This window comes from Notolepis coatsorum (genome assembly GCF_963971535.1).
Source record: "Notolepis coatsorum genome assembly, chromosome: 2".
Taxonomy (NCBI): Eukaryota; Metazoa; Chordata; class Actinopteri; order Aulopiformes; family Paralepididae; genus Notolepis; species Notolepis coatsorum.
This window is the reverse complement of record NC_140166.1, coordinates 227,430,159-227,574,337: the sequence shown is the minus strand read 5'-3', so window position 1 is coordinate 227,574,337 and position 144,179 is coordinate 227,430,159. Positions and strand designations below refer to the sequence as shown.

Genomic DNA, 144,179 nt, shown 5'->3' with positions numbered 1-144,179 from the left:
CTACTGGCCATACAGTACACGATATCTAAATATGATGAATACTTTCCCACATATGAAATCAGGTCCACACAAAGGTAACAGTCAAATATTTAATATAGCAAAGGGTATATACAATAGTTACGTATTACATTTATGATTTGAATGCACTTGTAAGGCAAATGAGTATTCGTAGGCAAATCAACACTGAATGTCCAATATCTGGTTATGCAGGAAGCAAGTATACAACCTGGTTCTTAGGGAATTATAACGATGGCACTTAATGATTATAGCTGGATATACTAAAGGGTCCTGCCGGTTGTAAGCCAGTAGGGGGGGGGGTAGGAGAGCCGTCAGCTGTATCCCGTCTGGTCAACGATTTCCAGGGAGAATTCAGATACAGAAAACAGTGCCCGTAGAATCTTGATCCACAGATGAATACACTTGGGCTCTCTCGTAAGCTGCAGCTGTAGGTCCACAACGAGGAAGAAGCGGGGCGACCTCCGTCTGGCCTTTTGTCGACATCTGGGGTCCAGAAGATTTCTTCAGCCCTCTTACTGGTGACCTCATTGACTGCTGCAATAGCGCTTATAGTGGCCTGTCATGGAGAGAGAATATTACAGTTTACCCAATGAGACAGAAGTAAATGAGCCCATGGATCATGCATTATTTTTCAATAACTGCACACATTAGAATTGAAATCTCTCAACAAAGGCTTGTTTCATACATAGTGAAAAGTAAAAATATCATACAAATTCACCTCAGGCAGCAAGACCTCAAGGATATAGGCTACATTATCCAGGATGGGTACAGATGAGACTGTGCTGGCCAGGATGTTTGACAAGAAGTCAAACACTGCGTTTTGATGCCTGTCGTCCTGAAAATAGACTGGGGCACACGTTGACCATGACCGCTTCTTGCTTGGTGACATCTGGATGTACTTCTGCAACCAGTTTGACGGTTCTCTGCCACTTACGATGGCCTGAGAGTACAGAAAAGCAAGGAGAGAGAATCGTCCAGGATCAAATCATTGTAGACAGTCAGATGGGCTTGGTAAACAGATTTGGCAACAGGTGCCAACATACTGTACCTTTAGGTGTTCTTTAGTCCGATGTGCTGTGATGATGAAGTCCACCAGCTTTTTTTGTTCAGCACTGCGGTCCATGGCAACCTGGAGGTGTTGTGGGATACTGGTAGTAATCCTTGAAGTCTGAGGCACCCTGTAAACAGGTTGTAGCAGTCCTTGGAGCAGACACCTCGACTCCCTGGTCCTGTGGGCAAACCTCTTGCCGTGCCTTTCAAATTATGAAAAAATAAGTTATTATTGCTTCAACACATGTTGACTAATTATACTCTAAGATACTGTAACGTACCCCTCAGTTTGGAAGCGCTCCATTAGTAGAGTACACCACCACTCACGAATTGAGTTCATGTCCAACTAAAAATAACAGACATGACAAACAATAACATGGGATTATCATTAATGGCCAACGAGTTGTACAATTGAGCTATATTGGTAGGCAATGGCATGATGTCATGAGAATGATATGAAGTGGTATTTTTAAGTAATTGCAATCACAAGTATCTCTGCTTGCAAGTTGTGCCATATGTGTTACATAGGCCCTTTACTTGGTTGGAAATACAGACCTCTGTGAACTGGAACCGGGTGTTGGCGACAATGCAAAGGGTGTACTGAAAAAAGGGGAGGGGGAAGAGCGCTTTTAATTTCCTAACTCCACTAAAATGTGGTGCATCCAGCAGCAGTTATATGTAATGTTCTGCGTCTTCAATAGACTTAATATATATATTCAAGGGTAAAACCAATGTATACCAATATGAAACAATCTTACCATAAGCATAAAAATCCCACAGTCAATTCCATTTGTTTGTCTTGGAATGAACATGTGCTAGAAATGAAAGAAGAGAAGAAAAGAAAATGGGGGCTTTATACATATGTTATCTTACAACATAACAATGGCAGAAATCATGGGGATAATAGTAATGACTGTATTAGCTTTTCACCTGCAAATCATAGGCCGTGGTCTCAGTCCAGGGTCTAGGATCTATGCCCTGTGCAACACGCCTGAGGGAGGGAGGGGGCAGAATTAATTATTGGATATCAGTATAATAACTGGACTTTGAGAAGTCTTTATTCATGCAGACAGACACGCAGTTAGTTGGGTCGCTGATGCGTTCGAGTCTCTGCACTCCCTCCCCCCCAAGGGCAGCATCTCTCATCGGTGAACCATCTAAATGCCATATGAACACAACAAACAGTAGCTCTCATCCGTGTACCTAAAAACAGTTCTGTAGTCTTCATCGCCAAAGCCAGAGGTATGCTCTATGTATTTGGAGTCCAATAATAGAATCTCCTGTATGCGTGGCTTCAATACCTATAATGGGTATGTAAAAATAAGCACAGCATGTCAGTCAGGTTTCTGTGGGAATGTGGATTCTGCTATTCTCCCAGAACGGGAGACATGTGCCCCTCTCACCCATGTGCCCCTCTCACCCAACGTGGATTCTGCTATTCTCCAAGGACGGTGGATGTGTGCCCCTCACCCAACGTGGATTCTGCTATTCTCCAAGGACGGTGGACGTGTGCCCCTGTCACCCAACGTGGATTGTGCTATTCTCCAAGGACGGCGGACGTGTGCCCCTGTCACCCAACGTGGATTCTGCTATTCTCCAAGGACGGCGGACGTGTGCCCCTGTCACCCAACGTGGAGTCTGCTATTCTCCCAGGACGGCGGCCATGTGCCCCTCTCACCCAAACGGCAGAATCTGCTCCGATAGAATGTTTAGTTAATAGCTATCAAAGCCTTTTAGTTTATAATTCCTTATAAACAGATTAAGTTTATAAGACACGCATTACTAATTTCACTTACACATAGCACAAAGTGGTTTTCGGTCCAGGCTGGAAAGACTATTGCATGTTTCATCTTCATGTCAGCCTAATATTTATGAAACATGAGTTTGCCATTTGAGTAGGGATGTGCCATTATGCTTATTCAATTTACTAACTGAATAATTATATTTATTTCATCAATTAATTACACTTACCGGAAATGAAGCTAACGGGTTGATACTTCGGTCCTTCCAGGTAGGAACAACATACATGTCTTCTATATAAATGTCCATGTCCTGATGAGGAAAAACCAAACATGATTATTAATAGTCTGCCTTCAGTACCAAAAGTTACTTTTAAATGTGTAATTAAAAAAGAGGTCATACACGTTTCAGAGCCAGTTCACCAATGAGCTTCAGGCATGCATTTCCAATCTGCAAGAAATCACAATTAAGACATTATAGTGAACATGACTGAAACTCTCCCTTCGGTAATAAATGTTAATCTGTTAGACCATGTGACTACTCACAGTTGAATCCATATAGCTGTTCAACCCAAGGCTCCAAAACTCATCCCGTGTCAAACAAGTTTGTCCTTCCTTCACAATTATTTCTTCCGAAGGCCTCTTTCGGTCCAGGACATAACTGAGCTGAAGATAATAACCATTGTTGTGATACAGATACAGATGAGTAGTTTTACATAGAAAGTAAGTATTTGTAGAAATTTGCCTACCAGTTGTTGTTGGATAGGGTTTCGAGACTTCGCCCAGGGTTGGTCTGGTGAGTAGTCATTGTCCACTGGAATCTCAAGTTCTACAGGGATGGACATACACAAAAATATAAGAGAAATAATAACAATGTTTAATAAAACTAATAGTGTAGAGGTAAGAATTACTGTAGGTAGGCATAGGTTTTTATAGGCCTGCTTCTGCTGCAGAAGCCAGGTTCTATGGTGTACTAGTTAGCACTCTTGACTTGGAGCAATTAAGAGTTCACTATTTAAGGTAGTGGGTGGCAGTTTAATATGATTATTGGACAAATCATGCGTGGTTTCAGTCAATAGGTGGCTAAACTTGAATTTAAGGACATTTTAAGACTTTCTAAGGACCCAGGCATGCAATTCCACTTACTTGTCATTGCTGGGGGCAGACCTGAACCCGCTTCAGGGAGCACACCTTGAGCTGCTTCCAGTGATGGATCAAGGACTGCTTCCTGTGACACTGTAAGCAGATGACAAACACAGCTTAGTAAGGAACAGTGAAGTTCACTATTTAAGGCGGTGGGTGGCAGTTTAATAAGATTATTGGACAAATCATGCGTGGTTTCAGTCAATAGGCGGCTAAACTTGAATTTAAGACATTTTAAGACTTTCTAAGGACCAGGCATGCAATTCCACTTACTTGTCATTGCTGGGGGCAGACCTGAACCCGCTTCAGGGAGCACACCTTGAGCTGCTTCCAGTGATGGATCAAGGACTGCTTCCTGTGACACTGTAAGCAGATGACAAACACAGCTTAGTAAGGAACAGTGAACTTGATGAATGAAGACATTTATACATTATTTCCTAGATCAATTAAAAACAGGATTAATGCATTAAATATCTTTAATGCAAGTGCAAGTAGAAAATGTACCCAATACAGCCTGGTGGTAGCTGTTTATTGCCACCGCTGTCGTCCCAAATAACTTTTTGATGTTGTCCATTCGCTTCTTGTTTTTGTTGTTGTTGAAGTGTTCTAGGATGTTTCTCATTAGGAACAGATGGGTCGATGGTAGTTGCTGCGTTAAAAAGTAATTGTTCTTTCTCATTTGTGCAAACAGTTGTTCTGCAACTTGACTGTTTACATGTCCTGCAGTTTGAGGGACTAGACCAAGTTTGCGGAGAGCATCACGGTCATCCTTGGTGTTATCCTCATGAAATTTGTCGTACAGAACATAATGTTCTGCAGAGCCCGTGATAGGATGGCCATTTGTGTCTGGGACCGGTTTTCTTTCATCGAGCCATGGCAGGGACACATGGAGTTTTCCTCCTTTGGCCAAATTGATATTTTCCAGGGTGGGGTCTGCCAACCGACCTTCAAACGGGCTGAAAAGCATCCTGATTGGGTCCCTTAAATTACAATGTACTGCCAGCCCACGTGCAAAATCGTAGATGCTGATATTTGGCACATGCTTCCATGATAGGAGCAGATCAGCATAGTCACGAGGGCTCTCCGCTCTCAAATTGCATTTGATGCTGTATACAATGCCACAGGGACACATTACTACAGCCCATCCACCTGAAATGAAAGAAAATCAAACACTTATGTGATCACATCAGTTAGTCTTAGACAAAGTTAAATTATGCCCTTTGCATATCTTTTCTGGATACACATTTTAAATAACCAGAGGCAACACTAAAGCAGCACTGTAATGTATCGTACCCGAGGCAGCCCAAATCTTCTCAAAGATTTTATCATAAGTGTGCCTCGACTTCATTTCGGTAGATAGTCTCAGAAGGAGGTCAGTGCGTGACCCAGAGGAATCCAATTTACATTCTTTACACAGCTTCCGTATCACAGAAACCTAAGACATGAAAAATTTATAAGAAATAGCCAGTGTTTTAAGTTGTAAAATGTTAATCAATGCACAGAAATAAATCTTCATTAGGCTAATACTATATAGTTTACACTTAAAAAGAATATCAACCTTCTGCTTGTAGAGCTCGTTTCTGAGCCTGTCTTCCGAGACTGTGATTTCCTGCCCCTCTGCTTGTTTTTGAGGATGGACTTTCTCAAATTCAGTGTTGATTACTTTGTTGGACCGGCGGGTATTTTTGCCTATCCATGGTGCCCAAAAGTGATAGCTGGGGGGAACTGCAAATGGGTTGTTTTTTTGACCTTTGCAATGAAAAGAAAATAATAATGTCACATCAGGAATAGAAGTTGCTTAACAAATTGATAAAAGGAGATGTCGACTAAGCGCTGCGAGTTACCCGTTACAAAACCACGACCAATCATATCCATAGACAGCGTCTTCCAGAAGTGTTCCACGTCCACCTCTCCACTGAAATCATCTGGAGGTCGTTTGAGGTCACTTACTAAGAAAAACAAGGAACATTTACATGCAAAAGCATATTCTCCAAGTCATACGATTAGGAACATCCAAGTAAGAGATAGTGCACAGCGGTTATCAGTGAAAATTATGTCTCTAAATGTCCATTACAAGGTCACAGGAGAGAAAATCGTGTTCATTGACCCAAGACTGAATTGAGTATTCAACCAAGTCAAGTAATATATGAATATTCTTACTGGATAAATGGAACACTCCTTTCTTGTGGAGGTCCATCACCACCACCGGAGGGTTATCACCACAGGTTACACAAGAGTATGAATACTCATGTTCTGTAAGAGCCTCAAAGTGAAGGTAGGCATTGAGAACTGTTTTTGCAGGGGGGAATTGTACCCCAGTAGTGAGTTCCAGGGACTCTACTACTCTGCTGACTGCAGTGTGGACCTATGGGAGAAACAGTTATGGAAGCAAAATTAGTGCAATTGTAACTGAGGGGTACAATTCCCTGACTGTATTACTAGATATGATACTTACTACCACTACCTTTGTACTTAATATTCGGCCACCCAGTACACGGCATAAATATATTATCATAAACACTCTCACGTAGATGAAACGGATCCAACACAAATGTACGAAGTCGAAGTATGCGTTTATTACTACACAGCAATGGTGTGTAGAGCAAGCACGTAATCACTTAATTACATTTATGAATTGAAATAGTATGCACTTTTATGGCAAAGAGTATTCGTCGGCATATCAATAGAGAATGTCCAATCTCTGATTGCGCAGGTGGTAAATATACGACCTGGAATAGTTAAGGAATAACAGCAAAGATACTTTAATGATTATAAGACTGGATACACTAGGGGGGTTAATCCGGTCGCTTGTAAGCCGACAGGAGTAGGAGGGGGGGGGGGGGTAGAATCCGGCTGCCTCGTCCGGCCAAGGGTATCCCAGGTGAACCCACTGTAGTGCCGTTCAATGCGCCGGCGATCCTTGGACCACAGATGAAAGCAGGTGGACTCTTTGTGGGCCGGCTCTCTCCGGTCCACGGGGGAGAGACGTGAAGCGACCTCGTCTTGCAGAGCGTCTCCTCACCTTGCGTCCTCTCCAGGGGGGGGGGGTTCCAACACACGGCAGTGTCGGGGGTCTTTATCCATGGAATAATCAAAGTATACAAAGCATAATCCGTGCCTGGGAAGGCGGGCTGTCGTCGGTAGAATAATCCGGTATACAGGTCCACTCGCTCGTCGGCTCTGGGGCTCCTCGGGTGCAGCTTCACATGGGGTCAACCACCCTGGGTAAGCAGCCAGTTCTCTGCCCGAAACGATGGGGTACTGACTACGGTAGTATTCTCACCGCACGAAGCACTATATATTAACAGACTATTATTAGCTTAATAAACTACGTCCAACTCGACGATATAGTGCCAAATATGACTATTCAAATATTAATATACACGATGTCTCAATACCGATGGTAGGCGAACTTGGCCTTACTCCCACACGTGGCGTCGCGGGGAGGCTTTACGTCTGTGACTCTATTGGAGGGTAAGAAACTGGACTGAAAAGGAAGTCCTACTTTAGTAGCGCAGTATATATACGCACTATGAACAAATAGTCCCATTAGTGGTGCGGTAGCCAGATTCCTACGCGGAACTAGGACTTGTTCGTACATGTGGAGCGGTACGTTTGAACTGGGTCTGAGGGGTATGGCAGCCTGGCACCAAGGTCTCGACCAATAGTAGAATGGAGACTATTATGGGATGTTCAGTAGGCTAGAATGGATATTCAATGCATATTGTACAAGGAATATACAAGGGATATCAGGGAATATTAGAGAATATACAAATACAATTAAATATATATATATAATAAATATATATATATTCGGTTTAATCTGGCCCTTCACAACAGCCACCCCCTGAATAGGTCCCAGACCTAATCAGTTAAACAGAGACAGATTAATCGCGTTGTCTATTTACACATAAGGGTTTGCTGTAGGGGTCAGTCAACTTCACAAAGTCATAGGGTTGTAGGGTCATGGTCATCATCGATTGTGTCTGGGAGTCGAGGCAGTTCTATGAGCCTCGCCACGGGACGGGTGTAAGTGCGACCCTGGATGAGCACTTCAGCTGCTCGGACCTTGCCGTCGGCACCGGTGATCACTTTGCTTACGCGGCCGGCCGGCCACATAGCTCTGGGCAGTGATTGATCAATAATCATGACGACTGTTCCTTCTGTCAAATTGTCTCTCTCCTTTACCCACTTCTGGCGGGTCTGTAGAGACGGTAGGTAGTGCAGTAGGAAACTGTTCCAAAACTTGTCGGCTAATACTTGGCTGTACCTCCACATTCGTCGGCCGTTCGCTTCTTCAGGCCGGTACATTGTCTGTGGTAATGCAGGATCTAACCGCCCCATCAGGAGTGTGTTGGGGGTAACTGGGTCGATATCCGCCACAGTCTGGGCCCCAAGTACTGCGTACAGGGCTGTCTTTATGGAGCGCACTTCTCGTTCCCAAGTGCCACCGAAGTGGGGTGCGTTTGGGGGGTTGAATTGGAAATCAACCTGTGCTGGAGCGAGGTGGGTCTTAAGTTCTGGGCCCATAGCTTGGAAGCTCTCTCTCAGCTCTCTTTCGCCGCCTTTGAAGTTTGTCCCATGATCGGACAATAGGGTAGACGGTCTTCCTTTCCGTGATGTGAATCTTCGGAAGGCCATAAGGAATGAGTCTGTGCTCATGGTCGGGAGAAGCTCGATGTGTATCGCTCTGGTGGTCATGCATTTGAATACAATACCCCACCGCTTCTCGGTTCCTCTTCCTTTCTTTATGTGCAGCGGGCCAAAGCAGTCCATACCCGTTGAGTGGAATGGCTTGTCACCGATTCGGAGGCGACATGGAGGAAGGTCAGCCATCCTTGGTATGCTGGGCTGCGCGCGCCACTTGCGGCAGTCTAGACATGTTCGCTGGAAGCGTCGTACCGCCTCTCTTCCTTGTAGGATCCAGTAACGACGTCTGATTTCCGCGAAGACTCTTTCTGCTCCTGCGTGATGTACATCCTCATCGTATTTCTTTATAATCAGCTCTGTGACCTTGTGTCGGCTGTTCAATACGATCGGGTATTTAATGTCATCCGGTAGATTGGGGGCTCTGCGTAGGCGACCACCCACTCTGATGAGGGTATGAGCATCGCTCTCGGGGGCCAGATGAATTAATCTGCTGTCGGATGGGACGGGCTTTCCTCCCTGTAGACAGGCCAATTCATCGGGGAACGAGTCTCTCTGGGCTCGCTGCAGTAGAAGCAATTCTGCTTCCTCGTAGTTAGCTGCTGACATATCAGCGGGGGACTTGCACTCCGGGTGGTACCGCAGGAATGTTCTTTGTTGTGCACTCTCTATGGACGTGCAATCGTCTATGTTAGGGTCGGTGGAGGCTACGGTGCTCAATCCACAGAACACAGACTTCTTATTTTCCACCTCCTCTGGACTTGCTTCCCTCGGGATAGGCATGGGCCACTGTCCTTCCGGGAGTCTTAGGAATGCGGGGCCGTCACTGTAGACATTGCGACGGGTGAGGTCATCCAGGGGCATCCCCCGGGTGATGACGTCAGCTGGGTTCTGTTTTGTATCAACATAGCGCCACTCTGTTTCTCCGGTTAACTCTTCGGTTAAGTCTTGAATCTCGGTGACTCTGACTCCCACGAAGACTTTGTACTTGCATGAGTCCGATTTGAACCAGGCGAGTACCGTCGTGGAATCTGACCACAGGATTGTTCTAGACACCGGTATGGTGAGCTCACGTTGGATGAGCGTGGCTAGGTGCGCTCCGGCTAGGGCTGCGCAGAGCTCTAGACGTGGGATAGATTGTTGCTTGCGTGGGGCTATTCTCGAGCGGGCGAGGACAAATGCTGTGTAGATCTCTCCCCCCTGGTCTTGGGCCCGCAAGTAGGCTACTGATCCGTATGCGACCTCTGAGGCGTCACTGAAGACGTGTAAGTCCATTTTACATGTCTCTGGCCTCACCGTGGGTGGGAAGTAGCTTCGGCGCATATTAACGCCTGGGAGTGAGTGGAGCTCCATCTCCCACTCTCTCCAGGTGGATGCAAGGTGTGCGGGAATGGGGTCGTCCCAGCCCTGGTCCTTGTCCCACAATGCTCGTACAATCATTTTTGCCCTGGTGGTGTACGGTAGAATACATCCTAGCGGGTCATATTGTCGGGCGAGTGTTGTGTACACACTCCGTCTGGTGGTCGGCGCCGCCGCCGGCCTTCCCTGCTCCGTAGTCAGGGGCTTGTGTCTGTAGTGAAGCGAATCTGTTTTGAATCGCCACACCAATCCCAGGGTCATCTCCTGGGCTTCTCCCGGGATTGTAGCCATCCAGGTCTCGCTGCTGGCTGCCTTGTCCTCGGAGGAGAGGCTGCGCAGTACTTGCGGATCGCTGCTGGCCCACTGCCTGAGATCAAAGCCGCCTTTGATCAATGAGGCGCGGAGTTTAATCAGGAGAGCCTCGGCTTCTTCTTGGGTTGAAAGGCTTTGTAGACAGTTGTCTACGTAGAAGCTGTTCTTTACGCTGTGTCGGACCTCTTCGTCCGCTGCTGGGTCCTCTGCTACATGTTTCTGTAGTGCAAATGTAGCACAGCAGGGGCTGCACGTCGTTCCGAAGGGGAGGACTTCCCATTGGTAGATGGCTGGGTGCTCATCTCCTGGCTTCTCTCTCCATAGGAACCGTAACAGGGGCTTGTCCGCCTCTACTAATCTCACCTGCAGGAACATTCCTTTAATGTCCCCGCTGATGGCCACCTTTTCCTGGCGGAAGCGGAGTAGAACGCCGAGTAGGGAGGGGCCGAGTGTGGGACCGGGCAGTAACTCTTTATTTAGATTTTGGGATCCGATCTGGTAGCTGCAGTTAAATACTATGCAGTCTTTACCGTTGTGATGGACCTTGTGGTGGGGCACGTACCACGATTCAGTGGTCTGGTCAGCCTCTTTAATGTCCATCTTTGTGACGTGTCCCGCTGTGATGAGCTTCTCAATCTCAGCGCGGTATACACTCTCTTGGGCGGGGTTCTTGGCTAAGCGCCGCTCCGTGTTCAGCAGGTACCGTTCTGTGGCGTCTGTCTTGGCGTGGAAAGTAGGCATTCCTTCTCGCCGCAGGAGTGGCGTGGCGTATCTCAACACGCCGTTGACCGGGACTCTCTTGGTCCCTGTCTCGAGGAGGTGAATGGCGTAAATGTCATCTTTAGAGCGAATGTCTTTCTTTCCGTTCTTAAAGGGCATTTGTTCCAAGGTCCATAGCCGCTCTACGTGTTGCAGGAGTGCGGTTTCTCCCTCTGTGACTCGGGAGTGGAGACATCTAGTGGCTGTACTTCGGTTGAGAGATTTGGCGAGCGGGCCTTGGAGAGTCCATCCCAAACGGGTCTCGACTGCTGCAGGACAGCCTCGGGGTCCGGTATGAACCCGGTCTATCGGGACAATGAGGTCTGCATGGTCGGAGCCTATCAACAGGGTCGGCGTAGCATTGTCTATGAGCGGGATCGGTAACTTGCGCAGATGTGCATATTTCTCCATCAGCTTGGCGACGGGGTATGTGTACCGCGACAGTCCTATTTCTTGGCTGGTGAAAGCGTCTGTAATCTGGTACCGTCGCTCAGGCTGGCCGCTTGCTGCGATAGAGAATGAGACATTCTCGCCCTTTATCGTCTTCAAATCTCGTCTTATTGTCCGAATTGTCATTTGGGTTTCGCTTCCCCGCAGCCCTAGCTGGGCCGCAGCGGAGGCGAGCAGCAGGGTCTTCTCTGACCCGTCATCGAGGACGGCGTAAGTGTCCAGGACTTTATTCTGGTAGCTTAGTGTCACACGCACTACTTTTAGGAGTACTCGGGCTCCACTGCTGCTGGCGGGATCGATGTACATGACGCTCGCTTTGCGGCTGGATGGTGCAGGTGAAGGGCGCCGTCTGTTACTGTCGTGAAGTATGTCCAGATGGGCTCCATCGCACTTGGTGCACCTTTTCTTTAAGCGGCAGTCGGCTGCCATGTGTGAGCGCGCACAGCGAAAACAGCGCTTGTTGGACTTTATCCATTGACCTGCTTCCTCCGCGTTCAGCTTGGGGAAGGAGTCACATTGCGCTAGCCAGTGTTCTTTCTCACAGTAGGGGCACACTATCTTCCACTTCTCCGTTCTGGAGGGGGTACTGTGGCTCCTGCTGCTCGGTACTGACTCCGATTGGTGCATCACGGTCACCGATCTTCTTCCATCATTTAGTCGTCTGGTTCCTTCTCTGGAGCCAGGGGTGCTCCGTCCGAATGTATCTAGCCGTAGGCTGCTGACTTCTCTCGCCAGGAAGTCTGCTAGATCGAGGAGGTTCGGTTCGGGGCCATTCGGGTCTCTGTGGTCCCTCTGCCGCCTAAAGCGCTCCTGACGAGCGGGCGGCAGCTTCTCCAGAATCCTTTCCACATTTGAGTTGGCGTAAAGTTCATGCCTCCCCTTCTCTCTTTGCGCTCCCAACATCCCTACCAGGGACTGCACTCTGATGGACAGGTCGTCCAGTGCTCGATTGTCTATTGCTGGGGGTAAGCGGTCGATGTGTCGGATCTCCTGGATCACGTAATCCCATATGCGCCCATACCTCTGGTCCAGTGCTACCAGCGCTGCGGTGTATGGGGTGGTGGAAGTCGCGTAGGCGAGCGCTATATTATGTGCGCGGGGCACCTTTAAGTGCTTCAGTAGGATGGCGTATTTGTGGCGTTCATCCAATACATCCACCAACATGGTCTCCAGACACATGCGGAGTTCTGTATACTGGGCCCGGTTCTCTTGGGTGAAGTCGGGTACCATAGGCGTGCCAATGTATGACGCTGACTGTGGATACATCGGCGAGCGTTGGGGGAGAGGCCTCCTAGGCGAGTCTCCTCCCGCTCCTTGGTATGGGCTGGTACCGGCAGTGTACCATGGCCCGCTTGTCCAGGTGCTGTTCCTCGGTGCGGGTCGTGCGTCGTGCTCACCCGTGTATAGAGTCGGGGGTCTGTAGCGCAGCTCCGCGGGAGTATAGCCTGGGCTGTACCGGACCTCCTGGTCCGGTAGAGTACTGTGCTGTCTTCGGGCGTGGTTCTCCTCCTCTTCCTCTTCGTCTTCAGTTAGGTCATCCAGTGCTTGTAGTCTCTGGTTTAGCCTCTCCACAGGATATGCTGCTCCTTCCCGGTTGCTAGGTCTCGCTTGGACCGGTGGGGGGAGGTGGTCTGTGGGGGGTATAGACCTCGTCTGTTGGTCAAGTTCAGGGTTGTTTACTCGGCTAGGGGATGCCGCCCTGGAGGTGTGTCTAGACGAGTTCCTGGAGCCTCTGGCGGAGGGAGAGGGTGTTGTCCGTCTGATCAGCTGTTCTATTAGTTGCGACTGCTGTCTGTCGCGCGCTGCGTCCCGTTGAGCACCGGCTCGTTCTCGGGCCACATTCTCTTCCATCTGAATGCGTCTTATTTCTAGACGTATCTGCTCGTGTTCGCTTCGCTGCTGGATCTGCAGTCGGTCGCGTTCAGCAGCGGCGTTCAGGCTGATGAGGAAGGCCTGCTGTAGGGTCCTCTCTGCCTCGCTGGGAGAAGGCGGTTGTATAGGGGAGCCTTCCCTCGGGGTACTCCTCGCGGAGCCTTGGAGCTCTATCTCCACGGTGCTCTCCCCGTCTTCTTCCGTGCCGAGTTCTCTCCCGGTAGCGTTGTATTCCTCCCGGGACTCATCGGGGACTACTTCTTCAGTACTGGCGGGGTGTGAAGTCATGTCTGGTTCCCACTGGTCCCCACCGTGAACTTGGTCAGTTACATTAGAGCCCGTAGGGGCCTCTATGGTCGGGGTAGTCTGGGCGTTGGGGTTAGACATACTTTTACTTTCTAGTTTTACCGCGTTTACTGTTAGTAGAAGACTAGGTTGTTGACTGACAGCGTAAGCCTCTAAGTACTGAGGGAGCCGTCGTTCGCGCTGCGGGCGTTGGTTAGGAGGATCGTTTCGTGGAGTGTTCATCATAGGCCATTTCAATATTAATAACACTATATTAATATTACACTAATTACCATCCGGCTCGAAGGACCAATTGTAACTGAGGGGTACAATTCCCTGACTGTATTACTAGATATGATACTTACTACCACTACCTTTGTACTTAATATTCGGCCACCCAGTACACGGCATAAATATATTATCATAAACACTCTCACGTAGATGAAACGGATCCAACACAAATGTACGAAGTCGAAGTATGCGTTTATTACTACACAGCAATGGTGTGTAGAGCAAGCACGTAATCACTTAATTACATTTATGAATTGAAATAGTATGCACTTTTATGGCAAAGAGTATTCGTCGGTATATCAATAGAGAATGTCCAATCTCTGATTGCGCAGGTGGTAAATATACGACCTGGAATAGTTAAGGAATAACAGCAAAGATACTTTAATGATTATAAGACTGGATACACTAGGGGGGTTAATCCGGTCGCTTGTAAGCCGACAGGAGTAGGAGGGGGGGGGGGGTAGAATCCGGCTGCCTCGTCCGGCCAAGGGTATCCCAGGTGAACCCACTGTAGTGCCGTTCAATGCGCCGGCGATCCTTGGACCACAGATGAAAGCAGGTGGACTCTTTGTGGGCCGGCTCTCTCCGGTCCACGGGGGAGAGACGTGAAGCGACCTCGTCTTGCAGAGCGTCTCCTCACCTTGCGTCCTCTCCAGGGGGGGGGGGTTCCAACACACGGCAGTGTCGGGGGTCTTTATCCATGGAATAATCAAAGTATACAAAGCATAATCCGTGCCTGGGAAGGCGGGCTGTCGTCGGTAGAATAATCCGGTATACAGGTCCACTCGCTCGTCGGCTCTGGAGCTCCTCGGGTGCAGCTTCACATGGGGTCAACCACCCTGGGTAAGCAGCCAGTTCTCTGCCCGAAACGATGGGGTACTGACTACGGTAGTATTCTCACCGCACGAAGCACTATATATTAACAGACTATTATTAGCTTAATAGACTACGTCCAACTCGACGATATAGTGCCAAATATGACTATTCAAATATTAATATACACGATGTCTCAATACCGATGGTAGGCGAACTTGGCCTTACTCCCACACGTGGCGTCGCGGGGAGGCTTTACGTCTGTGACTCTATTGGAGGGTAAGAAACTGGACTGAAAAGGAAGTCCTACTTTAGTAGCGCAGTATATATACGCACTATGAACAAATAGTCCCATTAGTGGTGCGGTAGCCAGATTCCTACGCGGAACTAGGACTTGTTCGTACATGTGGAGCGGTACGTTTGAACTGGGTCTGAGGGGTATGGCAGCCTGGCACCAAGGTCTCGACCAATAGTAGAATGGAGACTATTATGGGATGTTCAGTAGGCTAGAATGGATATTCAATGCATATTGTACAAGGAATATACAAGGGATATCAGGGAATATTAGAGAATATACAAATACAATTAAATATATATATATAATAAATATATATATATTCGGTTTAATCTGGCCCTTCACAACAGCAATGATTAAGTTTTAATTTCCATGTACATTTAATAAGTTGTTGAGCCACAGTTTCTAACCTGTAACATATTCCTCAAGAAAAGGCACAATGGTAGATCAAGGAGAACACTGTCGTTGAAGTTGTGTAGACCATCTTTCCATTCCTGGTAACGGTAATGCATTCTACATTGTTTGCAGTATTTGTAGTAGGTGGCAACATCTAGAGATGGAAATATGCAGCATTACACTTGATACAGTACTTTCTCACATGGTTGATTTAATTAACACTGTACATTTCACACTGGTGGAAGTGACTGGCCTCTTCGTATCGTTATGTGGTCCTGGAAAAAAGAGAATATAATTACTTTCAAAATATGAATAAAAGGTTGTGCCTCTAATCACCACATCACTTGCCCACTTGGAGATGGCTTACTACTACACCATGTACTTGCAAGTTTATATTTAGTAAAGATAGCAGAGAGAGAAAGAGAGAGCCAGTTAGCTAATTAAATTCAATTGCACATGTGGTCTGTGGTGGCCTTGATAAGCAAACCTAATGTCCAAAATAGCAAAATAGGTACTTACATTTTTACATATTTAGTAAATATAGCAGTCCTATACACACCATGCACTTGCAAGTTTATATTTAGTAAAGATAGCAGTCCTACTACACCATGTACTTGCACGTTTATATTTAGTAAAGATAGCAGAGAGAGCAGAGAGAGAAAGAGAGAGCCAGTTAGCTAATTAAATTCAATTGCACAGGTGGTCTGTGGTGGCCTTGATAAGCAAACCTAATGTCCAAAATAGCGAAATAGGTACTTACATTTTTACATATTTAGTAAAGATAGCAGTCCTATACACACCATGCACTTGCAAGTTTATATTTAGTAAAGATAGCAGTCCTACTACACCATGTACTTGCACGTTTATATTTAGTAAAGATAGCAGAGAGAGCAGAGAGAGAAAGAGAGAGCCAGTTAGCTAATTAAATTCAATTGCACAGGTGGTCTGTGGTGGCCTTGATAAGCAAACCTAATGTCCAAAATAGCGAAATAGGTACTTACATTTTTACATATTTAGTAAAGATAGCAGTCCTATACACACCATGCACTTGCAAGTTTATATTTAGTAAAGATAGCAGTCCTACTACACCATGTACTTGCACGTTTATATTTAGTAAAGATAGCAGAGAGAGCAGAGAGAGAAAGAGAGAGCCAGTTAGCTAATTAAATTCAATTGCACAGGTGGTCTGTGGTGGCCTTGATAAGCAAACCTAATGTCCAAAATAGCGAAATAGGTACTTACATTTTTACATATTTAGTAAAGATAGCAGTCCTATACACACCATGCACTTGCAAGTTTATATTTAGTAAAGATAGCAGTCCTACTACACCATGTACTTGCACGTTTATATTTAGTAAAGATAGCAGAGAGAGCAGAGAGAGAAAGAGAGAGCCAGTTAGCTAATTAAATTCAATTGCACAGGTGGTCTGTGGTGGCCTTGATAAGCAAACCTAATGTCCAAAATAGCGAAATAGGTACTTACATTTTTACATATTTAGTAAAGATAGCAGTCCTATACACACCATGCACTTGCAAGTTTATATTTAGTAAAGATAGCAGTCCTACTACACCATGTACTTGCACGTTTATATTTAGTAAAGATAGCAGAGAGAGCAGAGAGAGAAAGAGAGAGCCAGTTAGCTAATTAAATTCAATTGCACAGGTGGTCTGTGGTGGCCTTGATAAGCAAACCTAATGTCCAAAATAGCAAAATAGGTACTTACATTTTTACATATTTAGTAAATATAGCAGTCCTATACACACCATGCACTTGCAAGTTTATATTTAGTAAAGATAGCAGTCCTACTACACCATGTACTTGCACGTTTATATTTAGTAAAGATAGCAGAGAGAGCAGAGAGAGAAAGAGAGAGCCAGTTAGCTAATTAAATTCAATTGCACAGGTGGTCTGTGGTGGCCTTGATAAGCAAACCTAATGTCCAAAATAGCGAAATAGGTACTTACATTTTTACATATTTAGTAAAGATAGCAGTCCTATACACACCATGCACTTGCAAGTTTATATTTAGTAAAGATAGCAGTCCTACTACACCATGTACTTGCACGTTTATATTTAGTAAAGATAGCAGAGAGAGCAGAGAGAGAAAGAGAGAGCCAGTTAGCTAATTAAATTCAATTGCACAGGTGGTCTGTGGTGGCCTTGATAAGCAAACCTAATGTCCAAAATAGCGAAATAGGTACTTACATTTTTACTGAAAGACATCTTGTTCTGCCTGCGCAGTGCGCGCACACCACATTGTGAAAGAGTTCGTCTTCTTCTTGTTGTGATGTGAGAAAGAGTTCGAAAAAAATTGACTCTTTATACTCTCACGTGCTCTAGTCCACACGCATGCGCATACACATTGCGCCCCGCCCTCCCGCCCGCCCCCCCGCCCCCCCGCCCCCCCAAAACAATAATGTGTGCCGTCACCACTGTTGTGCAGCTACTTTTTTCTTGTATTTATCTCTTACAATTCTTTAGAGTAAATTAGAATCCGACAAAATCTTGTTTTCCAGCGATCCGAGCTACCTGGCAAGGGACTGAAAGAAAGATGAGTCATCTGGGGTGACGCGTTTTGTTTTAAATGGGTGACTTTTCGGTGTTGGTAAACACAGTATTTTGTTGGTGGTGGCCTGTAGTGTGGGTGACCTCGACTTCGTTTGAGTAAGTGGAAGGTTTAATGTGGCCTATATATGGATAAAAAAACTGAAATTAGTCCTACCTTTATGAGTATGTACCGTATACAAGAAACATAGCTACATTTAGCTTTTTGTTTACAATACAGGCTTTAAAAGACAACTGAAACAGCATCTAACAGCCCTACGCCTGCACATTATGTACATGTAGACACACACATACCCATAGTTACCTTTATTTTTACTTTATTGTATTTTTAGTGACAGGAATATTAGTAGCCTATCAAATAGGTGGTAAGAGTATGGTTTCTCACTGCTTGTGAATTGAGTGCATATTTAATATATAGTGTTATGTAATGTATATTGTACTATGTATGATTTCATTATGTTTAGGAATATGGTATCATGTAATATGTTTGATAGAAAGTATATGGTCACTTTCCCGCCCGCCCCCCCGCCCCCCCAAAACAATAATGTGTGCCGTCACCACTGTTGTGCAGCTACTTTTTTCTTGTATTTATCTCTTACAATTCTTTAGAGTAAATTAGAATCCGACAAAATCTTGTTTTCCAGCGATCCGAGCTACCTGGCAAGGGACTGAAAGAAAGATGAGTCATCTGGGGTGACGCGTTTTGTTTTAAATGGGTGACTTTTCGGTGTTGGTAAACACAGTATTTTGTTGGTGGTGGCCTGTAGTGTGGGTGACCTCGACTTCGTTTGAGTAAGTGGAAGGTTTAATGTGGCCTATATATGGATAAAAAAACTGAAATTAGTCCTACCTTTATGAGTATGTACCGTATACAAGAAACATAGCTACATTTAGCTTTTTGTTTACAATACAGGCTTTAAAAGACAACTGAAACAGCATCTAACAGCCCTACGCCTGCACATTATGTACATGTAGACACACACATACCCATAGTTACCTTTATTTTTACTTTATTGTATTTTTAGTGACAGGAATATTAGTAGCCTATCAAATAGGTGGTAAGAGTATGGTTTCTCACTGCTTGTGAATTGAGTGCATATTTAATATATAGTGTTATGTAATGTATATTGTACTATGTATGATTTCATTATGTTTAGGAATATGGTATCATGTAATATGTTTGATAGAAAGTATATGGTCACTTTCCCGCCCGCCCCCCCGCCCCCCCGCCCCCCCAAAACAATAATGTGTGCCGTCACCACTGTTGTGCAGCTACTTTTTTCTTGTATTTATCTCTTACAATTCTTTAGAGTAAATTAGAATCCGACAAAATCTTGTTTTCCAGCGATCCGAGCTACCTGGCAAGGGACTGAAAGAAAGATGAGTCATCTGGGGTGACGCGTTTTGTTTTAAATGGGTGACTTTTCGGTGTTGGTAAACACAGTATTTTGTTGGTGGTGGCCTGTAGTGTGGGTGACCTCGACTTCGTTTGAGTAAGTGGAAGGTTTAATGTGGCCTATATATGGATAAAAAAACTGAAATTAGTCCTACCTTTATGAGTATGTACCGTATACAAGAAACATAGCTACATTTAGCTTTTTGTTTACAATACAGGCTTTAAAAGACAACTGAAACAGCATCTAACAGCCCTACGCCTGCACATTATGTACATGTAGACACACACATACCCATAGTTACCTTTATTTTTACTTTATTGTATTTTTAGTGACAGGAATATTAGTAGCCTATCAAATAGGTGGTAAGAGTATGGTTTCTCACTGCTTGTGAATTGAGTGCATATTTAATATATAGTGTTATGTAATGTATATTGTACTATGTATGATTTCATTATGTTTAGGAATATGGTATCATGTAATATGTTTGATAGAAAGTATATGGTCACTTTCTGATTTTTAATTCCACTTGGTTGCTTGTCTGAACATGTCTTATCTGTAACATGTTTATATGTTATGTGTGGACCCCAGGAAGAGTAGCTGATGTTTTGCATCAGCTAATGGGGATCATAATAAAATCATACTGTAAGAAAGAAGAACACAAACAGTCCATGCAAGGCCTCTATTGTTAGTGTCTATTGGTGTAGTACATGTTGATACATTCTGAAGAAATGTTTCAAGGAATGAAACATACTATGTTTCTAGTCTACTACCTGTACCATAGTGGGGCATTGGTTTATACACATGGCCCATGGTGAGACCCAGTCCTGTGTAAATGTTGGTGTCATCTGTTTAGTAACCCAAACAAGAGGAAACCATCGGCTCAACTCAGCATCATCAGAAAACATCTCTTACAAAAATGTATCCTGGCATTCCTATGATAAAAAATTACACCATGTACCATTGATATCATGGTTTTAAAATGGACTATACCATGTTATTAATGGTTCCATTACATTTACTATGGCTGTACCATGGTACATCATTTATATAATGACTGGTACCATGGTTAAAGAAAACAAAAAAAGAGCACCTCGTGAAACACAAAAGAAACGATTGAGCTGCTGATCAGTTTGATCAAAAGTGTCCTTATTGGTAAATACTGCTCAGAAAAGTTAGGCCCAAATCTGTGACTAGATTTGAAGCATTAACATTACGAGTGGAAAGAGTGGAGAGAGCATGGTGTGGTGTATCAGATTCAGATTCAGATTTCTTTATTCACCATATTGTACAGGTACAAATGGAACGTGATTTGACATTTCAGTGCATGATTATTCACAAATAGGAACAAAATAATAATAATGATAAATAAATAAGTGCAAAACAGGACAGAACAGTGAGACAACAATAAGACAGTAAAGTGCAGTGGTAGTGGTAGGGATCAGTGCATTTGTTGAAGTCCAAACCATAGGGGATGCCTGATGAGCAGAGTACCATTTCAGCCAGATGTGGAGGCTGCATATCCTGCGAAACATGGAGGGAGAGGGGACCGGCGATGATCAGTATTGCTGAAGTCATATTTTAGACTTCCGATTGCTGGCGTTTGATGTCAACAATGTTATAAAAGCGTATTGTTGTTGTAATAATGTATATAACATTTAACGTAGGTATGGGGTGGTTCATCTTTTTCATTATAATTATATGAGCCTGTAATGTATTATTTTTCGAATAGCATTTCCACTTTGAAAATGCTAAAATAAACATTATCCATGTGTATTATAAAGACCAATAATGTATTATTGATCAAGGTTCCAATACAGCAGGTGATATATTCATTTACTGTATAATTGTGATGTACAAGCTAGAATTCTATCCAATCTAGCTACTTGTCAACAACCTAAAAATCACAGGATTTTGACTAGTAGATATATAATTTGCAACTTAATAGCCACCCAAACTATTACAGTTGCTAGTCATTTATTAACCAATAAGTAAGATATACAATTCCGTCTCCCGACAGACAGCCCTACCATGTTAATATCTGTACAAACGAAATGTAGGACTTTTTTTTTTTAAATAGATAATTTTAAAAGGGAAATACCCGGCACTCAATAACCACTTTGATAAACAGCGCGATCATGAGAATAATAGGAATAACTCTCTCACAACAGAGTGGATGGCTCTTAAAAGAGCCTTTGGGTTAATCTTCAGTGAACAGCGTAGTTTACTTGGAGCTAGTGTACTTGGTCACAGCCTTGGTTCCCTCAGAGACAGCGTGCTTCGCCAGCACCTCAAAGGCGCTAAAAACAAAATTACAAACATCTCAAAACAAACTGGTCAGACTACTGCTTGACCTTACTCCTAGAACCCACCTCACCCCTGCCCACTTTGACAACCTAGGATGGCTTAGAGTAGACGACAGAGTACAGCAACTTGCAATGGGCCTGGTCTACAAGATACACTACACGACCAAGGTACCCATGTACATGTCAAAATACTTCCCAAAGGTCAGTGAATACCACGATCACAACACCAGAGGGAGCTCCACAAATCATGTTAAACCCAGATTCGGCTCAAATAAGGGACTAAACACGTTTCGCAATTATGCCACATCAATGTGGAACGCCCTACCCAAAGCTGTAAAAGAATGTGGATCACTACCCACTTTCAAAACCTCTCTCAAGGGACACCTACGGGAGACTGCAATTCAACACTGGCCCCTGTAAATATCAAGTTCAAGTTCAAGTTCTTTAATAGTTGTCATACAGAAGTACAGAATACTTTCATACAAAATGCTTCTTACTGTTACGCTCCAGAGACTGTGCTAGACAAGATAGTATCAAATAACATAATAACATAATATAGCATGAATTTAGAAGAAGAAAATGAGGTCACAGTGTTCGGTATAGACATATGTACAATGTTCTGAGTTACCATATAATATACAATACACAATACTATGCAGTGTACTAATGTACAGTACTATCTAGTGCAAAGCAGAAATGGGATGAGGTACAATTTTAGGTACAATTTACAGTAAGGTGTACGAGTTGTAGTGCAATCCTTCATCCATAAATATAAAGTGTGGGGAGTGGGTGCTACAGTGTGTTTGTTTAAAGTGGGTGTGTGCTATAAAGTGTGTGGAGTGGGTGCTACAGTGTGTTTGTTTAAAGTGAGTGTGTGCGTGTGGATGTGTGTGCTATGTGCGTTTGGTGGTTGTTGTTGTGTAGTGTTCATTCATTGTTCGTTTAGCAGCCTGATGGCCTGGGGATAGAAGCTACTTCTGAGTCTTTCTGTGCTCGCCTTGAGACTCCGGTATCGCTTGCCTGACCGCAGCAGTTCAAAGAGGCAGTTGTTCGGGTGACTGGAGTCTTTAATGATTCTCTTAGCCTTGCCCTTGCAACGCTTGTAGTAAATGTTCTGGAGGGTGGGGAGCCCCCCTCCAATTGTGCGTTCGGCTGAACGTGTCACTCTTTGTAGTCTGCTTCGGTCTTGTGCAGTGCTATTCCCAAACCAGGAGGTGATGTTGCCGGTCAAGATGCTCTCTATTGTACATGAGTAGAAGTTCTTAAGGATCTTCTGGCTGACTTGGAACTTCCTTAGGCGCCTGAGGAAGTAGAGGCGTTGTCGTGCCTTCTTCACCACACTGTTAATGTGTGTGGTCCATGTCAAGTCCTCGGATATGTAGGCTCCGAGGTACTTAAAGCTGTTGACTCTCTCAACCGGTGCCCCGTCGATGCTGAGGGGGCTGTAGTCCTTGACCCCCGACCTCCTGAAGTCCACAATCATCTCCTTTGTTTTGCTGACGTTCAGGGAGAGGCTGTTTTCCTGGCACCATCCCGCCAGGACCTTGACCTCTTCCAGGTAGGCCCTCTCGTCGTTGGCAGAGATCAGGCCCACCACCACTGTGTCGTCAGCAAATTTGACGATTGTATTGCTACTCCGCTGAGCCACACAGTCGTGTGTGTACAGGGAGTAGAGGAGGGGACTCAGAACACAGCCCTGGGGGGCCCCTATGTTGAGGGTGATGGATGAGGAGGTGCAGTTGCCTGCTCTCACCACCTGGGGTCTGCCAGTCAGGAAGTCCAAGACCCACTGGCAGAGGTCATAGCCCAAGCCCAGGTCCCTGAGCTTGGCTATGAGTATGGAGGGGACTATGGTATTGAATGCCGAGCTGTAGTCGATGAATAGCATTCTCACATAGTTCCCCTGCCTCTTGTCCAGGTGTGATGCTGCTGTGTGCAGCACATGGGATATGGCGTCCTCCGTGGACCTGTTGGGGCGGTATGCAAATTGCAGGGGGTCCATGTTGATGGGGAGGGAGGAGCAGATGTAGCCCTTTACTAGCTTCTCAAAGCACTTCATGGCTATGGAGGTGAGAGCTACAGGGCGGTAGTCGTTGAGGCAAGCAGGCTTGGATTTTTTGGGTACAGGGATAATAGTGGACTTCTTCAGGCAGGTGGGGATGACAGCCTGTTCTAAGGACAGGTTAAATATGTCAGTGAATACTGGGGCCAGTTGGTCGGCACAGACTTTTAGGACGCGGCCGGGGATGCCGTCCGGACCTGCTGCCTTCCTGATATTCACTTTTTTAAAGGTCCGCCTCACCTCATGCTCTGTTACCCTGAACACTGCGCCTCCATCAGCAGCCGACCCCCCCCCCCCATTGCCGAGGCTTGTGAGCTGGTGTTGTTATTACCAGCATCAAACCTCGCATAGAAGGTATTGAGGTCATTTGCTAAGGAGATGTCACTGTTCAGTTTGAGGGAGGCGCCTTTGTAGTCTGTCATCGTTTTGAGCCCCTGCCACATAGCTCTAGAGTCAGCTTGTTCAAACTGGAGTTCAATTTTATCCCTGTAGCGCCGTTTGGCCTCTGACACTGTCCTCCTTACGTTGTGTCGCGCCACCTTGTGGTCATTCATGTTGCCTGCCACTAGGCCGTCATTGTATGCTTTGGTGCGCTCTCTCAGAGCTTCACGGACGGATTTGTCTACCCAGGGTTTTTGATTTGGGTAAACTTTCATTTTGGTAGTGGGGATTGTTTCTTTCACCCTAGTACAAACATAGTCCAGCACTGTCTCCGTGTAGACATTAATGTTATCTGTGTCGCGGAACACATTCCAGTCTGTGTAGTGAAACACTGACCGGATCGTCTCTTCTGACGTCAAATCCCATTTCTGCACCTCTCACGAGACTACGGGAGTACTTTTAATTCTCTGTTTGTACTTTGGTGAAAGAAAAATGGACGCGTGATCTGATTTACCAAAGCCACTATCAGAATGAGCCTTGTAGCCACCTTTAAATTGCGTGTAACAGTGATCTAGGATGTTACCGCCTCTGGTGTTGCAAGTCACATGCTGATAGAAGTCAGGCAATACCTTTCTCAGATTGGCGCTATTGAAATCTCCCAGCACTAAAATGGCGGCGTTAACGTTAGCCACTTGTATTCTATTTACCTCGTTGTGTAGTCTGGAGAGCGCAACCTTGTTGCTGGCTTGCGGTGGAATATACACTCCGATCAGGACGATCGCCGTTAACTCCCTCGGGAGGAAGAAAGGACGACACTTGATGGTTATATATTCCAGTTCTGGGGAGCAGTGGTTGGATAATTCCTTCACGTTAGTTTGATCGCTCCAATTTTTGTTAAACATGAAGGCAATACCTCCTCCACGTTGTTTACCGGACTCTGATGACCGATCCTTGCGATGGATAAAGAAGTGATCCGCTGGTTGAATTGCGTGATCTGGAACCTCCGGTGTGAGCCATGTTTCGGTGAAGCAGAGGACATTGCAGTCCCTAACGTCTCTTTGATATTGAATCCTTGCTCGGATGTCATCCAGTTTATTGTCAATTGATTGTACATTGGCTAGCAATATACTGGGCAGTGGTGTACGGTGGCGTCTGGATCTCAGCCTGTTACGGATCCCAGCCCTCTTTCCTCGTCGTCTTTTCCTGGGCTCTGGGAACAAAGGATCTGGTCCTAATCTCTGGAGAATTTCTTCAGGCCATTGATGCGGTTCGGAAAGCTGATCCAGTGAGTAATCCAGTTGGTAAGTTTCCCGTAATCCAATGTCTATGAGTGACTGACGGTCATATACATTAAATGCACCAACAGTTGGTACGAACAAAACTCTAAAAACTATAAATATTAACAAAAGTAAACACAGTCTCGACGGAGCGAACAGAAAGGCAGCCGGTCGGAGCAGCGCCATCTCTAACCCAACCCCCTCCAATGTACAGTCATTTACCTAGTATGGTTTTGTCAATAGTCCAATGTACAACTTTGTTTGTTTGTACAGTGTCCCCCCCCCCCCCCCCCTCAATGTACAGTTTTGCTTGTATATACAGTGTGCCCCCCCCCCCCCCCCCCAACCACCTCCAATGTAGATTACCCAGTATGGTTGTCAATATCCCAGTGTACCCAACCCCCCCCCACCCAACCTCCTCCAATGTACAGTTTCTACGTCAAATGTATATACTCCCTTTTCCTGACTCCTTCTGTATCACAAACAGTACTGTATTTGCAAATCTGGTATGTCATAAATGTATAGATGTAGCAGTACTGACTATCTGTATGTCATGTATGTCATATATGTCCTGATGAATTGAAAATGGGGGACCCTGATGTAAACAAGACGAAAGTATTTCTCTGGTCTGCATCCCCTTAACAATTGTGTGTATTGAGCTGTACTGTATTGTACCCATTCTGCAATCTGTTAATAAAGTTTTCAATCAATCAATCAATCAAGCTCACCGGGGAGCAGCAGACGCACAGCGGTCTGGATCTCCCTGGAGGTGATAGTGCGGCGCTTGTTGTAGAGAGCCAATTTCGAGGCTTCTCCAGCGATGCGCTCGAAGATGTCGTTAACGAAGGAGTTCATGATCCCCATGGCCTTGGAGGAAACGCCGGTGTCGGGATGAACCTGCTTCAGAACTTTGTAAATATAAATGGCATAACTCTCCTTCCTGGACTTTCTGCGCTTCTTGCCACCCATTGCAGTTGTATTGGTGACGGCTTTCTTGGAGCCCTTCTTGGGCGCTGGCTTGGCTGGTTCAGGCATATTCGACGGCTTATCAGAATCGAATGGTGACGGTTGCTTACGTTTCCTGCCTTATTTATAGGAGGTCGATGCAAATAATACTGCGTGGCTTTACGTGTGTAAAGCTAATAGAACATGCATCTCTCTCATCATGGGTAAAAAGGGAATGATAAGACAATGTAAACATTGACAATATTTTGGTTTATTATAAGGCAGTGCTGGGAAAAGTATTGAGCAAAAGTTCAAATACACTAATAGAATAGTACTGCAAAAAGTCCTCAATTTAAAGTACTTCTCATTTAAATAGTTTCTAATCAAGTAAAAATATACATACAAGTATTAAAGTATCCTAGACCTACACTATATATATAATCAAAAGTAAAGATATTTCTTGAATAAAAGTAAACATGTGCTTAAGACTTTATATTGATCCAGTCTCCTGGTTGTACCACAACATCCAGGTCAACTAACTGGAGACTAGTTTAAACTAGTCTCAACATTGTAACCACCATGTTATAAACAGATGATTATGACTATTGATGTTTGTGCTGTCATGAACACAACTCCCCAATGTTAGCCTCCTCTCTCCATTGACTTCCATGGTGAAATTGAACACGGAAAAGTCACTGCAATTGCACTTAGTCAAGAAGGCAAATCAAAAACTATTTGTTTACACTAGCAAAGTCTCACCATCAATGTTTCAAATACATATCTAAATTTTTCTTTCAACAATATCTTACTGTCTCCCAATCTGGTCCCTCACAACAAAGGCCATTACAGAACCCATAGCAAGACTTTACAATAGCGCTTATACAATTCATGGTAAATGTCCACCCTGTACTCACCACTGAACTGCACTCTCACACTCCTCTGCTACAACTTTTCAGAACTACACAAAAAATCTAGCCACTAAATTATATTTTATGTTCAGAAATAACTCTTCCCCAACACTCACAGCTTTACTCCCAAGACACAATACAAGTCAAGAACACATCACCAGATCAATCTCACATGCACTCATTCCAGTACCGGCTTACAAAAATAAGTATGGAATAAGATCATTTTTCCACACAAACACTAACATTTGGAACGAGATCCCATTCCACATCAGAGCAATAACCTCCATCTCACAATTTCAAACAGGCCTACAAACAGCATCTGATGTGTTTGCCTGTGTGCCCTCCCATAAAAGTGATTGTTGTTAACATGTATCTATGTCTATCTACCCTCTGTACAGCACTTTGGTTGACACATGTCATGTTAAATGTGCTATATAAATAAATCTGATTGATTGATTGATTGATTTATTGATAGAACACATCTGTAATCATTGATCTGACTCTTTCATATAGGTCTTAATCTGGTTGATACTGTCGATTTGTATTGACTGCTATGACTGTATGTTTGTCCTTGCTGTCCACAATGACTATAATGCAATGTCTTTGTCAGGATTATATGATTGTATGTAGTGCAACTGCCTATTTGTTTTGTATTTAAATTATTGTTTCATGTGCTGCAGAACAGAAACCTGTTGAAAAACTGTTTGTAACTGAGTCAGGACAGTTTAAATGTACATTGTGAAATGTCTCTTTTTTTAACCATTTCCTGTATAAATAAAGTAAAATAAAAAAATAAATAAATAAATATTAAATCGTATGTGAATTTACCTCAAAACTATTTAAATACCTTTAATTGTCCACATACAAACATACTCTTATTCTAAATTTGGAATGTAAGAGATGGTCTTGTCACTATAGTCTTACATGTGAAGTGTTGATTAAAAATATATAATATATAAACTGTATGTTAGCAATGTACAATAACACTGTACACACCGTATACACTGTTTTTGGACTATATTACACATAAAACGTATGTGTTAACAATACCGACCAGGTTTTAGTGCCTCGCAAAGTGCAGATATGAAGTGTTCCCCTTTTTGTATGCATTTAGGGGGTTTTGTTCTTCATCAACGATAAAGTTCTCTCCACGTTTGATATATTGGCCATTCAGACTGTAATTGTGATGGGGAATATGCTTATATTTTTGGTATCATAACCGATTAGGCCAACAATGACTTGTGTTAATTAAGCAATATCACAGCTATATTTATATTTCGGCCCTGCGTCTTGCTGACAGCCCTGTGATATAATAACAGCATGTCACGAAGTGAGCTATTACTTTTATAAAACGGTTACCAAGTAGCCTAATATGAAAGTAAGATTTACACTTACATTTATTAATACATAAATGTTCAAAATAAAATTGACTCATTCTCATTTAGCCTGTAGAGGGCAGAAGAGTTTCAGCCATGAGTTTGTTCTGCTTTACTCTCTTCTTGACACAGGGCTTTCATCGAATTACATTCCAAAACTCTGTTGTACTCCCCAAGATGTTAAACTATTTTATATTTTAGAACTCGAGGGATGATTATTATCAACCGATTTAGTCTAGTTCTACATGTGCCATTTAGGAGTTATATACTCACAACTATAGTGAGGGCATGCATGTACTTTGTACACCAACTCATTGTATTACACTGATACAGGAATTAGATCACCATGTATGTGTCCCTTTAAAATAAATAATACACTAATACCGCGTACACATTGAATAACAGCCTGGAATAACACATTTTAAACGACGAGACTCGTTTAAAAAAATAAAATATTAAAGAATGAGTTATATATATAATACACAATTGAATAAGGAATATACTTTCATAGTTATTGAGGTGGCTCTTAAAAGAGCCTTTTGGTAGTGAATATACGAGGAGTCTTATTTAAGCGCGCTCTCCACGGATGCGGCGGGCCAGCTGGATGTCTTTGGGCATGATGGTCACCCTCTTGGCGTGGATCGCGCACAGGTTGGTGTCCTCAAACAGACCGACCAGGTAAGCCTCACTAGCCTCCTGAAGAGCCATGACGGCGGAACTCTGGAAGCGCAGATCGGTCTTGAAGTCCTGCACGATTTCTCTCACCAGGCGCTGGAAAGGCAACTTGCGTATCAGCAGTTCGGTGGACTTCTGATAACGACGGATCTCTCTCAGAGCCACGGTACCGGGCCTGTAACGATGGGGCTTCTTAACACCACCAGTAGCCGGGGCGCTTTTACGAGCAGCCTTGGTAGCAAGTTGCTTCCTAGGAGCTTTTCGGTCCGTGTACGTTTTGATAGTTCGTTTTTCGTTTCAAAAGGAAAAACGAAAAAACGAAAAAAAACGGAAATACGAGGTGTTTCCTATTTCCGTTTGAAACCAAAATCGAAAAACTGAAATACGGGCCTGTTTTTCGTATTTTGGTGTCAGAATCAAATGAAAAAAAGGAGTCAATAATGGGCCGTGTACGTTTTGATAGTTCGTTTTTCGTTTTTGATGTGAAGAATGGAGAACGGAACCACGTGACAAGTACATTTTTCAATGTAAAAGCCATGCACGATCTAACGTTAACAAATATGTATAACGTTATGAATAAATACATAAATACATGCATACAGATCTATACCAGGGTAACGTTATGATACATACATTTTTTTTTGTGCATTTCATTTAGACATGATATTTTATGTGAAGTAATAGCCTAATAATATGGAAATAGCCTGTGTGGTCTGTATCCTAGTTCAGTGCAGTGGTCGGCAATAGGCGGCTCGCAGAACGAAATAGGTCCGCCAGCAATAATATCTGCCGATCAGATTCTTTTGAGAATATGATTTGTGATGAAGACTCGCTTTATTGTATCGGAATCGGGAGACTTAGGTAAAGTTAGAAAGATATTCACAGATTCGAATTTCCGCGTCAATAATTCTTAAGCGAAATGTTTTTAAAACACAAAGGACACCTCTTTCCTATCGTAGTAAGGTAGACAATGAGCTACAACCTTACTTTCACCTAAACGAGGCGAGCCGGCCTCGGAGCTGTACATTTAATAACTAATGATATAAATTGATCTATATGTGCAGTCGGCCTTGACGAGGCAAGTGCGCAGCCAGGGACCGTCTAAAAAGTGCAACACCGAAAAGAGGCACTGCAAAAAGATTGATTGATTGATTGATTGATTGATTGATTGAAAAGTTTATTAACAGATTGCAGAATGGGTACAGTACAGTACAGCTCAATACATACAATTGTTAATTGTTAATCTTTCCTGTGACAAAATGGCATCCAATGTAATAAAAAAAGTCAACCAACGAACACGATTCTTGTACCGGATCTCCTCACTGGTAAACAAGAATACCCTGAAGACCCTAGCAGGAGCACTCATTCAAGGGTACTACGACTATGCTTGCACCTCATGGTACCAAAGCACCTCAAAGGCGCTAAAAACAAAATTACAAACATCTCAAAACAAACTGGTCAGACTACTGCTTGACCTTACTCCTAGAACCCACCTCACCCCTGCCCACTTTGACAACCTAGGATGGCTTAGAGTAGACGACAGAGTACAGCAACTTGCAATGGGCCTGGTCTACAAGATACACTACACGACCAAGGTACCCATGTACATGACAAAATACTTCCCAAAGGTCAGTGAATACCACGATCACAACACCAGAGGGAGCTCCACAAATCATGTTAAACCCAGATTCGGCTCAAACAAGGGACTAAACACGTTTCGCAATTATGCCACATCAATGTGGAACGCCCTACCCAAAGCTGTAAAGGAATGTGAATCACTACCCACTTTCAAAAACACTCTCAAAAAACACCTAAGGGAGACTGCAACTCGAAACTGGCCCCTGTAAATGTCCGAACACAACCCCCTCCAATGTACAGTAAATTACCAAGTATGGTCTTGTCAATAATCCAATGTACAGTGTTGTTTGTACAGTTGTACAGTGTCCCCCACCCACCCCTCCTACCCAACCCCCCCCCCCCCCCCACTCCTACCCAAACCCCCCCCCCCCCCCCCCCCCCACTCCTACCCAACCCCCCCCCCCCCCCACCCACCCAACCACCTCCAATGTACAGTCCCCCCCCACCCCCACCTACCCAATCCAATGTACAGTTTCTACGCCTAATGTATATACTCTTTTCTTTCTGGACTCTTTTTGTATCACAAACAGTACTGTAATTGCAAATCTGGTATGTCATAAATGTATAGATGTAGCAGTACTGTCTATCTGTATGTCATGTATGTCATATATGTTACGATGAATTGAAAATGGGGGACCCTGATGTAAACAAGACGAAAGTCTTTCTCTGGTCTGCATCCCCTTAACAATTGTATGTATTGAGCTGTACTGTACTGTACCCATTCTGCAATCTGTTAATAAAGTTTTCATTCATTCATTCATTCATTCATGCAGACCAGATAAAGACTTTCGTCTTGTTTACATCAGGGTCCCCCATTTTCAATTCATCATAACATATATGACATACATGACATACAGATAGACAGTACTGCTACATCTATACATTTATGACATATCAGATTTGCAAATACAGTACTGTTTGTGATACAAAGATTTCCAGAAAAAGAGTGTATATACATTTGGCGTAGAAACTGTACATTGGAGGAGGTTGGGTGGGTGGAGTGGGGTTGGGTGGGTGAGGGGCCGGGCTGTACATTGGAGGTGGGGGGGGGGGGGGGGGTATTGTTGGGTAGGGGACACACACACATTTTACACTGTACATTGGAATACTGACAAAGCCTTACTTGGTCATTTACTGTACAACTAGGTTAGGACATTTGTAGGGGCCAGTTTCGAATTGCAGTCTCACGTAGGTGTTTTTTGGGAGTGTTTTTGAAAGTGGGGAGTGATTCACATTCCTTTACAGCTTTAGGTAGGGCGTTCCACATTGATGTGGCATAATTGCGAAACGTGTTTAGTCCCTTGTTTGAGCCGAATCTGGGTTTTACATGATTTGTGGAGCTCCCTCTGGTGTTGTGATCGTGGTATTCACTGACCTTTGGGAAGTATTTTGACATGTACATGGGTACCTTGGTCGCATAGTGTATCTTGTAGACCAGGCCCATTGCAAGTTGCTGTACTCTGTCGTCTACTCTAAGCCAGTGTTTCTCAACTGGTGGGTCGCGACCCAAAAGTGGGTCGCGGGGACATTTTGAGTGGGTCGCGGATGTGATTTTTATTTATTTTTTTAATAACTTTCTTTTACCCACTACCTATCTTTGTGAAAGTGGCTTCTCAGCTCTGGTCCAGCTGAAGACAAAGCAGAGGAACAGATTGGACATTGAGCATGACCTCAGAGTTGCTTTGTCTACCATCACCCCAGACTTTGAGACTCTTGTCAGGAGCAAACATCCCCATTTATCCCATTAGTTCCCTGGGATGTTAAGCTAAGAAGGACATATATGACATACACAACATACAGATAGACAGTACTGCTACATCTAGACATTTATGACATACCAGATGTTCAAATTTGAGTACTGTTTGTGATACCAAAAGAGTCCAGAAAAGAGAGTATATATACATTTGACGTAGAAACTGTACATTGGAGGAGGTTGGGTGGGGGGGGGGGAATTGTACATTGGAGGTGGTTGGGTGGGGGGGGGGGGGGGGGGGGGGGAACTGTACAACTGTACAATCAAAACTGTAAATAAATACTGTAAATAAGTTTGAATGTTGATAACTGATAACATGTTGTTCAATGTTTTTTTTGTTCAACATATGCATACAGTATACATGGAGTGTATATAAATAAATCCATGGTTAAAAGCAACAGTTTTGTTCCCTGAATTCTGAGTTTATTTGATAGCGATATATTGGTGTATTGAAATACCTTACCCCAGAAATCTTACATAAAAATGTTATGATAGAGTATAAAAATATGCTCACCATATGCATACAGTATACATGGAGTGAGTAGTGAGGTCATATAAAATGATTCTGTAGTGGGAGCATTCTTTGATAGCGATACATATATGTATTAACAATTAGATTAAAAACAACTACTCTACTGAATTCTGCTGACAGCGCTCCTGTGCTTGCGCACGCATGCGCATGACCCACAATCGTTCACTACAATATTCTGCCACAAAAAAGTTATTAAAAAAAAAAAAATCACATCCGCGACCCACTCAAAATGGCCCCGCGACCCACTTTTGGGTCGCGACCCACCAGTTGAGAAACACTGGCTTAGAGTAGACGACAGAGTACAGCAACTTGCAATGGGCCTGGTCTACAAGATACACTACGCGACCAAGGTACCCATGTACATGTCAAAATACTTCCCAAAGGTCAGTGAATACCACGATCACAACACCAGAGGGAGCTCCACAAATCATGTAAAACCCAGATTCGGCTCAAACAAGGGACTAAACACGTTTCGCAATTATGCCACATCAATGTGGAACGCCCTACCTAAAGCTGTAAAGGAATGTGAATCACTACCCACTTTCAAAAACACTCTCAAAAAACACCTACGTGAGACTGCAATTCGAAACTGGCCCCTGTAAATGTCCTAACCTAGTTGTACAGTAAATGACCAAGTAAGGCTTTGTCAGTATTCCAATGTACAGTGTAAAATGTGTGTGTGTCCCCTACCCAACCCCACCCCCCGCCCCCCACCTCCAATGTACAGCCCTCACCCACCCAACCCCACCCCACTCCACCCAACCTCCTCCAATGTACAGTTTCTACGCCAAATGTATATACACTCTTTTTCTGGAAATTTTTGTATCACAAACAGTACTGTATTTGCAAATCTGATATGTCATAAATGTATAGATGTAGCAGTACTGTCTATCTGTATGTCATGTATGTCATATATGTTATGATGAATTGAAAATGGGGGACCCTGATGTAAACAAGACGAAAGTCTTTCTCTGGTCTGCATCCCCTTAACAATTGTATGTATTGAGCTGTACTGTACTGTACCCATTCTGCAATCTGTTAATAAACTTTCAATCAATCAATCAATCAATCAATCAATCAATCAATCAATCAATCCTCTTTTCGGTGTTGCACTTTTTAGACGGTCCCTGGCTGCGCACTTGCCTCGTCAAGGCCGACTGCACATATAGATCAATTTATTATTAGTAGGGATGCTCGATATTGGCTTTTTTACCGATACCGATATTCCGATATTGTCCAACTCTTAATTTCCGATACCGATATCAACCGATATCAACCGATACCGATATATGCAGGGTTTCCCCCCCCAAAAAACTGAATAATTTCAGGTAACTAATAATTTCACTGGATATATATATAACAAATATTGTTATTGTTTTTTTTCTTTTTTAAACCGATACCGATATTTTCCGATATCACATTTTACTGCCGATATCGGCCGATAATATCGGTCGGCCGATAATATCGGACATCCCTAATTATTAGGCTTGTTCAAGATGGATTTCGGTTTGCCTCGACTAGTAGACGAGAGTAGCCGAGTGAAGCCTGTAAATATCCTAACCCAACCCCCTCCAATGTACAGTCATTTACCTAGTATGGTTTTGTCAATAGTTCAATGTACAATTGTGTTTGTTTGTACAGTGTCTCCTCCCCCCCCCCCCTCAATGTACAGTGTTACTTGTTTATACAGTGTGCCTCCCGCCCCCCCCCCCCCCCCCAACCACCTCCAATGTAAATTACCCAGTATGGTTGTCAATATCCCAATGTACCCAACCCCCCCCACCCAACCTCCTCCAATGTACAGTTTCTACGTCAAATGTATATACTCCCTTTTCTTGACTCCTTCTGTATCACAAACAGTACTGTATTTGCAAATCTGGTATGTCATAAATGTATAGATGTAGCAGTACTGACTATCTGTATGTCATGTATGTCATATATGTCTATATGAATTGAAAATGGGGGACCCTGATGGAAACAAGACAAACGTCTTTCTCAGGTCTGCATCCCCTTAACAATTGTATGTATTGAGCCGTACTGTATTGTACCCATTCTGCAATCTGTTAAATAAAGTTTTCATTCATTCATTCATTCAGCCGGGGGAGGAGTTAAGAGGGCGGACACTGCCGATTTCACGAGAGCCTCTCGCCTAGTCCCGCGCGGCAGATACGCTTTCACGTCACCACACGCACATTACACACCTGTCCAGCTCATTATAATGCGATGGCCGTGTGCAAAATTAGATCAGATTCAAATGTACAGCACACCATATACTGCTATAGTGGAATATACTATTCATATACCATAATGTATACCATCTTGTTGCGCGCTCCTGGCCGCACGCACACACAACACACTGCTGTATGTGTGTGTGTGTGTGTGTGTGTCTGACAGCTTGAAGTTTATCATGATGATATGATGATAAATTGATAACGCATAACATAATAAAGTTTTCAATCAATCAAACGTCTCATAACTCCCTGGCTGTCACGTGGCTGGTGACTGACAACCTTTCTGAGCCAATAGGCGCTTTGCCCGACCGTAGCAAGTCGCTTCCCAGCCGGGAGCAGCCGGCTGAGAGGTACTGTGGAGCCTCGCTCTGAAGGCTGTGCGCGGCTCGCTCCCGCGGGAGTTCCGCGCCTCGCCTCGTCAGACTTTCAGAGCAAATCGGACAACATTCTAACCGTCATGCAACGCGCTTGGCGAGGCCGTAGTAAAACCTGCGCTGATCTGCGTCCGCCTATCCCATCTTGAACAAGCCTATTATTAGTTATTAAATGTACAGCTCCGAGGCCGGCTCGCCTCGTTTAGGTGAAAGTAAGGTTGTAGCTCATTGTCTACCTTACTACGATAGGAAAGAGGTGTCCTTTGTGTTTTAAAAACATTTCGCTTAAGAATTATTGACGCGGAAATTCGAATCTGTGAATATCTTTCTAACTTTACCTAAGTCAAAACGTACACGGACCCTTTTCCTCCAGTGGATTTACGAGCAGTCTGCTTGGTTCTAGCCATTGTGCTACTTCGGTTAATTCTTTCTAAGATAGAAGGAAATAATGTAACACAATACTACAAAACATGGCTTTATATTGTCGGTTCAGTGGGGGCGCGTCTTATGCTGATTGGTCTATGGTCTGTGTACGTTTTGATAGTTCGTTTTTCGTTTCAAAAGGAAAAACGAAAAAAACGAAAAAAAACGGAAATACGAGGTGTTTCCTATTTCCGTTTGAAACGAAACTCTAAAAAATGGGGAAAAACTGAAATACGGACCTGTTTTTCGTATTTTGGTATCAGAATCAAATGAAAAAAACGAGTCAATAATGGGCCGTGTACGTTTTGATAGTTCGTTTTTTGTTTTTGATGTGAAGAATGGAGAACGGAACCACGTGACAAGTACATTTTTCAATGTAAAAGCCATGCACAATCTAACGTGAACGAATATGTATAACGTTATGAATAAATACATGCATACAGATCTATACCAGGGCAACGTTATGATACATACATTTTTTGTTTTGTGCATTTCATTTAGACATTATATTTATTGTCTGTGTGATTGAAAACTTTATTAACAGATTGCAGAATGGGTACAATACAGTACAGCTCAGGGGATGCAGACCACAATAAGCCGTGACATGGTCGACAAATCATATTGATTTGCAGTAGGCAGGCTTTTTATTTGATCAACAGAAAAATAATCGTAACTATACATTATAATCTAGGTATTTTGGCGCATTAGTAGCCTCCGGTATTTCATCAGTGCAATACATATGCCTAATTTCTATGCGCAATTTGTACACATCCATCGTTACTATTCTGTGTATTCTAACGTGCAGTAAAATATTACATGGACTTTGTTAACTGTGTAAATACACGTACACTACAGTAAAGTGTGGAAAAACATACAATCTAAAACTACTTACAGAAACTGACCAGCAGGTGTCGCACTGTCAATTATTATTATTATTATTATTATTATTATGCCACATAATTATGGCATCACTCACCCAAATGTGCTTTCTTTTTCCTCAGAAATGTCATAATGTAGGCTATTTGGTCTAAAGACTGAGTTTCATACAGATCTATACCAGGGTAACGTTATGATACATACATTTTTTATTGTATAATGTATTGTATGGTTTTGTTTTACAGTGAGAAGGCTAGGAGCCCTGTTCCCTCAGTTGAGTTTCGATCAGAATCTGCTGTCACAGGAACTCGCCGTATACCAGACCGAGCAGCTCCCCCAAGAAGACAGAATCGACAGATTTTGGGGCCTTCTAGGCAAGGACTTGAAGTTCAGTGAGCTGGCGAGACTTATGAAGGCTCTGTTATGCATTCCACACAGCAATGCCAGCTCTGAAAGGGTATTCAGTATGGTGAAGAAGATTGTCACAGAAAACAGACTGGCATTGGACAACAGTACTGTTTGTGCTTTACTGTCATGCAAGATCAATCACACTGGTCCAGCTGACAAATACACTCCTTCTCAGAAGGTGTTGAAAAATGCGAAGTCTGCAACGTATATCTACAACAGGTCCCTGGCTGATGCAAGAGCCCCCGCGCATGAAGTATCAGTCTAATTAGATTAGATTAAAATGTATTGTCATTATACAGTACAACGAAGACATTTGGCATCCAACCAGAGTGCAAATGTAACAGTAAAGTGCAATAGTAATATTTGCATTTTTTTACTTTCTATTGAGGACCTCGTAAAGTTCAAAGTCAATTATGTTCTGCAGCCATATCTGGTTAATTTATGTAAATTCATGTTATTGTTATGGTGTTTTTGCTATTGAAAGTATGTGCAATGTTGAATAAATTGTTCATTACTAGGGAGAATAAATACATGAGATCTCCCTAGAATTGGGAGAGTATCTTCCAAAGGCATACAGCACAGTGGAAACTCAGTCTTTAGACCAAATAGCCTACATTATGAAATGTCTGAGGAAAAAGAAAGCACATTTGGGTGAGTGATGCCATAATTATGTGGCATATAATAATAATTGACAGTGCAACACCTGCTGGTCAGTTTCTGTAAGTAGTTTTAGATTGTATGTTTTTCCACACTTTACTGTAGTGTACGTGTATTTACACAGTTAACAAAGTCCATGTAATATTTTACTGCACGTTAGAATACACAGAAGTAACGATGGACGTGTACAAATTGCGCATAGAAATTAGGCATATGTATTGCACTGATGAAATACCGGAGGCTACTAATGCGCCAAAATACCTAGATTATATTACGATTATTTTTCTGTTGATCAAATAAAAAGCCTGCCTACTGCAAATCAATATGATTTGTCGACCATGTCACGGCTTATTGTGGTCTGCATCCCCTGAGCTGTACTGTATTGTACCCATTCTGCAATCTGTTAATAAAGTTTTCAATCACACGGACAATAAATATAATGTCTAAATGAAATGCACAAAACAAAAAAATTATGTATCATAACGTTACCCTGGTATAGATCTGTATGCATGTATTTATTCATAACGTTATACATATTCGTTCACGTTAGATTGTGCATGGCTTTTACATTGAAAAATGTACTTGTCACGTGGTTCCGTTCTCCATTCTTCACATCAAAAACGAAAAACGAACTATCAAAACGTACACGGCCCATTATTGACTTGTTTTTTTCATTTGATTCTGATACCAAAATACGAAAAACAGGTCCGTATTTCAGTTTTTCCCTGTTTTTTCGAGTTTGGTTTCAAACGGAAATTGGAAACACCTCGTATTTCCGTTTTTTTCCGTTTTTTTCGTTTTTCCTTTTGAAACGAAAAACGAACTATCAAAACGTACACGGTCCGTGTCATTCAGTTAAAAAAAAGCATTGCAAAATCATCACAGTAGAAAAAAAAGATTGCACATCGGCGGAAAATATTGCACATGAACCATTATTGCATTATTGCACATGTCCCAACATCTGTCATATTGCACATACAAGTATAAATTATAGTGAGGTGGGTTGTAGATGTGGTGGCAACAATAGGGGGCGGGGGGGGGGGGTGATTGTTCAGTTCAGTGATGTGTGAATGTATCTGAGAACGTATTTGAACACACTTGACGACCTGAGCTATTGTTATGCAAGGTAGCCAGGTGGGTACTTAGCGAGTTGGCGCATCAGTCGAGTGCAGCGCATTCCTCATGAGGTTTGGTGTGAACGATGGTCTGACTCAGGCAGAGCACCGTTCACACCAAACCTGTGAATGTGATTGCCATGAATTGTTATGCTTATGCAAGGTAATAATAATAATAATAATAATGGATTGGATGTATATAGTGCTCTTCGTGACACCCCAGAGACCCCAGAGCGCAGCTACATGACATGTATGAAAGGTGCTTTATAAATACTTACTTACTTACTTACTTACTTACAGAGTCCATTATTAGTTCATACACAGTCATACCGGTGGTGGTAAGCTACAATTGCAGCCAGAGCTGCCGGTCCGTGTACGTTTTGATAGTTCGTTTTTCGTTTCAAAAGGAAAAACGAAAAAACGAAAAAAAACGGAAATACGAGGTGTTTCCTATTTCCGTTTGAAACCAAAATCGAAAAAACGGGGAAAAACTGAAATACGGAGCTGTTTTTCGTATTTTGGTATCAGAATCAAATGAAAAAAATGAGTCAATAATGGGCTGTGTACGTTTTGATAGTTCGTTTTTCGTTTTTGATGTGAAGAATGGAGAACGGAACCACGTGACAAGTACATTTTTCAATCCAGATAGACTCTGTCCAAAGGTATGGTTTCTCACCTACCTTGACGTGATCTATTTGGAGATATCCACGGCACGTGTTATAGGGGTTAGGGAATCTGATATCGTAATTTGGTTGGCTACAGTGGCAAAGTTGAGGGAACGCATATAAGTTTGGAAATGTTTGTTTAGATTCTTGTTTTTTTTTTTTTTTTTTGCTGAGTGATGTATTGTGATGTATTATGAGTGTGACTCATGTTGAGGTCCTGGGGTGAGCGGGGGGAGGGGGGGGGGGGGAAGAGAACGAGCGAGTGTCCATGTTAGGATGATCACTGTACAGTTGTATCAGTAGTTGTCTTGTCATGTGGTGTTGAGTAAGTCTTTTTATGTATTGTTGTTGTTGTATTGTGATATGTTTTGTTTCATGTTGGAAAAAAGAAAAGAAAATAAAAATATTTGATCAAAAAAAAAAGTACATTTTTCAATGTAAAAGCCATGCACGATCTAACGTTAACGAATATGTATAACGTTATGAATAAATACATGCATACAGATCTATACCAGGGTAACGTTATGATACATACATTTTATGTTTTGTGCATTTCATTTCTAGACATGATATTTTATGTGAAGTAATAGCCTAATAATATGGAAATAGCCTGTGTCTGTGGTCTGTCCCAAGCAGTGTTGTCTAAACGCACGTTATACAGATATCCTAGTTCAGTGCAGTGGTCGGCAATAGGCGGCTCGCAGACCGAAATAGGTCCGCCAGCAATAATATCTGCCGATCAGATTATTTTGAGAATATGATTTGTGATGAAGACTCGCTTTATTGTATCGGAATCGGGAGACTTAGGTAAAGTTAGAAAGATATTCACAGATTCGAATTTCCGCGTCAATAATTCTTAAGCGAAATGTTTTTAAAACACAAAGGACGTCACCTCTTTCCTATCGTAGTAAGGTAGACAATGAGCTACAACCTTACTTTCACCTAAACGAGGCGAGCCGGCCTCGGAGCTGTACATTTAATAATAATAATAATAATAATTGATCTATATGTGCAGTCGGCCTTGACGAGGCAAGTGCGCAGCCAGGGATCGTCTAAAAAGTGCAACACCGAAAAGAGGCACTGCAAAAAGATTCAATAACTTCACGTCATACAGTGTATAGTGTCACCAAAATCACTGCACACATCATCAATGGTATCCTATTGGTTATACAGTACTACAACACTTAGATTTGAAAACAATGCTTTTTCATAATTCTGGGGATTTTGTATTGGAAAAAAACATTAAATATCTTCACTCTTATAGAGTGTAGTGTCACCAAACTCACTGCACACACATCAATGTTATCCTACTGGTTATCCTCGTAGAAGGGGTGGGGGAGGGATTCTCCAGGATAGTGTAGTGATATGCAGTAGGTAGTGCATGTCTCGATAACACAGATAGCAGCCAGCTTCCTTCTCATCCCCCTCTCTGTCATCACCTCTAGTCTGACCAGCTCGACTCCCACCACAGAGCTCAGCTTGTTCAGTTTGTTGAACGAATGAATGAATGAATGAAAACTTTATTTAACAGATTGCAGAATGGGTACAATACAGTACGGCTCAATACACACAATTGTTAAGGGGATGCAGACCAGAGAAAGACATTGTCTTGTTTACATCATGTGTCCCTTGAGTTGATGTAGCGCCCCCAGCATAGAAGAGGACGCTGGCCACTACAGACTAGAATGACTGCAGCATTCTATTGGACACATTGAAGGACCGGCCCACAGCAAAAAGACCAGTGTTGAATTAACTCCCAGAGTTGATTTCAACACTTTTTCAGGGTTTATATAGCTCCAATTAACACTTGTAAAATAGTTAAACATTTAACACTATGCCAGTTCCTTCTTTAACTCCAAAACAGAGTTAAAGTAACACTAAGGGGATTAGATAAATAACACTGCTCCAAGTTACATTTTTACTATTTGGGAGTGTTAATTGTACTCCCTAAAGTGTCAAGTTATCAACTATTTTTTATGAATTTTATATACGTATATAAGAATGAATTCCATAAACAAAATCATTTTCAAAAATAACCATCTGTGTGCAAGCCAGTGCCGGTTCTAGACCCTTTTTAGGGGGGCTGAATGTAATATTAGCCCCCCTAAGATAAAAAATATTATTATTATTATAATTTTTTTTGTAATTACATTTTTTTATGTTTTATTCTTGTTTTATTATTATTATTATTATTATTATTATTATTATTATTATTATTATTATTATTATTATTATTATTATTATTATTATTATTATTATTATTATTATTATTATTATTATTATTATTATTATTATTACAGACATAGATTGCCGGTAGTAGCCTGTTGACCTCATTGGTCAACTATAAAAAAAATAAAAAAAAAATATTCAAAGATGTTGGTAATGTGAATGAATGAATGAAAACTTTATTTAACAGATTGCAGAATGGGTACAATACAGTACGGCTCAATACATACAATTGTCATGTCAAGTCCCAGTCCGACATTCAACACAAGACGTGGAAGCAGATGTAGCTAGCAACCTACTGTAACTGATATTAGTAACTAGTAACTAGTTTAGTAATAGTGCATTTGCCAGTGCTGATGGGGAACAAGACAAGTATGTTGAAAACGTTAGCTAGCACTATATAAAATTACTGACTATTCTGACAGGGAACGTTGTAAAATTGGTCATTAGTTCCATGGTGTTGGTGTGAGGTGCGTTGCTCATGGGACGGGGTTGCACACCGGGCAACCAAGCTTTTGTGAGCAGAAGCGCGTGCATGCAAGCAAGCGCTGCACTCGACTCGTCGCGTGTACCTGGCTACCTTGGGGGGCAGTGGGGCGGCGTGGCTCAGGGGTAGAGCGGGTCGTCCAATGATCGAAGGGTTGGTGGTTCGAATCCCGCTCAAGCCCATGTCCATCCCACTGCCGTTGTGTCCTTGGGCAAGACACTTAACCTACTTGCCTCGTATGAATGTGTATGCATGTGAATGAATGTTGGTGGTGGTCGGAGGGGCCGTAGCCGATGATTATTCGCCACGCTTCCGCGAGTCTGCCTCAGGGCAGCTCTGGCTGCAATTGTAGCTTACCACCACCGGTATGACTGTGTATGAACGAATAATGGACTCTGTAAGTAAGTAAGTAAGTAAGTAAGTAAGTATTTATAAAGCACCTTTCATACATGTCATGTAGCTGCGCTCTGGGGTCTCTGGGGTGTCACGAAGAGCACTATATACATCCAATCCATTATTATTATTATTATTATTATTATTATTATTACCTTGCATAAGCATAACAATTCATGGCAATCACATTCACAGGTTTGGTGTGAACGGTGCTCTGCCTGAGTCAGACCATCGTTCACACCAAACCTCATGAGGAATGCGCTGCACTCGACTGATGCGCCAACTCGCTAAGTACCCACCTGGCTACCTTGCATAACAATAGCTCAGGTCGTCAAGTGTGTTCAAATACGTTCTCAGATACATTCACACATCACTGAACTGAACAATCACCCCCCCCCCCCCGCCCCCTATTGTTGCCACCACATCTACAACCCACCTCACTATAATTTATACTTGTATGTGCAATATGACAGATGTTGGGACATGTGCAATAATGCAATAATGGTTCATGTGCAATATTTTCCGCCGATGTGCAATCTTTTTTTTCTACTGTGATGATTTTGCAATGCTTTTTTTTAACTGAATTTGGTGGTACTACAGTGTACAAGAGTGAACTATTTTATACTATTTTCCTCAATCAAAAATCCCCCAAATTATGAAAAAGGATATATATATATATATATTTTTTTTTAATCTAAGTGTTGTAGTATAACCAATAGGATAACATTGATCTGTTAAGTGAGTTTGGTGACACTACACTCTGAGTGAAGATATTTAATGTTTTTTTCCAATACAAAATCCCCAGAATTATGAAAAAGCATTTTTTTCAAATCTAAGTGTTGTAGTATAACCAATAGGATACCATTGATGATGTGTGCAGTGATTTTGGTGACACTATACACTGTATGACGTGAAGCTAAAAGCAATTGGTTTTGATAGTTTATCAGTGAGCTGGATACAATCCTACCTGGAGGGGAGGGAACAGATGGTGGAGGTAAACGGTACCCTATCCCCCCCCCTCACAGTGAGCTGTGGTGTTCCACAAGGAAGCATACTAGGATCGCTACTATTCCTAATTTATGCAAATGACATGTCGTCAGCTTGTGACTGCAACTTGTTCCTGTTTGCGGACAACTCAGCCCTGCTGGTCTCTGACAAGAACAAGTTACAGGTTGAAAAAGCCCTCAGCTCGGAACTAGGCAAAATCTGCATATGGCTCGCCGACAACAAACTATCATTACACATGGGCAAAACAGAGTCCATTCTCTTCGGTTCAAATAACAAACTCAGCAAGACCGACGGCTTCTCGGTTACAGTGGGTGACAATATTATCACAAGGAAAGATGAAATTAACTACCTGGATTCCATCCTAGAGGCTAATCTTTCCTGTGACAAAATGGCATCCAATGTAATAAAAAAAAGTCAACCAACGAATGCGATTCTTGTACCGGATCTCCTCTCTGGTAAACAAGAATACCCTGAAGACTCTAGCAGGAGAACTCATTCAAGGGTACTACGACTATGCTTGCACCTCATGGTACCAAAGCACCTCAAAGGCACTAAAAAACAAATTACAAACATCTCAAAACAAGCTAGTCAGACTACTGCTTGACCTGACTCCTAGAACCCACCTCACCCCTGCCCACTTTGACAACCTAGGATGGCTTAGAGTAGACGACAGAGTACAGCAACTTGCAATGGGCCTGGTCTACAAGATACACTACGTGACCAAGGTACCCATGTACATGTCAAAATACTTCCCAAAGGTCAGTGAATACCACCATCACAACACCAGAGGGAGCTCCACAAATCATGTAAAACCCAGATTCGGCTCAAACAAGGGACTAAACACGTTTCGCAAATTATGCCACATCAATGTGGAACGCCCTACCTAAAGCTGTAAAGGAATGTGAATCACTACCCACTTTCAAAAACACTCTCAAAAAACACCTACGTGAGACTGCAATTCGAAACTGGCCCCTACAAATGTCCTAACCTAGTTGTACAGTAAATGACCAAGTAAGGCTTTGTCAGTATTCCAATGTACAGTGTAAAATGTGTGTGTGTCCCCTACCCAACCCCCCCCCCCCCCCCCCCCCACCTCCAATGTACAGCCCTCACCCACCCGACCCCACCCCACCCACCCAACCTCCTCCAATGTACAGTTTCTACGCCAAATGTATATACACTCTTTTTCTGGACATTTTTGTATCACAAACAGTACTGTATTTGCAAATCTGATATGTCATAAATGTATAGATGTAGCAGTACTGTCTATCTGTATGTCATGTATGTCATATATGTTATGATGAATTGAAAATGGGGGACCCTGATGTAAACAAGACGAAAGTCTTTCTCTGGTCTGCATCCCCTTAACAATTGTATGTATTGAGCTGTACTGTACTGTACCCATTCTGCAATCTGTTAATAAACTTTTCAATCAATCAATCAATCTTTTTGCAGTGCCTCTTTTCGGTGTTGCACTTTTTAGACGATCCCTGGCTGCGCACTTGCCTCGTCAAGGCCGACTGCACATATAGATCAATTATTAATATTATTATTAAATGTACAGCTCCGAGGCCGGCTCGCCTCGTTTAGGTGAAAGTAAGGTTGTACTGTCTACCTTACTACGATAGGAAAGAGGTGTCCTTTGTGTTTTAAAAACATTTCGCTTAAGAATTATTGACGCGGAAATTCGAATCTGTGAATATCTTTCTAACTTTACCTAAGTCTCCCGATTCCGATACAATAAAGCAAGTCTTCATCACAAATCATATTCTCAAAATAATCTGATCGGCAGATATTATTGCTGGCGGACCTATTTCGGTCTGCGAGCCGCCTATTGCCGACCACTGCACTGAACTAGGATATCTGTATAACGTGCGTTTAGACAACACTGCTTAAGTTGGGACAGACCACAGACACAGGCTATTTCCATATTACTTCACATAAAATATCATGTCTAGAAATGAAATGCACAAAACAAAAAATGTATGTATCATAACGTTACCCTGGTATAGATCTGTATGCATGTATTTATGTATTTATTCATAACGTTATACATATTCGTTAACGTTAGATCGTGCATGGCTTTTACATTGAAAAATGTACTTGTCACGTGGTTCCGTTCTCCATTCTTCACATCAAAAACGAAAAACGAACTATCAAAACGTACACGGCCCATTATTGACTCATTTTTTTCATTTGATTCTGATACCAAAATACGAAAAACAGCTCCGTATTTCAGTTTTTCCCTGTTTTTTCGATTTTGGTTTCAAACGGAAATAGGAAACACCTCGTATTTCCGTTTTTTTTTTCGTTTTTTCGTTTTTCCTTTTGAAACGAAAAACGAACTATCAAAACGTACACGGACCCTCTGGCTGCCGGTGGCTACGACGTGGAGAAGAATAATTCACGTGTGAAGACCGCTGTGAAGAGCTTGGTGTTAAAGGGCACTCTTGTCCAGCTCAAGGGTACCGGTGCCTCCGGCTCCTTCAAAATCAACAAGGCTGAAGCCAAGAAGCCCGTCAAGAAAGCAGCTAAGAAAGCGCCAGTGAAGAAACCTGCTGCGGCTAAGAAGGCTGTGGCTAAAAAGCCTGCCGCTAAGAAGTCTCCAAAGAAGCCTGCAGTCAAATCCAAGAGCCCCAAGAAGGTGGCAGCTAAGAGCCCCAAGAAGGTGGCAGCTAAGAGCCCCAAGAAGGTGGCAGCCAAGAGCCCCAAGAAGGCAGTGAAGAAGCCTGCAGCCAAGAAAGCCCCCGCGAAGAAGGCTGCCAAGCCCAAAGCAGCGAAGCCCACAAGGACAGCAGCCAAGAGGAAGTGAATGTCTTAAGCTTTACTGTCTAAAACACACAAAAGGCTCTTTTTAGAGCCAACCACTACTATCCCTGAAATGGCACATTCCCTCGTATAAATGCATTGTTTAATAGTGGATAGAAGCAAATCTAAGTCACATGTTTGTGTCCTGGATAAATTGCAGCAGCACCCGTTAAGTAGAGCTGTTCAGTTACTGCATCATTTGATTCATATTCTGGAAGATGAGTCGATTCCAGTCCAGAAGAATAAAACATAATTTAGATACACTTAAATCTAAATACAATGTGATGTAACATTGAATGTAATTATGTTCCTGTTATTAATATCAGTCTAGAAGATACTGCTATACATACCAGAACATTTTATATGGACTGCTGCCTTTTAATTGCATTGAGCATTAATGAACAACACAAATATTCAATGTCCCCAATGGTATTCAAACTAATTTACTCCCAATAACTCAAACTAAATGAATGTGTGCAAAACTGTTTTAGGATGTTAGTGAGATAATGTGCAAAATACATTTCTTCGTTTCCCCTTTAAAATTCCAACCTTGTTTATACAAAAACTACAGCTAGTTTCAATGTCAATGTTATATCTAGAAAAGCATCTTTTAACAGGCAGCATTGCTGCATTATTTTGAATAACTGATTTAGTCCAGAACTCCAAGTTCAAGTTCAAGTTCAAGTTCTTTAATAGTTGTCATACAGAAGTACAGAATACTTTCATACAAAATGCTTCTTACTGTTACGCTCCAGAGACTGTGCTAGACAAGATAGTATCAAATAACATAATAACATAATATAGCATGAATTTAGAAGAAGAAAATGAGGTCACAGTGTTCGGTATAGACATATGTACAATGTTCTGAGTTACCATATAATATACAATACACAATACTATGCAGTGTACTAATGTACAGTACTATCTAGTGCAAAGCAGAAATGGGATGAGGTACAATTTTAGGTACAATTTACAGTAAGTTTACAGTAAGGTACAATTTACAGTAAGGTGTACGAGTTGTAGTGTAATCCTTCATCCATAAATATAAAGTGTGGGGAGTGGGTGCTACAGTGTGTTTGTTTAAAGTGGGTGTGTGCTATAAGTGTGTGGAGTGGGTGCTACAGTGTGTTTGTTTAAAGTGAGTGTGTGCGTGTGGATGTGTGTGCTATGTGCGTTTGGTGGTTGTTGTTGTGTAGTGTTCATTCATTGTTCGTTTAGCAGCCTGATGGCCTGGGGATAGAAGCTTCTTCTGAGTCTTTCTGTGCTCGCCTTGAGACTCCTGTATCGCTTGCCTGACCGCAGCAGTTCAAAGAGGCAGTTGTTCGGGTGACTGGAGTCTTTAATGATTCTCTTAGCCTTGCCCTTGCAACGCTTGTAGTAAATGTTCTGGAGGGTGGGGAGCCCCCCTCCAATTGTGCGTTCGGCTGAACGTGTCACTCTTTGTAGTCTGCTTTGGTCTTGTGCAGTGCTATTCCCAAACCAGGAGGTGATGTTGCCGGTCAAGATGCTCTCTATTGTACATGAGTAGAAGTTCTTAAGGATCTTCTGGCTGACTTGGAACTTCCTTAGGCGCCTGAGGAAGTAGAGGCGTTGTCGTGCCTTCTTCACAACACTGTTAATGTGTGTGGTCCATGTCAAGTCCTCGGATATGTAGGCTCCGAGGTACTTAAAGCTTTTGACTCTCTCAACCGGTGCCCCGTCGATGCTGAGGGGGCTGTAGTCCTTGACCCCCGACCTCCTGAAGTCCACAATCATCTCCTTTGTTTTGCTGACGTTCAGGGAGAGGCTGTTTTCCTGGCACCATCCCGCCAGGACCTTGACCTCTTCCAGGTAGGCCCTCTCGTCGTTGGCAGAGATCAGGCCCACCACCACTGTGTCGTCAGCAAATTTGACGATTGTATTGCTACTCCGCTGAGCCACACAGTCGTGTGTGTACAGGGAGTAGAGGAGGGGACTCAGAACACAGCCCTGGGGGGCCCCTATGTTGAGGGTGATGGATGAGGAGGTGCAGTTGCCTGCTCTCACCACCTGGGGTCTGCCAGTCAGGAAGTCCAAGACCCACTGGCAGAGGTCATAGCCCAAGCCCAGGTCCCTGAGCTTGGCTATGAGTATGGAGGGGACTATGGTATTGAATGCCGAGCTGTAGTCGATGAATAGCATTCTCACATAGTTCCCCTGCCTCTTGTCCAGGTGTGATGCTGCTGTGTGCAGCACATGGGATATGGCGTCCTCCGTGGACCTGTTGGGGCGGTATGCAAATTGCAGGGGGTCCATGTTGATGGGGAGGGAGGAGCAGATGTAGCCCTTTACTAGCTTCTCGAAGCACTTCATGGCTATGGAGGTGAGAGCTACAGGGCGGTAGTCGTTGAGGCAAGCAGGCTTGGATTTTTTGGGTACAGGGATAATAGTGGACTTCTTCAGGCAGGTGGGGATGACAGCCTGTTCTAAGGACAGGTTAAATATGTCAGTGAATACTGGGGCCAGTTGGTCGGCACAGACTTTTAGGACGCGGCCGGGGATGCCGTCTGGACCTGCTGCCTTCCTGATATTCACTTTTTTAAAGGTCCGCCTCACCTCATGCTCTGTTACCCTGAACACTGCGCCTCCATCAGCAGCCGACCCCCCCCCCCCCATTGCCGAGGCTTGTGAGCTGGTGTTGTTATTACCAGCATCAAACCTCGCATAGAAGGTATTGAGGTCATTTGCTAAGGAGATGTCACTGTTCAGTTTGAGGGAGGCGCCTTTGTAGTCTGTCATCGTTTTGAGCCCCTGCCACATAGCTCTAGAGTCAGCTTGTTCAAACTGGAGTTCAATTTTATCCCTGTAGCGTCGTTTGGCCTCTGACACAGTCCTCCTTACGTTGTATCGCGCCACCTTGTGGTCATTCATGTTGCCTGCCTCTAGGCCGTCGTTGTATGCTTTGGTGCGCTCTCTCAGAGCTTCACGGACGGATTTGTCTACCCAGGGTTTTTGATTTGGGTAAACTTTCATTTTGGTAGTGGGGATTGTTTCTTTCACCCTAGTACAAACATAGTCCAGCACTGTCTCCGTGTAGGCATTAATGTTATCTGTGTCGCGGAACACATTCCAGTCTGTGTTGTGAAACACTGACCGGATCGTATCCTCTGACGTCACATCCCATTTCTGCACCTCTCGCGAGACTACGGGAGTACTTTTAATTCTCTGTCTGTACTTCGGTGTAAGAAAAATTGATGCGTGATCTGACTTACCGAAGCCACTATCAGAATGAGCCTTGTAGCCACCTTTAAATTGCGTGTAACAGTGATCTAGGATGTTACCGCCTCTGGTGTTGCAAGTCACATGCTGATAGAAGTCGGGCAATACCTTTCTCAGATTGGCGCTATTGAAATCTCCCAGAACTAAAATGGCGGCGTTAACATTCGCCTCTTGGATTCTATTTACCTCGTCGTGTAGTCTGGAGAGCGCAACCTTGTTGCTGGCCTGCGGTGGAATATACACTCCGACCAGGACGATCGCCGTTAACTCCCTCGGGAGGAAGAAAGGACGACACTTGATGGTTATATATTCCAGTTCTGGGGAGCAGTGGTTGGATAATTCCTTCACGTTAGTTGGGTCACTCCAATTTTTGTTCAACATGAAGGCAATACCTCCTCCACGTTGTTTACCGGATTCTGCTGTTCTATCCTTGCGGTGAATGAAGAAATGATCGGCCGGTTGGATGGCGTGGTCTGGGACTTCTGGCGCCAGCCACGTCTCGATGAAGCAGAGAACGTTACAGTCCCTAACGTCTCTCTGGAATTGAATCCTTGCTCGGATGTCGTCTAGTTTATTGTCTATTGATTGTACATTGGCTAGCAATATACTGGGTAGTGGTGTCCTGTGCCGCCTGGTTCTCAGCCTGTTACGGACTCCAGCTCTCTTTCCTCGCCGTCTGGGTCCTTTGTCCCTGGGGGCGAGATCCGGTCCTGATGTCCTCAAGATCTCAACGGGCCATTGTTGCGGTTCAGAGAGCTGATCCAGAGAGTAATCCAGTCGGTAAGTTTCCCGTAATCCAATGTCTATAAGTGACTGACGGTCATACACATTAAATGCACCTACTGTTGGTACAGACAAAATTCTTAAAACTATAAATATTAACAAAAGTATGCACAGTCTCGACGGAGCGCACAGACAGGCAGCCGGTCGTAGCGGCGCCATCTTGTTTGTATTGAGCTTTACTAGTGTATACCCACTCTGCAATCTGTTAAAGTTTTCAATCATTCACCCAGACAGCAGCGGTCCCATTGCTGTCTTGTAGTTATGTTAGAATTTCATAGCTGTAGTTTGGGCAATAATAATGGAGAAAGTAAAACACATGATCATAATATGAATTATGATATATACTGTACCTCATAATGGGCTAACTTCTAGTCAGTTACATTATAGTGAAATGAACACTCACCTGGAACCCTCTCAAAGACTCCTGACTGTCTTTTTTTAACATTAAAATGTATTGTCATCGTACAGGGCAAGTACAGTACAAGAAAAATAACTTCAGTGCAAATACAAAAGTAAAGTGCAAAATACAATGTATAAGTGATTAAACTGGAGTACGTGTATAAATGAGTATTAGTCCTAATTAGACACATAATACAATTTTGGTTTCAATATCAATCTTCTATCTAGAAAAGCAGGTTTTAACAGGAAGCATCACTGCATTATTTTTGAATGACTGTGATTTAGTCCAGAACTCCATTGCTGTCTTGTAGTTATGAATTTCATAGCTGTAGTTTGGACAATAACAATGGAGACAGAGTCATACTTATATACATAAGGTACTTCATATTGGCTAACTTATAGTCAGTTAAATGAATAGTTAATATCCTATACTCTAGGATACTCTAGGATATGTTATCCATACTGTTCAAACTCTGAACTCTGTTTCCTACTGCCTTACACTGTAATCACCAACCACAAACTATATTCTACAATGTCATGTAACTCTTGTGTGATAGCATGTACAATAATGCTGCATACACTGCATGTATAGTATATCTATCCACTTCTGTCTGAATACACCTGCATATCATCTTTTTATATACCTTTATATATATATCTTTACCTTGCACTGGTCAGTATGACTTACTACCATAGTGTCTTTTATACCTGTAACACTGTACATACATCTGATCAGCACTAGTCATTTATATATATACTCCAGTTTAATCCTATTGCACTTTATTGTTACATTTAGCTGCTGTTAGGACAAAACCTCATAACTCCAAAAACCCAACTTTTCAGCAGATGAAAAAAACGAACACAGATTTGAGGGTGAATAGAGTTAGGAGGTTTAGACAGATGATCGGTTTAATGCTTTCCCATTGTTTAAACTTTGTAAAACCCACACACACATATGGAGGATGATCTACAGAGTTGATTTATATAAAAAAAAATATTAAAAAAAAATGGAGTTATGAGGTTTTGTCCAGACAGCAGCGATTTGTACTCTAGTTAGGCACCAATTTGTTTCCGTTGTACTATACTTGTGCTGTATAATGACAATTCATTTTAATCTAATCTGATCTAAAATAGTGACATAAAAAAACGAATTTGGATGGAACGTCGAATGTAAATGTTGCTATTTCAGCACCATGGACAGTACCGGACCACACTGACGAAGCCATTTTGGAAATGGGGAAAGCATGCAGGCTCAAACAAAATTAACTCCAGACAAGGCTCCGGAGCAAACAATGATAATCCGGATTGTATTTATTTGTAACCATATAGGTCATATTTATTACTAGTCAGCAGTGTATTAGATGAACTAATGGATCAGAGAAAACTGAATATGAATGTATGACTTCAATATTACGTTTTGCAGTCAAGTTATGAATAAAACAATTCAGGAGTACAGTTGAGTAAAACATCAAAGATTTATTTCTCTTATGTTTTTCTCTTAAAGAAAAAAACATATCTTCCAGCATATTTTAATTTTGTCTCTTATATTAAAGTATATTTAGTTTTTAAGAATTGTAAAGGATTATAAGAATGTGCTTCAGCCAATTCCTTTTTTCAGTCATTGAGTTTGGATTTTGTGTGTGAGCTTGCTTTGAATATGTGCATTTGTCATTTCTTTTCCTTTTGAGAGTCCACACATGTTTTTAATTTGTCTGTAGACAAGGACTGAAAATAAACAATTAATCATAATTCTGGTTACATGGTATTGATTATATGATTACTTGAAAATGGGGGACCCTGATGTAAACAAGACGAAAGTCTCTCTGGTCTGCATCCCCTTAACAATTGCATGTATTGAGCTGTACTGTACCCATTCTGCAATCTGTTAAACTTTTCAATCAATCAATCAGCTACGATGGCCATCAAACGAACGTATTACACATCACCAACTTCATCCACGTGGAATCAGAATAGTTAAAATGAGGAAACTGGGCTCATTCAGGATTATTGAGGTGGCTCTTAAAAGAGCCTTTAGGGGAAGAACTAGTCAACAGGTCGATTTAAGCTCGCTCTCCACGGATGCGGCGGGCCAGCTGGATGTCTTTGGGCATGATGGTCACCCTCTTGGCGTGGATGGCGCACAGGTTGGTGTCCTCAAACAGACCGACCAGATAAGCCTCACTGGCCTCCTGAAGAGCCATGACAGCAGAGCTCTGGAAGCGCAGATCGGTCTTGAAGTCCTGGGCGATTTCTCTGACCAGGCGCTGGAAAGGCAGCTTGCGGATCAGCAACTCGGTGGACTTCTGGTAACGACGGATCTCTCTCAGCGCCACGGTACCGGGCCTGTAACGATGAGGTTTCTTCACGCCGCCGGTAGCCGGTGCGCTCTTACGGGCAGCCTTGGTGGCGAGCTGCTTCCTTGGGGCTTTGCCACCGGTGGACTTACGAGCGGTCTGCTTAGTTCTGGCCATTATGAGAAACTATGTTAAAGTCTTCACTTCAACAAGAATAATACGCTGCTGTGTTGAAACTCTGGCCTTATATTACTAACGCGGAGGCGCAGTCGTTTCTGATTGGTCTCCTCTCTGTGAGCTCGTTACTCCGCCTACACCTCACAGGATTATTGGAGGACTTCACGGAGATACAACTGGGAACAAGGTTATTGGAGGACTGGTCTTTTGGAAAAACCGCCAACAAAACGTCTTTCCTGATTGGGTGAGAAAACACAAACCTGATGATAAAAGGCGTCTCTCCAGCTCGCTGCATTCATTTTCAAATTTGTTTAACTAAAGACAACCATAAACATGTCTGGAAGAGGCAAGACCGGAGGAAAGGCCAGAGCTAAGGCCAAGACTCGCTCCTCTCGTGCCGGGCTTCAGTTCCCCGTGGGTCGTGTCCACAGACTGCTGCGTAAAGGCAACTATGCTCATCGTGTTGGAGCCGGTGCCCCGGTTTATTTGGCCGCTGTGCTGGAATATCTGACCGCTGAGATCCTGGAGTTGGCTGGAAACGCTGCCCGTGACAACAAGAAGAGTCGTATCATCCCCCGCCATCTGCAGCTGGCCGTGCGTAACGACGAGGAGCTCAACAAACTTCTGGGAGGAGTGACCATCGCTCAGGGTGGTGTGCTGCCCAACATCCAGGCTGTCCTTCTGCCCAAGAAGACCGAGAAGGCTGCCAAGAAGTAAATTATTTAGCCTCTTCGACAAACCCCACAAAGGCTCTTTTCAGAGCCACCCACATATTACCGAGAAGGCAATGACTGCATCCTATACTGTAATTTGTCATTATTGTAGAAGCTAAGCTTTTCTACACATAATTATTCTTTATGAAACTAGAATAACTTCACAATAAGACTAATCCGTATCGGTCATTTGACAGTCATACTAGTTCAGTCAGTTCATCCCTAAAACAGAATGACAGGTGTCGAGGACTGTGCATTTAACGCATAGGCATGGTTATACATTTCCTCAGGTTTAAATCCATTGTCGTTATACAGTACAAAGAAAATAAGTTTGCGTCTAAACAGTACACATGTAACAGTAAAGTGCAATAGGAATCGATAAAGTGATTAAACTGGAGTATCAGATGTATATGTGTTACAGGTATACTATAAAGACTATGTATTAAGTCATACTGACGAGTGGTATAACTTTTCAGAATATAGGTAAGGGTTATGGTACACACACACATAACTGACTAGAAGTTTGCCCAATTTGAAGTACTTCATGTATAAGAATGACTCACTTTCTCCATTGGTATTGCCCCAAACTACAGCTATGAAATTCTAACAGAACTACAAAACAGGAATGGAGTTCTGGACTAAATCAGTCATTCAAAAGAATGACGCGCTATTTCAGTCTTCTTTTACGTCCTCAGAGAGTATTTATATTCAGAGGGCTTTGCCTTTGTTCTTCATTACTTCTTTTCATTTGTTTTGAACTCATCCTAGAAGAAAATGTCTGGTCGTGGAAAGGGAGGAAAGGGACTCGGAAAAGGAGGCGCCAAGCGTCACCGTAAAGTTCTCCGTGACAACATCCAGGGAATCACCAAACCCGCGATTCGTCGCCTGGCGCGCCGCGGTGGAGTGAAGCGCATCTCTGGTCTGATCTACGAGGAGACTCGTGGTGTGCTGAAGGTCTTCCTGGAGAACGTGATCCGTGACGCCGTCACCTACACCGAACACGCCAAGAGGAAGACCGTCACAGCCATGGATGTGGTCTATGCTCTGAAGAGACAGGGACGCACTCTGTACGGCTTCGGCGGCTAATCGTATATTCAATCCAAACTATCCCAAGACCCAAAGGCTCTTTTCAGAGCCACACACATCTTACTAGAATTGAGTCGATTCCATGTTGCGTCTCAGAATAACATTCATCCTTAGCTGCTAGATATGTACGCCTCCTAGTCGCTTTGGACGATTCTATATTGTGCAGTATATATATTATGACTTGTACAGGACGTGAAAATTGCATACAGGTCATTAAAAATGTCTTAAGCCTGAGAAGAGAATTTGCCTAGTTATGAGGGGTGGCTATTTGATCTGAACATATAGATGCATTTAAGATACTAGCTCTTTTGACACTGGTCTGAGCAATACTTTAAATGGACACTACTGAACTGGATCTCAAATTCAAGTTAAAGTTATTTTTGTCAAATACACCACAATACAGGGGCATTGCAGCTAATGACATAATTGTGTTTCGAGCTCAGACCCAACAATGCATAAAAGAATGGTAACAATGGGTAAAATAACATAAAATCAGATTAAATAAAATAGTAAATTATTTACAGAAAGTGTCTTACATATAAGTGTATGTGCATAGTGCGTGTGTTCAATTCGTTTTTAAAAGGTGTGTCTGTTCAAGGATCTTGAAGTATCTTTCTTGGCTTCATTTATCTCTCTAAGTTCATTGATCGTATAGTTTTCTATATCACCCTTTCCTCTGCATTGTTTTAGGTATTGTCAGATGTTCGGTTTCAAGTAAGGGGAGACGGACAACGTGGTCAAAATCAACGGGCGGCGGTGTTTATTAATAAAACCACAGCTTTAGGAATCAACAAGTACATCGTCTCTTTGGTTCAATCTAATTGTCTCTTTCATTCAATCTAATCGTCTCTCGGTGCTGTTCTCTGGTTGTTGTCTTGGTTTCCAGGCCAACACGCGTTCTCTCTAGTGGTCCGTGGTCTGGTTGTCACGGCAACCTTGCTTTCGGATCCTGGGAGGTTTGGGAGCGCTTGGTTTTCATCTACCCTCGGTGGAGTCTGCTATGAGCCTCGGCTCGGTCATCTGGTCTCAATTGGCTCTCTGTGTCATCGGCTCTTCAGTAGCCTGAGTGGCGAGTCTCCCTCTGTCGGTGGAGGTTTTCAGCGCTCCAGCTGCGATGCGATCTCTGTCATCGTCTGTCCCCATGGCTCTGTGTCTTCAGGTCCTTTCTGGTGTGTCAGCGCTTCTCCAGGTCCCTTCTGGGTGTGAGTCTCAGGCTCGGCTCTCCAGGGATCCTCTCTTGTCTCCTCGCTCCCGTCACCGGGTGTGTGTGTGTCTGTCCGTCGCCATCAGCCCTTTTTATCAGAGAGAGAGAGAGAGAGAGAGAGAGAGAGAGAGAGAGAGAGAGAGAGAGAGAGAGAGAGAGAGAGAGAGAGAGAGAGAGAGAGAGAGAGAGAGAGAGAGAGAGAGAGCCCTGCCTGCCTATTCACGTTTCACAATCTGCCATCCTTCTTTGGCCACATTCCAGCAGGAACTTGTCTGCGGGTCTGGTGACAACTTACACATTTTCTGCTGACACAACCGTTTCACCATAGAACCTTGCCGGCCTGTTTAATCATTGATTAGTTTAATGCGTGCCATCTCTTCATGCTTCTTGTGACAAAATGTTTACATAGTCTAGATAAGAAACAGACTACTTTGTGTCCTGACAACAAACCATATATCCCCGTCCTTTAATAGAACACTTTATTTTCCTGATGAACATTTGACCAATACTGTATAGTTTTACCTTCTAGTTTTAAGAGTTTTTATTCTTTATTGTGACTAAGTTATTCTAATAGTTTCTAAGAGTTTATGCCTACATGTAACCTATGAAATTGCTAAATCTTTTAGTATATCATTGCTTTGCATTGTTTTTTCAACTAGTGGCAGTTATCTGTGTAAGGGGAGATTTCCAAATAGCCTGTGTCACCTTTCTGACCTCTGGGTTAGTCAGCAGCAGCCGTGTTGTAACCTGAAGTTCCTTCCGTAGGGTAAATATGACCTTTTTGATCTCAACTGTTATTCTGAGTTTTTAGTTCCTGTTTCAACGATAATGATCTCCTCTCTTTTCAGTTGGAGGTGGCCTAAACCACAGCTGCTAACCAGTGGAATGTGCATTAACGTCATAAACAGTCTTTTGCCCTCTCTCCCTCTCAAGCCTAGGGTCTCAGAAATAACTTCACATGGTGTTCTAAATGGCCTTTCTATCAATCAGCATTTTGTCTTTCTAATCATTTTCCTTGTACATTTCCCTTGCATTTATTCATGTTTTCATTTAGAAATATACGACAATCCACCCTTAGGGGGTTTAATAACCCACTATACAACATTAATTTTCTAAATTAAACATGTTAAAAATCATAATCATAATTTTTGCTAATATTTTTCTAAAATTTTCAAAAAAATCCAAAATTTACCCAAATTGAACTACAACCCCCTTTCCATCTGTACAGTTACAAAATCATCATTTTACCTACCTTTTCCTCCTTTCACAGTTATACACATTTATCAGTTATTATTATGACATCCAGTCTAAGAAAGCTGTTCCTGTTTTTACAAGAAACACTCTTTCAATAATAGCTTTGTTGTTTAGACTATTTTTTATCCGTGTAATTAGCTTAAATGTCTATTTTGTGTAATGGACTCTGCAAGAAAAAGATTAATACATCACACCACTAAAAGATTAACTCTCTAAACATTTGAGGGAAATTCAAACAAGCAACATAAATTATTTCTTCTCCTTGAAAAGACCACTGAGGCCTCAATTATCCTTCGCTTTCATCCCTGTCAGTTATCCCTATTCCAACCTCCTAAGGCCTTTACTGCTAACTCGTTTTTGACCATTTTCTTCTTGTTGTATTTTGTGCTAATCACAGCCTCTTCTTTGTTGTATGCAGGTCTCGGTACTGCTCCGATTCTCCACAGAAGGAAACGATTTTCCCTCTGTCCTTTTTGCATTTTGGATTATTATTTACAAAACACACAATAGATTGGAAACTTTTATTTTCGCAGATACATCTTTACTGTTCTGCATTTTGACAATACATTTTTCTCCAATTAATTATCTATGTATTTCACAGCTTCTTACGTTAGCATTCAATCAAATCATCTTTGTCTCATTTCTTTTTGTGCTGTACTGTTTTACTAGATATGCAATATCTCAAGATCAACACAACTACCACTTCCACCCTTGACAGTGGAATAACCATTATTTCACTTTCAAATACCTTGTTTCCCGACAGCTCCTCGGTCCGGACAGTCAGCTCCAGACGAGGCCAATCACCAACAGAACCTACGTGCATGGTCAACAAACCACAGTCCCTTTAAACACACATCACACACACTCCGCCAGCTTTCAACAAGCCGGTGCAGAGCCTCCCTAAGTCAATCATCAAATTCACATGTCTGCACTCTACATGAACACTGTCTGGCCAATTTGCGACCAAAAACCTACAAAGCTTCCTATAGACAGAGAAATATGTTTTCCCAACCCTTACCATAACCCAAAAAGTGACACAACCCTCCAGATTCTACATCCGGAGTCTTAATGAGCGGAAAACAAACCATGAACCAGCTCCCGTCCATTCTCAGTTTCCAGCTCATTATCTCAGACCTCCTACCAGTCTCGCTGTGTCACCACCACCTGCTATCCCTGACCGGCGAGAGAACTCCCCCAGCCAGCCAGTTCCTATAACTATCAGAGTACCAAACAAAAACAAACAAATTAACAAAAAATTGTGAGTGCCTACATACTACACACCCATCAAACAGAACTTAACAATCATCTAGAGGCATAAATACCCCCGCAAAACTAAGACAGCAAAATTAGAAATCCAAAAAGAAATAAAATAAGTAACGAAATAATAATTGTGGTTTTTTATACATATATATATTTTTTTTTTTTTTCAACTTTGACCACCCTTTGATCAAGTATTGTAATCACTACTATAAATAGTCCTTTGTTTCTAACTCTGTCTAATATTACATGTTCCATTGTTCCTGTCTAAAACCATAAATTTTGTTAGTTTAGATTAACCCATGCAATTTTCCCAGTTACTTCATCCCTCTATAGCCCCAACTTACCCTGGTTAGTCTTCCAAACCATTTTAGTAACTTGCACACCTAATCAAACCTTATCTATGTATCCTCATCTCTATCCTTATTCTAATCAGTCTCATTTTCCATCTTAATTTATCAATAACTCTATTTACTCAAACACCCAAAAGGCTTTGTTTGTGCATTTCCGCTTTGCTCTTAATTAACCTATGACCTATGCAGACACCTCCTCTGAAAATGTCCCAACTCTCCACATTCCCAGCAACCCTGTTTGGACTCTCGCTTCTTACTGGACGTTCGCTGAGTCCGCCACCCTTTGTAACATGACCGAGCGAAATGGCCAACCTCCCCACAATTCCAGCACACAGCCGACGCCGGCCATCCCAGGGGTTCCAGTTTACCCAGTTTACCACGACTCCCACAGTCTCTCGGCTGGCCTCCCACCGTCCTCGCCAGGTCAACCCCTCTCCCGTCCTCTGGGCGCATGTCCTGTTGCCTGGAGGAGAGAGGGGCATACCTGTCCTTTTCTGCTGCCTCTCCTCGGGCCTTCTCTTGTTGGGAGGGGCCTAGAAACTCACCCCTCCTGCGGTTCTGTTCACCCTGTCGCGGCCCAGTTCCCTGTCCGGGCAACGGGGCACAGGGCACTCTTTGATCCCGGCGGCCTAGGTCAGACGCCCGAAGCATGATCTCAACAGCTGTCGCTTCTAGCAGCGCAGCCTTTCTTGCCAGTTCTCGTTCCAATCTCTGAGTCTTGTGTGCGGCTTGACCGATCTCCAGCTGTGTCTTCATCAGATCTCGATGAACTGCCTCGTGTTGTTCGAACGCTGTCACAAACGCTCTCCGTCGTCTATAGGATGCTGCCTCCTCCCCCATCTCAGCACCGGCGGTTTGACTTCCCATCATTGGGCTCCGCCTCTCATCTTGGCTTTGGTGCTGAGGGCAGGGTGGACATGGGAAACGGGTGGGCTGTAGAAACTGTTCGTGTATTCCATACCTGCTGTCGGTCTCAGTTCCAGCCATCCGGCCAGAGTGGACTTCGTGGGACTGCTGTAACCTCAGTCTCTTTTTCTGCCCCTTGGTTAAACCGCAGTCGCCTGCAATGGACACTCCAGCTTGAATCGGTTCTGGTTGGAGTAACACCATTGTCACTGGTTCACTCCCCTGTATCGGAACCAAAGTCAACATTTCAAGTCCTTCTGTCGTACTGGTCACATGAGAGAAGTCCCAATTAATCAGATCATCACTGGTAAAGTCTATCTGGGAAATGTCTGCAGAGGCTCTCGGCCTACTCCCCCCAATGGCCCGATCACTAAGGCCCTTCTCCATATTGTTGTTGCTGTTATTCTATTGTTTTTGCATCTAACGCTTCAGTCGTTCCTATTAATGTTCCACTAAGGTGAACTTCCTATGTTACTGTCATTCACTTCACTCTTTCAAACACTCCTGTAACACTGTTTGAAAAAACAAGTTCCTCTGTCTTTCACTATTACCACTTACTTGAGTTAAAACACTCACACTGTCAAATTTTTACTGTGCAGACAAGGATTGATAACTGGCTTATCATTCATACTTATACCAAGGCTCATTACAGCCGTTTTCCTAGATGGTTATGGAAGTCGTTAGAGCTCCTGTCCGGCCGAGCACCTGTACAGAAAGAAAGCAGAAATATCCAGACTTAATACAGTGGCATTTCCCTATTATTCCCACTCTTCGTTATGCATTGGAAATGTCGGGCAACACTATACTAAAATATTTAGAGAGACACAGTGTGATTTGTTTGAAAAAATAACGATACAGCTTATCTTGTTTTTTGTCCGTTCCTTCAACAGGAACACTGGTGGTTTCCAATCCCCTGTGTGCTCTCTCCACCTGATTTCCTGGGAAATATAATCATTAATCCCCTTCCTATCCATCGTCTAATAATCCTTTGTAAACTTGGTCCTTCATCTGATTCTAATCTCTCCTTGCTTGATGAATCTGTTCATCCTAACCTTATTTCTTACTTTTAAATGCCCGATTAACGTATCGACTAAATGTATCATTCGCTTTTGCTTCACTCTTCATACAACATCAATTTCATTCACTCCTTATACAACATCCATTTCATTCATCCTTACACACAACCATTACCCCCCACAACACCTAATAAAAACTAATTAGTGTTGCTACTGCTACCAACCACCAATCAGGGAAAACAATAAACTTTTAGCAACTTATATCACTAAAACCCTGACCGACACATAGTACAGCTGGCCACGTTAATAAATTCATGGACACTCGCACTATGCCACCTGCAATATTCACCCAGTTCCCTGCATACACAAAGAACCGTCAACTCACAGCCCAAAGCGTCCTCCCTTCAGTTTCGAACCTGAACGGAAACACCCCAAGCCTTTCCACACCAAGAATATCACAAATCATCCTACCACCACCTGCACCTAGACAGGCCAGCGCCCATCCGGTACCTACCTCACATACACAATAACAACGTAGTTCAAATAAACCTACAACCAAATGCCCCACAACATGCCACAAACCTAGGGATGGCGAAATACAAGGATAGACAGAGGGGGGGCGAAGGGAAAAGAAAAAAGGAGGGAGGGATACAGGGATCCAGGGACTGAGGGGAGGAAAGGGGGGGGGGGGGGGGCACACAATGCAACATTAACTATTACCAAAACCGTCTACACTCAATCAGCAGAATACCCCGTATTGCCTGGTCCCGTTTACCCACAGGACTTCAAACCTATCACCATCATCTGCTGCCAACTTTAACTCAAATCAACCTTAACTTCAATCAGACTAAAAGAGTCCGCATGGAGAGACATAGAGGGAGGGGGGGAGGGCTCCAAAATAACCATGAATATCCTATTTACCCTTACGCAATAATTTAGCAAGTAACACTATTCTAATATAACCAATATAACCAATCTTAATATAACCAATACTCCACTCCCATGATGAATTGAAAATGGGGGACCCTGATGTAAACAAGACGAAAGTCTTTCTCTGGTCTGCATCCCCTTAACAATTGTGTGTACTGAGCTGTACCGTATTGTACCCATTCTACAATCTGTCAATAAAATTCTTCAATCAATCAATCAATCAGGCAATCTATCCTAAACAAAACTCCCTTTGTGCACCTGTCATCTCACAAAGTTAAGCTGGGAGACAGGGATGGAGCGGAGGGGGGCGGGGGTGGAGGAGGGAGGGAGGGAGGGAGGGAAGGAGGGAGAGAGGGAGGGAGGGAGGGAGGGAGGGAGAGAGAGTGGGAGGGAGGGAGGGAGGGAGGGACCGGGAGGGAGGGAGGGAAGGAGGAAGGGGAGAGTGTGAACGAGGGAGGAAGAGACAGAGGAAAAAAGGGGGGGGGGGGGGTTTCACGCAACCAAAGTCACAAACAAACTCACACATCTATCCCATACTATCCCACCAGCGCCATTACCCCTGGCCCATAACAAATACAGACCTATAATCAAACCAGTAAACACACCCATCATCAACAACAGAAAAAACCGATAAAAAGAACTCACAAATTCCCACAGATTGCCGCGCTTCAAAACCTATAATAATCACAACTGTTCTCTATTGTTTACTGCACCTCGTTCCACCTGTAAAGGTGAAACTATAAAAGAGGCAACAGCGCCCTCCGCTGGAACGTCTTGTCCATCACCACCAACGCACCACAACACTCACCACTTCCTGTAGGAGGCGCCCACGCCTCCCCCGCAAGTGCGTCATCACGCCGTACCATACCAAGACAACAACTTGACGTTCTACCTCAACCACAAAACTACAATTCCCAGAACCCTCTACACCGGAAGTCCCTGTCCTCCGCCTCTCTAAGATCCCGCTGCCAGCAACAGTAGCAACACGCGAGATTCCCAGAGAGTTCAATCATGCTATATTGTTAGCACAGGTAGCTTAGCATCTTAGCTTCGATAGCTCAGTGCTGCTAGCTCCTATTAGCTTAGCTCAGCATCCAACATCACTCCTCCTAAACGGCCCAGTCTCCTGTTGATCCGAGCGGCACAACACATCGCAACGTTTACACAACCCCAGCTATACCCCGTAACACAACTTTAATCCTATTTAGCCCCCGTTCACAGAACATATATCATTATCCTTATTCTAGCACGCTCGCCCGATTGGCCCCGCCTGACCGAAATACACAGTATATCAAACGCACCCCCAGCTCCGACGCTCTCAGTGACGTCATCAGCTCCAAAATCCCCGTTTTCTTTGATCTTTACTACATTACTTTTAGACTTCCACACCACCGTTTTGACAAATTTCAACGCACACTTCACATCATCTAGGTTCCATCACACATGCCATTCATTCAATTCACTCGAAAACGCAACACAGCAACCACACGCTAGTCCCGTCGCGCTCAGCTAATGCTGGCAGGACAGGGGTGTGGTTTCTCCCCGCTGTAGCCTTGGCCACCTGGTTCATAATAATACAAAAAATACCTTGACAATCACTCAGAGCTCCTAACATTCATCCATTTAAACACATATACTTAGCAAAACAATGTCCCATTCATAAGCATACCATTCATTTGCACACATTCATTCCTAAACGCATTTGCTGCCCACTTCACACAATATCCTCCTATGTTCTAATCCCCTGTGCAGTATCTACTTCCAAAGTGCTTCATATATCTACTGAGTCCGCGTTGCTATACCCCTGAGAAACCCACTCCATTCATGTATAGTAGCCCGTGAAGAGTTTTAATAGCGCCCCTTGTTGGCTTGTATTTCCTCTACATTCCCTCATTCCTCCACGCGGCTGATGTTCTTCAGATATCGACCTTAGCCAATCTGAGCCTAAATGACGTCGGACTAGAAGTGGTAATTCGCTTATGGAACGTCTTCCAAAGTCCATTACTCCGTCGCACCGATTCTAAGTGTGGTTTCTACAGCATCCTAGCCCGAACCCTAACCTCTTCTCATCTCCCTGTTCTCTGTCTCTCTTCGCGGAACCAGGCTACCCCCGTACTTCACCACGGTCCTCTTATTCTACTCTTTAAGATCTGACTACTCCTCTCTACCCTTTAATGAACCACTACGTCACGCACAGTCCCACTTCCCGCTATCTGTGACTAATCTCCGTTCTACTGCTCCTACGCCGGTCCCCTCAAATATTTTACCTAATCCCTAGCCTATCCCCTAAGCTGATATAACTAAATACAGACATCTATTTCCTCTCCTCACTTGGCCTTGTACCAACTATAGGCATCCTAACTGAACATCCCCTAACCCCTACGCTTCCTAAGTGCAGCGCCGGTGTGTGGCTGAGACCAGAGCCAGGTTGTGAAACCTGGACCCCGGTACTCCTCCAACACCAACATAACCTGATCCATCTCATTTCTACCTAATACAATAGCAACCCCAAAATGCGAGACTGCTTCGACCATTACCGATCTTAAACGCCATCACTTACCTAGTCCCGCTGGCCTTGGCTGAAGTGGACGATCATTCAGTCGCAGAGGGCTTCGATGATGGGGGGAGAACCTCTCCGTGTCCTTGAGAAGTGGCTGCCGTCGTCTTCAACCGGTTCTGGTCGAATGTAGCACGGGTCACGGACCAATTGAAGTATCTTTCTTAGCTTCATTCATCTCTATCTGTGATCGTATAGTTTTCTATATCACCCTTTCCTCTGCATTGGTTTAGGTATTTTCTCAGATGTTCGGTTCAAGTAAGGGGAGACGGACAACGTGGTCAAAATCAACGGGCGGCGGTGTTTATTAATAAAACCACAGCTTTAGGAATCAACAAGTACATCGTCTCTTTGGTTCAATCTAATTGTCTCTTTCATTCAATCTAATCATCTCTCGGTGCTGTTCTCTGGTTGTTGTCTTGGTTTCCAGGCCAACACGCGTTCTCTCTAGTGGTCCGTGGTCTGGTTGTCACGGCAACCTTGCTTTCGGATCCTGGGAGGTTTGGGAGCGCTTGGTTTTCATCTACCCTCGGTGGAGTCTGCTATGAGCCTCGGCTCGGTCATCTGGTCTCAATTGGCTCTCTGTGTCATCGGCTCTTCAGTAGCCTGAGTGGCGAGTCTCCCTCTGTCGGTGGAGGTTTTCAGCGCTCCAGCTGCGATGCGATCTCTGTCATCGTCTGTCCCCATGGCTCTGTGTCTTCAGGTCCTTTCTGGTGTGTCAGCGCTTCTCCAGGTCCCTTCTGGGTGTGAGTCTCAGGCTCGGCTCTCCAGGGATCCTCTCTTGTCTCCTCGCTCCCGTCACCGGGTGTGTGTGTGTCTGTCCGTCGCCATCAGCCCTTTTTATCAGAGAGAGAGAGAGAGAGAGAGAGAGAGAGAGAGAGAGAGAGAGAGAGAGAGAGAGAGAGAGAGAGAGAGAGAGAGAGAGAGAGAGAGAGAGAGAGCCCTGCCTGCCTATTCACGTTTCACAATCTGCCATCCTTCTTTGGCCACATTCCAGCAGGAACTTGTCTGCGGGTCTGGTGACAACTTACACATTTTCTGCTGACACAACCGTTTCACCATAGAACCTTGCCGGCCTGTTTAATCATTGATTAGTTTAATGCGTGCCATCTCTTCATGCTTCTTGTGACAAAATGTTTACATAGTCTAGATAAGAAACAGACTACTTTGTGTCCTGACAACAAACCATATATCCCCGTCCTTTAATAGAACACTTTATTTTCCTGATGAACATTTGACCAATACTGTATAGTTTTACCTTCTAGTTTTAAGAGTTTTTATTCTTTATTGTGACTAAGTTATTCTAATAGTTTCTAAGAGTTTATGCCTACATGTAACCTATGAAATTGCTAAATCTTTTAGTATATCATTGCTTTGCATTGTTTTTTCAACTAGTGGCAGTTCTCTGTGTAAGGGGAGATTTCCAAATAGCCTGTGTCACCTTTCTGACCTCTGGGTTAGTCAGCAGCAGCCATGTTGTAACCTGAAGTTCCTTCCGTAGGGTAAATATGACCTTTTTGATCTCAACTGTTATTCTGAGTTTTTAGTTCCTGTTTCAACGATAATGATCTCCTCTCTTTTCAGTTGGAGGTGGCCTAAACCACAGCTGCTAACCAGTGGAATGTGCATTAACGTCATAAACAGTCTTTTGCCCTCTCTCCCTCTCAAGCCTAGGGTCTCAGAAATAACTTCACATGGTGTTCTAAATGGCCTTTCTATCAATCAGCATTTTGTCTTTCTAATCATTTTCCTTGTACATTTCCCTTGCATTTATTCATGTTTTCATTTAGAAATATACGACAATCTCATTAGAGGCCACAGGACTTTAGGAGCCTTCCTATGTGTTTATGTAAATTAATGAAGGTATTGATTCGACGGCAGGTCTATTTGCGACCTTGTAGTAATATACTGTATTATAGTCTTCTATCTAGTCAGATTTTACATGAAACACCACAGACCTATGTGGTGGAATTAATGATAAAAGAAAGCAAATATTTGACAGGAAGGTTGTAAACAGGATGGTTAAACAAGTATAACTGCCTTCTGTGATGAGACTGTAGGTGATGTTTAATTAAATGCAATGAGGCAAGGATCACAAATAGAATATCAGAATTGTCACTGCTGTGCAGAATATGCAGTAATAGGAGCTTAATAAATAGAAGATACAGCGTATTTTCAGGGGTGGAAATAATGTATTTGCTGTACACAGCATTCAGTTTTTACACACCTGCAACTCGTCTACCTCTGTACCACTCTGTGTATAACTTTTACATCGCAGCATCCTCAAGTGAAATAGTTAATAAATGAAAACTTTATTTAACAGATTGCAGAATGGGTACAATACAGTACGGCTCAATACATACAATTGTTAAGGGGATGCAGACCAGAGAAAGACGTTTGTCTTGTTTACATCAGGGTCCCCCATTTTCAATTCATAGTGACATTTATGACATTACACAACATACATGACATTTATGGCATAGGGACATACATGACATACAGGTACATAGTACTGTTACATTTGTGACATATATGATATGCAAATATACAGTACTGTTACCCATAGATCCTGACAGTATATACATATCATGGGGAGGAGACTGTACATTAGGAGGGGGTGGGTGGGTGGGAGAGAAATATACATACGGTGGGGGGGAGACTGTAGGAGGGGGTGGGAGAGAGATATACATACGGTGGGGAGATAATATATACGGAGGGGAGGAGACTGTCTATTAGGAGGGGGTGGGGGGGGTTTGGCCATTTACGGTGGCCAGTTTAGAATTGCAGCCTCCCGTACAGGGCTGTACACTGCGATGAGATGATTGCAAATTGCGCCCTAATTTTGTCTGTGCGAGTTTAAAATAATATCTGGGGGCAAGCTTGCAAGTGGTGATTTCACTCCTAAATTAATCCATACAAATTGGATAAAAAAAATAGTAAAACATTAGCCTACAACCAGGGCTGTACAGTGCGATACAATGTTGCGGTTGTAATTTCATTAGACAGACCAGCGCGGACATTTAATAACATGCAATTTAATTGACACGAGCAATGAGCTATCGTTAGCAGCAGCTAACGATAGCTGCTAACCAAGGTATCCATTAGGGCTAAGCTAACTAGCGATAGCTGCTAACCAAGGTATCCATTAGGGCTAAGCTAACTAGCGATAGCTGCTAACCAAGGTATCCATTAGGGCTAAGCTAACTAACGATAGCTGCTAACCAAGGTATCCATTAGGGCTAAGCTAACTAGCGATAGCTGCTAACCCTGGAAAACGGTCAAAGCGGACTCCACAACACTAGTTCCATTTGTGAGGAAAGGGGGTGGGTTATATTAAAAACGCTTTACACGAACGAACGCTTAAAACGAATCAGCGCCGTTTCGCATCCCAAAAGGGGTGAGTGAGAACACTCCCCCCCCCGTGCCCCGGGGCGGTGATTTGATCTGAGTGAGAAAGGCCCCTAAGCCATCCTAGGTAGTCAAAGTGGGCAGGGGTGAGGTGGGTTCTAGGAGTAAGGTCAAGTAGTAGTCTGACCAGTTTGTTTTGTGATATTTGTAATCTTGTTTTTAGCGCCTTTGAGGTGCTTTGGTACCGTGAGGTGCAAGCATAGTCGTAGTACCCTTGAATGAGTGCTCCTGCCAGAGTCTTCAGGGTATTCTTGTTTACCAGAGAGGACAATATAACATGTAGCAGACAGACTACCATACTTCACAACAGTGCAAAATACCCTTTGCAACAACCAACTGAGTCCTATCAATTGGAAACATATTGAAATGTAGTCATAATGTGCATGCGTAATTACGCGCAATGACTGCATTAGCACCGTTGGGATGACTATGGTCACAGCGTGACACGTTTTATTCCCCCTGTTGCGCCAGCTGTTATTATTATGACTCGTATGCTTTATTACTAACTAACTTGTGCCTATTATTACTATTGACATGTAATTGAAACAGATTTTTTTCATTGTTAAGCATTCCGTCTGGGCTTTAATAGGCGAGTCTCTCCCAAAAGGAAAGATACATTGTACCTTCCTTGTGTATTTTTTTTTTAATCTTCATAAAAGTAACTGTAGATTTAATTCATCATGAGCTACATAAAGCCTTCCACAGAAGTGGTAATCTTCCACAGAAGACGAGGTAACACATATCATGCCGACGCCAGCAATGACTGTGTTTACCAGCACTGAGAAAGTACAAGTTTATAACCAAAAGCATGACACCAGATGCCTTGTTTTACTGCCAGTCCATCACCAGGCAGCTCGACTCACCGGGGAACGAGTACTGGATTATAATGACATTTAAACCATTTTAAAAGCAAAATACTGAGACAAGTTGCTGCTCACTGCACCATGTGACGACGGAAAGGAGAGCTTTGGAACGTGTCCAAACTAACCACGGCTCTCCAGATGGTTTTAACCTAATGGGACATGCTTGTGCTAACTGACCCATTAGGTGTTCGATTTCAACTATGTTCCCACGTTTGTATTTTAGCCCGTTTTGGCGAGAAGAAAACACAAGTAGCAGAGCTTTTCAGCTGCAGAGTTGTAGACAGGGTGGGTTGAGTCTGCATGGCTCTCATGTAGTATTTAAGACCAGCCCCCTGTCCCAGCTCCACTACCAGTCAGCTCGGACTATTTTGTTGCATTTCGTGTTGATCAGACGATAGAAGAGAACCATGGCAGAAGTCGCTCCAGCCGCTGCCCCTCTGGCTAAAGTCCCCAGGAAGAAAGCTGCCTCCAAGCCGAAGAAGGCATCAGGTCCCAGCGCCGCAGAACTCGTCCTCGAGGCGGTATCTGCCTCTAAAGAGAGGAGCGGCGTGTCCCTGGCTGCGGTAAAGAAGGCTCTGGCTGCCGGTGGCTACGACGTGGAGAAGAATAATTCACGTGTGAAGACCGCTGTGAAGAGCTTGGTGTTAAAGGGCACTCTTGTCCAGCTCAAGGGTACCGGTGCCTCCGGCTCCTTCAAAATCAACAAGGCTGAAGCCAAGAAGCCCGTCAAGAAAGCAGCTAAGAAAGCGCCAGTGAAGAAACCTGCTGCTGCTAAGAAGGCTGTTGCTAAAAAGCCTGCCGCTAAGAAGTCTCCAAAGAAGCCTGCAGTCAAAGCCAAGAGCCCCAAGAAGGTGGCAGCTAAGAGCCCCAAGAAGGTGGCAGCTAAGAGCCCCAAGAAGGTGGCAGCCAAGAGCCCCAAGAAGGCCGTGAAGAAGCCTGCAGCCAAGAAAGCCCCCACGAAGAAGGCTGCCAAGCCCAAAGCAGCGAAGCCCACGAGGACGGCAGCCAAGAGGAAGTGAAGGTCTTAAGCTTTACTGTCTAAAACACACAAAAGGCTCTTTTTAGAGCCAACCACTACTATCCCTGAAATGGCACATTCCCTCGTATAAATGCATTGTTTAATGCTGGATAGAAGCAAATCTAAGTCACATGTTTGTGTCCTGGATACATTGCAGCAGCACCAGTTAAGTAGAGCTGAGTGTTCAGTTACTGCATCATTTGATTCATATTCTGGAAGATGAGTCGATTCCAGTCCAGAAGAATAAAACATAATTTAGATACACTTAAATCTAAATACGATGTGATTTAACATTGAATGTAATTATGTTCCTGTTATTAATATCAGTCTAGAAGATACTGCTATACATACCAGAACATTTTATATGGACTGCTGCCTTTTAATTGCATTGAGCATTAATGAACAACACAAAGATTCAATGTCCCCAATGGTATTCAAACTAATTTACTCCCAATAACTCAAACTAAATGAATGTGTGCAAAACAGTTAGTGGATGTTAGTGAGATAATGTGCTAAATACATTTCTTCGTTTCCCCTTTAAAGTTCCAACCTTGTTTATACAAAAACTACAGCTAGTTTCAATGTCAATGTTATATCTAGAAAAGCATATTTTAACAGGCAGCATTGCTGCATTATTTTGAATAACTGATTTAGTCCAGAACTCCATTGCTGTCTTGTAGTTATGTTAGAATTTCATAGCTGTAGTTTGGGCAATAATAATGGAGAAAGTAAAACACATGATCATAATATGAATTATGATATATACTGTACCTCATAATGGGCTAACTTCTAGTCAGTTAAATTATAGTGAAATGAACACTCACCTGGAACCCTCTCAAAGACTCCTGACTGTCTTTTTTTAACATTAAAATGTATTGTCATCGTACAGGGTAAGTACAGTACAACAAAAATAACTTCAGTGCAAATACAAAAGTAAAGTGCAAAATACAATGTATAAGTGATTAAACTGGAGTACGTGTATAAATTAGTATTAGTGCTAATTAGACACAATACAATTTTGGTTTCAATATCAATCTTCTATCTAGAAAAGCAGGTTTTAACAGGAAGCATCACTGCATTATTTTTGAATGACTGATTTAGTCCAGAACTCCATTGCTGTCTTGTAGTTATGAATTTCATAGCTGTAGTTTGGACAATAACAATGGAGACAGAGTCATACTTATATACATAAGGTATGTAACTGACCGCCAAGGGTAAAGATGCCTATCATCTTTACTGTCAGTAAGCTTTGATTTGCGTTGGTCTAGATGATCAATTTCTCTGTATAGGCTCAGAATACTGAGCCCTCTATTTATCTATCTAAGAAAATAATATTTCGGAGCCACTTGTGCACTTTCATTTAGTGTCCACATGGGGGCAGAGCTCGTCTTTCTTTAGTATAAAGGTCACAGCTTTCTGTGTGACCAAGGCGGAAGTAACTCAGATAACGATGGAGCAGGCAGCGAATTGTATGATGGAAGGACCTTACTCCAGTTAAATTAACTACCCTTGGTAAAGCGGAATAAGGTATGTCGAACACTCAAATGTATTATTATTATTACTGTTGTTGAAGATATGTTGTTGTATATTTATGTGTGTAACCGCCAAACATTTATAAACATATAAAGTGGTGCACTCACGAAGCAGATTCTAATCAAAGGCACCTGCTGCCGGACAAGTAACGTTATTATATATCATTGTTTTTCCCTGAGTGCCTTTGCTATGGAAGACGAGTTCACCCTTTAAATATCTTTAATACAATTGTTTGTTTGAACACTTTGGTATAATAATGAACGACATGTGAACAATATTGAAATGTGAAATATGTAACTAATTGTATGTTTGTGTTTGACTGTCCTATGCAGTTTTCACGGTGCAAACGAGGTGCAAACGAGGTGCAAACGAGGTGCAAACGAGGTGCAAACGGACCAAATGAGGCAACCGTCACTACCTGTACAAAGTACCAAAGAAAAGCTACAGTACTGCTAAGCTGAAATGCAAGAGAAAAAAGAGAAAATAAATAAAAGCATCTGTACGAAACATAACCGCATCTTTATTTCAAGACCAAGCCGGGGGGCAGTTACAGTGAAAACTTACCCGACTCTGAAGAGTGAAAACTTACCGACCAGTGGTGAGTGAAAACTTACCGACCAGTGGTGAGCGAAGACTTACCCATACTCTGAAGATGATAAACAGTGAGTAAAACCCATACTCTGAAGATGAGCAACAGTGAGTAAAACCCATACTCTGAAGATGATAAACAGTGAGTAAAAACCCATACTCTGAAGAGGATAAATGTATTATGAAACCTCATTCTGAAGTGGATAAATGTGAAATAGACCTTACTCTGAAGAGGATGGATGTATTATGAAGACTTTATTCTGAAGTGGATAAATGTACAATGAAGACCATACTCCAAAGAAAATGCATGTATGTTGAAGACCTCACTCTGAAGAAAATGCATGTACAATGAAGACCTCACTCTGAAGAAAATACATGTATGTTGAAGATCTTACTCCGAAGAGAACACATGTATTTTGAGGACCCTACACTAAAGAAAATACATGCATGAAGAGAAGGAAGAATGAACCTACTAATTACCCTCATGCTGTCTGGTATCCATCCCAGCAAACCCACGGACGTGTGGCAACTCCTGTATATCTAATTACCCTCATGCTGTCTGGTATCCATCCCAGCAAAACCACGGACGTGTGGCAACTCCTGTATATCTAATTACCCTCATGCTGTATGGTATCCATCCCAGCAATACCACGGATGTGTGGCAACTTCTGTATATCTAATTACCCTCATGCTGTCTGGTATTCATCCCAGCAATACCACGGACGTGTGGCAACTCCTGTATGTTTAATGAATATTATGCTGTCTGATATCCATCCCAGCAAGTGGAACTCTTAAATACCATCTAGTTATTTGATATTTTGAGTGTATGTGATCAAGCACAATGTCGGCCCAAGAAGACGAAGCTGGCAACCCCTTGGAGTTGGAACAGAACAGAACGGGTGCTCGCCAAAGAACTCTAACCGAGAAAGGAAAAGAAAACCGTGAAGTGGAGGATAAGAGGAATGAGAAAGCTTTTAACAAAGCTTATCAGAAGTGGAAGAAGATAGCCAAGGAAGCAAGAGGGAAGCTAAGAACCTTCTGTCCAGCAGAAGAACTTGAAAGACTAAAACAAGACATTCAAGCAAGTTGTGACTTAGTAAGAAGTTTATATGAGTCCATTTTACGTAACCATGCCACGACTCCTGAGATCGCAAATAAAATGGACGCCTGTATTCAGCTGACGACAGACACCCAAGAGCTTGTGTGTAAGCAGCTGGAAACAAAAGAGGAAGATTTTAATGAAAGACTTGAGAAGGAGAGGGTGAGAATAGCTCTGAACAAAGAAGAGTACAGATCTGTATATGGTCACACAAATACTGAAACAATTCACTCTCAACGTTCCAAGGCATCAAACAGGCGGAGGGAAGCTGAACTCGCGGCTAAAGTGGAAGAGGTAAAGGCCATGCAAGTGATCCAGGCTCAGCAAACCAGTCTCCTCCAACTAGAGGGGGAAGAGGCAGCCATGCTGATGGAAATGGAGAAGTTGAAGGTACAGAGTCGACGTAAGCTGGAGGAGGAGAGGATGAAGTTACAGCAGCTACAAGCAGAGAAGGAAGTCCAGGTAGCAGCAGCCCGAGTGAGGGCATACAGTTCGGGAAGTGATCTAGACAACGAAGAAGAAGAAGTCACTGACCATGAAATAAATACTGCTTACCAAAATCCTGAATATAGTGCTCCGCTACATCCTACGGCATTCCAACGTCAAGCATCTCCCAGCGCGACGGCAAACCAAGAGGCCTTCAGTCTAGCCGAAGCAATCACAAGTGCATTAAGCATGAATCGCCTACCTACACCAGAACCAACAATATTCAACGGTGACCCTATGAAATTTGTTGATTGGAAGATGACCTTCATGACCCTGATACATCGAAAGCCTCTCCCAACAAGTGATAAGATGTTTTATCTGAAAATGTACCTTACTGGAGAAGCTCGTAAGTCTGTGGAAGGATTCTTTTACAGAGACTCCGAGGAAGCATATAAAGGTGCCTGGAGAGTGTTGGAAGAGAGGTATGGAAACCCCTTCATTATACAAAGGGCGTTCAGAGACAAGCTAATGAGATGGCCTAAGATAAACACAAACGATCCTCTGGCGCTCCGAGAATTTGCAGACTTCCTACAGGGATGCACAGAGGCAATTCCACATGTCCGAGGGCTGGACATCTTGAACGACTGTGAAGAGAACCACAAACTGCTCAAGAAACTACCTGAGTGGATTGTGCGAAGATGGAGCAGGATCATCGTAGAAGAGCTAGATAAATCTGGAAGCTATCCAAGTCTTGCACACTTTTCAAAGTTTCTGAACAAAGAGGCACGAATAGCTTGTAACCCCATCGCTACCCCACTACTGTTGAACTCCAGAGCCTCAGACGAGAGGTTTTCCAAGAGAGCCAGAGCGTTGAATACAAGCACTCACATAAAGAGCAACATCGTGGAGACACAGTATTCACCCTATAGAGCCAGACCACCTTGCCCAATCTGCAAGAATGAGAATCATGGCATTGCTACATGCACTAACTTCGCATCAAGGTCTATAGAGGATAAGAGAACGTACATCTACCAAAATCACCTCTGCTTTGGATGTCTAAAGAAGGGACACTCCAGCAAGGACTGTAAACGGCGACATACCTGCAACACCTGCAACCGTCGTCATCCAACGTGTCTGCACGAAGAGAGGTCACAAGCACCAGAGACAACCCAGAGTGGCACATCTACTGCAAACTACCGGGGCCAAGAAGTCTGCAGAGTCGTGTCTCACACTACAACCCGATGTGCTTCTGCGACCTCAAGCATTGTCCCAGTCCTTGTGTCTTCAGTTCAAGAGCCACAGATAACGGTGCTCACTTACGCACTACTCGACACACAGAGTGATACAACGTTTATCTTAGAGGACCTGCTTAAGGAGTTAAGTGTGGAAAGTCAACCTGTGAAGCTGAGACTCAGTACAATGACTGCTGTAAATACAGTTATAACCAGCAAGAGTGTCAGCGGCCTACAAATCAGAGGACTCCATTCTGCAAACAACATCAGAGTGCCACAAGCCTACACTCGTAGCTTCATCCCAGTAGACAAATCCTACATTCCTACTGGTAAAACAGCGCTACAGTGGCCTCACCTCAAGCATCTCGTAAACAAGTTGCCAACACTTCTAGACTGTGAAGTGGGTATGTTAATAGGATGTGATTGTCCCTCAGCGCTAGCTCCACTCGAAGTCATCACAGGCTGTGAAAACGAACCTTTCGCACAGAGGACAGAGCTTGGCTGGAGCATAATAGGCTCATCTAACCCTCATCTGGACCGACAAGGGAGCCAGAGCTTTGTACATAGAGTGTCAGTAAAAGAAATACCAGCCCCGTCTACAACAGATGTCCTTAAAGTACTTGAGTCGGACTTCTCTGAAAGGAACTACGAGGACAAGTACGTGTCTCAAGAAGATGTTCACTTCATACAATTCCTCAGCGAGAACATCAGACAGAAAGAAGATGGACACTACGAGATGCCTCTACCTTTCAAGGGTAGCAGCCCACCATCCCTACCAAACAACAAGAGACTAGCTACAGTCCGCCTCCAGTCTCTAAAGAAGAAGCTAAAGACGGATAAAGAGTATCACGAACGCTATAAGGCTTTCATGAAAGACATCATCGAGAAAGGTGACGCAGAACTTGACCATACCACTTCATATGGAGAGACCGCTTGGTACCTTCCTCATCACGGCATTTACCACCCTCAAAAGCCTGGCAGGCTACGGGTCGTGTTTGACTGCTCAGCTAAATTCTGTGCAGTTTCCCTAAATGACTGTCTATTGACCGGTCCCGACTTAATCAACTCCCTAATAGGAGTTCTATGCCGCTTCAGAAAGGAAGACGTGGCCATAATCTGCGACGTGGAAAGAATGTTCCACCAGTTCTTCGTCCACCCTGACTCTCGAAAATACCTCAAGTTCCTGTGGTGGAGGGAAGGTGATTTGGAAACGGAACCACAGGAATACAGGATGGCAGTTCACCTCTTTGGAGCTGCTTCGTCTCCTGGATGTGCCAATTTTGGCCTAAGGTACATGGCACACCAACATAGAGAAGACTACCCAGCAGCCTCAGCCTTCATTGAGAAGAACTTCTACGTTGATGATGGGTTAGCCAGCGTTTCATCAGTCGAAGAGGCCAAGAAACTGATCATCGAGGCACAAAAATTGTGCAAACGAGGAGGCCTGCGCCTCCACAAATTCAACTCTAACCACAAAGACGTCCTCAACTGTGTGAAACCCTCAGAAAGAGCAACAATCACTGACCCTCTCGAACTTAAGCTGGAAGCGACCCCAACTGAGCATGCACTTGGCCTTCAGTGGTCTATAGACAACGACACCTTCAGCTTCAATGTCAACATGAAAGACCAGCCTTCAACCCGTCGAGGAATCCTCTCCATCGTCGCCTCTCTTTATGACCCACTCGGGTTTGTTGCCCCATTCACCCTAAGCGGGAAACGCATACTCCAAGAACTATGCCGCAGAGGCATAAGATGGGACGATCCACTGCCAGATGACTTAAAGCCACGGTGGGAGGAATGGAAGATCGGGCTACATAACTTAAAGGAATTCACAATCCCTAGATGCTATCACCCACATGACTTCGGCAACATCATCAAGACGGAACTGCATCACTTTGCCGATGCCAGCAGCATGGGGTATGGCGCTTGTTCCTACCTCAGGTACAAAAATGACAAAAATACAGTACACTCCAGTCTTGTGATGGCCAAAGCAAGAGTAGCACCCACCAAGGTCTCAAGCATCCCACGACTAGAGCTCTCAGCGGCAGTGGTCGCAACCAAATTAAGTGTGTTGCTGAAAAGAGAACTGCAGATGAAGATCGATGAAGAATTCTTCTGGACAGATTCACAAGTAGTTCTGGGCTACATCAATAATGAGGCAAGAAGGTTCCATGTGTTCGTCGCGAACAGAGTCCAACTGATAAGAGAAAACACTGACCCAAGTAAATGGCACTATATCGAAACAGCAGAGAACCCGGCAGATCATGCCTCCAGAGGCCTTCAGGCATCTCACATTCCTTCAACAAACTGGATGTCAGGTCCTACATTTCTCTGGGAGCAAGAAGTACATCCCAAACTGAATCCCTTCGCAGACTTACTCGTAGGCGATCCTGAGGTTAAGGCTGTCCAAGCTTTCACAACCAAAGTTAACAGTTGTACAGACATTCTAAGTCACCTAAATCAGATCTCTTCATGGTCAAAGATCCTGAAAGTAGTCGCAAGAATCAAGAGGCTGGGATCGGGAAAAGTACACAACACCGAACTGGTGACAGTCGAAGAACGAGAAAGAGCTGCCAAAATAGTGATCAAGCTTGTCCAGCAGCAAGCCTTCTCTCAGGAAATTAAGAGATGCCAGGAAGGAGATGCTCTCCCAAGTTCAAGTGCTCTCCATTCCCTTGATCCAATTCTGCATCAAGAACTTCTCTGTGTGGGTGGAAGATTGAGACGCTCATCCCTCAGTCAAGAAATGAAACATCCCATCATTTTGCCAAAAGACAGCCCTATCACCAAGCTAATTACGGCTCATCACCACGCTCAAGTTTGTCACCAAGGCCGAAGTCAAACCCAAATGGAACTGAGGGCAAATGGTTTCTGGGTCATTGGTGGGAGCAAATTAGTAGCCAAGCTGATTCACAACTGTGTACGATGCAGGAAACTCCGACGACCTACTCAAGAGCAGCAAATGGCTGAACTCCCTAAAGAGCGTGTGGAAGACTCACCGCCTTTCTCATACAGTGGCATGGACTGCTTCGGCCCCTTTCTGATTAAAAAGGCTCGAAAGGAGTACAAAAGGTATGGCCTGATACTAACTTGCCTAGCTTCACGAGCTGTCCACATCGAGATGCTTGAAGACTTATCAACAGACTCATTCATTAACGCCTTGAGATGCTTCATCAGCCTCAGAGGAGCTGTTCGGCAACTTCATTGCGACCACGGTACTAACTTCGTGGGAGCTAGAAACCAGTTTAAAGAAGCACTCAAACAATGTGACGCCAGTTTACTGGAGATCTTTCTAGCAGAGAAACAGTGTGAATTTGTCTTCAACGCTCCATCTGCCAGCCATGCAGGTGGTGTCTGGGAACGTCAAATCAGGACAGTAAGAAATGTGCTGAACGCCACTATCGCTCTGTGTCCAGGCAGACTTGATGACGCCTCTCTTAGAACACTCTTCTATGAAGCTACAGCTATTGTAAACAGCCGACCACTGACAGTAGATGGTATCAACGATCCTATGGCGCTAGAACCCTTAACACCAAACCATCTCGTCATGATGAAGTCTAAAATCGCTCTTCCACCCCCTGGGAGATTTGTTAAAGAGGACATGTATGCAACCAAGAGATGGCGCAGAGTCCAGTACCTAATCGAACAATTCTGGAGCCGCTGGAAGAAGGAATACCTCCTGAACATTTCTACACGCCAGAAGTGGCACGTACCACGGCGTAACCTCAAGGTGAACGACATAGTCATCCTCAAGGACAGTAACCTGCCAAGAAGCCAGTGGCAACTATGTCGGGTCGTCGAAGCCACTCCAGAGAGCGACGGTCTAGTACGTCGAGTAAAAATACAGACTGGGGAGCGAAAAGATCACTCTACCAGACCTTCAGTCCTCGAGCGACCGATCCAGAAATTGGTACTCCTCCTCGAGAGTAATTAGTATAGAAATGCTTGAAAAATATTATTTTGATGCTATGTGAAATCTAAAAGGAAATCCTGTATGACTAAATTAATTGTTTTTGTGCTTATCCGTCATAGCAGGATTTGGTGGGAGTGTAACTGACCGCCAAGGGTAAAGATGCCTATCATCTTTACTGTCAGTAAGCTTTGATTTGCGTTGGTCTAGATGATCAATTTCTCTGTATAGGCTCAGAATACTGAGCCCTCTATTTATCTATCTAAGAAAATAATATTTCTGAGCCACTTGTGCACTTTCATTTAGTGTCCACATGGGGGCAGAGCTCGTCTTTCTTTAGTATAAAGGTCACAGCTTTCTGTGTGACCAAGGCGGAAGTAACTCAGATAACGACGGAGCAGGCAGCGAATTGTATGATGGAAGGACCTTAATCCAGTTAAATTAACTACCCTTGGTAAAGCGGAATAAGGTATGTCGAACACTCAAATGTATTATTATTATTACTGTTGTTGAAGATATGTTGTTGTATATTTATGTGTGTAACCGCCAAACATTTATAAACATATAAAGTGGTGCACTCACGAAGCAGATTCTAATCAAAGGCACCTGCTGCCGGACAAGTAACGTTATTATATATCATTGTTTTTCCCTGAGTGCCTTTGCTATGGAAGACGAGTTCACCCTTTAAATATCTTTAATACAATTGTTTGTTTGAACACTTTGGTATAATAATGAACGACATGTGAACAATATTGAAATGTGAAATATGTAACTAATTGTATGTTTGTGTTTGACTGTCCTATGCAGTTTTCACGGTGCAAACGAGGTGCAAACGAGGTGCAAACGAGGTGCAAACGAGGTGCAAACGGACCAAATGAGGCAACCGTCACTACCTGTACAAAGTACCAAAGAAAAGCTACAGTACTGCTAAGCTGAAATGCAAGAGAAAAAAGAGAAAATAAATAAAAGCATCTGTACGAAACATAACCGCATCTTTATTTCAAGACCAAGCCGGGGGGCAGTTACAAGGTACTTCATATTGGCTAACTTCTAATCAGTTAAATGAATAGTTAATATCCTATACTCTAGGATATGTTATCCATACTGTTCAAACTCTGAACTCTGTTTCCTACTGCCTTACACAAACTATATTCTACACATGTAACTCTTGTGTGATAGCATGTACAATAATGCTGCATACACTGCATGTATAGTATATCTATCCACTTATGTCTTAATACACCTGCATATCATCTTTTTATATATCCTTTACCTTGCACTGGTCAGTATGACTTACTACCATAGTGTCTTTATACCTGTAACACTGTACATACATCTGATCAGCACTAGTAATTTATATATACTCCAGTTTAATCCTATTGCACTTTATTGTTACATTTGTACTCTAGTTAGGCACCAATTTGTTTCCGTTGTACTATACTTGTGCTGTATAATGACAATTCATGTTAATCTAATCTGATCTAAAATAGTGAAATTAAAACACTAATTTGGCTGGAATGCTCTCAATGTCGAATGTAAACGTCGCTATTTCAGCACCATGGACAGTACCGGACCACACTGACGAAGCCATTTTGGAAATGGGGAAAGCATGCAGGCTCAACCAAAATTAACTCCAGACAAGGCTCTGGGGCAAACAATGATAATCCGGATTGTATTTATTTTTAACCATATAGGTAATTTATTTGTCAGCAGTGTATTAGATGAACTAATGGATCCGAGAAAACTGAATATGAATGTATGACTTCAATATTACGTTTTGCAGTCTCAAGTTATGAATAAAATAATTCAGGAGTACAGTTGAGTAAAACATCAAACATTTATTTCTCTTAAAAAGAAAAGGTATATCTTGCATCATATTTTAATTTTGTATATTAAAGTATATTTAGTTTTTAAGAATTGTAAAGGATAGGCAAAAATAAGCATGTGCTTCAGCCAATTCCTTTTTTCTGTCATTGAGTTTGGATTTTGTGTGCGAGCTTGCTTTGAATATGTACATTTGTGATTTTTTCTTTTCCTTTTGAGTCCACACATGTTTTTGATTTGTCTGTAGACAAGGACAGAAAAGAAACGATTCATCATCATCCTAGTTACTTTGTATTGAGCTACGATGGTCGTGAAACGAACGTATTACACATCAACAACTTCATCCACGTGGAACCAGAACATAGTTAAAATGAGGAAATGGGGCTCATTCATGATTATTGAGGTGGCTCTTAAAAGAGCCTTTAGGGGGACAACTAGTCAACAGGTCGATTTAAGCGCGCTCTCCGCGGATGCGGCGGGCCAGCTGGATGTCTTTGGGCATGATAGTCACCCTTTTGGCGTGGATGGCGCACAGGTTGGTGTCCTCAAACAGACCGACCAGATAAGCCTCGCTGGCCTCCTGAAGAGCCATGACAGCAGATCTCTGGAAGCGCAGGTCGGTCTTGAAGTCTTGGGCGATTTCTCTGACAAGACGCTGGAAAGGCAGCTTGCGGATCAGCAACTCGGTGGACTTCTGGTAACGACGGATCTCTCTCAGCGCCACGGTACCGGGCCTGTAACGATGAGGTTTCTTCACGCCGCCGGTAGCGGGTGCGCTCTTACGGGCAGCCTTGGTGGCGAGCTGCTTCCTTGGGGCTTTGCCACTGGTGGACTTACGAGCGGTCTGCTTAGTTCTGGCCATTATGAGAAACTATGTTTCAGTCTTCAGCAATCAGAAGTCTAAAATCTGACTTCATAAGTAACCCTCAGCAATACTGATCATCTCCGGTCCCCTCTCCCTCCATGTTTAGCAGGATACACAGCCTCCACATCTGGCTCAAAGGTTACTCTGCTCAACAGGCATCCCCTGTGGTTTGGACTTCAACAAATTCACTGATAACCACACCATGCTCTCTCCACTCGTAATGTTAATGCTTCAAATCTAGTCACAATTTCTCTAGATGTGTTTCTGTCATACAACATAAAATCACAGATTAGGGCCTAACTTTTCTGAACAGTATTTACTAATAAGGACACTTTTGATCAAACTGATCAGCAGCTCAATAGTTGCTTTTATGTTTCACAAGGTGCTCTGAATCTGCTTTTACAAAAAAAATATTTTCTGTTTTACCATGGTACCAGTCATAAATTATTGACCATGGTACAGCCATATAGTAAATGTAATGGAACCATTAATAACATGGTTATAACATGGTATAGTCAGGATACATTTTTGTAAGAGATGTTTCTAAATGGAAATGGAGGACCCTGATGTAAACAAGACAAACGTCTTTCTCTGGTCTGCATCCCCTTAACTAACAATTGTGTGTATTGAGCCGTACTGTATTGTACCCATTCTGCAATCTGTTAAATATTGATTGATTTATTGAACATTTTATTAACAGATTGCAGAATGGGTACAATACAGTACGGCTCAATAAGGGGATGCAGACCAGAGAAAGACTTTCGTCTTGTTTACATCAGGGTCCCCCATTTTCAATTCATCATAACATATATGACACACATGACATACAGATAGACAATACTGCTACTTCTATATATTTATGACATACCAGATTTACAAATACAATATCGTTTGTGAAAAAAAAGAGAGTATATACATTTGACAAAGAAACTGTACATTGGAGGAGGTTGGGTAGGAGGGGGTGGGGGGAACTGTACATTGGAGGTGGTTGGGTGGTTTCCCTGAATGTCAGCAAAACAAAAGAGATGATTGTGGACTTCAGGAGGTCGGGGGTCAAGGACTACAGCCCCCTCAGCATCGACGGGGCACCGGTTGAGAGAGTGAACAGTTTCAAGTACCTCGGAGCCCACATATCCGAGGACGTGACATGGACCACACACATTGACAGTGTTGTGAAGAAGGCACGACAACGCCCCTACTTCCTCAGGCGCCTAAGGAAGTTCCAAGTCAGTCAGAAGATCCTTAGGAACTTCTACTCATGTACAATAGAGAGCATCCTGACTGGCAACATCACCTCCTGGTTTGGGAATAGCACTGCACAAGACCGTAGCAGACTACAAAGAGTGACACGTTCAGCCGAACGCACAATTGGAGGGGGGCTTCCCACCCTCCAGAACATTTACAACAAGCGGTGCAGGGGGAAGGCTAAGAGAATTATTAAGGACTCGAGCCACCCGAACAACTACCTCTTTGAACTGCTGCGGTCAGGCAAGCGATACCGGAGTCTTAAGGCGAGCACAGAAAGACTCAGAAGAAGCTTCTATCCCCAGGCCATCAGGCTGCTAAACGAACAATAAACACTATGCAACAACCATCAAATGCACACAGCACACACACCAACACGCACACACTCACTTAAACCACACAAACACACTTTATATTTATTGATAAAGGATTTGCACTACAACTCGTACACCCACTGTAAATTGTACCTAAATTGCACCTCATCCCATTTCTGCCTTGCACTATATAGTATTGTATTAGTACACTGCACAGTATTGTATATTATATGGTAACTCAGTTAAGTCTATTCTGCATCGAACATTGTACATATGTCTATACTGAACACTGTGACCTCATTTTTTTTACTTCTAATTTACATGCTATACTATGTTATTTTATTTCATGCTTATCTTGTCTTGCACAGTCTCTGGAGCGTAACAGTAAGAAGCATTTTGTATAAAAGTATTCTGTACTTCTGTATGCCAACTATTAAAGAAACTTGAAACTATGCAATTGAAGAAAACTGTAAAGACTAGAGATGAACTGTTTATTTATTTTGTACATAGGCTGTGCATATGTTTGTTTGTTTGTTTATTTGCTTATGTGTATGATTCTTAACTGTGTTTTTATTTTGTTATTGGTGTATATGTGTATGTATGTACAGTATATGCATATATATTATATATATATTTATGTATATATATGTGTATATATGTATATTTGTACTCCTGTTGGGGCTTCTTGGACCAGATCAATGTTTTATCTGGCTAAATAAATAAGAAACTGATGATTTGGTCCTGTTAACTTTGAATTTTTTATGGGGACTGCCCAGATCCCTCTCATGGACCTGGACCTCACTTTGAGAACCTCTAATGATTCTAGTTATTCAGTATTCATCTCTAATTACTCTAAAGGGGGGGGGGGCTGACCCCCCTCTCCACCCCCCCGGGCTGAAGCCCCCAATGTTTTCTAACCCTAAAAACGCCCCTGATGGGGAGGGAGGAGCAGATGTAGCCCTTTACTAGCTTCTCAAAGCACTTCATGGCTATGGAGGTGAGAGCTACAGGGCGGTAGTCGTTGAGGCAAGCAGGCTTGGATTTTTTGGGTACAGGGATAATAGTGGACTTCTTCAGGCAGGTGGGGATGACAGCCTGTTCTAAGGACAGGTTAAATATGTCAGTGAATACCGGGGCCAGTTGGTCGGCACAGACTTTTAGGACGCGGCCGGGTATGCTGTCCGGTCCTGCTGCCTTCCTGATATGAAGATGTAAACATCAGTAAACATCTCTTACAAAAATGTATCCTGGCATTCCTATGATAAAAAATTATGCCATGTACCATTGATATCATGGTTTTAAAATGGACTATACCATGTTATTAATGGTTCCATTACATTTACTATGGCTGTACCATGGTACATCATTTATATAATGACTGGTACCATGGTAAGAAAAGAAAAAAAGAGCACCTTGTGATTATTATTATGGTAAATAATTTATATGACTGGTACAATGGTAAAACAGAAAATAAAATGGATTCAGAGCACCTCATGAAACACAAAAGAAACAATTGAGCTGCTGATCAGTTTGATCAAAAGTGCCCTTATTGGTAAATACTGCTCAGAAAAGTTAGGCCCAAATCTGTGATTTTATGTTGTATGCAGTGGCGGCCGGTATGAACTACATCTGGGTGGTCGCAAGCTGGCCAAGCGAATACGGACTCATAACGTTACCAACATTAAGTCCAGTTAATTGATGCATACTACATTAGTACACGTATGATCATCAAATCAATAATGAACACATATATATAGTCATTTTAAACAAGTTACCATTCATTCATTCAGCCATTATGCAATACCCGGCCACAGCGAAATTAACACGCTGTGTTGAGAGAGCGAGAGAGAGAGAGAGAGACAGAGATATCGCAATTCTACCTTGTTGTTAAGTTGGCAGCAGGCAGAAAGGCTTGATAAAGTATATCCACTCCACTGTCCAGACTGTGTTGATGTCCATTGTCCATGCATGTCCGGCACACTGCATCCATATAATTATAGCTTGTTGTTAGCCAACAAGAGTGTGAGTGAAGAGCTGTGTCCCTTTGTCCATTTCCGTGTCAAAATAGCCTGCAAACTACCTGGTGTTCTATCGCCATGCTCTAAGACAAACTCTAACCTTAACCAACTTTGAAAGAGTGCCTAGGCTTAACCGTCGAAAGAACTTGCCGTCACGCTCTAAGACAAATAGCTGCATCACAACAAAACAACAGCATACTGTCTATCGAAACTGAAACTGGCGTTGGCCAATCAGAGAGAGCGTCTCCGAGAAATGCGGCTAAGGAAATTATAGACGCTGCTGCTTAGACCGCTTCAAATCGCGCCCGGCTTCCATCATATTTCAACGCACAGCACGTTACGCACTGATTGGCTTTGACTGATACAGCGATGAAACAGTGCACGGCGTGCACGCGCACTCAGAGCGCTATTGCGTCTAGCCCGAGACGAGAGAAATACGGCTAGGAGAAATGCGGCTACAGACAGTGAGTCACTTACTGTTCAGGAAAACGATTATTTATATTTGATATATTAACGTTATATTGTGCATTGGAAACACAAACATACTTAAAATGAGTAAATATTATTCATTTTAAACATGTTTATATTATTTATAGGGCTATAAAACAAAAAAACAAAACAAAATATTTCTTGTTCTTCTCTCTTATAACCAGGGTTAACCAGGGGGGTCGGCGCCCGAGCGCCACTAGTGGCCAGCCGCCACTGGTTGTATGACAGAAACACATCTAGAGAAATTGTGACTAGATTTGAAGCATTAACATTACGAGTGGAGAGAGCATGGTGTGGTGTATCAGTGCATTTGTTGAAGTCCAAACCACAGGGGATGCCTGATGAGCAGAGTAACCTTTCAGCCAGATGTGGAGGCTGTGTATCCTGCTAAACATGGGAGAGGGGACCGGAGATGATCTGTATTGCTGAGGGTTACTTATGAAGTCATATTTTAGTCTTCAGATTGCTAGAGTTTGATGTCAAATAAAAGCTTATTGTTGTTGTAATAATGTATTTAACATTTAACGTAGGTATGGGGTGGTTCATCTTTTTCATTATAATTATTATTATTATTTTTCGAATAGCATTTCAACTTTGAAAATGCTAAAATAAACGTTATCCATGTGTATTATAAAGACCAATAATGTATTATTGATCAGGGTTCTAATACAGCAGGTGATATTCATTTACTGTATAATTGTGATGTACAAGCTAGAATTCTATCCAATCTAGCTACTTGTCAACAACCTAAAAATCACAAGATTTTGACTAGTAAATATATAATTTGCAACTTAATAGCCATCCAAACTATGATTACAGTTGCTAGTCATTTATTAATCAATAATTAAGATATACAATTCCATCTCCCAACAGACACCCCCCTACCATAATACCTGTACAAACGAAATGTAGGACATTTTTTAAATGGAGAATTTTAAAAATGAAATACCCGGCACTCAATAACCACTTTGATAAACAGCGCGATCATGAGATTATTGGAATAACTCTCTCAGGACAGAGTGGGTGGCTCTTAAAAGAGCCTTTGGGTTAATCTTCAGTGAACAGCGTAGTTTACTTGGAGCTAGTGTACTTGGTCACAGCCTTGGTTCCCTCAGACACAGCGTGCTTCGCCAGCTCACCGGGCAGCAGCAGACGCACAGCGGTCTGGATCTCCCTGGAGGTGATGGTGCGACGCTTGTTGTAGAGAGCCAGGCGCGAGGCTTCTCCAGCGATGCGCTCGAAGATGTCGTTAACGAAGGAGTTCATGATCCCCATGGCCTTGGAGGAAACGCCGGTGTCGGGATGAACCTGCTTCAGGACTTTGTAAATGTATATGGCATAACTCTCCTTCCTGGACTTTCTGCGCTTCTTGCCTCCCTTGGCAGCGGTCTTGGTGACGGCTTTCTTGGAGCCCTTCTTGGGCGCTGGCTTGGCTGGTTCAGGCATATTCGACGGCTTATCAGAATCGAATGGTGACGGACGGTTGCTTACGTTTCCTGCCTTATTTATAGGAGGTCGATGCAAATAGTACTGCGTGGCTTCTACGATACGATTGGTTGGGCGTGGCGCACGTGTGTAAAGCTAATGAAACATGCATCTCTCTCACCGTGGGTAAAAAGGGAATGATAAGAAAATGTACACATTGACAATATTTTGGTTTATTATTTGGCAGTGCTGGGAAAAGTATTGAGCAAAAGTACAAATACACTAATAGAATAGTACTGCAAAAAGTCCTCAATTTAAAGTACTTCTCATTTTAATAGTTTCTAATCAAGTAAAAGTATACATACAAGTATTAAAGTATCCTAGACCTACACTATATATTATATATATAATCAAAAGTAAATATATTTGTTCAATAAAAGTAAACATGTGCTTAAGACTCTATATTGATCCAGTCTCCTGGTTGTACCACAACATCCAGGTCAACTAACTGGAGACTAGTTTAAACTAGTCTCAACATTGTAACCACCATGTTATAAACAGATTATTATGACTATTGATGTTTGTGCTGTCAGGAACACAACTCCCCAATGTTAGCCTCCTCTCTCCATTGACTTCCATGGTGAAATTGAACTTTACAATAGCGCTTATACAATTCATGGTAAATGTCCTCTGTACTCACCACTGAACTGCCCTCTCACACTCCTCTGCTACAACTTTTCAGAACTACACAAAAAAATCTAGCCACTAATTATATTTTATGCTCAGAAATAACTCTTCCCCAACACTCACAGCAGCTTTACTCCCAAAACACAATACAAGTCAAGAACGCATCACAATATCAATCTCACATGCACTCATTCCAGTACCGGCTTACAAAAATAACTATGGAATAAGATAATTTTTCCACACAAACACTAACATTTGGAACGAGATCCCATTTCACATCAGAGCAATAACCTCCATCTCACATTTCAAATAGGCCTACAAACAACATCTGATGCTAGAACACATCTGTAATCATTGATCTGACTCTTTCATATAGGTCTTAATCTCGTTGATACTGTCGATTTGTATTTACTGCTATGACTGTATGTTTGACCTTGCTGTCCACAATGACTATAATGCAATGTCTTTGTCAGGATTATATGATTGTATGTAGTGCAACTGCCTATTTGTTTTGTATTTAAATTATTGTTTCATGTGCAACAGGAACCTGCTGAAAAACTGTTTGTAACTGAGTCAGGACAGTTTAAATGTACATTGTGAAATGTCTTTTTTTTACCATATCCTGTATAAATAAAGTAAAAATTAAATGAAAAAATATTAAATTGTATGTGAATTTACCTCAAAACTATTTAAATACCTTCAATTGTCCACATAGGTAAATTGTCTTGCACTCAGTCCGGCAGTAAACATACTCTTGGAATGTAAGAGATGGTCTTGTCACTATAGTCTTACATGTGAAGTGTTGATTAAAAATATACAATATATAAACTGTATGTTAGCAATGTACAATAACACTGTACACACCGTATACACTGACAATACCGACCAGGTATTAGTGCCTCGCAAAGTGCAGATATGAAGTTTCCCCCTTTTTTTTGTATGCATTTAGGAGGTTGTGTTCTTCATCAACAATAAAGTTCTCTCCACGTTTGATATATGGCCATTCAGACTGTATTTGTGATGGGGAATATGCTTATATTTTTGGTATCGTAACCGATTAGGCCAACAATGACTTGTGTTAATTAAGCAATATCACAGCTATGGGGAGTATTTCAGCCCTGCGTCTTGCTGACAGCCCTGTGATATAATAGCAGCATGTCACGAAGTGAGCTATTGCTTTAATAAAGCGGTTATCAAGTAGCATATATATAAAAGTAAGATTTACACTTACATTTAATTTGTTTTTATTAATACATAATGTTCAAAATATTTGTAATTTTTTTTTATGAGTAATATATATATATAATTGAATAAGGAATATACTTTCATAGTTATTGAGGTGGCTCTTAAAAGAGCCCTTTGGTAGAGAATATACGAGGAGTCTTATTTAGGCACGCTCTCCACGGATGCGGCGGGCCAGCTGGATGTCTTTGGGCATGATGGTCACCCTCTTGGCGTGGATAGCGCACAGGTTGGTGTCCTCAAACAGACCGACCAGATAAGCCTCACTGGCCTCCTGAAGAGCCATGATAGCAGAGCTCTGGAAGCGCAGGTCGGTCTTGAAGTCCTGGGCGATTTCTCTGACCAGACGCTGGAAAGGCAGCTTGCGGATCAGCAACTCGGTGGACTTCTGGTAACGACGGATCTCTCTCAGCGCCACGGTACCGGGCCTGTAACGATGAGGTTTCTTCACGCCGCCGGTAGCGGGTGCGCTCTTACGGGCAGCCTTGGTGGCGAGCTGCTTCCTTGGGGCTTTGCCACCGGTGGACTTACGAGCGGTCTGCTTAGTTCTTGCCATTATGAGAAACTATAATTTCTTCAATCGAACAAGAATAATACGCTGCCGTGCCGAAACTCTGGCCTTATATTACTAACGCGGAGGCGCAGTAGTTTCTGATTGGTCTCCTCTCTGTGAGCTCGTTACTCCGCCTACACCTCACAGGGTTATTGGAGGACTTCACGGAGATACAACTGGGAACGAGGTTATTGGAGGACTGGTCGTTTGGAAAAACCGCCAACAAAACGTCTTTCCTGATTGGGTGAGAAAACACAAGCCTGACTATAAAAGGTTACTCTCCAACTCGCTGCATTCATTTTCTAACTCGTTTAGCGAAACAGAATAATAAACATGTCTGGAAGAGGAAAGACCGGAGGAAAGGCCAGAGTTAAGTCCAAGACTCGCTCCTCTCGTGCCGGGCTTCAATTCCCCGTGGGTCGTGTCCACAGACTGCTGCGTAAAGGCAACTATGCTCATCGTGTTGGAGCCGGTGCCCCGGTTTATCTGGCGGCTGTGCTGGAATATCTGACCGCTGAGATCCTGGAGTTGGCTGGAAACGCTGCCCGTGACAACAAGAAGAGTCGTATCATCCCCCGTCATCTGCAGCTGGCCGTGCGTAACGACGAGGAGCTCAACAGACTGCTGGGAGGAGTGACCATCGCTCAGGGTGGTGTGCTGCCCAACATCCAGGCTGTCCTTCTGCCCAAGAAGACCGAGAAGGCTGCCAAGCCTGCCAAGAAGTAAATTATTTAGCCTCTTAGACAAACTCCACAAAGGCTCTTTTCAGAGCCACCCACCTCTTCTTGAAAATGCAATATTTCCGTTTCTCAAAATACAGTTTGGTTGTGTAACTTAGGTTGTTTCCTCGGACATATGTAAGACTATAAACACATAATGCATAACATTTGACTGTCCACTAATGGGTACACTTGTACAGTGCTGGTTATAAGTAAACGTTTAATGTATTGTCTGTCTGTTTGAAGGCTTAACGATATAATATACAATGATAAAATGGCATGTCATAGCAGTCAAGTGATTATTAATTTGAACTGAAAAAAAACGATATGGGTAAATCATACTGGACAGCGGTATAAATAGTAAGGGTTATATATAGATTACAGCATGCACAAACATAAGGACAGCAATTAGTTTCCACAATTGTTGGGCCTTTGTTGAGCTCATTAATCTGATGTGTCCACTAATGGGCCATCAGCCGTAGTCATTCAAATAGTGTCATAGCGGTCATTTACGCACGGACTTAAATGCACCATAATGATAGCAATTTATGTATTTCCACAATAAAGGGCTCAACTTGTTGCGGTAAAGTGTCTGCGTTAGGACCCACTAATCAAACCGGACTTAACAATCAACATTATCCAATTAAGAACCTATATCTGATCTATATTTTATATATATATTGTTGTGGTATATCCTCCATATTTATATAATATATAAAGCTGCGTTTGCTTTGTTGCCGTGCCGAAAGTAACTCGTGGAAATCAACCATGCCAAAAGTAATACTAAGTTATATACTTCGATAAGCCCCCTTCACTTCCACACACACTAGAGTACAATATTGCTTTTCATGAAAGTGGTGAGTGGCTCTTAAAAGAGCCTTGTTGAATTAAAGACAATGTTCTGTTTAAATGCTTATCTCTTCTTGGGAGCTCCTCTCTTAGCTGCTATTGGCTTGGCAGCCTTCTTAGCTGGGGCCTTCTTGGGCGCAGCGGGCTTTTTCACCTTCTTTGGGCTCTTGGCTGCTACCTTCTTGGGACTCTTGGCCGCTACCTTCTTGGGGCTCTTGGCCGCTACCTTCTTGACTTTCTTGGGAGACTTCTTGGCGGCAGCAGGCTTCTTCGTTGCTGCCTTCGCAGGCTTTTTGGCCACGACAGGTTTCTTGGCTGCTGGCTTCTTGGCTTTCGGAGCGACTTTCTTTGCGGGCTTTTTGGCTTTAACCTCAGCCTTGTTGATCTTGAAAGAGCCGGAGGCTCCGGTACCCTTGACCTGGACCAGGGTTCCCTTTGTCACCAGACTCTTGACAGCGGTCTTAACGCGGGCCTTGTTCTTGTCCACGTCATAGCCACCGGCAGCCAGAGCCTTCTTTACGGCAGCCAGAGACACACCGCTCCTCTCTTTAGAAGCAGACACTGCCTCGACGACCAGGTCACTGACGCTGGGACCTGCCTTCTTGGGTTTGGGAGCTGCCTTCTTCTTAGCGGCCTTAGCCGGAGCGGCGGGAGCTGGAGCTGGAGCGACTTCTGCCATCTTCTCTCGTTCTGTCTCAGATTCAACACAAGTAGAATTATGATATTGAAGCTCAGTCAGAGGGCTGGTCTTAAACACTACATGAGAGCCATGTAGACTCAACCCACCCTGTCCTCCTTTGTGCTGCCAAAATGCTCTGCCGCTTGTGTTTTCTCCTCGCCAAAAAAGAGCTCAAATACACAACTATGAATATTGCAGGAATTTAACGCCAAATGGGTCAGCAAGCAGAAATATGTGCCATCAGAATTAAACCATTTGGAGACCCCTGGTGTGTTTGTGGACGCTTCAAACCACCAATTTGCGCCTTCACCATGGTGCGCAGCTATACCTTTCTCTGTTATTTATGTCTCACAATTCTTTAGATTGCATTATAATCAGACATAATCTCGTTTTCCAGCGAGCCGAGCTACCTGACTAGAGACTGGGAGCAAGAATAGTAATCAAGGGTGACGCGTTTTGTTTTAAATTGATGCTTTTCCGGTGTTGGTAAACACACTGTTGCTGGTGGCCTGTAGCGTGGGTCACCTCGACTTCGTATGAGGGATGATCACCACCTTAGATCAGTGGAAGGTTTCACGTGGCCTATATTAATTACAACTAACATTTAATTAATTAATGTTGCAAAACATTTCATAACTCACACAAGAAACGTAGCTACATTTTCCTTTTGGGGGTGGGGGACTAGTTTGTTGTGTACTTTAGACTGCTGCATGCTTGTTGACAATACATGCTTTTTGGGCATTGCTGATCTGCTGTGTTTTCTGATTTAAATCTGCTACACTGAACACTTAGCACAATAAATAATAACTGGTCTATTTTAATTAGATTTCAATAGTTTAAATAGACATAGTAGATTCATAATGAATCATCATATCACCAAACATAAATGCACCATATCAACATGTTCTGCATTTCCACAAAAGAGGCCTTGCACGGAATGTTTGTGTAGTAAAGGCAATGGAATGGTTGCTATGTATACATTTTATGTATAGATTATCATATCAACACATAGTGACCATGTTGTGTCTTATTACTGAATGTTATGAAGAAGTCACAACGGAATAGTAATATCATGCTTTTCAGCAGTGTTTTACCGACTACCACTGCACACAAATTAGGCATTTTCTTTTGAAAGTGGTTACCAACGGTTACAGGCAGCCATGCTGGAAGAAACAGAACAACACAAACATTACAGTTTGTGTTTAGCCTATAGGTCAGATATACAGGCCTCTATTGTTAGGGCTCAACTCATTGTGAAGTAAAGGATCTTAGAATGTGGTGCAGTAGGCTGCCAGCTACATTGTTGATACACTCAGAAGAAATAGCTGAAGGAATGAAACATACTATGTTGTCAGAGTCATACTTGTATTATTATCTTGTACCACAGTGAGGTACCGATACATGTAGCTCATGGTGAGACCATGTCGGTCTGTGTCATCTGTTTATGATCAGTAATAAATAACCCAAACAAGAGGACACCTGCTCATGGAGACGACTCAGCACCATCAGAAAACATCTCTCACCTTATAAATGTATACTGGCATTTCCATGATTAAAAGTTATGCCAAATACATGTAAAAAGGAGTATATGCAGGTATGTACAGACAGATGTGTATATGAATGTGTGTGTGTATATATATATATTGTAAGTCAAAGCAGTGACAGATGTCACCAAGAGAGCTATTGTTTGATTGAAAACTTTATTAACAGATTGCAGAATGGGTACAGTACAGCTCAATACATACAATTGTTAAGGGGATGCATTACATTTGACGTAGAAACTGTACATTGCGCTTTCAAGGTGCACAAAATCATTCTCTTGGAAAAATGCAGTTTCATGTCGATTATTGCTTGGCTTAGTTAATATCAAGTGTGGCTATGGAGTTTTGCTAAGAGAATATAGTTGGGTTATTATGGCTTTGCGCGCAAATAGTTTCCTGTGCGCGGGAAATGTGCGACAAAGCCTCTCAACCAATCGTATACAAGAAGCCACACAGCTATACTTGCACAATTTGACCTATATTCTACCCATGTAACTCTTGTGTGCATGTATAGTATATATATAAATCCACTTATGTCTGAATACACCTACATATCATCTTTTTTATATAACCTACCTTATACCACTGGTCAGTATGACTTACTACCATAGTGTATTTATACCTATAACAATGTACATACATCTGATCAGCATTATTACAATACTCGGTATAGTACTAATTTATTATACTTCAGTTTAATCCTATTGCACTTTAGTGTTATTTATACTCTAGAAAGACGACAATTTATTTTCGTTGTACTATGTGACAATGCATTTTAATCTAAAATAGTGAAATTAAAACTAATTTGGCTGGAACGCTCTCGACTAATGTAAATATGAGGAGTCAAACAAGGCACTTATTGTAGAAGCAAACATTTTCTCCACAGATATCCTATATGGAATTCCGATTAAACTTATTCCTTAAGCGGTGATGTCATTATTAGCTACTCCCAGGTCGAAACTGTATGTGGAGAGGACAGTATACATTTAACTTATAATAGTCAGTTCTAGATGTGTAGGAGTATTGCTTTCCTCTGTAATATGTGGGTGGCTCTGAAAAGAGCCTTTGTGGGGTTTGTCGAAGAGGCTAAATACCAACCTGTGCGCCATCCACGCCAAGAGGGTGACCATCATGCCCAAAGACATCCAGCTGGCCCGCCGCATCCGTGGAGAGCGAGCTTAAATCGACCTGTTGACTAGTTGTCTCCCTAAAGGCTCTTTTAAGAGCCACCTCAATAATCATGAATGAGCCCCGTTTCCTTATTTTAACTGTTCTGATTCCACGTGGATGAAATTGGTGATGTGTAATACGTTCGTTTGGTGACCATCGTAGCTCGATACCAAGTAACCAGAATGATTCATAACTCGACTACGCAAAATGTTATATTGAAGTCATATGTTCATATTCAGTTAGTCTTTTCTCGGATCCATTAGTTCATCGAATACACTGCTGACTAGTAATAATTATGACCCATATGGTTAAAAATAAATACAATCCGGATTCTCAGTGTTTGCTCCAAGTCTTGTCTGGAGTTCATTTAGGTTGAGCCTGCATGCTTTCCCCATTTCCAAATGGTGCTGAAATAGTGACATTTAGATTTCCAGTGACTACAAGTAGCGAATCCACACTTCCAAACAATCTCGAGATAACAAAATAAATTAATCGGTTATCACAAATACACAATTTTATTATGTCGAGTAAATTATAAATGTATGTATGGCCTCTTTGGGCTTCCGTAGAATACACCTGCATATATAATCTTTTTTTATATACTTGTGTGACTATATATATATATCCCTTACCTTATATCACTGGCCAGTGTATGACTTACTACCATAGTGTCTTTATACCTGTAACACCTGATCAGCATTATTAGTAGTAGTACTCATTTATAGGAAAACCAACATTTTAGCTTATTTAACATCTTCCCTGGAGTTAGACAAGATACATACCCTTTTCGTCTCTCTGCATGCATTAGGCCTAGTTCCCTACAAGTGTGACTGGGAGACTCATGTGAATGAATGAATGAATGAAAACTTTATTTAACAGATTGCAGAATGGGTACAATACAGTACGGCTCAATACATACAATTGTTAAGGGGATGCCGACCTGAGAAAGACGTTTGTCTTGTTTCCATCAGGGTCCCCCATTTTCAATTCATATAGACATTTATGACATACACAACATACATGACATTTATGGCATAGGGACATATAGGTATTTAGTACTGATACATTTGTGACATAAGCGGTATTCAAATATACAGTACTGTTACCCCTAGATCCTGACAGGGTATATACATATGATGGGGAGGGGACTGTACATTAGGAGGGGGTGGGTGGGTGGGAGGGAAATATACATACGGCGGGGAGGGAATATATACAGCTTCCTCTTGAGCTTCCTCTGGTGTAGTGGTTGTGGTATTCACTGACCTTTGGGAAGTATTTTGACATGTACATGGGCACCCCGGTCGTATAGTGTATCTTGTAGACCAGGCCCATTGCAAGTTGCTGTACTCTGTCGTCTACTCTAAGCCATCCTAGGTTGTCAAAGTGGGCAGGGGTGAGGTGGGTTCTGGAGTTCAGGTCAAGTAGTAGTCTGACCAGTTTGTTTTGTGATGTTTGTAATTTTGTTTTAAGCGCCTTTGAGGTGCTTTGGTACCATGAGGTGCACGCATAGTCATAGTACCCTTGAATGAGTGCTCCTGCCAGAGTCTTCAGGGTATTCTTGTTTACCAGAGAGGAGATCCGGTACAAGAATCTAGTTCGTTGGTTGACTTTTTTTATTACATTGGATGCCATTTTGTCACAGGAAAGATTTGCCTCTAGGATGGAACCCAGGTAGGTAATTTCGTATTTCCTTGTGACAATATTGTCACCCACTGTAACTGAGAATCCGTCGGTCTTGCTGAGTTTGTTATTTGAGCCGAAGAGAATGGACTCTGTTTTGCCCATGTGTAATGATAGTTTGTTATCAGCGAGCCATATGCAGATTTTGCCTAGTTCCGTGCTGAGGGTTTTTTCAACCTGCAATTTATTCTTGTCAGAGACCAGCAGGGCTGAGTCGTCCGCAAACAGGAACAAGTTGCAGTCACAGGCTGACGACATGTCATTTGCATAAATTAGGAAGAGTAGCGGTCCTAGTATGCTTCCTTGTGGAACACCACAGCTCACTGTGAGGGGGGGGGATAGAGTGCCCTTTACCTCTACCATCTGTTCTCTCCCCTCCAGGTAGGATTGCATCCAGCTCACTGATAAGCTATCAAAACCAATTGCTTTTAGCTTGTCCATTAGAATGGAGTGATTGACAGTGTCGAAGGCCTTTTGTAGGTCCAGCATGACCATGCCGCAGTATTTGCCCGCGTCCACCTCTTGTTTGATGTGGTCGTTCAAATAGAGGAGGCATGTGTCAGTGGAGTGGGACGTTCTGAAGCCAGATTGGAATTCGTAGATTAGATTTTTTTTCCGCCAGGTACTTTTTGACCTGTGACTGGGACATGTGACTGTGACATGTGACTGGGCGACTTGTGTGACTTGGATACTTGTGTGACTGGGAGACTTGTGTGGCTTGTGTGACTGGGAGACTTTTGTTGCTGGGAGACTTGTGTGACTTTGTGTGACTGGGAGATGTGGTAAATACACAGGTACAACATGTTTACAGGAACGTTTTGGAGTTGTATTTTGATTGTATTTGGAGTGTGTATTTCATGACTGTAGGGAACTCGGGTAAATGTCTGACCCACTTACAGTGATGAAGCTAAGCTAGGTCCAGGCGTTCCCTAAGCCTAATGCATGCATGTCTAACTCCAGGGAAGAGTGTTAAATAAGCTAATTTCCCAAAATGTTGGAGTTTTCCTTTAAGAGAGTAAAGCAGAACAAACTCATGGCTGAAACTCTTCTGCCCTCTACTGGCTAAATGAGAACTTAACTTAACCAAGAAGGGCTCCAAGAAAGCCGTCACCAAGACCGCTGCCAAGGGAGGCAAGAAGCGCAGAAAGTCCAGGAAGGAGAGTTATGCGATCTACATTTACAAAGTCCTGAAGCAGGTTCATCCCGACACCGGCGTTTCCTCCAAGGCCATGGGGATCATGAACTCCTTCGTTAACGACATCTTCGAGCGCATCGCTGGAGAAGCCTCGCGCCTGGCTCTCTACAACAAGCGTCGCACCATCACTTCCAGGGAGATCCAGACCGCTGTGCGTCTGCTGCTGCCCGGTGAGCTGGCGAAGCACGCTGTGTCTGAGGGTACCAAGGCTGTGACCAAGTACACTAGCTCCAAGTAAACCCTGTTCACTGAAGATTAACCCAAAGGCTCTTTTAAGAGCCACCCACTCTTTCCTGAGAGAGTTATTCCTATTATGCTCATGATCGCGCTGTTCATCAAAGTGGTTGTTCAGTGCTAAATGAGTGTTCATTTCACTATAATTTAACTGACTTAGAAGTTAGCCCAATTATGAGGTACAGTATATATCATAATTAATACTATGATCATGTGTTTTACTTTCTCCATTATTATTGTCCAAACTACAGCTATGCAATTCTAACAGTATACAAGACAGCAATGGAGTTATGGACTTAATCAGTTATTCAAAATAATGCTGCCTGTTAAAAGCTGCTTTTCTAGATCAAGATTGATATTGAAACTAGCTTTAGTTTGTGTATATTTTTTGGAATTCCATATAGAATATTTATGTGGAGAAAAGTTTTGCTTCTACCAGGTGATTTGCCTGTCATATTAGTTCAGTCAGTTCATCCCAGGTCGAAACTAAAACAGAATGACTATGTGGAGAGGACCGTGCATTTAACTCATCATAATAGACATGGTTATACATTTCCTCAATAGGTTTAAATCCATTGTCGTTATACAAAGAAAATAAGTTGACGTCTAAACAGTACAAATATAACAGTAAAGTGCAATATGAAAGGACAAAGTGATTAAACTGGAGTATATCAGATGTATGTACATCAGTGTTACAGGTATAAGTCATACTGACCAGTGGTATAACTATAAGAGTAGGTAAGGGATTGATTGATTGAAAACTTTATTAACTAATGCAACAGAATGGGTACAATACAGTACAGCTCAATACACACAATTGTTAAGGGGATGCAGACCAGAGAAAGACTTTCGTCTTGTTTACATCAGGGTCCCCCATTTTCAATTAATCATAACATATGACATACAGATAGACAGTACTGCTACATTTATGACATACCAGATTTACATACAGTACAAAAATAGTCTAAAAAAGAGAGTATACATTTGATGAAAAAACTGTACATTGGAGGAGGTTGGCTGGTGGGGTGGGGGGGGATATAGTACACATTATATATATTATTGCACATGCTATCATACAGACGTATACCGGTATGCAGAATATAGTTTGAGGTAGGTGTGTAAGGCAGTTGTAGACAGTGAAATGCAGGAGTTTGAACAGTATGGATAACCGATCCTGGAGTATAGGCAATCAGGTATAGGCACTATTAACTTTTAACTATTATTTAACTGACTAGAAGTTTTCCCAATATGAAGTACTTCATGTATAAGAATAACTCACTTTCTAAATTCTAACAGAACTACAAGACAGCAATGGAGTTCTGGACTAAATCAGTCATTAAAAAAATAATGCAGTGATGCTTCCTGTTACAACCTGCTTTTCTAGATAGAATATTGATATAACCAAAATTGTATTATGTCTGATTAGCACTAGTACTAATTTATACATGTACTCCAGTTTAATCACTTATACATTGTATATTGCACTTTACTTTTGTATTTGCACTTATTTTTGTTGTACTGTACTTGCCCTGTATGATGACAATACATTTTAACCTTAAAAAAAGACAGTCAGGGGTCTTTGAGAGGGCTCCAGGTGGTACACTATAATTTAACTGACTAGAAGTTAGCCCAATTATGAGTTACAGTATATATCATAATTAATACTATGATCATGTGTGTTACTTTCTCCATTATTATAGTCCAAACTACAGCTATGCAATTCTAACAGTATACAAGACAGCAATGGAGTTATGGACTTAATCAGTTATTCAAAATAATGCAGCAATGCTTCCTGTTAAAAGCTGCTTTTCTAGATCAAGATTGATATTGAAACTAGCTTTAGTTTTTGTATATATTTTTTGGAATTCCATATAGAATATTTATGTGGAGAAAAGTTGCTTCTACCATAATTGCCTTGTTTGACTCCTTATATCCTGTTGACATGTACATTTGTCATTGAGCGCGTTCTAGCCAAATGAGTGTTTTAATTTCACTATTTTAGATGATTATATTAAAAAAAAAAAACATTATACAGCACAAGTATAGTACAACAGAAATAAATTGGTGTCTAACTAGAGTACAAGTGTAACAGTAAAGTGCAATAGGATTAAACTGGAGTATATATAAATGAGTATACTGAGTAATAATGCTGATCAGATGTGTATGTACAGTGTTACAGTTAGACACTGTGATAATAAGTTAAGGGATATATATAGTCTATATGCAGAAGTTTTCAGACAGAAGTGGATATATGTATATTATACATGCAGTATTATTGTACATGCTATCACAAGTTACATGGGTAGAACATAATGAGGTCGGTAGTGATTAGTGTAAGGCAGTAGTATAGGCATCAGAGATTGAACAGTAAGGATAACATATTCTTGACCTAGAGTATAGGATATTAACTATTAATTCAACCGACTAGAAGTCACAAAACATAAGCATTAGTAGATTTGCTTCTATCCACCATTAAACAATGGATTTATACGAGGGAATGTGCCATTTCAAGGATAGTAGTGGTTGGCTCTAAAAAGAGCCGTTTGTGTGTTTTAGACAGTAAAGCTTAAGACCTTCACTTCCTCTTGGCTGCTGTCCTCGTGGGCTTCGCTGCTTTGGGCTTGGCAGCCTTCTTCGCGGGGGCTTTCTTGGCTGCAGGCTTCTTCACGGCCTTCTTGGGGCTCTTGGCTGCCACCTTCTTGGGACTCACTTTCTTGGGGCTCTTGGCTTTGACTGCAGGCTTCTTTGCCTTTGGAGACTTTTTAGCCACAACCTTCTTAGCCGCAGCAGGTTTCTTCACTGGCGCTTTCTTAGCTGCTTTCTTGGCGGGCTTCTTGGCTTCAGCCTTGTTGATTTTGAAGGAGCCGGAGGCACCGGTACCCTTGAGCTGGACAAGAGTGCCCTTTAACACCAAGCTCTTCACAGCGGTCTTCACACGTGAATTATTCTTCTCCACGTCGTAGCCACCGGCAGCCAGAGCCTTCTTTACCGCAGCCAGGGACACGCCGCTCCTCTCTTTAGAGGCAGATACCGCCTCGAGGACGAGTTCTGCGGCGCTGGGACCTGATGCCTTCTTCGGCTTGGAGGCAGCTTTCTTCCTGGGGACTTTAGCCGGAGGGGCAGCGGCTGGAGCGACTTCTGCCATAGTTCTCTTCTATCGTCTGATCAACACAAAATGCAACAAATAGTCCGAGCTGACTGGTAGTGGAGCTGGGACAGGGGGCTGGTCTTAAATACTACATGAGAGCCATGCAGACTCAACCCACCCTGTCTACAACGCTGCAGCTGAAAAGCTCTGCTACTTGTGTTTTCTTCTCGCCAAAACGGGCTAAAATACAAACGTGGGAATATAGTTGAAATCTAACACCTAATGGGTCAGTTAGCACAAGCATGTCCTATTAGAATAAAACCATCTGGAGAGCCGTGGTTAGTTTGGACACGTTCCAACGCTCTCCTTTCCGTCGTCACATGGTGCAGTGAGCCGCAACTTGTCTCAGTATTTTGCTTTTAAAATGGTTTAAATGTCATTATAATCCAGTCAGTACTCGTTCCCCAGTGAGTCGAGCTGCCTGGTGAGGGACTGGCAGTAAAACAAGGCATCTGGTGTCATGCTTTTGGTTATAAACTTGTACTTGCTCACTGCTGGTAAACACAGTCATTGCTGGCGTCGGCATGATATGTGTTACCTCGTCTTCTGTGGAAGGCTTTATGTAGCTCATGATGAATTAAATCTACAATTACTTTTATGAAGATTAAAAAAAAATACACAAGGAAGGTACAATGTAACTTTCTTTTTGGGAGAGACTCGCCTATATTGTCAAACTGCTGTGTGCTGCCGATTAAAGCCCAGACGGAAAGCTTAACAATGAAAAAAATCTGTTTCAATTACATGTCAATAGTAATAATAGGCAAAAGTTAGTTAGTAATAAAGCATACGAGTCATAATAATAACAGCTGGCGCAACAGGGGGAATAAAACGTGTCACGCTCTGACCATAGTCATCCCAACGGTGCTAATGCAGTCATTGTGCGTAATTACGCATGCACATTATGACATACATTTCAATATGTTTCCAATTGATAGGACTCAGTTGGTTGTTGCAAAGGGTATTTTGTACTGTTGTGAAGTATGGTAGTCTGTCTGCTACATGTTATTGTCCTCTCTGGTAAACAAGAATACCCTGAAGACTCTGGCAGGAGCACCCATTCAAGGGTACTACGACTATGCTTGCACCTCATGGTACCAAAGCACCTCAAAGGCGCTAAAAACAAGATTACAAACATCACAAAACAAACTGGTCAGACTACCTCACCCCTGCCCACTTTGACTACCTAGGATGGCTTAGAGTAGACGACAGAGTACAGCAACTTGCAATGGGCCTGGTCTACAAGATACACTATACGACTAAGGTACCCATGTACATGTCAAAACACTTCCCAAAGGTCAGGGAATACCACGACCACAACACCAGAGGAAGCTCAACAAATCATGTTAAACCCAGATTCGGCTCAAACAAGGGACTAAACACGTTTCGCAATTATGCCACATCAATGTGGAACGCCCTACCCAAAGCTGTAAAGGAATGTGAATCCCTACCCACATTCAAAACCACTCTAAAGGAGCACCTACGGGAGGCTGCAATTCGAAACTGGCCACCGTAAATGTCCAAACCCCCCCCCCCAACTAATAGACAGTCTCCTCCCCTCCGTATGTATATATTCTCCCCACCGTATGTATATTTTTCTCCCGCCCTCCCACCCCCTCCTAATGTAGTCTCCTCCCCACCGTATGTATATATTCTCTCCCCACTATGTATATTTCTCTCCCACCCACCCCCTCCTAATGTACAGTCTCCTCCCCATCATACTGTCAGGATCTATGGGTAACAGTACTGTATATTTGCATATCATATATGTCACAAATGTAACAGTACTATATACCTGTATGTCATAAATGTCATGATGTCATGTATGTTGTGTAATGTCATAAATGTCACTATGAATTGAAAATGGGGGACCCTGATGTAAACAAGACAAACGTCTTTCTCTGGTCTGCCTCCCCTTAACAATTGTATGTATTGAGACGTACTGTATTGTACCCATTCTGCAATCTGTTAAATAAAGTTTTCATTCATTAACTATTTCACTTGATGATGCTGCGATGTAAAGGTTATACACAGTGGTACAGAGGTAGACGAGTTGCAGGTGTGTATAAACTGAATGCTGTGTACAGCAAATACATTATTTCCACCCCTGAAAATATGCTGTATCTTCTATTTAAACATCACCTACAGTCTCATCACAGAAGGCAGTTATACTTGTTTAACCATCCTGTTTACAACCTTCCTGTCAAATATTTGCTTTCTTTTATCATTAATTCCACCACATACGTCTGTGGTGATTCATGTCAAATCTGACTAGATAGAACACCAATGGGTGAGACTATAATACAGTATATTACTACAAGGTGGCAAATAGACCCGATTGTGAATATTTCAACCAAATATTCACTTTATTTTCTGCCGTCGAATCAATACCTTCATTAATTTACATAAACACATAGGAAGGCTCCTAAAGTCCCGTGGCCTCTAATGAGATCCTTGAACAGACACACCTTTTAAAAACTAATTGAACACACGCACTATGCACATACACTTATATGTAAGACACTTTCTGTAAATCATTTATTATTTTATTTAATCTGATTTTATGTTATCTTACCCATTGTTGGGTCTGAGCTCGAAACACAATTGTCATTAGCTGCAATGCACCTGTATTGTAGTGTATTTGACAAAAATAACTTTAATCTGAGATCCAGTTCTGTTGTCCATTTACAGTATTGCTCAGACTAGTGTCAAAAGAGCCAGTATCTTAATGCATTTATATGTTCAGATCAAATAGCCATCCCTCATAACTAGGCTACTTCTCTTCTCAGGCTTAAGACATTTTTAATGATCTGTATGCAATTTTCACGTCCTGTACAAGTCAAAATATATATACGTATATAATTGTGCATTGTCCAAGGCGTACATATCTAGCAGCTAAGGATGAATCTTATTCTGAGAAGCAACATGAAATCGACTCAATTCTAGTAAGATGTGTGTGGCTCTGAAAAGAGCCTTTGGGTCTTGGGATAGTTTGGATTGAATAGACGATTAGCCGCCGAAGCCGTACAGAGTGCGTCCCTGTCTCTTCAGAGCATAGACCACATCCATGGCTGTGACGGTCTTCCTCTTGGCGTGTTCGGTGTAGGTGACGGCATCACGGATCACGTTCTCCAGGAAGACCTTCAGCACACCACGAGTCTCCTCGTAGATCAGACCAGAGATGCGCTTCACTCCTCCGCGGCGCGCCAGGCGACGGATGGCGGGTTTGGTGATTCCCTGGATGTTGTCACGGAGAACTTTACGGTGACGCTTGGCGCCTCCTTTTCCGAGTCCCTTTCCTCCCTTTCCACGACCAGACATTTTCTTCTGGGGATGAGTTCCAAACAAATGAAAAGAAGTAATGACAAGCAAAGGCAAAGCCCTCTGAATATAAATACTGTCTGAGGACGTAAAAGAAGACTGAGAGAGCGCGTCATGCTGGGCGTGGCCAAAAGCTGCAGCCCATAATAACCCCCCTTCTCACACACTTAGTTTTGACCATAGACGCCCGCGCTGCCGGCCGCGTTTTCCTTAATGCCAAGCAAGCAGTGCAAAAATGCTTCCGCATTGCCTGCCGGCCAATGGAGAGCGACGTCACTGAACCGCCGCCATCTTGTGAGGGTCAGCCTTGAGTGAGAGTGGCGTCTATACAAATAGTAGCTCTAGTTCTGCAGACCCCCCTCTGATTGGTTGAGCTCCATTTCTGCAGCCCCCTCTCTGATTGGTTGAGCTCCATTTCTGCAGCCCCCTCTCTGATTGGTTGAGCGAAGCCCCTCGCGCGTAAGGTTATCGAGGTGCTTTGAGGTGGTTATCGAGGTGCTCTCGCCAAGAAAAGAAAAACAGTTAATGCCTAACTAGACAGTTACAATATAACATTTAGATTAACACACAATATAACATTTAGATTAATTAACCCAGGCTGGTGGTCAAGTCAAGTCAAGAGTTTTATTAATATGGCAGCTAATCTCACAAAACGCGTCAGCAATGATGAGCGTTTTACCTGTACTCCGCCATGTGAATCTAATGTGGATGCGTACCCTGAACTTGTGGTAGGCCTCGACTTTCGTCTTGTTTACATCAGGGTCCCCCATTTTCAATTCATCGTCTTGTTTACATCAGGGTCCCCCATTTTCAATTCATGATAACATGACATAACATATATGACATACAGGTAGACAGATAGACAGTACTGCTACATCTAGACATTTATGACATACCAGATTTACAATTACAGTACTGTTTGTGATACAAAAAGAGTCCAGAAAAGAGAGGCTATATTTATGACATACCAGATTTACAATTACAGTACTGTTTGTGATACAAAAAGAGTCCAGAAAAGAGAGACTATACATTTGACGTAGAAAGGGTCCCCCATTTTCAATTCATGATAACATATATGACATACAGGTAGACAGATAGACAGTACTGCTACATCTAGACATTTATGACATACCAGATTTACAAATACAGTACTGTTTGTGATACAAAAAGAGTCCAGAAAAGAGAGGCTATACATTTGACATAGAAACTGTACATTGGAGGAGGTTGGGTGGGTGGGGGGGACTGTACATTGCTTCTTCTAAATGTCTATGTCAGTATTTACTGGCTTTCAAAAAAATAACATCTTGTTGCTTGTGTGTTGAAGGACTTTTTACCGAAGGGTTACACATATCATGTCTGCACGTACAGACGTGCGGTGAACCCATCCTGCGTTGACCATACCTCTTTTGAGGCCACTGTGCGAATGACTCACCAGTCTGAGGAGGAGATCCTGGTGTGGGCAAGGTCGATGCAGGTCACCTGGAGAGTGGCCCATACAAGACCCAAGAAGATCATCTTCAGAGTATGTTGTTCTTTTAGAGTTGGTATGGTCAACATTCCCTGAGAAGTGATTTTCCACTTTCAGTACGTTCAGCTGAAAGGTCATTTATGGCTGATACTATAATATTTGTCTCCAAATATATGATGGCTCTGGATCATTTGACTCTTATTTACCATTTCAACCACATTTGCATAACTACAGTGGATGTCATTACTTGGGTTCATGGGTTCATGACAAAGCAACATCTTGGGAGGATCTTTCTGGTAAAATAAATATCTTATAATTTGTATACAGAGAGACTACAGGTGCCAGCACAACACCAGGTGCACACCAACCACACCAACACCTGGCAAGGTGTCTAAAAACACAGGTTGCCCGGCTGGAATGAAGATCACCCTTGTGCGCACTGTGGACTCCAGTGGACGACCGAGCGCGTATGTGTAACACGCAAACCCATTTACATTCCAAATGGAATTCAAATTTTATATTTTTGTTTTTTATTTCTCTGTTTAACAATATGTTTTACCACACCAGGAGCACTGATCCCCACATTCCCGCCTATCCCATGAGCGTGTATATCAGCAATATCCACAATCACAACATCCATGTGGCTGATGCTGTGCGTCACAAGGATGTGGGCGGCGAAGCCGTAGAGAAGCTCACCAAGCTGTTCGAGTCTGGACACTCGGCGTCCTCTGCACTGGACGTGTTCAAGTATGATCTGCAGGTCCAACATGGGGATGAGTACATCTACGCCTCAGCAGACCGCTCCATCTGTCCTGACCTGCGGTTCTGCGTCAGCCATGATAAAGACCTTCAATCAGCTGAAGGGGAATCCCTCCAAGCTGCTGTCAGCTCTACACACCTTCGGCCGCTCTGGTATCAGCCATGCATCAAAACGTGCACACGCACTCAGGCGAGTCGCTAACCGTGCTGGGCCAAGCATAGCGGCTCAACCCACCTCTGTTGCCCGTCGTAAAATGAAGCTCGGGGGTCGACGACGGCTCGCTGCGGGGAGGCCGAAGAAAAGTGTGGTGAGCACAGACCATCGCTATAGTTTCCCAACAGGAGTAAAGTCTGGAACGCACCACAGCCTGTCACAAGCAGTAGAGATGTGTCGTAGCAATCCGAAGTGACATTGACCACCAATATAGCATGTACATAAAGACCCAGTGCCTCATCCGTAGCTAATATTGCACTACCACAGGACCTAGCATGTCCTACCATGCTCTGTAAATAACTTATGTACATATACCGATATGCCCTACTCTGTTTACTTGTTTTATTGCACAATGTCGTTCTATTGGATTCTATTATATGTTATTACTATTGTATTATGCACATCTTTGCGGGCACAACCACCCGCATTTTTTTTTTTTTTTTATTGATATTTTTTGCACAAATCTCTCCAATATTCAAAACATCTCTTTCCACATCACCATATGCAACTTCCAAGATTAGCCTTTTTCTTTTTTGTAAGAACATACAAAACATGTAAAGGACTCATACAAATACATTAACAACTGACATGGAAAATAAAAAAATACTTACGAAAAAAAGAAAAATACTATACTATACATTGTGCGTATACATCCCCGATATATATACTTTGCATGTAGACCGATCTACCTGCGAGCAGGTATGTGCTGCATCCTCTATCGGGATGCCACCCTTCTCCATATTGCATGTGAGAGAAAGCGTCCCAGACACATGTAGGTGTGCATGATAGCATGCATGCATGTGTGTCTCCAACATATGTATGTGGGTACGTGTATCACGTAAGCATGTGTACATGCCTCACATGTGTGTGTGTGTGTGCATCTTCCAGGTATGTGACTGTACTCCTATCTCTTGTGTGTGTCTCGTATCCATGTGTGCCTCCGCCCCCTATGTGAGTGTATATCTCAGGTGTGCATATATATGTGCGTCTCAGCTACGTATGTGTGTGTCTCCTATGTACATGTATATCCCCCATATGTGTCAGTGAGAGCCTATACCTCAACTATGTGTATATGTAGGTGTGTGTATGCCTATTTCCTATAAGTGAGTATGTGCATGTGTGCCCCTGACATGTATAACTTAGCCTTGTGCATATGAGTGTGTGTAAACCTATTATGTACACATACGAATATGTGTATCCTAGATACTTGTATGCGGCTAAACATGCGCATATGAGAGTGTGATAGAGACAGTGACCATTCCATAGATATACCATCCGGACATAAAATCCATGTACATACATATAACACATTATAAAGTACAAGTACCATCAGATCAGATCCCCTTTTTCATATTCATCCTTGATATCATTGTAACCCCACCTTAATCATTTGTCCCCAGACCGTTCAGTCAGGTGTAGAAAACTGTCCCATAAACTTGTATGCAAATAAACAACTTGTGACAAATAAAACTCTTGACTTGACCACCAGCCTCTCTCTCTTAAGGCATTAACTGGGTTAATTAATCTAAATGTTATATTGTTAACTGTCTAGTTAGGCATTAACTGTGTTAATCTAAATGTTATATTGTTAACTGTCTAGTTAAGGCATTAACTGGGTTAATTAATCTAAATGTTATATTGTTAACTGTCTAGTTAAGGCATTAACTGGGTTAAGTGGGGAGTGCGTCATGGTACAGTTTCAGTAAGTGGGGAGTGTAAACAAGTTGAACGCGTCACGTGAAATAACGTTACGTGAATAAACATATAACGTTACAATGTACAGTTTCTGACAGCTGGCTGTGTTGTGAAATGTGCATAACGTTATGAATAAACCGCGAAGTCACGCGAAATAACGTTATAAACGCGAATCTGGTAGTATATTTATTTGTATCTTCTTGAGATGATAACATTACATCCGCATTTTACCGCATGACGAGCTAAACCAATCAGAGAGGGGCTTCGCTCAACCAATCAAAGAGGGGGCTGCAGAAATGGAGCCCAACCAATCAGAGAGGCGTCTGCAGAACTAGAGCTACTATTTGTATAGACGCGTGAGGGTGAGTGAGCTGCACAGACAAAAATACTCATAACTCGCTGAAATATTGACGGATTTACAAACGGTTTGGTTTATTACAAGCATTATTAACGGTTTGTAAAAAAAAAACATCTTTAAAAAATATTTTTTTTATAAGTATGCAGTACCATAACTACATCTTTGATGTTTATAGCAAACCAACCCGTTTGTAAATCCGTCAATATTTCAGCGAGTTATGAGTATTTTTGTCTGTGCAGCTCACTCACTCTCACTCAAGGCTGACCCTCACAAGATGGCGGCGGTTCAGTGACGCTGGTGACTCCGCCTTAAGCTATCTAGTGTTCTATAGATTTCTATGGTTTTGACCATAGGACTGGTGTCACGTGATCATTCGTTCATGAGTTCCTCATGGCAGCTGGGTTCACATGGTTGCACTTATTCAATTTATCTCTCCAGTGGTTCCCAAACTGTGGTGCGCGCACCCTAGGTGGTGCGTGACATGAAAAGACTAATGGCGTTATTTTACTAATAAATATATATAATATACATTATTTCAAATGGGGATTTCCACTGTGTAAATCATGAAATTCAAGAAACTTTTTAATAAAAAAACTTATGTTTGAATAATAATAATAATAATAAACAATGTCTCAGGCGAGGTGCGCTTCGTCTGTGCTGATGTACTCCGCTCTGCCTGGAGTCTCCTCAGTTCTCCTAATATGCGGGCTTAACAGCGGGCCGATGACAGTAGCGAGCGCAAGCCAGTGCACATAATAACTTCCTGCCAAAACTGACTTGAGTGAGGTCAGTGAGCGCGAAAGATAGAGTCAGGTAAAATATAATAATCACTTCTTTGAGACGTGGTGGTTAGCAGCCTGGTAGGCCATCATGATGATGATCCAGATCCACAATCGTCGGCGGTAACGGTAAATGATCTCGGGACTGAGCATCCCAAACAAATGGTTTTACAACCATACCCTGCCAGCATTTTTAGCGGTAGGAAACGGTCATTTGTAGCAACGTGGTTCCAAAACAGAGACATTAACTTTCGGCGCCTCCACCGCAATGTGCGAGAACTCGTTCTCAACGCTACAGAAAGTTTTTTCGGATCACAGACGGACAATGCTCCACAGACGAAAGGCCCAATTGGTTCAGCTGGCGTTTGAGAAGGACCTCACGCAAAAATGTACCACGGAATGGAAGGACACTGTTCTGAGGAGATTCAGTGCCACGACCCGCCGCCTACAACTCTTTTAATCGGCAAGTCATATACACTGTTATTATTAATAATAATTGATGTAAAGCCCAGCCTCTGGCTTATTATTTCATACTGTTTCATTTAAGCTGCCTTGCCCCTTGGCCCTTGTCAGTATTAATAATACGAAAACGAAATACGTGATCTTTCACTTATTAATGAATGTAAAGCCCAGCCTCGGGCTTATTTCATATTTGTGTGTGTGCGCAAGATGCCAGTGTGTTTGTGACGTGCGAGAGAGAAAGAGAGAGAGAGAGAGAGAGAGAGAGAGAGACTTATAAGAGACTTATATCTTATGCCTGCAGTGCACTCATGTTTTGAAATGTGTGTTGGTTTGCGGGAAATGCGTTTTCTGAAGCCTATTTTATGCCCCCCCCCCCCCCCCCCCCCCCCCCGAAATTACAATATGCCCTCCGTTAAATTCGTTCTGATGCCGACACTGGGGGTGCGCGAGCTAGGTCGGGAGGTGACAGGGGGTGCGCGGCCAAAAAAGTTTGGGAACCGCTGATCTATCCCATTAGTTTGCCCCAGATTCTTGTCTGGGGTCCATTTTGGTTGGTCTGCATGCTTTCTCGGTTTCTTTGGTCAGTGTGGTCTGGTACTGTACATGGTGCTGAAATAGCGCCATTTAGATTCACAGTGCCTACAAGTAGTTCAAGTTTGCTTTTATTTGTCATGTATAAAGTACATTCTTTATGAGCCCCTGAGAATGTGCTTCAAGCAGTAAAATAAAAAGTAAGTAAAAGACCCAACACTATACAGATATACAATACAACTAAAGAACAACCTAAGTACCAATGAGGTACACAAATGCAAACTTTTAAAAATGCTAAATGCAAAGATGAGGTATGGATGTAGTGCAAATCTCTTTATTAAATAGATCAAATATGGTGTAGTGATAAAGTGTTCAAAGTGTCTAAAGTGAGTGCTTGTATAGTGAGTGTGTGCATGTGGATGTGTGTGCAATGTATGTATACAGGTTAATGTTGCATAGAGTCATTGAGCATCCTGATGGCCTGGGGATAGAAGCTCCTTCTGAGTCTCTCTGTACTGACCATGATACTCCGGTAGCACTTGCAGCAGCAGTGCAAAGAGGCAGTTGTTTGTTATCCCTCCCTCCCTCCCTCCCTCCATCCATCCCTCCCTCCCTCCCTCCCTCCCTCCCTCCCGGCCTAAGGATCAAGGGTTAATCCCCTGAAGGGGGAGGAGCCGAACCATGGGGGCATGGTCAACATAGACCAATGAAAGAGGACATCCCTACTGAGTACAATGGCACAACCCGCAAGTCTCTACGACAAACGGTTCAAAAGATACAAAAAAGGGGCGCGGCCTAGGGTTCAAGGGTTGATCCCCTGAAGGGTGAGGACAGACCAAAGAAATACTTTAGTCTTGTTTACATCAGGGTCCCCCATTTTCAATTCATAGTGATGGACCTGTAAGCGCCTGGCAGAGGGCAGCAGGTCAAACAGGTGATGTGCTGGGTGGTGAGAGGAGGTCAGAGGTCATCGGGTCACATGGTAGCCTCTCCCTGCTAGCTGGCACACCTCCACCATGGCGTATCGACGAGATGACCTGCCTTGTGCAGAGCAGACAGGTTTCAGATCATGTGCAGGCAGCTTAAAAAGCCTTAGACACCATTATTCTGAACTAGAGATAAGTAATAGAGATAAGGCTTGTAATACACAACAGAGTAACAGAGTCCATCTCGAAAGACATGGAAAAAATAGTATACGAACAGGTCGAAAAGTACATAGCGGAAAAAAATCTAATCTTCGAATTCCAATCTGGCTTCAGAACATCCCACTCCACTGACACATGCCTTCTCTATTTGAACGACCACATCAAACAAGAGGTGGACGCGGGCAAATACTGCGGCATGGTCATGCTGGCCCTACAAAAGGCCTTCGACACTGTCAATCCCTCCATTCTGATTGACAAGCTAAAGGCAATTGGTTTTGATAGTCTATCAGTGAGCTGGATGCAATCCTACCTGGAGGGGAGAGAACAGATGGTGGAGGTAAACGGTACCCTATCCCCCCCTCCCATTGAGCTGTGGTGTTCCACAAGGAAGCATACTAGGACCGCTACTGTTCCTAATTTATGCAAATGACATGTCGTCAGCTTGTGACTGCAACTTGTTCCTGTTCGCGGACGACTCAGCCCTGCTGGTTTCTGACAAGAACAAGTTACAGGTTGAAAAAACCCTCAGCTCGGAACTAGGCAAAATCTGCACCTGGCTCTCTGACAACAAACTATCATTACACCTGGGTAAAACAGAGTCCATTCTCTTCGGTTCAAATAACAAACTCAGCAAGGCCGACGGCTTCTCAGTTACAGTGGGTGACAATATTGTCACAAGGAAAGATGAAATTACATACCTAGGTTCTATCCTAGAGGCTAATCTTTCCAGGCAGGAGAAATGCGGCAGGAGTGAGTCACTTCCTGTTCAGGAAAACGATTATTTTTTTATTTGATATATTAACGTTATATTGTGCATTGGAAACACAAACATACTTAAAATGAGTAAATATTATTCATTTTAAACATGTTTATATTATTTATAGGGCTATACAACAAAAAAAAATTCTTGTTCTTCTCTCATTTTAACCAGGGTTCACCAGGGGGGTCGGCGCCCGAGCGCCCCTAGTGGCGAGCCGCCACTGCGCTGCGTTCTGAATGAGTTGAAGAGGCTTGGTGGCAGTGGTCGGAAGGCCAGCAAGCAGTGCGTTGCAGTAGCCGAGGCAGGAGATGACTGTTGATTGGACGAGGAGTTGGGTGGCTTCTTTTGTCAGGAATAGGCGGATCCGTCTGACATTGCTCATTCATTCTTCACCTACATTCATGTTAACTACTGAGTTAGTCTTCTATTCATTCATGTTAACTACCGAGTTAGTCTTCTATTCATTCATGTTAACTACTGAGTTAGTCTTATATTCATTCATGTTAACTAGTGAGTTAGTCTTCTATTCATTCATGTTAACTACTGAGTTAGTCTTCTATTCATTCATGTTAACTACTGAGTTAATCTTCTATTCATTCATGTTAACTACTGAGTTAATCTTCTATTCATTCATGTTTCAAATGCCACATAAAATATCTACAAACAAAACTGTCCAAATATGTTGGCTTATTCTGTAAAATACGTCATTTTCTTCCCTTGCCTGCCCTTCTCACTCTATATAAAACCTTGTATGAACCCCTCATTAACTATTGTAACGTCATATGGTGCAATACTTACCCCAGCCATCTCAAGAAACTTGAAAGCTTACAAAAGAAAATACTACAAGTAGTGTCATGGTCCGGGTATAAAGCGCCCTCACGCCCTTTGTTCCATCGCTTTGGTCTCCTGAGGCTCGCTGAGTTTAACATACACCAAAACGCATCAATTATGTATCAAGGTGTCAACAACATGAATCACAGACTGTCTGAGCTTGTCCCAGTCTGCCGTCCACTGCACATCCACAACACAAGAAATAGGGATCTTATATTCGGCAAGAGGAGAAAACTCAAATGTGCTAGCCTAAGCATAGCATGCAGAGGCCCAGAGATCTGGAACGAACTTGACGAGAGTCTGAAACTGTCTAAATATAGCTCAGCGTTCAACACCATAGTCCCCACCAGACTGGTGGACAAGCTGATCAAGCTGGGTCTGAGCTCCGCTCTGAGCGCCTGGATACTGGACTTTCTGAGTGAAAGGCCCCAGGCTGTCAGGGCGGGGGGTCAGATCTCCAACACCATCACCCTGAGTATCGGGTCCCCCCAGGGCTGTGTCCTGAGCCCCCTGCTGTATTAACTATACACACATGATTGTGTGGCCAAGTTCAGCTCCAACTCCATAGTGAAGTTTGCGGACGACACAGTGGTGGTGGGGCTGATCTCTGACAACGACAAGAAGGCCTACCGGCAGGAAGTTGAGGTACTGGAACACTGGTGCCAGGACAACAGCATGCTCCTGAACATTGGTAAAACCAAGGAGCTGATCATGGATTTTAGGAGAACACAGCAGGGGACACACACACCACTGAGGATAAACAGGGCTACAGTGGACAGGGTGAGCAGCTTCAAGTACCTGGGGGTCCACATCTCAGAGGATCTGACATGGACAACACACATAGACTCAGTCGTAAAGAAGGCGAAGCAGCGCATCTACCACCTGAGACAGTTAAGGAAGTTCAGAGTATCGGGGAAGATACTCCAGTCCTTCTACTCCGGAGCTGTAGAGAGCATCTTGACTGGAAACATCACTGCCTGGTATGGAAACAGCACGGCACTGCAAGAAGGCCCTACAGAGAGTGGTGCGCTCAGCTGAGCGTACTACGGGTATTGCACTACCACCCCTGCAGGTCTTATATAACAAGAGGTGCAAATCCAGAGCCTGCAGAATAATGAAAGACCCTCACCACCCCAACAACAGCCTGTTCAAGCTGCTGCGGTCAGGCAAACGCCTGCGAACACCAGCAACTAGGACAGAGAGACTTCGGCTCAGCTTCTTCCCCCAGGCCATCAGAGTCTTGAACACTGAACTCTCCACACACAAGCACACATGAGCACACACACAACACACACACACTGTATACGCTCACACACTAGCAGTCACTTTAACATGAACACACACACACACACACACACACACACACCATTGAATAATTTTAAATGAAAGAAATAAACAAAATGGGGGGGGGGGGTATTAAATCCTATCTGTTAATCCGTTTTTTTTCAAATACAGTATTAACTAACTGTATATTATAGCTGTATTTCCCAGTAAACTCCCTATATTAAAACTAAGCTTGACTTTCTGAATGGCTGATTTCAGTAACTTTCTGTGTTCCTCATACGTATTGCATTCCAGTAACACATGCTGAACAGATTCCGGGTTATTGCAGTGTGCACAAATGCCAGTTGGGTGTTTCCCTATCCTATAAAGTGTGTCATTCAATCCAGTGTGACCTATCCTGAGACGGGTAATGACTGTCTCTTCTTTCCGGTTCCTGCCCATCCTACTTGCTATTCCAACTTTCTTCTGAATATTGTACAAATGTCTTCCTGTTTAATTTCTGTTCCAGCTTTCTTGCCATAATTCCTGCATGTGTGTTTTGATGATTGATTACACCGCAGATTTACTAAGTGGGATATCCATTTTTTTTTTTTTTTTTTATTGGTCTTTTTCCCCCTCCATTTTTCCTCCGATTTTCTCCCATCCCAATGTTAGTCGTATGCCAATTCCCAGTCCCTTCCTGGTCGCTGCGCACTTACCCCCCACAGTCAGATCATCTGGGAGAGTGGAGGCTACCACGTGCTTCCTCCGACACACGTCCAGCCAATCACCGCTTCTTTTCACCTGGCAGCGCGGATTCTCATCGAGAGGGCGTAGCGTGTGGGAGGACCACACTATCCCCCTCGAGTCCTATCCGCGCTTAGCAGGCGCCCCGACCGAACTGTAGGAGTTTACAACGTTTACAACGACCCGGACCCACCCCGCCAGCTTCTCCCACCCTCTAATACAGCCAATTGTATTAGTGCAGACGGCCAGCCAAGCTGGTGACAACCCCGGAGCTGTGAGCTGGATTCAGGCGAATCCAGCTCACAGCTCCGGGGCTGGTGACGAACGCAATCTCCGCTCGGCCACCTAACCGCCCTGGGATATCCATTTCTATTGTTTGTGACTTAAGTGATTGTTTAGCTAATAAATGTGCATTTTCATTTCCTTCTACCCATACATGGGCAGGCACCCAAACGAAGCCAACAGGCATACCTCTACTATATATTTCATAAATTAAATGATTAATCTTAAAAACAATATAGCAGTATTATGTAGCCAGTCCTGGTAGATGATTGGCTGGATGGCTGCCGGCCAATGGAGAGCGACGTCACTGAACCGCCGCCATCTTACCCCAGTCAGCCTTGAGTGAGAGTGAGTGAGCTGCACAGACAAAAATACTCATAACTTGCTGAAATATTGACGGATTTACAAACGGTTTGGTTTATTACAAGCATTATTAACGTGGCTATGATTCAAGCGGTTTGTAAAAAAAAAACATCTTTAAAAGATTTTTTTTTTATAAGTATGCAGTATCATAACTACATCTTTGATGTTTATAGCAAACCAACCCGTTTGTAAATCCGTCAATATTTCAGCGTGTTATGAGTATTTTTGTCTGTGACTCCGCCTTAAGCTATCTAGTGTTCATGGGTACCGAAGACGTCACTTCCGGAATGCCAGCCGCCATCTTTGTGACCTACTTTTTTAGCGACATTGACCATCATGGCAGTCAACACAGCACATCTTAAGATGTCGATTATTGGTTGTGATCCATATTTATTACCTTCAACTTTATTTTGTCCCTTAAAATCAGCGGAACGTCTGCCCCAACTTACTTTTCCCGACATCTACATCTATCTTGTACATAATCCATCCCCATTCACCGGAGAGACCCTGAAGGCTTTCAAGAGCACCGATGCTTATCAATATTCCGTTGCAGGATGGGTGAACGACACCAAGATATGGCATCTGGAGACCAAAAATATATATGTAATCACAGGACGTGTAAGTAATTCAACAACCATTATCAACCGTGTTATTTTGGTGGTGGTTAACGTTAAGTCTAGAGTGCTAATGTTATAGAGAGTAGTTATGCGACTTTCCATGTTGACTGCCAGAACGTTAAGCCTTACTAGTCTTTAAAACAATAACGTTAGACTAACGTTACCACACGAGTTCAAGTATTATATCGTTATGTATTTGAACAATTTTGTTAACAGTTGCAGTTTAGGTGAATTGATGATGGGGTGAAAATGATGAATTGAAAATGGGGGACCCTGATGTAAACAAGACGAAAGTCTTTCTCTGGTCTGCATCCCCTTAACAATTGTGTATATTTAGCTGTACTGTACCCATTCTGCAATCTGTTAATAAACGTATCAATCAATTAGGCAGTTTAATATTTTATTCTGTTTTCTAATAATACAAAGTTCTCTAGGCTATATTTATTTTTTACTGGCAGGTCTAAGTTAATTAACCACTATTTATTTGTTTAAAAAAGTTATTGCTTTCTGTGTATGGCCCAGCTAACATTTGGGGCTTCTTAAGCTCAGGGGAGTTTAGCTTTGACTGTATATTAACGTTCACATTTTTCACTTAACAGGTGAATCATTCCCAGGCTCTGAACACAAAGGCAACATGTCCATGGATAGTTGTGCAGGAGGAAGGGACAGTGGTGATGGCACATTGCACATGTATGGCTGGGTTGGGCGAGGTGTGTTCCCACGCTGCTGCACTGATGTTCACAGTTTTGGCTGCTGTTGACAAGAGAGAAGGACAGACATGCACCGAGAAGCCATGTGCATGGACCAAGCCAAGCACGAAAAAAGTTGAGTATGCTGAGTTGTCTAACATCTTTGCTAACCAAGAGCAAGGTGAAAAAGACTATTTGCAGCACATGAGACCATCTGCTGATGAGTTAAAGTTCTTCTGTGAACAGCTCCACCAAAGTGAGGACCAAGAGGCAAAGCCCAAGAAAAGTGCGATCCTGTCAGTCATCGAAGGCCATTCCCTCAGATACATGCCCAAGACTGTACAGTTGGATCTGCCAACACCTCTGTCAACACTGTATGCAAGCACCAGGCTTGAAATGGATTTGCCCGCACTGCTGGAGGAGGGTGCCATGATCTTTGATGAGCTGCATCTCACACCAGAGCAGGTAAGAAATGAGAATGGCTCGTTAAAACAAGAATGTCACAATCCCAATATATAAACATCACCAAATTCATTAAGAATAGCTTAATTCCTTTGTGATAATTACAGCTGTTTTGATAGTTGAATTCTTTTTTTAGTGTTTGTTAGTTGAGGAGAAGACCCGGCAACAGAGAAAGTCGAGGATGTGGTTTGATCAGAGAGCAGGAAGAGTTACTGCATCGTCGTTCCATGAGGCAGCCAGGACAAAGAAATCTCTATCTTTGATTAAGAGAGTTTGTTATCCTCGCTCCTCTCAGTTTTCGACTGAAGCGACCAGGTATATATATATATATATATATAATTTTAAGCAATATGAAATCATGCCTTTTTTTCACTACTTTATCATGAATAAATAAAATTGAGAACTGGATTGAGAAACTATATATTAGGTGGGGAAAACAAAATGTTAACATTCTAATTACAGTATGTTTGGGATAATGTAAAGAGAGCCATACCCTGTTGGTGTTTATTTTGCAATAATGAACATCTCTTCGAATGATTCAGTTTATTACACTTACTTATGAAAACAATAATTAAATAATTAAACACAAGGCTTAATGATGAAAAATTTATAAATAAATACATTTCACCACAGTCAGGTGTTCTCAGGTTAGAACCTCACTGTTTTGTTTAGGTCCTAGTCTGGAGTTGTTCTCAAATGTTCAAAATAACATGGCTCACTTTTGCATTATCTTCATCAGATGGGGTCTAGAAAACGAGGACACTGCCAGAGAGTCGTACCTGATGACGATGCACGATCGCCATGCAGACCTCACCGTTGCAGCATCTGGGCTTATCATCAATCCAGAGCTGCCATGGATGGGTGCATCACCAGATGGCGTGGTGACCTGTGCTTGCCATGAGCCTGGCATGTTAGAGATTAAGTGTCCTTTCAGTGCAAAAGGCCGCACTCTAAATGAATGTGCCAAAGACTCACGGTTCTGCTTGACTGTCACTGAGGAAGGTTTGATGAGCCTAAAGCTAGATCACAGTTACATGTATCAAGTGCAGGCCCAAATGCGTGTAGCAGAGGTAACATACTGTGATTTTGTGGTGTGGACACCTCAAGAACTTTTTATACAGCGTATCCCGTTTGATGGCAAATTTTTTGATAATGGGTATTTGAAGGTGGTTGACTTCATTAGAACAGGGATACTACCAGAGCTGTTGGGTAAATGGTTTACTGTGCCACGCCTCTCAGCCACTGCAACCTCTGAGGAGACAGTAATGGGATGTTACTGTGGTAAACCTACTGGTGACACAGACAACCTCCTCTCTTGCACATCTGAGCAATGTAAGCGAAAACACTTCCACAAGTCTTGTCTGAAGCTGAGCAGGGTACCAAAGACTTGGAAATGTTTAGAGTGCAAGAAGCAAACAAACAAGAAATAAGCTCCACAGATAATAACATAGGCCCTTCGGGTATCTGCAGGTTTCAACAAGTTAATTGAGTCGATACCACAGAGTCGGGTTCACCCTAGAATGGCTGATATTCCATACATTATTCCATATACAGCCATAGAAAAATCGATGTAACGTGTTATTTAATTCTAATTCATCTAGTTAATTGATTGATTGATTAAACATGTACATTGGTCGTGTAGTGTATCTTGTAGACCAGGCCCATTGCAAGTTGCTGTACTTTGTCGTCTACTCTAAGCCATCCTAGGTTGTCAAAATGGGCAGGGGTGAGGTGGGTTCTAGGAGTAAGGTCAAATAAATTCTGAAAGAAACTATTCTGTCTTTTGGTCATGTATTTGTGTAATGTGTACACATTCATCTGACATCACTGAATCATATATATTCAAATACCGTAGATCAGTGGTCACCAACCTTTTTAAGCCCAAGATCACTTTTTTTTTGGTGAAGGCAAGATCTACCTATTAAAGCGTTGAGAGAAAAAGACAGCCAAGATTGTACTTTAAACTAAATTACTTTTATTTGCCTGTTTGCTAAGTGCAGTCAGTAATAGATCCATTTCACATGGTAAGCAACTACTGCCTGTCTATTCTGTGGGCACCACAGATGGGCAAATATTACAAAGAGCACAGCAAACTGTTACCATCTTGTCAATGGAGGTAGGTTGTCCTTGAGCGGCTGTTTGGCAGAGCGACAGTGGGATGGTGGTCTGAAGGATGGTATATTTGTTCCTGACCAGGCCAATGACTCTTTCCACATGGATCCTAACGGCAGCAAGTCCCCTTGTTGCTTCTAGTTCCAGGGGGTGCAGTTGCTGCTTGCCTCTGGTGAATGCTGGGATTTTCAACTGTGCACAATACAGGCCTACCGTATCTTTGACATTGAAGCCTCTATCTGCAAGAATGACATCTCCTGGTGATATTTTCTCAAGATAACCACAGTTTTCTGTGATGTGCTTGTCGCTTGTGCGTCCACCCCAGCCATTTGACACAAAGGATATAACACCTTGCGGTGTTATTGAAATCAAGAATTTTACAGTGTTGTGATGCTTGTACTGAGAGTATGTTTGTGCACGAGCTCTCAAGTTTTTTGGCTTCTCTATGAATATTTCAAAACAGTCAATGATAGAGGTGCAGTTTTTAAAATTATCCCTGAAACACATGGGCAGACTGACCTGAATTTGTTCTTTTGATGGCCAAAAGATAAGTGGTGACATTCTAACATACATTACATCTAATGTACTATTAAATATTCTGCCAACACTTGTCTTAGACATACGAAATAAATAGACAAAAAAATATAGAGGTAAATTAAGCCTCATTCTCATCAGTGTTAACAGAAAGCTATGAAAGGGAGTCAGTCTTGGACTAGGTTTCAGAAATCCTGACAGGAAAGTAAAGACAACCATTAATTTAGCATAGCTTGGAAGGCCTGTGAGTTCCAGTACCATGTCATCATTTCCTTTAAAGGCCTCTTCATTCAAAGACAGCTCATCAACGTTGTCTTTTAGACGATGAACCTCTGCCCTAAGTCGTGCACACTCATTTGTCAATGCCTTGACTGTAGCTTGGCAGGCTGCATTCGAGCATGGTCCCACGATGCCTGGGCTATGAATGGCTTGAGAGTAATTGTGCTCATCCTTCATGCATTCTGCCCGTACTTGCATGGTGTTGTCATGCTCAGTGTCATCGCTGGTGCTGGAGGGGGCCACAGTCTCATGGTCATCACTGCTAGGGGCCATTGTCTCAGTCCTTTTCCGTTTCATCTGCTGGGTATGCTCAAACCTACTGTTGGCATAGATGGTTTTCTGCCTTTGTCCAGCTGAAGTGTGTGCAAACAGGCTTGGTACATAATCAGGACTCATGGGGTTCTCACTTTTTCTGCCTAAGCAGACAGAGAGACAAGAATGGTAGACTATTAAATGTGTGCATAGTGCATACCATCAAAATATTGACCATCTTTTTCTCAGAATTTGTTCTCTCTTATTCACATATATACTGCAGTATATTGTACTGTATATTTAATTAAGTGCAGAGGTAAGTAAGAGTAGCTTTACAACTGGGTTTAATAACAGTTTCCTTTTTGACAAGTAGCTAGGTATGTGATTAGTGTAATAAATCTAACCACTACACAGTCTGAATCGATCTCAAATTAGCATTATGTGTTTGGATGACACTGCTAACGTTAATTATGTTTAAATGTTTCAAGTGTTTCCCTGAGCTAAAAGATTAAAATAATAATTAACGTTAGATACGTTGAGGGCAAAACAAACGTAAATTTACCGGATACGAAGTGTTGACTGCACAATCTAGAATTAGATGTTGGCTGCCAGTGGTCCCTTCTGATTGAAGCCAACCATTTATTGCGCCGATCTAACTCCTTTGGGATGGAATACAATTGTAGTTCGGGGTTTCTCTGACGACTGTTGTTACAGCCAACTGCACAACATATCCCGGGCATATTGTATGAAGTTGTATGAACTTTAGTTGTGTTTCGCGCAACTTCTCTTCTCTAGTTGTGGCGCGCAGGAGTACCTCTCTCCTCATTCACCTGTCGGACACAATACAGGACACAAAGATGGCCGCGCTAAATCACTGTGACGTCATATGGCCCAGATGAATAGATATCTATGGTTATCTCTGCACTGACTCAGTTTAACCCTTTCACTTCCACACTACAGAAGGTTAACCCTTTACTACCACACTACAGAAGGTTAACCTTTCACTGCCACACTACAGAAGGTTAACCCTTTACTATCACACTACCGACGGTTACCGTCGGTAATAATAATAATAATAATAATAATAATAATAATAATAATAATAATAATAATAATAATAATAATAATAATAATAATAATAATAATAATAATAATAATAATAATAATAATAATAATAATAATAATAATAATAATAATAATAATAATAATAATAATAATAATAATAATAATAATAATAATAATAATAATAATAATAATAATAATAATAATAATGATAAACTTTATTTGTATAGCACCTTTCATACAGAAACTGCAGCTCAAAGTGCTTCACAACAGAAAAAAGACAGGCATAAAATGAGCACATAAAGTGCAGACATATAAAATCACAGTTTTTTACATTAGGATCTAATATCCCAACAGGTCACCTTGTTTATGGTTTGATTCAGTTTTAAATAGACAATAATAAAAAGAGTAAGATAAAATAGACAGAGTAAAATAGTGTAGTGCAATACAATTGTAGAATAGAATAGATAAAAAAAATAAAATTATAATACAGTGCAATAATAGAATAGTAGAATAGAATAGATAGTACAATTATGCAATAGAATGGACAGAGTAAAATAGTGCTACAGTACAATCAACAGCAGGGTGTATTAGAAGGCTATGGTGAAGAGGTACGTTTTTAGCTTATTTTTGAAAATATTAAGAGATCTAGCTTCCCTAATGTCCATAGGTAGTGTGTTCCATAACTTTGGTGCATAGTTTGCAAAGGCGGTAGTGCGATAGTAAAGGATTAACCTTCTGTAGTGTGGCAGTGAAAGGGTTAACCATCTGTATTCATCATTTATTATAATAGGCCGCATGGATCTCACAGTAGCTTCTGTGCAAACAGCTGTTGGCAGTCGTTTTTCAAGTCAAAATAGTGACCACATAATATTATTAATGTTAGTTTGATTCAGAAATCATTATGATCTCTGAGCGGATCTCGGCCTGTCTGTCCGACATCTCCGCCTGGATGACGACCAACCACCTCAAACTGAACCTAAGCAAAACAGAATTGCTCCACCTGCCGGCCAAATCCTCCCCCCTGACCGACCTCTCCATCACAGTCGAGAATGCAGCTGTGACCGCGTCCCCGACCGCCAAGAACCTTGGTGTTGTCCTCGACGACCAGTTGAACTTCTCTGCTCACATCGCAGCGACAACCAGAACCTGCAGATTCCTCCTGAGCAACGTCAGAAGGATACGCCCATTCCTGACAAAAGAAGCCACCCAACTCCTCGTCCAATCAACAGTCATCTCCCGCCTCGACTACTGCAACGCACTGCTAGCTGGCCTCCCGGCCACTGCCACCAAGCCTCTTCAACTCATTCAAAACGCAGCAGCCCGCCTGATCTCAAACCTACCGAAGTCGGCCCATGTCACCCCACTTCTTAGGGACCTGCACTGGCTCCCCATTGCTGCACGTATCCGCTTCAAGGCCCTCGACCTAGCATACCGTGCGGCAAAGGGAACCGCTCCCGCCTACCTCCGGTCAATGGTCTCTAACTACACACCCTCAAGACCCCTACGCTCTGCATCTTCTGGCCGCCTCAGATCTACTCCTATCCAAGCTCCCGGAGGGTCATCAAAGAGAAGCCGCCTATTCTCAGTCCTTGCCCCACAATGGTGGAATGAACTACCCATCCCAGTTAGGACAGCCGAATCCCGTCCAATCTTTCGCCGTCGACTAAAGACTCACTTCTTCAACCATTATCTGAAATGATAAAAAAAAAAAAAAAAAAAAAAAAAATCCTGACTAACCTGTCATGCACTTGTCCTAATAAACTAACCTACACTGTAACACGCAACACTTTGATGAACATTGTTACTCAGCTGATAGAGTTATACCCTTCTTGCTGTCTTGTCGCACAGAACTTGTAAGTCGCTTTGGATAAAAGCGTCAGCTAAATGACTAAATGTAAATGTAAATGTAAATGTAAATGTAAGGGAGCCCAGTGTGGGTCCTCCTGACCCCTACCTTGGGAAAGCCTGCTCTTGAGTTTTTGTTGCTGTAGTTCTACATCATAAGCACTAGAGGGCAGAACAGTACTGTTTTCATTGACAGGCATGGTGATCAAATATACTAGTGCCAGTTTAATAATGCAAAGAAAACCATATAAACCTTTTTTGACACCATGTCTTGAGGTCAGATATGTTATTTTGTTCAGTTTGTGCGTGAGCATGCACATGTTTCTGTCTGAGTGAGTGAGTGAGTGAGTGAGTGAGTGAGTGAGTGAGTGAGTGAGTGAGTGAGTGAGTGAGTGAGTGAGTGAGTGAGTGAGTGAGTGAGTGAGTGAGTGAGTGAGTGAGTGTGTGTGTGTGTGTGTGTGTGTGTGTGTGTGTGTGTGTGTGTGTGTGTGTGTGTTTGTGTGTTTGTTTCTGTCTGAGTGATGGGGGCAATTTGTCATGATTTTGGGGCTATACAAATACATTTGATTTGACTTGATTTGATTTAGGTTAGATTCACATGTATTGTCATTGTACACCACAAGTACAGTACAACAGAGTGAAGTTGGAATCTAACCAGAGGGCAAGGTAAAAGTGCATTAACAATATACAGTGTAAGAAGTGATTAAATGGAATATAAGATGATCTGAATCACTGAGTTATGTGAGTTATTGTAGTTGGTTGATTAGTTGGTTAATCGGTCAGTCGGTAGGTCAGTCAATTGGCTTGTCAGTTGGTCGGTTGGTGGCTTGTTTGGTTAGTTGGCTTGTCAGTTGGTTGGTGGCTTGGTTGGTTAGTTGGCTTGTCAGTTGGTTGGTGGCTTGGTTGGTTAGTTGGCTTGTCTAGTCAGTTAAATAATAGTTAAAAGTTAATAGTGCCTATACCTGATTGCCTATACTCCAGGATCTGTTATCCATACCGTTCAAACTCCTGCATTTCACTGTCTACAACTGCCTTACACACCTACCTCAAACTATATTCTGCATACCGCTATACGTCTGTATGATAGCATGTGCAATAATATATATAATGTGTACTATATCCCCCCCACCCCACCAGCGAACCTCCTCCAATGTACAGTTTTTTCATCAAATGTATACTCTCTTTTTTAGACTATTTTTGTACTGTATGCAAATCTGGTATGTCATAAATGTATAAATATAGCAGTACTGTCTATCTGTATGTCATATGTTATGATTAATTGAAAATGGGGGACCCTGATGTAAACAAGACGAACGTCTTTCTCTGGTCTGCATCCCCTTAACAATTGTGTGTATTGAGCTGTACTGTATTGTACACATTCCGTTGCATCTGTTAATAAAGTTTTCAATCAATCAATCCCTTACCTACTCTTCTAGTTATACCACTGGTCAGTATGACTTATACCTGTAACACTGATGTACATACATCTGATATACTCCAGTTTAATCACTTTGTCCTTTCATATTGCACTTTACTGTTATATTTGTACTGTTTAGACGTCAACTTATTTTCTTTGTATAACGACAATGGATTTAAACCTATTGAGGAAATGTATAACCATGTCTATTATGATGAGTTAAATGCACGGTCCTCTCCACATAGAGTAATTCTGTTTTAGTTTCGACCTGGGATGAAATGACTGAACTAATATTATGACTGGCAAATCACCTGGTAGAAGCAAAACTCTTCTCGACATAAATATTATATATGGAATTCCAAAAAAATATATACAAAAACTAAAGCTAGTTTCAATATCAATCTTGATCTAGAAAAGCAGCTTTTAACAGGCAGCATTGCTGCATTATTTTGAATAACTGATTAAGTCCATAACTCCATTGCTGTCTTGTATACTGTTAGAATTGCATAGCTGTAGTTTGGACAATAATAATGGAGAAAGTAAAACACATGATCATAGTATTAATTATGATATATACTGTACCTCATAATTGGGCTAACTTCTAAGTCAGTTAAATTATAGTGAAATGCACACTCATTTAGCTGGGGTACCACCTGGAACCCTCTCAAAGACCCCTGACTGTCTTTTTTAAAGATTAAAATGTATTGTCATCATACAGGGCAAGTACAGTACAACAAAAATAACTTGAGTGCAAATACAAAAGTAAAGTGCAATATACAATGTATAAGTGATTAAACTGGAGTACATGTATAAATGAGTACTAGTGCTAATCAGACATAATACAATTTTGGTTTCAATATCAATATTATATCTAGAAAAGCAGGTTGTAACAGGAAGCATCACTGCATTATTTTTTTAATGACTGTGATTTAGTCCAGAACTCCATTGCTGTCTTGTAGTTCTGTTAGAATTTAGAAAGTGAGTCATTATTATACATGAAGTACTTCATATTGGGAAAACTTCTAGTCAGTTAAATAATAGTTAAAAGTTAATAGTGCCTATACCTGATTGCCTATACTCTAGGATCTCTTATCCATACTGTTCAAACTCCTGCATTTCACTGTCTACAACTGCCTTACACACCTACCTCAAACTATATTCTGCATATACGTCTGTATGATAGCATGTGCAATAATGCTGCATATATATATATATAATGTGTACTATATCCCCCCACCCCACCTCCTCCAATGTACAGTTTTTTCGTCAAATGTATAGTCTCTTTTTTAGACTATTTTTGTACTGTATGTAAATCTGGTATGTCATAAATGTAGCAGTACTGTCTATCTGTATGTCATTATGTTATGATGAATTGAAAATGGGGGACCCTGATGTAAAAAAGACGAAAGTCTTTCTCTGGTCTGCATCCCCTTTACAATTGTGTGTATTGAGCTGTGCTGTACAGTGTACTGTATTGTGCCCATGCTGCTGCATCTGTTAATAAAGTTTTCAATCAATCAATCCCTTACCTATACTCTTCTAGTTATACCACTGGTCAGAATGACTTATACCTGTAACACTGATGTACAATACATACATCTGATATACTCCAGTTGAATCACTTTGTCCTTTCATATTGCACTTTACTGTTATATTTGTACCGTTTAGACGCCAAATAATTTTCTTTGTATAACGACAATGGATTTAAACCTATTGAGGAAATGTATAACAATGTATATTATGGTGAGTTAAATGCACTGTCCTCTCCACATAGTCACTGTTTTAGTTTCGACCTGGGATGAACTGACTGAACTAATATTATGACTGTCAAATCACCTACTGATTAGTCTTATTCTGAAGTTATTCTACCGTCTCCTAAAGAATAATTATTTGGAGAAAAGTTTAGCTTCTACAATAATTACCTTGTTTGACTCCATAAACTCCTATAGTAAAGAGTGAGCGGCAATATTTTCATGTAAGAGTACAAATTACAGTATAGGATGCAGCCAAGAGTAATTGCTTTCTCGGTAATATGTGGGTGGCTCTGAAAAGAGCCGTTGTGGGGTTTGTCGAGGAGGCTAAATAATTTACTTCTTGGCAGCCTTCTCGGTCTTCTTTGGGAGCAGGACAGCCTGGATGTTGGGCAGCACACCACCCTGCGCGATGGTCACTCCTCCCAGCAGTTTGTTGAGCTCCTCGTCGTTACGCACGGCCAGCTGCAGATGACGGGGGATGATACGACTCTTCTTGTTGTCACGGGCAGCGTTTCCAGCCAACTCCAAGATCTCAGCGGTCAGATATTCCAGCACAGCGGCCAGATAAACCGGGGCACCGGCTCCAACACGATGAGCATAGTTGCCTTTACGCAGCAGTCTGTGGACACGACCCACGGGGAACTGAAGCCCGGCACGAGAGGAGCGAGTCTTGGACTTAGCCTTCACCTTCCCTCCTGTTTTACCTCTTCCACTCATGATTCAGTTTATTCTAGAGATGAACACAGAATAATGTGGTTAACACGCCGAAGAGCCGTCTTTATATCCTCACTAAGGTTCGTGCTTATTGGTCAAATATGGCTCCGTGCATCATCACCCAATCAGAGAAGGACTGACAGAGATAATAGGGGTTGGTTTACATTGTTGGCGAACTTTTCATACCATCTCCACCAATGATACACGCAAATGTAGGCGGTGAAAGGGAATTATAATAACAACGTGGATATTGTTATATCAGCGTATAAGGCGCGCCCCACAGAGCCGACAATATAGAACCATGTCACTATACTATGAATAATAACCCCATAGACACGCTTATTGGAATGTCTTATAACCTCTAACATAATACCAGGCCTGTTATGCCTTTATAGCAGATCTTTTTCGACATATTCTCATTATTGGATCTGCCTGTTGGACAAACAGTTAATATATAACCTCTTCTTGAAAATGCAATATTGCCGTTTGTCAAAATACAATTTGGTTGTGTAACTTACGTTGTTACCTCGGACATAAGTAAGACGATAAACACGTAATGCATAACATTTGACCGTGTCCACTAATGGGTACAGTGCTGGTTATAAGTAAATGTTTGATTGATTCATTGAAAACTTTATTAACAGATTGCCGAATGGGTACAGTACAGCTCAATACATACAATTGTTAAGGGGATGCAGACAAGAGAAAGACTTTCGTCAGGGTCCCCCATGTTCTATTCATCATAACATATGACATACAGATAGACAGTACTGCTACATCTATACATTTATGACATACCAGATTTGCAAATACAGTACTGTTTGTGATACAAAGAGTCCAGCAAAGAGTATATACATTTGACGTAGAAACTGTACATTGGAGGAGGTGGGGTGGGGTCGGACTGTACATTGGAGGTGGGTGGGGGACACTGTACAACTGTACAAAGCAAAACTGTACATTGGAATATTGACAAAACCATACTTGGTCATTTAATGTACATTGGAGGGGGTTGGGTTAGGACATTTACAGGGGCCAGTTTCGAATTGCAGTCTCCCGTAGGTGTTCTTTGAGAGTGCTTTTGAAAGTGGGTAGTGATTCACAGGGTGTTTAATGTATTGTCTGTCTGCAGTGTCAAGTGATTATTAATTTGAACTGAAAAAAACAATGTGGGTAGTAAGTGAATGAATGAATGGATGAAAACTTTATTTAACATATTGCAGAATGGGTACACTACAGTACGGCTCAATACACACAATTGTTAAGGGGATGCAGACCAGAGAAAGACGTTTGTCTTGTTTACATCAGGGTCCCCCATTTTCAATTCATATTGACATTTATGACATCCTCAACATACATGACATTTATGGCATACATGTATTTAGTACTGATACATTTGTGACATATACGGTATTCAAATATACAGTACTGTTACCCATATATCCTGACAGAGTATATACATATGATGGGGAGGGGACTGTACATTAGGAGGGGGTGGGTGGGAGAGAAATATACATACGGTGGTGAGGAGACCATACATTTGGAGGGGGTGGGTGGGTGGGAGAGAAATATACATATGGCGGGGAGAGAATAGGCGGTGGGGAGGAGACTGTCTATTTAGGAGGGGGTGGGGGGTTTGGACATTTACGGTGGCCAGTTTCGAATTGCAGCCTCCCGTAGGTGCTCTTTAAGAGCGGTTTTGAATGTGGGTATTCACATTCCTTTACAGCTGTGGGTAGGGCGTTCCACATTGATGTGGCATAATTGCGAAACATGTTTAGTCCCTTGTTTGAGCCGAATCTGGGTTTAACATGATTTGTTGAGCTTCGTCTGGTGTTGTGGTCGTGGTATTCACTGACCTTTGGGAAGTATTTTGACATGTACATGGGTACCTTAGTTGTATAGTGTATCTTGTAGACCAGGCCCATTGCAAGTTGCTGTACTCTGTCGTCTACTCTAAGCCATCCTAGGTTGTCAAAGTGGGCAGGGGTGAGGTGGGTTCTAGGGGTAAGTTATACTGGACAGCGGTATAAATAGTAAGGGTATATATATAGATTACAGCATGCACGAACATAAATTGACCATAATGACAGCAATTTGTGTATTTACACAATTTTTGGGCCTTTGTTAAGCTCCTCGTCGTTACGCACGGGCAAAAGGTCGTGTTTTGTAGCCGTGCCTGCTTCATATAAATCGTGGGGGTCCATAAAATAGCCTTTTGTGTGAGACAATGTTCCACTTGTTTGGTTGTGTAACTTATGTTGTTGTCTCGCTACGTCGGGCATAAGTGTAAGAGTATAAACACAATGCATAACATTTGACTGTGTCCACTATGGGTACACTTGTACAGTGCTGGTTAGAAGTCAATGTTTATTGTATTGTCTGTCTGCAGTGTTTTTGTCCCTGTTTTGAAGGCTTAACGATATAATATACAATGATAATGGCATGTCATAGCGGTCAAGTGATGATTAATCTGAATACAAAAAATATGGGTAGCAAGTCATACTGGACAGCAATATAAATACTAAGGGTTATATATATATATATATACAGATTACAGCATGCACGAACATAAATGGATCATAATGACAGCTATTTGTGTATTTCCGCAATTTCTTTCAATAGTGTCATAGTGGTCATTTACCCACGTACATAAATGCACCATAATTATAGCAATTTATGTATTTCCACAATAAAGGGCTCAACTCAACTTGTGGTATCTGCGTTAGTAGGACCCACTAATCAAACCAGACTTTTATTAGAACCTATATCTGATCTATATTAGCTTTTTTTGTGGTATATTCTCGATATTTGGCTTTGTTGCCGTGTTAGAAGTAACTCGTGGAAATCAACCATCCCAAAAGTAATACTAAGTTATATACCTCGATAAGCCCCCTTCACTTCCACACACTAGAGTACAATAATTGCTTTTCATGGAAGTGGTGGGTGGCTCTTAAAAGAGCCTTTTGTTGAATGAAAGACAACGTTCTGTTCAAACGCTCATCTCTTTTTGGGAGCTGCTCTCTTAGCTGCTTTTGGCTTGGCAGCCTTCTTAGCTGGGGCCTTCTTGGGCGCAGCGGGCTTTGTCACCTTCTTGGGACTCTTGGCTGCTACCTTCTTGGGACTCTTGGCTGCTACCTTCTTGGGACTCTTGGCTGCTACCTTCTTGACTTTCTTGGGAGACTTCTTGGCGGCAGCAGGCTTCTTCGCTGCTGCCTTCGTGGGCTTTTTGGCCACGACAGGTGTCTTGGCTGCTGGCTTCTTGGCTTTCGGAGCGGCTTTCTTTGCAGGCTTTTTGGCTTTAACCTCAGCCTTGTTGATCTTGAAAGAGCCGGAGGCTCCGGTACCCTTGACCTGGACCAGGGTTCCTTTTGTCACCAGACTCTTGACAGCGGTCTTAACGCAGGCCTTGTTCTTGTCCACGTCATAGCCACCGGCAGCCAGAGCCTTCTTTACGGCAGCCAGAGACACACCGCTCCTCTCTTTAGAAGCAGATACTGCCTCGACGACCAGGTCACTGACGCTGGGACCTGCCTTCTTGGGTTTGGGAGCTGCCTTCTTCTTAGCGGCCTTAGCCGGAGCAGCGGGAGCTGGAGCGACTTCTGCCATCTTCTCTCGTTCTGTCTCAGATTCAACACAACTAGAATTAATTATGATATTGAAGCTCAGTCAGAGGGCTTGTCTTAAACACTACATGAGAGCCATGTAGACTCAACCCACCCTGTCCACCTCTGTGCTGCCAAAATGCTCTGCCGCTTGTGTTTTCTCCTCGCCAAAAAAGAGCTCAAATACACAACTATGAATATTGCAGGAATTTAACGCCAAATGGGTCAGCAAGCAGAAATATGTGCCATCAGAATTAAACCATTTGGAGACCCCTGCTGTGTTTGTGGACGCTTCAAACCACCAATTTGCGCCTTCACCATGGTGCGCAGCTATACCTTTCTCTGTTATTTATGTCTCACAATTCTTTACATTGCATTATAATCCGACATAATCTCGTTTTCCAGCGAGCCGAGCTACCTGACTAGAGACTGGGAGCAAGAATAGTAATCAAGGGTGACGCGTTTTGTTTTAAATGGATGCTTTTCCGGTGTTGGTAAACACACTGTTGCTGGTGGCCTGTAGCGTGGGTCACCTCGACTTCGTATGAGGGATGATCACCACCTTAGATCAGTGGAAGGTTTCACGTGGCTAGGCCTGCCGCGATAAGCAATAAATCGATTAATTGCCGCGATAATTAAAATTAATGCAATGATTTTGACGGGCGCGATTAATTGCTATTTGCGCGTTTGTTTTAATGAGGCGGAACCAGTACCCCTCGTCAGTCACTCCGTGTGGGGGGCCGCTGGCCTTACTACAGAGCACAGCACGGGAGCTCCGTGGGGCACTAGCAACGCCACATATAGCTTAACTACATTTCTCAATAGTGTTGCTCCTTTTAACCAAATAGCGTTCTTTGTAGTGTAACGTTAGCTATTTTTAGACCCAAGTAGTTACTCGCTACTGCCCGGAGAAACTGGACTGCTAAATAAAGATTAAAGATCTAGTGTTGATGCTCATTCAATGCCAACAACATTAGCTAAATAGCTAACAAACTAAATACAACGTATAGCATAGCTACAACACAGAATAACGTTAATACAATTACATGCATCATTGTTTACAATGAACGGGTGGGACTAGTCAAAGGACTGGACACGGGGACAAGTTAAACATGAATTAATTTATTATAACAGGTAATCGAGTTGCGCTCCCGTGCCTACGCACCACAGGGCTATTCTATTCTATACGGCTTTGACGCTTCCTCCTCATCGTTGATTGCCTGTAGTAGCTGCATCTAACGTTAGTAGCTAACGTTAAAACTAACCTAAAGTTAGTTGCTCACCAACAATCTCAACATTTGTTTTATCATTAGCTCAAAAACACAGACCGGACGAGACAAGTTGGCCGCTCATAGATGCTGCTAGGATAATAACAACAATACTTCCGCTCCGGTCGGTGGGCTTCAAAATAAAAGTCTAAAACACCGGAAAAGACTGAGCGGTGGGCTTCAAAATAAAAGTTTGGGGAAATAAATTTCTCAAAAAAAAATTCTCTAACCGGTCGCAATAATATCGCTTATCGCGATATTTTCGGGGGCAATTAATCGCCCAGCAAAATGTGTTATCGTGGCAGGCCTACACGTGGCCTATATTAATTACAACTAACATTTCATTAATGTTGCAAAACATTTCATAACTCACACAAGAAACGTAGCTACATTTTCCTTTTGGGGGGGACTAGTTTGCTGTGTACTTTAGACTGCTGCATGCTTGTTGACAATACATGCTTTTTGGGCATTGCTGATCTGCTGTGTTTTCTGATTTAAATCTGCTACACTGAACACTTAGCACAATAAATAATAACTGCATTGGTCTATTTTAATTAGATTTCAATAGTTTAAATAGACATAGTAGATTCATAATGAATCATCATATCACCAAACATAAACGCACCATATCAACATGTTCTGCATTTCCACAAAAGAGGCCTTGCACGGAATGTTTGTGTAGTAAAGGCAATGGAATGGTTGCTATGTATAAATTATATGTATAAATGATCATATCAACACATAGTGTTGTGTCTTATTACTGAATGTTATAAAGAAGTCACAACGGAACAGTAATATCATGCTTTTCAGCAGTGTTTTACCGACTACCACTGCACACAAATTAGGCATTTTCTTTTGAAAGTGGTTACCAACGGTTACAGGCAGCCATGCTGGAAGAAACAGAACAACACAAACATTACAGTTTGTGTTTAGCCTATAGGTCAGATATACAGGCCTCTATTGTTAGGGCTCAACTCATTGTGAAGTAAAGGATATTAGAATGTGGTACAGTAGGCTGCCAGCTACATTGTTGATACACTCAGAAGAAATAGCTGAAGGAATGAAACATACTATGTTGTCAGAGTCATACTTGTATTATTATCTTGTACCACAGTGAGGTACCGATACATGTAGCTCATGGTGAGACCATGCCGGTCTGTGTCATCTGTTTATGATCAGTAATAACCCAAACAAGAGGAAACCTGCTCATGGAGACGACTCAGCACCATCAGAAAACATCTCTCACCTTATAAATGTATACTGGCATTTCCATGATTAAAAGTTTTGCCAAATACATGTAAAAAGGATTATGCAACTGTATGTACAGACAGATGTGTATGAAGGTGTGTGTGTGTGTGTATATATATTGTAAGTCAAAGCAGTGACAGATGTCACCAAGAGAGCTATCAAGGTGCACAAAATCATTGTCTTGGAAAAATGCAGTTTCATGTCGATTATTGCTTGGCTTAATATCAAGTGTGTCTATGGAGTTTTGCTAAGAGAATATATAGTTGGGTTATTATGGTTTTGCGCGCAAATAGTTTCCTGTGCGCGGGAAATGTGCGACAAAGCCTCTCAACCAATCGTATACAAGAAGCCACGCAGCTGTATTTGCACAATTTGACCTATAAAGAGGCAGCAGTGCGCTTCTGTTTTCACATTCGTTGCTGTTTAGTCCCGACTGATCATCATGCCTGAGCCAGCCAAGCCAGCGCCCAAGAAGGGCTCCAAGAAAGCCGTCACCAAGACAACCGCCAAGGGAGGCAAGAAGCGCAGAAAGTCCAGGAAGGAGAGTTATGCCATTTATATTTACAAGGTGCTGAAGCAGGTCCATCCTGACACAGGCGTTTCCTCCAAGGCCATGGGGATCATGAACTCCTTCGTTAACGACATCTTTGAGCGCATCGCCGGAGAAGCCTCTAAACTGGCTCTCTACAACAAGCGTAGGACCATCACCTCCAGGGAGATTCAGACCGCCGTCCGCCTGCTGCTCCCCGGTGAACTGGCCAAGCACGCAGTGTCCGAGGGAACCAAGGCTGTGACCAAGTACACCAGCTCCAAGTAAACTTCCCTGTCCATCTAACCCGTATTCACCCAAAGGCTCTTTTCAGAGCCACCCACTTTGTTTTGAGAGAGTTATCCCAATGACCAGTCAAGGTCAGGTGACTAATTAATAAACATATCCATATGTATAAGTTGTTCTGTTTTTCCTGGACCATGTCTAGGATGCTGCCTGTCATAATGGGTTTCACCGCCAGATGGAGTAAGTGCTCTACTAGGTGGAACAAGAGCCTCTAATAGATTTTCAGATTGGAGAAGTTTGAATTCATAGATTTAACTGATTTTGGAAGGGAAATTGAGTTTGTTTGGTTAAAGGTCACGGTTGGGTTGAGGGTTAGAGTTAGAGCAGGGTTGAGGGTACTAGTTGGCTCCACATGCAGCTGTTTGCTATGGGCCTTTAATAGCATCTATAACTTCTGGTTACACACACTCTTGGAGAGTTAACAGTAACAACCAAAAGTTACAAAGAGTGACCATCGCACACAAAATAAATACATATATGTCAAACCTGATGTATGATAAACTGGTACATTTAGAATTAATAGTCTCATGTTTAATTTGTTAAATTCATATTGAAATGCATTTTTACTTAACTTTACAGCATTATTAAAAACGTGATAGGATGTTAGGAGTCATCAGCAGCCCTCTTAATTATGTATATATTATCTGTTAGGATCTCTGTTTAACAGTACTGTATATTTGCATATCTTGTATGTCATAAATTTAAATACTGTGTATCTATGTCATGATACATATCTGTATGTTGTGTATGTCATAAATGTCATGAATTGAAAATGGGGGACCCTGATGTAAACAAGACGAAAGTCTTTCTCTGGTCTGCATCCCTTAACAATTGTGTGTATTGAGCCGTGCTGTATTGTACCCATTCTGCAATCTGTTAAATAAAGTTTTCATTCATTCATTGATTCATTCATTGATTCAGTCTCAGAATGGATTTGGTAGAGAGAGAAAAAAAATTGTCATTCTTATGTTGTGGCATTTTACAAGTAATCTGTGGCATCACTGATTCAAGATTCAAGATTCAAGATTCAAGATTCAAGAGTTTTAATTGTCACGGTATACAGGTATACAATGAAATGCGGCTGGTCTTGCCCGCGACGATGTGCAATACAGTGGTACAACATATAATAGAGTCCAATAAAAATACAGTGGTACAACATATTACTAGAATCCAATAAAACAGTGCAATAAACAGGTACATGGTGTGCCATCTCGGTATCTGTACATTAGTATTTACAGAGCATATAGGACATGCTAGTTAGCTTTAGTAGTGCAATACACTGTTCCTGAAGTTATACTACTTTAAGTGGCCTTTCCTCTGGCCATAAGTGTGCGTGTGTGCGGCATGAGTGTTAAAGTGGCTGCTAGTGTGTGAGCGTGCTCAGCGTGCGTGTCGTGTATGTACTTGTGTGTGGATAGTTCAGTTTCTGTGTCTCTCAATGTTCATTGTTCAAGGCTCTGATGGCCTGGGGGAAGAAGCTTAGCCTAAGCCTCTCCGTCTTAGTCTCTAGAATTCGCAGGCGTCTGCCTGACCTCAGCAGCTGGAACAGGCTGTTATTGGGGTGGTGGGGGTCTTTCATTATCCTGCAGGCTCTGGATTTGCACCTCTTGTTGTATAGAGCCTGCAGGGGAGGTAGCGCAATACCCGTGGTACGCTCGGCTGAGCGCACCACACTCTGTAGGGCCTTCTTGTCCTGTGCCGTGCTGTTCCCATACCAGGCAGTGATGTTTCCGGTCAAGATGCTCTCTACAGCTCCTGAGTAGAAGGACTGGAGTATCTTCCCCGATACTCTGAACTTCCTTAACTGTCTCAGGTGGTAGAGGCGCTGCTTCGCTTTCTTTACTACTGTGCCTATGTGTGTTGACCATGTCAGGTCCTCTGAGATGTGGACCCCCAGGTACTTGAAGCTGCTCACCCTGTCCACGGTAGCCCCGTTAATCCTCAGTGGTGTGTGTGTCTCCCGCTGTCCTCTCCTATAATCCACGATCAGCTCCTTGGTTTTACCAATGTTCAGGAGCAGGCTGTTGTCCTGGCACCAACGTTCCAGTACCTCAACCTCCTCCCGGTAGGCCTTCTCGTCGTTGTCCGAGATCAGCCCCACCACCACCGTGTCGTCGGCGAACTTCACAATGGAGTTGGAGCTGAACTTGGCCACACAGTCGTGTGTGTAGAGTGAGTACAGCAGGGGGCTTAGAACACAGCCCTGGGGGGACCCGATGCTCAGGGTGATGGTGTTGGAGGTCTGACCCCCCACCCTGACCGCCTGGGGTCTTTCACTCAGAAAGTCCAGTACCCAGGCGCTCAGGGCGGAGCTCAGGCCTAGCTCGATCAGCTTGTCCACCAGTCTGGTGGGGACTATGGTGTTGAACGCTGAGCTGTAGTCAATGAACAACAGTCTCACATAGCCCCCCTTCTGACGGTCAAGGTGGGAGAGAGTGCTGTGCAGTACCTGGGAGACCGCGTCATCAGTGGACCTGTTTGTCCTGTATGCAAATTGCATAGGGTCCATATCACTGGGGAGAGAGGCACAAATGTGGTCCTTGACCAGCCTCTCGAAACATTTCATGACCACAGAGGTGAGTGCCACCGGTCTGTAATCATTTGGACATGTTGGGGAGGGTTTCTTCGGTACAGGGATGATGGTGGACATCTTGAAGCAGGCAGGGACTACTGACTCCGCCAGGGATTGATTAAATATGGCGGTGAACACCGGGGCAAGCTGGTTTGCACAGGACTTAAGTATGCGTCCTGTTATACCATCTGGGCCTGCAGCCTTTGTTGGGGAAAATGTGTATGAGGTGGACTAGTTTAATATAGGTCAACTAGCAGTGCTGAAAGACGTCTGGCTGACGTTCTTAAAACAACTTGGACAGAGGGACATTTCAGTACGGCACATTGTGTGCTGGTAATCTTATCTTGTTCTTTTCTCTCTTTCATACATACACAGCACACACACACAGACACAGGCACAGCACACACACACAGACACACGGACACGCACATACACAATACACACATACAATACACATACGTCTGTACGCAGACGCACGCACACACAGACACACACACACATACACACACACACACACACATCTCACTCTCTACATCATATCGTGTGTGGATATCATATCTTGCTTATCTCTCTTCATGTTCTCTCTCTCCGATGTTAAATCTACGTATCATCTTAATGTACGTCATGTCAGATCTGACATGATGTGATACGTCATCATATCTGTCATGGGGGGGCAGGACTGAGAGGGGATTTAGGGACAGGCAAAGGGATCCAGGGGAGAGTGTTTTTTGTTCAAGCCGTGGTGATCTTCTTTGACCCATAGCTCTTGCTGTTAAAGAACTTCTTTTCTTAAATAAATTACCTATTTGTTACAATTGGAAATATCGTCTCCTGCTGTGTTAAACAACCTTTCCACAACATTTGGTGACCCTTGACCTGTAGACCGCCCTGCCGGGCCCCCTCACACGGCCAGCTCCGGACCTCTCCCGTAGAAATTCTGCCGGTTGTCGACACCAAGGTAAGCGTTGGGCTTGTAATTATAAATATCCGTCAGAGTTTCTGCGGGAGGGAAAAGTTGAGCTGACTGTGTTGACGAGGTCTGGGAAGGACGGCTAAAACGAACACGGTGAGGTGTTTTACACTGGGGCGACTCCTTTTTTAACAAGTGGCGGCCACTAATCAATTTTAAATTGCATGTTTTCGACCTCTGGTCAAAATTTTTCTCAATCCTCTTCAAACCTCTTCAAAACCTCTCCCCGACCGCTTTCACATAACTATTCCTGTGTCCTCTGTAGATAAGACTCTCAACATTTTTTAAAAACAAAAAACTGCTGAAGATAGCTCATTCTGGGCGTTCTGCCAAGAGAGATAGCTCTCTCTCTCTCTCTCTCTCCTCTCTCTCTCTCTCTCTCTCTCTCTCTCTCTCTCTCTCTCTCTCAATTCAATTCAGTTCAATTCGGGTAGGCTTTGTTGGCATGAAATATCAACATACTTGTTGCCAGGTCAGGTCCAATATACAAACGGTGGCATATATATTATTAAGCAGTAAAACATACCATAATATTAGCGATAAGTAAAACAATCAACAGAAACATATTAAATTGCAGGGTGGTCATTCGATCGGGTAGTCGTTTTGCAGATGTGGCCACCCAGATACGTGTATTTACAGGGCTTGTTCTCTTGTTGTGTGACGGCCGTCTGCATGTTTTGCAGCTGGTGCTGTGCACTGACTTTTCTCCCCGCATATGTGTAGCAGCTTTTGGTTATCGGGGAGATGGATGAGCTGTGGATCAATTTTGTTTATTTTGTAGAAGAAAACTTCTCTTAGATCCTTGTATTTCTCACAGTATAGTAGGAAGTGAGGTTCTGTCTCAACATCCCCCTGATGACAAAGTGAACACAGCCTGGCCTCTCTGGGCAGCCAGTTCTGCCTGTGACGGCCTGTTTCTATGGCTAGACTATGTCCACTCAGTCTGTACCGTGTCAATGTCTTTCTTAATTTTATATCATTCACAGTGATCAGGTATTCTGCCACCGTGTACTCTCTGTTTAGTGTCAAATAGAATTCTAATTTACTTTGAGATTTGGTTGATTTGTTCCAATATTCTATATAGTTTTCTTTTTGTTTTGAGGTTATTTGGTTGGGCCAGATTTTTTGGTATCTGTCCTGAGGCATTTGTGGGCAGAGATTTCTGACTAGCTGGCAGAGGGGACTCTTATCTGGGTTCATCTCTTGGCTCTGAAGGGTTTTGTAGTGGTAGGAGTGGGGGTCACTTGATTGGAGGTGTGTGTAAAATTTTATGGCTCGCTTTTGGAATTTGAATGATTAGGGGGTATTGGCCGAGTTCTGCCCTGCATGCATTATTGGCAGTGTGTCTGTGGACCTTAAGTAGGTTTTTGCACAATTCTGCATGCAGTACTTCTAATGGGTGTTTTTCCCATTTTGGGAAATCTTGGTTAGTTAATGGACCCCACACTTCACTGCCATATAATATTATTTGATTTATTACGGAATTTAGAATTTTGAGCCAGGTCCTAATTAGGATGTCAATTGGAATTTTCCTTTTGATGGCATAAAAAGCCCTTCTTCCCTTCTCCTTCAATTCATTCACAGCCATATCTCTCTCTCTCTCTCTCTCTCTCTCTCTCTCTCTCTCTCTCTCTCTCTCTCTCTCTCTCTCTCTCTCTCTCTCTCTCTCTCTCTCTCTCTCTCTCTCTCTCTCTCTCTCTCTCTCTCTCTCTCTCTCTCTCTCTCTCTCTCTCTCCTGACACACACACACAGTCACACACACACGGTCACACACACACACACACACACACAATCACACACAAACACACACACACAATCACACATACAATATACACACACACACACACACACACACACACACACACACACAAACACACACACATACAATACACACACACACACACACACACAAACACACACACACACCGACACACACACAGACACACACACACACATAGACACACACACACACACACACACATTCCTGTGTCCTGGTAGACAGCGGGTTGTAATACACACACACACACACACACACACACAAACACACACACACACCGACACACACACAGACACACACATACACAGTCACACACACACACACACAGACACACACACACACACACACACACACATAGACACACACACAAACACACACACATTCCTGTGTCCCGGTAGACAGCGGGTTGTGTCACACACACACACATACACAGTCACACACACACACACACAATCACACATACAATACACACACACACACACACACACACACACACACACACAATCACACATACAATACACACACACACACACACACACACACAAACACACACACACACCGACACACACACAGACACACACACATACAATACACACACACACACACACACACAAACACACACACACACCGACACACACACAGACTCAGACACACACAATCACACATACAATACACACACACACACACACACACACACACACACACACAAACACACACACACACCGACACACACACAGACACACACACATACAATACACACACACACACACACACACACACACACACACACACACACAAACACACACACACACCGACACACACACAGACTCACACACACACAGTCACACACATACACACACACCGAGTTGTAGTAGCGTTGTAGTAGTAGATCTAGGTTAACTGTTGTTCCTGGAGTGGTAGTGGTAGAGTAGGAGAGTAGGAGTAGGAGATCTAGGTTAACTGTTGTTCCTGGAGTGGTAGAGTAGGAGAGTAGGAGTAGGAGATCTAGGTTAACTGTTGTTCCTGGAGTGGTAGAGTAGGAGAGTAGGAGTAGGAGATCTAGGTTAACTGTTGTTCCTGGAGTGGTAGAGTAGGAGAGTAGGAGTAGGAGATCTAGGTTAACTGTTGTTCCTGGAGTGGTAGAGTAGAGTAGGAGAGTAGGAGATCTAGGTTAACTGTTGTTCCTGGAGTGGTAGAGTAGGAGAGTAGGAGTAGGAGATCTAGGTTAACTGTTGTTCCTGGAGTGGTAGAGTAGGCCAGTAGGAGTAGGAGATCTAGGTTAACTGTTGTTCCTGGAGTGGTAGAGTAGGAGAGAGTAGGAGATCTAGGTTAACTGTTGTTCCTGGAGTGGTAGAGTAGGAGTAGGAGATCTAGGTTAACTGTTGTTCCTGGAGTGGTAGTTGTAGAGAGAGTAGTAGATCTAGGTTAACTGTTGTTCCTGGAGTGGTAGTTGTAGAGAGAGTAGTAGAGTAGATCTAGGTTAACTGTTGTTCCTGGAGTGGTAGTTGTAGAGTAGTAGGTAGTTGTAGAGTAGTAGTAGCTGAAGTACAACCACACACACACACACACAACACAATAAACACATATACACACTAAACAACGATGCATACAGCAGAGGACATACTGTTGGACACCAACCCGTTGATAAAGAACCTAATTCTCAAGGTTGGTGTCCGTTGGCAGAGGCGTACAAAGGCCGGGGACACAAAATGGCCTTCCGGAGGTACTTTTGATCTCGACATATGCGAAGAGATGAATGTAATGATTCGTAACCACAAGCCAGGCGACAGCAGCAAAAAGAGGTTGAAAAAGAGGACAGAAGAGTTGGGGGTAATGAAGCTCTACGCCCAGAAGGGGAGAGCATACAGGCAGGAAGCTTTAGCGCTAAATCAGAGAGAGACGGATATAGGGAAACCAACATCCCCACCTTATGTCACGCAATTGCCGGTGAACATGTGCTATGTGAACAAAATACTGAAGGAGTGGAGAGGTGAGCTAGGACACAACCCAGAAATTGACCCGTTGCAGAGAGCGATGTTTAGAGAAAGTGTGATGAGAGGGCTTCCAGAGGTGGTTAAGAATAGACTGGAAGACGTGGTGGGGTTAATGGACATGACTTATCCTTTGTTCTGTGCACATGTAACACATAGTGTGGAGAAGCAAAGGGCTCAGGAGCAGAAAGTCAGGGATCAGGATAGAAATGACTCAAGGAAGTTAACTCAGCAACAACTGCAGCCCCAAAGGAGGTTGCAGGCAGTAATGGTGTCATCTGCGACCTCTCCACCCATGCAGGACCAGGGACCCCCGCCTGCACCTCAGGTAGTGAGAAGCTATGGCTATAGTTCACAGAACCAGGCGTCCAGGCGGCAGGCAGGGAATGGGCAATCAGGCCCACGGTTTACACAGGGACCGGGGAACGAACAACAGTTTCCCCGTTTCCACTGTTGGAACTGCGGCATGCAGGGACACAGGGAAATGAGATGTAGGCAACCATACCGTCCCGGCTCGGAGTATGGAAGACCCGTGCGCCAGGGGGAGTCACAAGGGCCCCACGACCAGGGGGAGACAGGAGGGCCCCGAAACCAGGGGGGTAATCACTAGGGGTGCCCAGATAAATGCGACGGGGGGAAATCAAATGATTGTGGTTTCCAAGGGAGCTGAGCAAGAACCTATTCTGCAGGTCCTAGTGGAGGGCAAATTAACGGAGCAAAAATACGCCGCTCACTTACCCCAGTCTGGACAGTATGTTCGGACGGTCGGATTCTTGGGAAAAAACAACCGATAGCATATTACTCTAGAGCTCTTTCGCCGGTAGAGCAGGGTCTGCCACCTTGTTATCAGGCCCTGGCCGCAGCACATTTGATGTATGAGAAGGCAACGGCCGTGACAATGGGATATGACATTTGCATTTGGACACATCACAAATTGGCAAACTTGATTGAAAGAGGCAAATTTGTTCTGACCAGCCAACGGCAACAGGCTTACATGAGGCTCCTGCAGTACTCGGACGTTACGATAAAAACATGCCACGGCAGTAACCCGGCGGATCTGGTACCACTCCCGAGCGAGGGTCAACCGCATGAGTGTGAGGTGGAGGTACAGGCTTTCGTGAAACTCCGTCCTGATTTGGGAGTCGACCCGCTCGCGATAGCAGAACTCTCACTTTTTGTGGATGGGTCCTGCTATCGGGAGGGGGAAAATTTAAGGTCAGGATACGCCGTCGTACAGTGCAAACCTAACGGAGAAACACTAACAAGAAAGGCCGGACAATGCATGCAACCATGTTCGGCCCAGCTTGCAGAACTAATAGCACTAACAGAAGCATGCATAATAGCTAAAGATCGCACGGTTAACATCTTTACAGACTCTGCGTATGCGCATGGCGTATGCCACCTATTCGCGGCCATTTGGAAGGCAAGAGGCTTTAAGAAATCGGACGGCTCACCGATCCTTCACCACAAGCAGGTTGTGGCGCTTATTCAGGCTGTAAAGTTGCCCAAAAGCATTGCTATCGTAAAGTGCCAGGCACACAGAAAAGACCTGTCCTTTGTGACGACGGGAAACAACGCGGCGGACGAGGCCGCGAAGGCGGCGGCTGCGGTGCCGTCCACGGCTGTTCTGATGTTTGCGGCCGAACTGACGACTGAGGTAACTGAGGATAATTTGAGTGATCTTCAGGACTCAGCCACGCAGGCCGAGAAACAGTCGTGGACGGAGAGGGGGGCTGTAAGGGGGGCAGATGGTCTGTGGAGGAGTCATAACGGTTTGATAGTCGCCTCCATCGATCTTCTGTCCTTAGTGATACCTGAGGCTCATGGTGTTGATCACTGTGGAAGAGCAGAGACCCTGAAACGAATCACGAAAATGGGATTTTGGTCCCCAAAGCTTCAGGCACAAATTGACGTTACACTAGCCAGGTGTTTAACATGCTTACAGGGCAATGTGCGCAAAGGAGTACCGACAGTGGCGGCTTACACACCCCTCCCTGAGGGACCATTCAGACATCTGATTATGGACTATACAGACATGATAACGCCAGTGCAGGGCAAACGATACCTCCTGGTAGTAGAGGACTGCTTTAGTCGCTGGATTGAGGCCATTCCATCTAAACACAAGAACGCGGACACAGTGATCAAGTTCCTGTGTCGCGAGGTCATTC

The 144,179-nt window shown here is 42.9% G+C and overlaps 17 protein-coding genes and 2 long non-coding RNA genes across 19 annotated transcripts; 7 read left to right on the top strand and 12 right to left on the bottom strand.

Moving 5' to 3' along the window:
- Nucleotides 1-2,870: 2,870 nt before the first annotated feature.
- On the bottom strand, nt 2,871-3,474 carry LOC311247201. Its single transcript, XR_014620833.1, has 4 exons — nt 3,354-3,474; nt 3,211-3,258; nt 3,040-3,120; nt 2,871-2,930 (listed from the first exon to the last, which is right to left on the bottom strand). It is a non-coding gene; the product is annotated as an uncharacterized lncRNA (long non-coding RNA).
- Nucleotides 3,475-5,036: 1,562 nt separating this feature from the next.
- LOC311247222 lies at nt 5,037-5,577 on the bottom strand. The gene is made up of 3 exons (XR_014620836.1): nt 5,509-5,577; nt 5,244-5,385; nt 5,037-5,099 (listed from the first exon to the last, which is right to left on the bottom strand). It is a non-coding gene; the product is annotated as an uncharacterized lncRNA (long non-coding RNA).
- Nucleotides 5,578-26,129: 20,552 nt separating this feature from the next.
- LOC311223849 (histone H2B-like) lies at nt 26,130-26,450 on the bottom strand (the record flags this gene model as incomplete). The annotated part of the gene is made up of 1 exon (XM_084308613.1): nt 26,130-26,450. The coding sequence occupies one exon, from the start codon at nt 26,448-26,450 to the stop codon at nt 26,130-26,132; it is 321 nt and encodes a 106-aa protein (XP_084164739.1).
- A 2,761-nt stretch (nt 26,451-29,211) lies between these two features.
- LOC311223848 (histone H3.2-like) lies at nt 29,212-36,254 on the bottom strand (the record flags this gene model as incomplete). The annotated part of the gene is made up of 2 exons (XM_084308612.1): nt 29,212-29,569; nt 36,208-36,254. The coding sequence occupies 2 exons, from the start codon at nt 36,252-36,254 to the stop codon at nt 29,212-29,214; spliced, it is 405 nt and encodes a 134-aa protein (XP_084164738.1).
- Nucleotides 36,255-46,458: 10,204 nt separating this feature from the next.
- LOC311223847 (histone H1t-like) lies at nt 46,459-46,917 on the top strand (the record flags this gene model as incomplete). The annotated part of the gene is made up of 1 exon (XM_084308611.1): nt 46,459-46,917. A coding segment is annotated over one exon (459 nt), but the record flags the coding sequence as incomplete, so codon positions are not given.
- Nucleotides 46,918-53,392: 6,475 nt separating this feature from the next.
- On the bottom strand, nt 53,393-53,803 carry LOC311246877 (histone H3.2; the record flags this gene model as incomplete). The annotated part of the gene is made up of 1 exon (XM_084337118.1): nt 53,393-53,803. One exon carries the CDS (start codon nt 53,801-53,803, stop codon nt 53,393-53,395), a length of 411 nt encoding a protein of 136 aa, XP_084193244.1.
- A 333-nt stretch (nt 53,804-54,136) lies between these two features.
- Nucleotides 54,137-54,520, top strand: LOC311246960 (histone H2A; the record flags this gene model as incomplete). The annotated part of the gene is made up of 1 exon (XM_084337225.1): nt 54,137-54,520. One exon carries the CDS (start codon nt 54,137-54,139, stop codon nt 54,518-54,520), a length of 384 nt encoding a protein of 127 aa, XP_084193351.1.
- A 770-nt stretch (nt 54,521-55,290) lies between these two features.
- LOC311247075 (histone H4) lies at nt 55,291-55,602 on the top strand (the record flags this gene model as incomplete). The annotated part of the gene is made up of 1 exon (XM_084337382.1): nt 55,291-55,602. One exon carries the CDS (start codon nt 55,291-55,293, stop codon nt 55,600-55,602), a length of 312 nt encoding a protein of 103 aa, XP_084193508.1.
- Nucleotides 55,603-69,757: 14,155 nt separating this feature from the next.
- LOC311246834 (histone H1-like) lies at nt 69,758-70,369 on the top strand (the record flags this gene model as incomplete). Its single annotated transcript, XM_084337078.1, has 1 exon — nt 69,758-70,369. The coding sequence occupies one exon, from the start codon at nt 69,758-69,760 to the stop codon at nt 70,367-70,369; it is 612 nt and encodes a 203-aa protein (XP_084193204.1).
- An 11,062-nt stretch (nt 70,370-81,431) lies between these two features.
- Nucleotides 81,432-81,842, bottom strand: LOC311223846 (histone H3.2-like; the record flags this gene model as incomplete). Its single annotated transcript, XM_084308610.1, has 1 exon — nt 81,432-81,842. The coding sequence occupies one exon, from the start codon at nt 81,840-81,842 to the stop codon at nt 81,432-81,434; it is 411 nt and encodes a 136-aa protein (XP_084164736.1).
- Nucleotides 81,843-86,982: 5,140 nt separating this feature from the next.
- LOC311247014 (histone H2B-like) lies at nt 86,983-87,357 on the bottom strand (the record flags this gene model as incomplete). The annotated part of the gene is made up of 1 exon (XM_084337293.1): nt 86,983-87,357. One exon carries the CDS (start codon nt 87,355-87,357, stop codon nt 86,983-86,985), a length of 375 nt encoding a protein of 124 aa, XP_084193419.1.
- Nucleotides 87,358-89,410: 2,053 nt separating this feature from the next.
- Nucleotides 89,411-89,821, bottom strand: LOC311246866 (histone H3.2-like; the record flags this gene model as incomplete). Its single annotated transcript, XM_084337108.1, has 1 exon — nt 89,411-89,821. The coding sequence occupies one exon, from the start codon at nt 89,819-89,821 to the stop codon at nt 89,411-89,413; it is 411 nt and encodes a 136-aa protein (XP_084193234.1).
- Nucleotides 89,822-90,151: 330 nt separating this feature from the next.
- Nucleotides 90,152-90,544, top strand: LOC311223845 (histone H2A-like; the record flags this gene model as incomplete). The annotated part of the gene is made up of 1 exon (XM_084308609.1): nt 90,152-90,544. The coding sequence occupies one exon, from the start codon at nt 90,152-90,154 to the stop codon at nt 90,542-90,544; it is 393 nt and encodes a 130-aa protein (XP_084164735.1).
- A 906-nt stretch (nt 90,545-91,450) lies between these two features.
- LOC311246812 (histone H1-like) lies at nt 91,451-92,065 on the bottom strand (the record flags this gene model as incomplete). The annotated part of the gene is made up of 1 exon (XM_084337061.1): nt 91,451-92,065. The coding sequence occupies one exon, from the start codon at nt 92,063-92,065 to the stop codon at nt 91,451-91,453; it is 615 nt and encodes a 204-aa protein (XP_084193187.1).
- Nucleotides 92,066-94,737: 2,672 nt separating this feature from the next.
- Nucleotides 94,738-97,889, top strand: LOC311223844 (histone H2B-like; the record flags this gene model as incomplete). The annotated part of the gene is made up of 2 exons (XM_084308608.1): nt 94,738-94,771; nt 97,528-97,889. The coding sequence occupies 2 exons, from the start codon at nt 94,738-94,740 to the stop codon at nt 97,887-97,889; spliced, it is 396 nt and encodes a 131-aa protein (XP_084164734.1).
- A 2,571-nt stretch (nt 97,890-100,460) lies between these two features.
- Nucleotides 100,461-131,354, bottom strand: LOC311246845 (histone H1-like; the record flags this gene model as incomplete). Its single annotated transcript, XM_084337089.1, has 2 exons — nt 100,461-100,568; nt 130,836-131,354. 2 exons carry the CDS (start codon nt 131,352-131,354, stop codon nt 100,461-100,463), a joined length of 627 nt encoding a protein of 208 aa, XP_084193215.1.
- On the bottom strand, nt 104,040-104,351 carry LOC311247123 (histone H4; the record flags this gene model as incomplete). The annotated part of the gene is made up of 1 exon (XM_084337439.1): nt 104,040-104,351. One exon carries the CDS (start codon nt 104,349-104,351, stop codon nt 104,040-104,042), a length of 312 nt encoding a protein of 103 aa, XP_084193565.1.
- Nucleotides 127,368-127,751, bottom strand: LOC311248891 (histone H2A-like; the record flags this gene model as incomplete). The annotated part of the gene is made up of 1 exon (XM_084338120.1): nt 127,368-127,751. One exon carries the CDS (start codon nt 127,749-127,751, stop codon nt 127,368-127,370), a length of 384 nt encoding a protein of 127 aa, XP_084194246.1.
- Nucleotides 131,355-134,308: 2,954 nt separating the features above from the next.
- On the top strand, nt 134,309-134,683 carry LOC311247032 (histone H2B-like; the record flags this gene model as incomplete). Its single annotated transcript, XM_084337318.1, has 1 exon — nt 134,309-134,683. The coding sequence occupies one exon, from the start codon at nt 134,309-134,311 to the stop codon at nt 134,681-134,683; it is 375 nt and encodes a 124-aa protein (XP_084193444.1).
- Between the last annotated feature and the right edge of the window lie 9,496 nt (nt 134,684-144,179).